Consider the following 119,865-nt stretch of genomic DNA (forward strand, 5'->3'; position numbering starts at 1 on the left):
TAACCTAACTAGCGCGAGATTTGAATCGGAAAACAAAGCTACGTGTTTTTTGACAGCCACGTGCTTTTTGACAGACAACAACGCATCGCTAACCTCAGTACTGCCATCTTGATGGGCATAAACCTCAGTAGTACCAACTTAACCTCACTAGCGCGAGATAAACAAATCCACGTGTTTTTTGAGAGCCACGTGCTTTTTGACAGACAACAACGTATCGCAAACCTCAGTGCAGCCATCTTGACGGACCTAAACCTTTGTGGTACCAACTTAACCTCACAAGCGCGAGATAAACAAATCCACGTGCTTTTTTGACAGCTGTCATCCGCCATCTTTAATCTACAGAGCACCGTGCTGCCCTCTTTATCGCAGTAGCTGCAAATTCGTCACCTGTCATCGGCAGTGCTGCCATCTTTTCGGGCCTAAACCTTAGTGCTACCAACTTAACCTCAGTAGCGCGAGATAAACAAATCCACGTGCAGCTGTCATCCGCCATCTTTAATCTATAGAACACCGTGCTGCCCTCTTTAGCTACTTACCTTTGAAATGTGGTGGCGGATAATTTGAAAAGTGCTTTTTGACAGCAGCCATCTTTAATCCAGAGAGCACCGTGCTGCCCTCTTTGTGGCGGTGGCAAATTCCACGTGCTTTACAAACTCACGTGCTTTTTTCTGACAGCTGTCATCCGCCATCTTGCATCACAAACCTCAGTGCTGCACTCTTTTGCTAGATACCTTTGAAATGTGGTGGCGGCAATTTGAAAAATTCTATGTGCTCTTGTTTGGAAACAAAGCCACGTGTTTTCTGACAGCTGTCATACACTATCTTTAATCAATAGAGCACCGTGCTGCCCTCTGTAGTAGCGGGCAATTTGAAAAGTTCTGCTAGCTGTCATCCGCCATCTTTAATCAAGAGAGCACCGTGCTGCCCTCTTTAGCTAGTTACCTTTGAAATGTGGTGGCGGCAAATTGAAAAATTCCACGTGCTCTTGTTTAGTAAACAAACTCACGCGCTTTTTGTCAGCTGTCATACGCCATCTTACATCGCAAACCTCAGTGCTGCGCTCTTTAGGTACATACCTTTGAAATATGGTGGCGGATAATTTAAAAACAATTCTACAGCAGCCATCTCTCGACGCTAATTGCACAAGATGTCTGCTATACATGACTCCTTAAAGTTGCTTATGCAAGATGGCCGCTATACATAGATTCTTATGAGACTCCCTTGGGATGCTTGCGCAAGATGGCGGTTATAAAAGGCTCCTTATGAGAAGCCCTAGGGATGCTTGCGCAGGATGGCGGTTGTTCTTATGAGGCGGCTTAAGGGTCCTTGCACAAGATGGCTAGAGACGCCCTAAGGATGCTTGCACAAGATGGCGGACACAAGATGGTTGCTATACACGACTCCTTGCGAGACGACTTAAGGGTCCTTGCGCAAGATGGCTGCTGCTCTTATGAAGAAAGCTAGCTTAGGGGCTAACGTGTCGTGCTAGTTCGATTCATTAAATTTAGGTCTTAAATGCAAAATGATAAATATCTCGAAAACGGTGCATCGTAGAGCAAAACGGACAAAAATTTTCCGCCTAGTACGTACATTAGGTTCGCAGTATGAGGGACAAGAAAAACATAGTCTAATGATGGGATCAACGGTTCGGTTCCTACTTAGGTCCTTTGGGATTTGCTCTGTTTTAGCTTGTATTGAAGCGAGTCTTCGTAACATGATCAGGTCTAGGTATGGTAGAGAGAGTATAACGTACCGTGCTGTCACGTGGAATTGCCTGCCACCACAGGTATCTAGCTGAAGAGGGCAGCACGGTGCTCTCTGGATTAAAGATGGCTGCTGTCAAAAAGCATTTTTCAAATTATCCGCCACCACATTTCAAAGGTAAGTAGCTAAAAATGGCAGCACGGTGTTCTATAGATTAAAGATGGCGGATGACAGCTGCACTTGGATTTGTTTATCTCGCGCTAGTGAGGTTAAGTTGGTAGCACTAAGGTTTAGACCCGCCAAGATGGCAGCACTGCCGATGACAAGTGACGAATTTGCAGCTAGTGCGATAAAGAGGGCAGCACGGTGCTCTGTAGTTTAAAGATGGCGGATGACAGCCGTCAAAAAAGCATGTGGATTTGTTTATCTCGCGCTTGTGAGGTTAAGTTGGTACCACAAAGGTTTAGGTCCGCCAAGATGGCTGCACTGAGGTTTGCGATACGTTGTTGTCTGTCCAAAAGCACGTGGCTCTCAAAAAACACGTGGATTTGTTTATCTCGCGCTAGAGAGGTTAAGTTGGTACTACTGAGGTTTAGGCCGGTCAAGATGGCAGTACTGAGGTTAGCGATGCGTTGTTGTCTGTCAAAAAGCACGTGGCTGTCAAAAAAACACGTGGCTTTGTTTACCAATTCAAATCTCGCGCTAGTTAGGTTAAGTTGGTACTACTGAGGTTTAGGCCCGTCAAGATGGCAGCAGTGAGGTTAGCGATGCGTTGTTGTCGATGACAGCTGTCAAAAAGCACGTGGCTTTGTTTACAAATTCAAATCTCGCGCCAAAATTCAAATTTCCCGCCAAAATTCAAATTTCCCGCGGGAGGTGGAGGCCTTATGCAACCTTCGTGTCCGGGTGACCACAGTTATTTTCCCAACTAGTCAGATAAATGTCTCAGGGTATCCATGTTTCCAGAAAAATTGTTAATATTTCTATAATTCCGATTAACGTGCGTCCAAAGAGAAATAGTGACACCCTACGCAGTTCAAAATTCCGTAATTCAACGCTCAATTGTGAACTGTGCATACGTATACATCAATCAACATTTCCTAAGACATATCCGCTTATCGGGTATCTTATTCACTAAATACAACTACAGTCTATCACTACAAATGATAACTCATTCAATTATATAAAACATAATCAAGAAACATATTTATTAAATTACTGAGACTCGCGAAAGAAATGGTTAAATGTCAAAATAAGTTCGTGAACTTTCAGTCATTAACCTAATAAAACAAGTAGTTTGACTCCTGAATCAATTATTTTAAGTCAGCGCTGGCTTATTTTTTATCTAAGTTTGCATATCACAACATTCTGGGTTGAGTATTCCTGAAATGAATTCACATTCTGTTTCATCTTCCTATCAAAACTTAAGTCTGGTCGTTTATGTACACAAATATATCATAATTTTCTGACCACAGTCAAAGTTCAGTATTTCAATAAATAATTCTATCACTTGCGGTGTTAACTATTCACCATCATCAAAAATGCTACCATTACAGTATTCATATTATTGTAGGAATGATCTGAATTTCAATAAATTGTCCTGAATTCTAATATCAGTGATCTGAATTATATTAAAAATTATCTGAGTTCGTTGGTGCTGAATAAAGTGAAGAAAATGAGAAATCGAATGACGTACTAAGTTTCTTGGTCCGATTGCCATTTAATATACGGCTCCTAGCTTAATATTCGCTCTTATAGTATTTCAAATTAAAAACATCGATGATATCCTACGTAAATCTCATATTATTTCCCTACTCTAGCTAGATAATTTCTTATGTAACGTATTCCAGCTCAATATGCACACAGCCAATAAGCATTTATCATATATGGATGTGCAAGTGTCTGCATTACGATATCTCAATATTATATTATCATACTGGTTACATACTAGTTTAATCTTCCATGCAAACAACATTCACTCAGAAAACGACATAATCATACATAAATCTACCCATCACCGGTTGTTACTACTGTCAAACCACTCTCAAACTTCATCTAAATATATATAATTTTACTATCCATACCTTGCTATAGTTCTTCCCTGGGGCATATTTCCTTTCCGTAGTTGCTTTACTTGTGCCCTTATATCGCACATTATTTATATCATATACGTCTCATTTCTTATTAATCTGCGCAATATTTTACTTAAAACATCACATACATTTCCATTATTTCATCTATAACCTTCATTCCAACCTATATTTAACTTATTCAACATCTATAATTAACGCGTTTAACCTCCAATATTCATTAAATATAACGAGACGTGACATTCTTTTATCGCAGAATTCATTTCTTACAACACGATTTATCGTACAATTCAACACATAACCCCAAATACGGTATCTACTCTTCCAATATATTCATTCAGCAAAGAGTATGGTAACTTAAATTAAACAATTCAAAGCATGCGTCCCTCTATGGCGTAATCTGGGTTCGGATGGTACTATATCATTCATGGATCATTTTAGCTAACCGGGATTCTTTGCAAATATCTGTTACACTATGTCACTTTTAAAAACGTATTCTCATTCCTCTGGTTAAGATAATATAGTAAATACGTAACCATTATGTCACGAGATATCGTCTTAAGTTCACACTGACTTAATATATGTTAATACCATTTTAAATATTTCACACTGCACTTCCTTATATTAATTGCACACTCAATTATTTCACGCTTAGGCTATTCAGTTCTATTGCATATACTGGTAATACTCTACATAAGAAATTATACTACTTATTACTATTACTTAGCTCGCCATTCAATATCTCGGGCCTTAGTTGCTCTTCTTCAACTGCTCCACGGTCTGGTCACAGGCCATGGATCGACAACTGGACGGATCCTTCATCTCTGGTAGCTCAGGTTGAGTGACCTCCTCCTCTCGGGTCGGGTGGTTTTAACTGCCAGGACGACATCTCTCTTCAGGTTGGTCTATGCCGATTTAGCAAGCCATCATTTCCTCAGGAATACAGTCGATTATATACATCAATTCTGAAACATATGTATTCATCATGGTTCTGTGAAGTTTTAGTATTTATCGTTGATAACTATATATATATTTGCTAGCCTTCCTCTGCAGAAATATTTTCTTATTCCTTGAGGCCAGTAGACGATTATTTGCTTCGTCTAATCGTATATTCAAAGTTAGCTTATTTTCCTTTGTGAAGTATAATTTTTCAATGATCGCCTCTTTATTTACGATATCGTTGCTATTATTTTCCCCTGTTGTAGTTCTATCTCCAGCTCTCGCGTCTCGGTCAACCTTTTGCTTCAAGACGATTAGCGTATAAGTATCCGGACGAACTTTTCCGAATTTCCGGGGTTTATATCCCCCTTACTGTATTTCAGGGTTTAGCACTTCGTTTCCTTCAATATTACCGTTGTCTCAACTTAATATTCTCGTTAGAAACTATCAATCTTGCTTAATTCTTGAGAGCTATGTTCAGCACGTCTTGTCGTTACCAAGTCAATTTTTTAAGTAAGTTTTTATAATAATCCGTTCGATCCTTCTTTTTTTTAAAACAATTCAGTCGATTCTACTCTGTTGTACATTGCTTTCATATTGGTAGATTTAAATCAGTCATGGCCTTCTAACATACATAAATATCGATACTCTGCTACACATTCCTTTGCCTTGGCTGGTCTCTACCTTCCGCATGCGCCATTTTGGAATACGTCCAGTAAATGCATCGGGTACACTTAGGAGCTTCACGGTGACGTTTGACACACGAGTGGTGGGGTCACGTGAGCTCAGTCTGTAAACAGGCTCTGACGACATAGCCGAGATCTTATTCTTATACTCGTCAGGGTCCATATCCACTGTCGCATTATCCTTATCAGCTGAGAGAATGGTCAGTTCAGAATCATCTCTGAGTTCCTTCAGAGCTCTCCTTTTTCCTCTTGTTAAACTGGGCGCGGGTACAACATCGGATCTTATGAGTCTCACACATTTCTGTCTTAACTCCTCATCCTCATCCGTAGGCAGTTTGTGGATGGCTGCCTCAACGGAAGTAATTAACTCCTCTGTGGAAATTTTAGAAGGAATGAGAGAGAAGTTAAGACCCCTAGCTAGAACTGCAGTTTGGTTCTCGTCCAAGGACTTCTTGGAAAGGTTGACGACAGTTCTACTAGCATCCGCGTTCGTGCGAGAGACCGTCTGTTTCTGAGCTAGACGGAGGAACTTCGATTTCTGTCTGAATGACATCTGGTTGAATTTTCTTCAGCTTCCACAGCAGTAATGCCATCGAAAGTCAATCACAATTCCAGCGAGAGTGTGTTGCTTAACAGCAGGTGTAAAAGAAACAACTCTCGGGAGACTCAATCCAGTTCCCTACGAGTGTTATGCACACTCTCGATCACATGTGCCTTGCTAGTGCGTTGATATTCTCCTGGCTTTCGGTGTATTTAACGTGCTTCAGCTTCACACAGTTGGAAATGATGTTATGATCGGTACATCTCAGTAGAAAGCATAAAGAAGAAAGAAGAATAGATTTCTTTCTCCTTAATTTGCTGAATTTTGAAGCCTTCTTGAAAGTATCCTACACATAGAGGTTTTGAATGTTGCCATTAATGCTTTCACGGCCCGTACTTATGGACATTATACTGTATAGGCTATTGGTCTTATGCCGTGCCAAGAAAATAAGGTGAAATTCGTAACGATTCGCAGAGAACTGAGTTCTGCGTCCTTAGATTTTCTCGACTGACCACGAGAAAGGTTCCTTAAACAATGACACTTTGAATTTGGGCGTTATAATAGAAGTGGAAATGGTACGTCCATTGGCCACCAGATGGCCCCCAGGACGTGGCACAACGCTAGCGTTCGAAGTGGAAGCTGACCGAACTATCGCAATCAGACTAAGCGGTTCACATAACGTGTTTGCATAATTTATGACATAGAGTCCGACTCGTTGGCTGAATGGTCAGCGTACTGGCCTTCGGTTCAGAGGGTCCCGGGTTCGATTCCCGACCGGGTCGGGGATTTTAACCTTCATTGGTTAATTCCAATGGCCCGGGGGCTGGGTGTCTGTGCTGTCTCCAACATCCCTGCAACTCACACACCACACATACCAAGGTCCTCCACCACACTAACACGCAGTTATGTACATGGCAGATGCCGCCCACCCTCATCGGAGGGTCTGCCTTACAAGGGCTGCACTCGGCTAGAAATAGCTACACGAAATTAGTTTTATTATTATTATTATGACATAGACAGGTGTATGATAAAGACACAAGCCTGGAATGAAACATCTGGCGACGAGGAACGTACAAATTTTGGTAAACACCGAGAAGAAATAAGAATAGTGAAGGGGCAGGGAAGGGAACTACCTACGTAAATTCTTCATGGCTGGCAACCAGGTATTACTTACTTGATAGCCGGTGTCGTTGTTGAAATTGTTAGGATTTCTACGTATTTCCACAGCTTCCCGTGTAATCCTGGACCTGTAGTGTCTGGTGTGGTTAAGAGCCCGGTCATCTTGGAACATGACTTCATGACCCTACGATTGAGCGTGCTCAGCTATTGCCAATTTGTCTGGTTGGTTGAAACGAATATTACGTTCATGATTTTTGATACGGGTACCAATGGACCGGCATGTTTGGCTGATGTATACTTTACCGAAGGTACAGACAATCTCGTGTACCCCCGGATGTAAAAGGGGGGACAATTTGTCCCTGGCTTTTCTCAGACTGTGAGCAATTTTAGTGGCGGTGCCAAACACGGTTTTTAATATTTTGTTTTCGGAGGACCTTGTGGATTCGATCTGTGGTGTTGTGAATGTAGGGCAAGTAGTCAGTTCTCTTTACTTCTTCCTTCTGTGAGCTTTGCTTGGCCGTTTCTCTGGGATGTAGGGCTCTATGAATCTGCAAATCGCTGTAACCATTACCCTTGTACGCGACTTTGAGCTTATCCATCTCCACCTGGATATGTGATGGCTCACAAATTCGTCTCGCCCTCTTGGCGGGTTTCGTGAGAATGCCTTGTTTTTGTGCTGGATGGTGGTGAGAATCTGCATGAAGGTAGCGATTTGTGTGGCTTGGCTTACGATAGACGGTAATGGTTACAGCGATTTGCAGATTCATAGAGCCCTACATCCAAGAGAAACGACCAAGCAAAGCTCACAGAAAGAAGAAGTGAAGGGAACTGCTACTTGCCTTACATTCACAACACCACAGATCGAATTCACAAGGTCCTCCGAAAACACAATATAAAAACCGTGTTTGGCACCGCCACTAAAATTGTTCACAGTCTGAGTAAAACCAAGTACAAATTGTCCCCCATTTTACATCCTGGGGTATACGAGATTGTCTGTACCTTCGGTAAAGTATACATCAGCCAAACATGCCGGTTCATTGGTACCCGTGACAAACAACATGAACGCAATATTCGTCTCAACCAACCAGACAAATCGGCAATAGCTGAACACGCTCTATCGTCGGGTCATGATATCATATCCAAGATGCTCGAGCTCTTACCCACATTAGACGCTACAGGTCCAGGGTTATACGGGAAGCTGTTGAAATTCGTAGAAATCCTAACAGTTTCAACAGGGACACCTGCTATCAATTAAGTAATACCTCGTTGCCAGCCATCAGTGGCGTATACTGAGGGCTACCAAGGCTAGCAGAGAAGCCAAGACCTCAGTTCAGAATGATGGAAGTCTAAAGCACATTATAATGTAAGCATCTGACACATTGCTCCATTTACAAAATTTGAAAGTAGTGAGAATAAACGTCGCACGTATTTCTGAGAACAAGGCGTCGGAGACTGATATTGAGGCCTAGACTATCGTCCATGTCCCCTCGGCCCACTTCACGCGGCTTGTCGACGTATGTCCGATAGGTGCTGGGACCGGAGTGATAGGTGTGCTAGGCTTCGGTCCATCAGATCGCTACTGCTATCAACCGTGCGTTACTCATCGCATGAACTTCCTCACCACATACTTCTGACTTAATTATATTGATAACAGAGTGCTGGTATTAACTCCTGTTTTCTTCCTCATTCTTGTAGGAAGACACTGCAGGCCTGGTGTTAGAGGAGTAACATAGTTTCCTTTTTATAGGTACATCTGCTAAAATGAAACACATTCTTTCCGGTTTAGTGCCATCTTTTGTTGGTTGGAATCGAAACCATAATCATGGGTCGGGCAACACTACTGTTCTCCCGACGAAGTTAACTAACCAGTGAACGATGGGTACGACCGCTGAAAATAATTTACATATTTAAAACCAAACCAAACCCCATGGCACTACATCCCATAAAGGGCCTTGGCCTTCCAAGCGACCGCTGCTCAGCCCGAAGCCCTGCAGATTACGAGGTGTCGTGTGCTCAGCACGGCGAAACGTCTCGGCCGTTATTCTTGGTTTTCTAGACCGGGGCCGCTAGTTCACCGTCAGATAGCTCCTCAATTCTAATCACGTAGGCTGAGTGAACCTCGAACCAGCCCTCAGGTCCAGGTAAAAATCCCTGACCTGGCCGGGAATCGAACCCGGGGCCTCCGGGTAAGAGGCAGGCACGCTACCCCTACACCACGGAGCCGGCCAATCTACAAATTTAACATTAATAATAATAATAATAATAATAATAATAATACATGGCATCTGTATACGGTTGGTGGTGACCCAATGAGGATAGAATGAATGGCGAAGACGTCATAAACAGCCAGTCCCAAAGCCAGGCGAATTAACAGTATGAGGGGATTGATTCAGAAAATTGAACCGGGGCTATCGGACCAAAGGCAAGGCTTCTATCCATTTAACCACAAAGCCGGGTTTTAATTTGTTAAACCTTAGGCTATCATCTCCACTGATCAGGTGTTGAGTATTGGCAATGGCAGGGGCCAGGACAGTAGCTTGTGAAGCAGCCATGACAACTCAGCAGCCTACTCCGTTCGCTATCGGCTGCAGCTCAAAACGCTGAAGACTTCACGTTCACTAAACCAACTATCGAAAAGTCTAGCGGTAGCCCATGTCTTGATACCAACATACGATACTGCCAGCCATTAAGAATTTACGTAGGTAGTTCCCTTCCCTGTCCCTTCACTATTGGTATTTCATCTCGGTGTTTTCCAAAATTTGTACGTTCCTCGTCGCCAGTGTTTCATTCCAGGCTTGTGTCTATGTCATACGTTACGCAAACACGTTACGTGAACCGCTTAGTCTAATTATGATGGTTCGGTCAGCTTCCGCTTCGAACGCTAGCGTTGTGCCAAGTCTTGGGGGCCATCTAGCGGCAAATGAACGTACCATTTCCACTTATATTATAACGTCCAAATTCAAAGTGTCATTGTTTAAGGAGCCTTTCTAGTGGTCAGTCGAGATTACTTCTGAGGACGCAGAGCACAGTTCTCTGCGAAACGTTAAGAATTTCCTTGATACGGCATAAGCCAAAAGCCTATACAATATCATGTCTATAAGTATGGGACGTGAAAGAATTAATGGCAACGATAAAAATAACAAAGAAACTACATTTTCAAGACTCCTAGGATCAGGTTAGCCGACATTATTTCTAGTTCCTGTTTTAACCACCAGAGTTCTTCCTTCCACAAATAATTGAAAATGTTTAAAATCAGCCATGTCTCACTGTGGACCACTCCCCCCTTCCAAGGGAAAATATGTTCACCATACTGGGGGGCTATCGAATTAAGGGTAGATTATTAAAAACAATCTGAGGCATTTATGATGACAATTGGGCTGTAGTGAGAATTGATGGTAGAATGAGTTCTTGGTTCAGGATACTTACAGGGGTTAGACAAGGCTGTCATATTTCACATTTGCTCTTCGTAGTTTACGTGGATAATCTGCTGAAAGGTATAAATTGGCATGGAGTGATTCAAGCAGATGGAAATGAACTAAGCAGTCTGGTCTCTTCTGAAGATTTCGTCTTAATGTCAGATTGTGCCGAAAACCTGCAGTCTAATATCTTGGAACTTGAAAACAGGTGCAATGAGTATGGTATGGCAATTACCCTCTTCAAGACTAAATTGAAGTCAGTAGGTAAGAAAGTCAATTGAATGTCAGATTGGTGATACAAAACTGGAACAGATACCGGTGGATAATTTTAAGTAGGGGAACCTGTCCTAAAATGACATACTTCGATAAAACGACATACCGGTCGTTTCTCGCAAATGACGCATGGGGCAGCACTCATCTCTACCTTGAATTATTCATGGATTGGTAAGACTGGAGCAGAGTTTGTCCTTACTGTATTTGTTTATAGTATTGCTGCTGTTGCCGCGGTTTTTGTGTAGTAGTGGAAATCTCTCAACATCACGTCATTGAATTATAAAGTAAGTGCAATTCTATTACCAAATATGTTTATTTCAAATAACGTAACAAATTTTTTACATATAAGGTAACTAAAAGCATTCATTCTGATTAGTTTGTGGTATTTACATAACACCTCACACAAGGCGTTTGTGAGCATTTCTATGATGTGTTTGAGGTTAAAAATGTTGGTAAAATGACATAAAAAGTTTAATTTTATTTTACTCCACACTATTGAGACCATTGGTAATTGGACGAATAGGACTAACATCACGATTGTTGTTGTTGTTGTTGTTGTTGTTGTTGGTGGTGGTGGTGGTGGTTGGTTAACCTTTTGAGGGTTGGGAAATTTGTGGTCGTCAACCCGTTATTATTATTATTATTATTATTATTATTATTATTATTATTATTATTATTATTATTATTATTATTTGCAGAGATAATGGTTGGGAGTTACAAGAGAAGTAGTACTCGACAATCATGGGATAAAACAAATATGGAGCAAGCCATGAATGCCGTTAAAAAAAAAAAGGAAATGGGCTGGTATCTTGCATCCAAAACCTTTAATGTCCCACAAGCTACTCTGAGGAGGAGAGTTCTAGGGAAAAATAAGAACGTAACTGGTGCTGATAAGGGACTGGGCCGCTATCAAACTACTTTTCCTTTGTTCCTGGAGGTTTATCTTATACAGCACATTCAAGATCTTGAATCTAGTCTTTTTGGTTTAACACTGGATGTCGTTCGAAGGCTAGCGTATCAATTAGCTGAAAGTAATGGATTAGATAATCGTTTTAGCAAAGAAGAAAAGATGGCAGGTTAGTATATTTCTGATAAACTGTAAGCTATTTGTTAAAAGGCTGTAGGATAGTGGCACTAATTTCATTTATCACAAATGTGTTTATCTTTTCTAGGCTGGGAATGGTTACGTGGTTTTCGGAAGCGGCACCCTGAGCTTTCATTGAGGCGACCAGAAGCAACTTCAGCAGGAAGAGCCCGAGCATTCAATAAGCCACAACTCTCTCTGTTTTTTGATAAATTAGAACTTGTTCTTACTCAGAATGGTATCCATCCAACAAGGATTTACAATGCAGAGGAATCGGCTCTCTCCACAGTTCAGAGGCCCCAGAAGATTCTAGCTTCTAAAGGCAAGAAGCAAGTTGGTTCTGTGACCAGTTCTGAAAGGGGTCAGCATGCGACCGTAGTATGCTGTATGAACTCTGCTGGTATTTTCATTCCGCCTGCAATAATATTTGCTAGAAAGAAGTTCAAAAACGAACTTTTTGATGGAGCACCTACAGGAACATTGGCTCTTATAAACGAAACGGGCTGGATGACAGGAGAACTGTTCCTTCAGTGGTTGAAACACTTTCAACAACACGTCAATTCATCAAAAGACCAGAAGGTGCTTCTCCTACTTGATGGCCATGCTAGTCATGAACATGTTGATGTGCTAACATATGCTAAGGACAATGGTATCATCATGCTCTCGTTCCTTCCTCACTGCACCCATCGGCTTCAGCCTCTGGATATGGCATTCTTTGGACCACTGAAGACATATTATAATCAAGAAGTATCCAAATGGCTCAAAGTCCACCCAGGAAGAGTTGTTATCCAGTACCAAATGGCTAGTTTGTTTTCATTAGCCTACGGGAAAGCAGCTTCAATTCACAATGCTACCAGTGGGTTTGCCAAAACAGGTATTTGGCCTTTAGATCGCGAGGTGTTTCCAGATCATGTCTTCTGCGCAGCAGCAGTTACGGAAAGGTCTCTGCAATGCGAGCAACACCAGGAAGACCAAAACAAGGTGAAACATTGAAATAGGCTGCATCAGCATCCTTCCCACCTCCAGTTCCTCATGCGCAACACCGTCATCCTCTAGGTCTTATCCAATTGAGAGTAGGCCTACATCTCCGTCCTCATATATCAGACCAGTTCAGACATCTCAAATGCCTTCTGCATCACAAACTGGTTGTGTCTCAAGAAAACGCAAACATGAAGGGTCTCAAATACTGACTAGCAGTCATACCTCAATGAAATAAAAAATAAGGCTGCAGAGAAGAAGGTAGTATCAAGACGCGCTGCTCAACAGGCAAAAAAGAAGCTTTATTTAGGTACTGACAGCGATGAAGACGTGGATATTGATGCTGATGATGACAATGATGTACCATGTCTCTATTGTAATGACTTATTCAGTAACTCTAAACCCAGGGAGACATGGTCAAAGTGTACTAAGTGTGCAATGTGGGCACACAATGAGTGTGCTGGACTCTCAAGAACATCAAAAGCATTTATTTCTGAGTTGTGTGAGTAAAAAGTCTTTTTACTTGAGATATAGCAAGTATGTCATTTTACCCAAGTACCTGAGATAAAATGACATATTAACATGTTTTTGAAAATATTCAAATTACAAGAGACATAAACATTGTATTAATACTTAAGTTATGCCAAAATAGGTCTCCTTTCTAGGGTTATTAATGTTCAAGAAATAAATGAGTTATCTCAAGAATTATGTCCACAGCAGTGTTTTTATTTTATGGTATGTCATTTTAGGACAGGTTCCCCAACGGTATTTATGTTGTGTGTTTTCCAAAGATGGTAATATAGAAAGTGAGATTGAATCAAGGTGTAGTAAAATCAATGCAGTGAGCTCGCAGTTGCGAACAGTAATGTTCTGTTTGAGAGAAGTCAGCTCCCGGACGAAACTATCTTTACATCGGTCTGTTTTCAGACCAACTTTGCTTTTCGAAGCATAAGCTGGGAGGACTCGGGATATCTTATTTATGAGTTAGAAGTAATAGACATGAAAGTAGGGAGAATTATTACTTTTACAAACAGGTGGGAGGAATGGCATGAGGGTACTCGGATTGAGGAGATAAAGGCTAATTTAGGAATGAACTCGATGGATGAAGCTGGTACGCATAAACTGGCCTCGGTGGTGGGGTCATGTGAGACGAATAGAGGAGGATAGGTTACCTACGAGAATAATAGTCTGTATTATTGAGGGTAAGAGGAGTAGAGGAAGACCAAGGCGACGATGGTTTGACTCAGTTTCTAATGTTTCTAGGTACGAGGTATAGAACTAAATGAGGCCACGGCACTACTTGCAAATAGAGGATTGTGGCGACTTATAGTAAATTCACAGAGTCTTACAGACTGTACGCTGAAAGGCATATCTATAATGATATTGCATGCCCGATTTTATTTCCGTTAGTAAACGAAGAATTGGAACGTATAGTTCAGTCAGTTGATCCCTCCTTCCATGGCTGTCCACATACCGTACGTTACGACTTATGGACCTGCTGTCGTATTCTTTTTTTTTTTTTTTTTTTTTTTTTTTTTTCCCGTGGATCAAAAGTTGTCGAATTAGTGCATTCCCTTCTTTTCATACCCGGAGAGGTTCCTTCTCTCTTATATATCCTCTTTGAGCCAGACATAGCGGGACATGATATATTGTAGTTGGTCTTGCACCAAGTGCTCTTTTTTTTTTTTTTTTTTTTTAAATAAGTGTCGTATACTCTGTAGTTGTTATTGGTAATACATCCTTCCCTAAATTCACCCTGTTCTACTGACTGATACAAATTAAATTTGTTCTTCAAGAGTTTGTTTTAATTGATTAAACTACATTAACAAATCTGGTTTTGTTTCGAAGTGCCTGGTATGTTCTAGCTTATCCCCTTATTTGTATTACGAATTTTTTTTCATTGAGAATCGCCATTTATATAATTTTACACGGTGTCCACAACCTCGAACACATTGTCGGTAAAGTTCAAGTTCAATAAATTACTTTTGCGAAATTTATAGATCTCGGTTGAGAACGGTAAGAAATTAATACTAATCCTTCTCAGTTTCAGCATTCTACATATTTTTAATATTTAACATTTTTGATTTTCTTTTATTTTTATTTTGTAATGGAGCATAATATATATATATATATATATATATATATATATATATATATACACACGCATATAACTAGCTTTCTTTTTGCAAGTGCCGGCAAGTCGTGTGCAGTAGCAATATATTGTATATATAAATTTAGTGGAATGAGGATTTTTTCTGAAGAGCTGCGCTGGTGAAGAAATGCGGATGGTAGTTTCAAAAATAAATTACAATATGTAGTGTATAATTTTAAATATTGTTTTGCTGTGTTATTTACCTCTGTGTGCAATTTAATAGTGACTCTGTGAATGTTGAGTTGTTTACACTGTAGGCTTCGACATATGGTAGTAGGGTTCGACATCTGGAGAGGTTTCCGTTTAAGATATCTGTATCTTGTTATATCAGCGTCGTTATTTAGATTCTTCTAAATCACATCATAACCCCACAACAGCTACCTATATCCGATATTTACTCATGATGATTTAGGTAGCAGTAGGCTGCCTCTCATTTGTAAGATATTTCCTGGTTTATTGATGTGTAAAAGATCTTTAGGGGTGAGTGGCGGTTAGTTTGCATGGATTCGAATCCCAGGATTGGTAGCCCTGAAAATCGTTTCCCTGCTTTCCCCATTTTATCATTAATTAACCTTAATAAATGCCGCTGCATACGTAATCTTATTCCTTTCCCATGGACTTGTTGGTGCAACATTAAACTACTAACAGGAATGGATGGAAAATCCTCAGGAATAAATTCTAGCTGTGGAAACTGTAAAAGGTAGTTGTTTGAAAGTAAAACCAATAATGTATTAACAGTATAAACTATGATGGCCAGAGCATGCAAACACGGCACACTTTAGGATTGTCCCCTACATTGAAATATACAAAATACAATTGTTCATAGTTTCCTGAATAGATATGTGTTTACATAGAAATCTGTTCCCTGGCAATGCATAAGAATTGACTCAATTAGCCACAGGAACAAAGCTTTTATTACCTGTAGGAGAAATTGTAGTATTAATTGTTAGTGCAGTATGTTTACATTTAGAGTAAAATATCACAAAGTGAGTAACAAAAACTGCTATTGGCTGAAATGAAGTCAACACAGACAAGTTTCGTACCACCTGGGGAAAAAAAAATCCTGCTAAAAATTTAAACCAAGTGTTTGACATGGAACTCCCTTTTATGGGTGCTCTGGTAAATACCACTTGGTTGTTTCATTAGACATGACATGGACAGAAAAGTAAAGAAACGACACTTAAGTACAGGTTGGTAGCATTGTTCGATGAAATGAGCTGACAGCAGTATTGTATACGTTTTTTGTCTTCAGTTCAACAGAGTCTTTTCCATTTCCAGTCTTCTAGGTTGAAATGTGAATCAAGAATCTCCTAAGTTTTTTCTCTCTCCACCACTCCCTTCCTTCCTCGAATATTTTTTCTACTTTTCCTCCTCTCCTCTCTGTATTCTCCTTCACCATATCCATTCACCTCTTCCTGGGCGTTCCCCGATACCTTTCTCCTATGACTTCCTCTGTAAATACTCACTTAGGAACTCTATCCTCTTCCATTTTCATCATGTGTCCATAGCATTTCAGCTTGCCTTGCAGTTCAGGGAATTCAATTCTCCCCCTGATTTCTATGTTTCTGATTTTATGCATTCATGTCTTCCCCATTATTCCTGTAAGGAATTTCATCGTGGCCTCTTGGATTCTGCTTTCATCATGTTTTGTTTTTGTCCATGTGCCTGCTGCATATGTCATAACTGGTGTGTAATACATTGGATGCAAATTTTCTTGCATTCCTTTGGGATGTCCCAGTTATATACTATACATCTCACATTTTGATATACCCATTAGCTTCTTCAGTTCTCTTTCCAATTTCTTAAATTATTTTCCCATCTTCTGCAATTATGCTCCCAGTATACTTGAATTTTTCCACATCTTTTAATGGTTCACCATTCCCACTTTCTTCTCTATTACCTCTCGTCACCACTACTACCGTACACTTTTCCACACTTATATTCATTCCATATTCCTATTTCTCCTGACTCCATACAGTATCTTGTTCTTCTGCTTCCATTTCATCTTCTCCCCATATTACTGTGTAATCAGCAAAGGCCTTTGCCATCTTGGTTACCATATTTTGTTGTATACTTTGTGGATTTCATCTATGAATGTAATGAAAATTGGGGTGGATAAAACACATCCTTTTTGAAGCCCTGTTGCTACTTTGAACCAGTTTGTTTGTCCTATCATAGTATTCATACTACTTACTCACTCTCTGTTTATGGCTCTTAGGTTCTTCTCCTCTCCCTGCCTTCTTTTTTATCAGTGCATCCAAGACCACTTCCCGTGGTATACCGACATATGCCTTCTCAATATTGATAAATATCATCGCTAAATCCTGCCTAAACTTCCATCCTTTCTCCATCATGTTCGTTAAAATTTATGTTTACACTGAGTATGGAGCATGACACCATATAGAAGTGAAACATAGATAATAACTGGTGTGGAGGAAACTGATTCAACCCGTTGAAATGCTATGTTATCAGAAGTTGTTGAAGATCGGATGGATAGAAGATGTCTCAAATAAAGAGATAGTGAATCAGCTTGATAAGAGGAGAATAGTTTGAGAGAGAATTTGATCCTAAGAAGGAAAATTTTGGTTGAACAAAGTTCAAGGCACTATGAACTTGCTCGGTTAGTTTTGAAGTAAAGTGCAAAGGATAAAAATGGTAAGAAGATTCCAAGATCTTGGACCCGGGTGATCAGAGTGATATGCAAACGGTAGTGACTGAAATTTCAAGAAGTTTTGTGCATTTAAATCACAGTCAATGTATGTCAGATTTAAAAAAAGGAATGTCATCGTGCTGTGTATTCAGTTCCATTTAAAACTGTGTGTTATATATAGCTATGGATATGATATAAGGTGTCATGTAATACTAGTGTTCCTTTGACTGTGATCTTTATATCAACAGAGTTAAACTATATTTCCTATGGAAGTGGTTACTGTATTAGATGTCATGTAAAACTGGGGTTCCTTAGCTATGATCATAGCATCAGTCATAGAAAACTTGAGGTCTTACAGGTACAATCACTATATCAGTAGTCATATAATATTTTGAGGCTTTTTGGTATGATTATAATATGGAGGCTCATGTAAAATTACCAGCTTATTGCTTAGTCTGTTGACAAATAACTTAAGTAGCAGTGACAGCAATAAGGTAATATATTTTTGTGGCCTATGTTTTAGTGTAAGGTCATTGGAATTAATCAACATACCCAGTACCTTCTAACTACTTCAGTTGCAGTGTGAAATGGATATGGAAGTAAAGATCAAAGAGGAACCAGCCTGGCTTGAAGGAGCAACAAGTGCATCACTTGTAAGTCTCATTCCAGACAAGAGGTCAGAATTTAACCATTTGTAGCTGAATAAGTTTGGTGGGGGCATAATTTGCTATGTAGCTTTCCCAATACTAACACAAGCAGTTACCATTTGTTGCATCAGCATCTAGGCATAGTATGTCCTGTCTTTTTCCTTTGTCTGAGAATATGTGATAGCACGCTACACAAGGCAGCCAACTCTTAGGAACTACAAACAGCAGTATTGATGTACATCTATGGGTCCAACTGGTGACAGATATATTGTTTATGGGACAAAGAAAGGGGTTCTGGGTGTATATGTCCCCAGATTAGGGTCGCCGAGTGGACAACGGCCTCTAGCATTTACTAGGGAGATAGCAGTGTATCATATCTTTGATAGTGGCAAAAAGCTGAATTAAAGCTGTGGGCTTGATAGTGAAGGAACCTTGGTTAGGTCCAGCTAGTAACAAAGTTGTGACAGGCAGTATTTCAACATCAAGGCATCGGGGCATTTCATGTGCTGAGTACACATTGAAAGACTGTCTATTATTTATTGATTGACTCTGTTTATTAAAATTCATTTGTGGAGGGTGTATGGTTATTTTTAATCTCTATGGTTTGGTAATGGTATCGTGTGGTTGACATAATTTCTTATCATACATTAGCCAATTGCAGTGCTAGTAGCTGCTCAACTGAAGGACAATTGTTGGTGCTGGATTTAATTAGGTTATGCCCGGTAAGTCCTTGGCTCTCGTAGTGAACATAGTTTACCTCCAAAAGAAATTCTCGGTAAGATTAGCATCTTTTAAACTTCTTTATAATGTTACTAATGTTGGGTGAGTACATAGTAAAATTCTGCCTTGGCAGTTTACTGCCAGTATAGCACGTCTAAAGCAAACACTCTTTTTTTTTTTTTTTGTTAGGGACACAGATAGGTCTTATGGCGACGATGGGATAGGAAAGGCCTAGGAATTGGAAGGAAGCGGCCGTGGCCTTAATTAAGGTACAGCCCCAGCATTTGCCTGGTGTGAAAATGGGAAACCACGGAAAACCATCTTCAGGGTTGCCGATAGTGGGATTTGAACCTACTATCTCCCGGGTGCAAGCTCACAGCCGTGCGCCTCTACGCGCACGGCCAACTCGCCCAGTAAAACACTCTTATGAAGGCGAAGAAGCAGTGAAAGATTTTGGAGAAGAAGCGAGATATTTCCATAATCATCCCTTTCTCTGTCTATTGCTAATAGAAACACAGTCCATTGCAATCTTCTGATTGGGTGGCTTTCAGTTCAGTGGCTCCTCATCTGATAGCTTAGAGTGTGACGTGATAACGTGCTACTTTCCTGTTGGCGAGTGTGATTCGGGTCCATTCTAGAGGTATTTGAAGAAGCTGAATTAACCCAGCATATGTCTGTAGTAATACTGGCATGTAAGTGAATTCCTGCACATCATTCTAGCACCTCAAAGTCTTTGAAAACCTTGAAAGTTGGAAGAGGGATGTTCGATGAATAACTGTGACTTGACAGTTATAATCTATTCCCAGCACTGTGAACTACTAATTAACAGATGTGATATTTTCCAGGAGTTGCTTGAAGCTAAAATTCTGCAATTTATGCACACTGGTCTCAAAATAAATATGTGCTGGTTGAGTTCAAAATTACAGACACTACAGAAGAGAATGGTGTCTGATAATATCTGAGATGCGAGTGCACTGATATTTCTTGTTATGTACTATTTTTGGGTACAAACAATAGATTTCAAGAGCTATAATTGGACCCTACAACACTAAATAAAGTAAGCTATCAAAAAAACAGATTTCATTCTCACAAAACAAGGAAAAGAATGCCTCGCCATCAAAAATCCCAAACTCTCCTCCCCAAAATTCACAAAATCTCATGTCCTCTTAGACCAATATCGTAGTTAATTTTTAAGGTGTGGCAAGTTAGAATTTAAGCAAATAACTCAACCAAATCCTTAAAAAGCAAATCTCACTTAAAGAAGACAGATAAATACCAGCCTAGAACTAATTAAAGATATCCTTTGACATCACTAACATGTACACGAACATACCAATAGATGAATCCATTAAAATTATTGAAAATCTTTGTATAGAAAACACTTCACTGCAAGACACCAAAGAAATTATTAGCCATCTTAGAACAACGCGACACCAAAATTGCTTAACACCAATATAAATGGTCCGTTATTGGACATTATAAATTTTCCAGCTAACTCATTCCTGGTAGCCAGCGTTTCGCCCCTGTGTGTGGTACCTAGCACACCTACCAAGACGCCGGCTAGTGCATACCGTGGAGGGCCACTGCATAGGCTAATTGTAGCCACTGGCAGTGCCAATGCACTATGAGATACTCTGTCTCATTATTAAAAATTGATGCCTGCTTGGCCATCAGATGATATAGACGTTGATTCCCATAGGGAATTTGAAATATTTGTTCCGAATGAGTGAATTTATAATACCAGTATAAATGGTCCGTTATTGGACATTATAAACTTTCCAGCTAACTCACGAAATGCTGGCAACCAAGAATGAGTTAGCTGGAAAATTTATAATGTCCAATAACAGACCATTTATATTGGTATTATAAATTTACTCATTCGGAACAAATATTTCAAATTCCCTATGGGAATCAACATCTATATCACTAAAATTGCTTTGCATTCAGTGACTAAATCTATTGGCAAGAAGAAGGGTTAGCCATGGGCTCACCATTATAAGGTATAATAACAAACATTGTTCTGAATAACTTTGAAAACATCTTCTAAACATGTCAGCATTCAAACGAATCTTACACTGGAGCATCTATGTAGTTGACATCATGTTCATATATATTATAATGACACCACTAATGCACACCAGTTATTAAACACTCTAAATTCTTTACACAATTCCATCAGCTTCACATTGGAGCCAGAATCTAACAAGAAAATATTTAGACATCACAGTCAGCAGGAATAATGACAACCTGTCTTGCAAAGTATACAGAAAGCCCACTCAGACATTGCATGCTATTGACAATGAGTTGAACCACCCATGCACACTCAAAATAGTAGGACTGAATACAATGATACACAGAGCTATTTCCATACCAATGAGCACAACAGATTTGAAGGAAGAGATACATATCTTTAAACAAATTGTGAAAGAAAACAACCGCCCTCCAGGCACAGTAGATAAACTATTAAATATACAAGAAAAATCTCTGGGAAACCACCATATATGGTTCTTAACTACGTTATAAAGAACACATAAAAAGTAGCAATTAACTTCAGGAAACAAGGTTTTAAAGTAGCCTTTAGGATGAACGACGCACTGCAAAGACATATCAGCAAGTGCAAACTAAACAAAAAAGGTCCTTTATGAAAGTGAGGTGTCTATGAACTCAAGTGCCAAGAACATTAACTCCAGTACCACCTGTATAGATCAAACGAAACATGATTTCCACACATGATACAAACACCGCAAAAACCGCAAACAGATATAATTGGAATTCATCCTTCGTGGAGCACATATACGACAGTTCGCACCATTTCACAGACATCAACAGAGATCCAAAATTTGTACACATTGAAAATAAAAGTAAATCCTTGAATATAAAGGAAGCAATCAAGATCTGCATAGTGGAAAATGGTAACTTATCCAACTTAAATGACCATTCACACTTAAAAAATTCCCTGCTCATCGCTCTGTTTACATGATATCTGGACAACATATACTCTTTAAATTGGCATTTATCAAAATAATATCCAATTGATATTCTCTATCTCAATTCCATACTTTATTTACATAAAATTATTAACTTGCATTCATCCATATTACATAAAAGTACATTGTAACATGAAGTAGGTTAATAACCTTCTCGGGGCTGATGGCCTTCGATGTTAGGCCCCTTTAAACAGGTATCATCATCATCATCAATAACCTTCTCTCCCCTCTCCAGTGTTGAAAGAATGTTCTGCAGCACTTCACTTGCTTCACCTTATTTCCCCCTCTCCTCTCCATGGTACAGTGTACTAAATTTTAACATCCAGTAGGAGGGGACCACATTGCTCGGCATGCCCCTCCCATGCTTCCTTTCCCCTCTCCATTAGGAGTGTGGTAAACCTAAAACTTTCCATTTGCCTCTCCATGACCACAGTCCTTGAATAGTATTTGGTGAGAACAGATTAGCATCGGCAGTCTAGATGAGTTCAGAAGTTTTTCGTTATAGTAATACTTGTAAATTTCTTATTTGTGAATACTGATTCCATACGTGCGAACTTTCCCGATTTAGGTGGGAGACTTCTGATTTTCGACAGTTTTTCCCGCCTCCCAATTATTCCATTGTTTCTTCTGATTTTAGCTTACATTTTGTGAACTTCAATCATTTGTTTTCAAATCCCGCCATTTCAGCTTTGTATGCCTGTGGCCGACATCCTTTGCTCATTGGCCGTTTTCAAATGAAATATCAACGTTTATTAACACGAGAAATGCATGTGAATGTGAGATGTTTATTGAAACCTGTATATTGCGACGCATATATCGATTGTCGATCTCTCGTTTTGGCGTGCTATGTTCATGTTCATTCACATCAGTCTAGTCGATTCTAGTGACTAGTCGCTAGATTTGAAGTCTTTTTTAGTAATTTAGTGACAGAATTTCAAACATAGTGACTAGTGGCTTTTCAAGAAATATTAGGAACCATTTGGAGACAATTCTGGCGAATTGTAACTTATTACTTAATAAAAATGGCATTGCGCTTCCAAAAATTGTGCGGGCGTGTGATGCAATATATTAATCTTGGCATTCGCTAACTAATGGCATCTGAATGCATGATTGATGTGTGAAACATGAGTTTATACTATTTTCGGAAGACGTACCACAGACCAATCATCTCACTCACATACTTCCTGTGAGGGAATAGAGATGTGTAAATTTTGGCTTTGTAGCCTCGTATAGCAAGATTGGTTGTTTTTTGCTAGTGGCTTAACATCACACCGACACATTTAGGTCTTATGGTGACGATGGGATAGGAAAGGCCTAGGAGTTAGAAGGAAGTGGCCGTGGCCTTAATTAAGTTACAGCCCCAGCATTTGCCTGGTGTGAAAATGGGAAACCACGAAAAACCATCTTCAGGGCTGCCGACAGTGGGATTTGAACCCATTATCTCCCAGATGCAAGCTCACAACTGCACACCCTTAACCGCATGGCCAACTCGACTGGTCACATTCGGGTTTTGAGATAATGAGTGGTATAATATATACTATAGTAATCCTGTGTTGCTCAAGGCATGAAGAAAAGCAGTTTTGACAAATTGTTTTTCCTAATTTTTCCTGACTTTTGCATCGAAATCTCCTGATTTATGATTTTGTAAAGTTGGCAGGTATGTCAGATTCATACTATCACTAAACTCTCTATCACTGACAAGCTTTTTGCAACATAAACAATACTGTATGTATATACGTATGTTTTATGTGATTTTGTAGAATATGAAGTTGTTCCTATAGAATGAAACATGATATTCTTTGTATAATAGTGTGTATTTTATGTTAAAAGTTTTGTGTGTTTGACTGACTGGAAAGTTTTCATGTTACATTTAACTAAGTCTACAATGGAAAGTATTGCTTCATTCGTAACAAACTCTCCATTTTGTGCATCTTGTTTTCTTCCTTTCCTTAGTTTGTCTACTATTCACTTACTTCTATATTGAATGGCATAAGTCAGTTTATTGTAAAAGTTTATACTTTAATTCACTTTTGTTAGTAAATTAGCTTATATTAGAGTTATAGGTTTTGATCACAGTCCCTTCTGCACCCCTGTACTGTTGACGAGGTTTTATGAATCCAAATGAGTAATTTAATGGTCTCGTAATACGAGGGCCATCCGATAAATAAATTTCCCTATTTTACAAAAAATACAAGCAGGTTATTTACACATGTAAAATTTTCATTCCACAACTACGCTACTTCCCCACACAGTCATCATTTCAGTCCATACACTTTTATAGTATCTTGGCAGTAGTTTCTTGATACCTTCATCATCCTGGGTCAGGTCCTGTCTCTGTAGCCAGCGGTTCACCTCTGCTTCCCTCTCTTCATCAGTCGCAAACCGCTTACCTCCAAGGTGCAACTTGAGTTGTGGATAGAATGGAAATCACTCGTGGCAGTTTCTGCAGAATAAGGTGGATGGGGAAATAGGCCCCATTTCATGTTCTGCAGAAAATCCTGCATCCTTTGAGCTGAATGGGGCATGCATTGCCATGAAAGGGCAACACTTTCTGAGACAGAAGTGCGGGAATTTTTTGTTGGATTGCAACTCTGAGCTCTGTACGGACGATTTAGAACCCCTCAGCTGTGACCACAGTGCATCATGGCAGTCAGTCAACCAGTACAACACCCTTACAGTCTCAAAAGACAGTAGCCAAAACTTTGCCCGCAGAGGCTGAGATCTAACCGGGCGAGTTTGCCGTGCATTTAGGGCCGTGTAGCTGTGAGCTTGCATCCAGGAGATAGTGGGTTTGAACCCCATTGTCAGCAGCCCTGAAGATGGTTTTCTGTTTTTTCCATTTTCACACCAGACAAATGCTGGATCTGTACCTTAATTAAGGCCATGGCTGCTTTCTTCCCACTCCTAGACCTTTCCTATCCTATCGTCACCATAAGGTCTATCTGTGTTGATGCGATGTAAAGCCAGTTATATAAAAAAGATGCTGAGGTCTTGGCCTTCTTGTTGTGCATGTTCGCCAGGGTTGTTCCATAGCATGCTTTGTCGTTTTGTTTCTGGAGTTGAATTTTGCACTCGGCTTTCATCTCCAGAAACAGTGTGGGATAACATTGATTTCCCTCTCTTTGAAGCATTTGCAGGAAAGCTCGGGGTACCTTGATATGTTGTTGCTTGTGAGCATCAGTAAACAAATGTGGGACCCACCTTGCACAGACTTTTTGATACTGCAAGACATCTGACAGGATCATTGCAGTAGAGGAGTGCCCATATTCTGCACATGGAGGCAGTGTATTAATTATCTCATCTGTGCTGACATGTTTATCTTCGTCCACCACATTCCGAACTGCAACAGTGGCTGTATTCCCTGTAGCAGTAATGGGCCTGCCACTGCGCTTGTCTTCATGCACATTTTGCCGTCCTTCTAGGAACCATTAATGTTAGCATGCATCTTTCAGCATAAACTCACACCAAATGGTGATGAATATTGATAACCATTTCATTTTTCATCATTGAAAAGTGAATAACAGGACAGAGTTCACAAGTGGACACACTTTCAAATGGTAGCTCCGTGGCAGAAGGTGCCATACTAGCGCTCACGGAGCAATCACGTGCTCTTGAAGATCAAGCCAGCCACCATACCCCAGTGAAAGTCCCTACAGTACTAACTTAATTTTAAGGCATGTTGTTTGCAGAGAAAAAATAGGGAAGCTTATTTATTGGATTACCTTTGTAGATCATGAAAGAGCTTCTGAAACTGCAGATGTACACTCCAATGCTGATAGTGTTCTAATCCCCACACTTCCTTACAGAGCACTGCTTAATATCCTTGTAGTAGTAAAACATTTCATTTGTAGTTGTTTTATGTTTGATCTAAATAACGTCTTTCCCTGCGATAAGCCTGTTTTTTTCATGTTCATTTTTTATTTTTACATTTGGAAGCATTGAGATATGCTGTTTGAAACAGAACTGTCTCAATGCAATATGTAGCCCCTGTGAGCTCGGCAAAACCAAAGTAGTGAAGTTGATTAAAATTTTTCAAAAGATTTTAATCTTTCTGTGTTGTAACCAAGGTTGAAGTTTACAAAACACAACTTTTATTGCTTCACTTTATGATATTTACACAAATAACTGAAATTTATCTTGAAGCAAAAATGAATATTGAATCTTGAGAAAAGTTTGTCTTTATACAATATGTACAGGTTTACAGTCTTTATATATACTTCTATCTTGAAAAGATAGTCTTGTGAATTGACACGTTGATAGTCGAGAACTATCTGGCACACTAACATAAATGTCTTGAGAGAGTCCTTGTTTGTGGAAGTGCCTGAATTCCTAAAAAGCAAGTTCAATTGATTGAAGAAATTCCACCTAGCGAAACTAAGGGAGCTTGCATAAATTAGGGAATGAAAATGGCTTGTAAAAGAATTACGGAACATAGGCAGCGGAAACAGGTAAGGGAGCGGTGACCAGAGGTGAAACCTCGTACTGCCAGAAATTCAGTCCACCTGGTCGAAGCACATTTTCAAGAGGAGTAGCCTCCGTGCTCGACGTAGGGTGTATTCTGGAGCTGGACACCGGGGCAAGTGGGCCAGTGAGCAGGCAGGGAGCTCCTATTTATAGTGCACTCGATGGTCAGGCACGCGCACTGAGGGCTGCGCGTCGAAGCTAGCAGAATGATACACAGGCGCGCGTGCAGCTGGCTGGTGGAGCGAGACGGGAGCGCCGGACATACAACACCCTCCCCTCCTAAATACGCCGGTACGGCGTGAAACGGCGGCGGCGCTGGCGGCGACTGCGATGCTGGGGCGGAGCTGCTGATGCTTCTGTTGTATTGTCCGGGGCTGGAACTGGGCGGAGTGGCGCTGTCTCGTCCTGAAAGGAACCCATTGTTATTAAATGATCTAAAGCTCGTTCGGCAATGAATTTATCAGGTTTAGCAATAGCATCAATAGCTGGACAGGGGCGGTAGCGCAGACGTATCTGATCTTGATGGCGGCAGATACGTTTCTGCGTAGTCTGTATCTCGTATAGACGATGACCCAAAGATCTGCAGATGACTCCAGGTATCCAGAGTGGGTGGGATTTGAATGTCCTGGTGTAGACCTTGTCGTTGAGGGAGAACTTCGTTGGTGAGGTCTTATGCTGGGCCGGCAGAGGCTGTAACAGAGAAAGTAAAGTTCTGTGAGGTCGTCCATGGAGCTTCTGTGCAGGAGTGATATTATCAGCGCCGGGTAGAGTTCTGTAGTTGTTTAAGAGTTGGAGCAAGGCTTGGTCTTTAGTTAAGCCTGAAGAGACAGCTTTCTTCATACTTCTTTTAAATGTTTGTACGAAGCGTTCAGCTTCACCATTAGATTGAGGGTGAAAAGGTGGTGCTAGGATATGACGAATGCCATTATGTGTACAAAAGTTCTGAAAAGCAGTAGCTGTAAATTGAGGTCCGTTGTCCGAAATGAGTACTTGCGGTAAACCTTCTGTAGTAAAGATTTTCTGGAGAGCACGAATGGTAGCTTCGGTTGTAGTAGTCGAATGCATATCCACGACATATGGAAAGTTTGACAGTGAATCGATGACTATTAACCACATGGAATTGAGGAAAGGACCTGCGAAATCGATGTGAACTCGTTCCCATGGAGTAGTAGCAGGAGGCCATGAAGCAAGATCAGAAGACGGGGCGTTCTGATTCGTTTGACATTGCTCACAATGACGTATTAGCTTTTCGATGGCGGCATCAATACCGGGCCAGTAGCAGTGTTGACGGGCGAGTTGCTTTGTTCTGGAGATACCCCAATGGCTTTGGTGTAATAATTCGAGAACTTGTTTCTGTAGGCTAAGGGGGATAACCACTCGGAAGATGGTGCCTGCTTCTAGTAATACAACTCCGGCACGAGTCGTGAGACGATGCTGCATACGATGATAAGGTGCCAGGTGGGCAGGAAGTGTGCTCTGAAGAGGCCAACCGTTGCGGATGTAAGTACGTACAGTAGCAAGTGTACTGTCCTTATCCGTAGCTTTAGCTATGCAGGTAGCATCAATAGGAAAACTGGATACAGTATCTTCAAGTTCTATGTCCAACTGAAGACATTCAGATTCTTGAGAATCGAAGGCAGTATCAGGACCAACGGGTAAGCGGGAGAGGGCATCAGCATTACAATGCTGGGATGTGGCTCGATATACAATCTGATAGGAATAATCAGAAAGGAACATGGACCATCTTTGAAGCTTTCTGAGGGAATTCTCTGGGATCTTATTACCAGGATGGAATAAGTGTACGAGAGGCTTATGATCGGTAATGATCAGGAAATGGTTGCCATAGAGATATTCATTGAAACGGCGAATACCAAAGATGATGGCTAAAGCTTCTTTTTCTATCTGTGAGTATCGACGTTGATGGTCATTAAGTGTTTTCGAAGCGAAGGCGATGGGGCGTTCTTGTCCATGACGATCCTTCTGGGAGAGAACGGCACCGACACCGTAGTCTGAAGCGTCAGTAGCTAGCGTGATGATCTTGTCGGGCTGAAAATGAGTGAGTTGTATAGCTTGAATTAAGGCGTTGTTGATTGTTTTCCATGCCTGTTGGCATTGCGGAGTCCACTGAAACTTAACACCTTTTTTACGTAGAGCATTTAATGGAGCTGCCACTGTAGCGAAGCGTGGAATGAACTTATTATAATAGTTCGCTTTGCCTATGAAGGACTGAAGCTGCTTGAGGTTCTGAGGTGCTGGCATGTTTACTATCGCTGAGACATTCTGTGTACTAGGACGAATTCCATTCTTATCAAGTATATGTCCTAGGTAGTGAACTTGAGGCTGAAAGAAGGTACATTTAGCGAGATTCGCTCGTAGGCCATTGTCTTTCAATTTCTGGAGAAGGAGGCGTAGATTGGTTAGATGTTCCTGATGATCTTTTCCAGTAACAATAATATCATCCAGGTAGTTAGCACAACCGGGAATGGAGGCGGTGAGTTGAGCCAAATAGCGCTGAAAAATAGCCGCTGAGGATGAAACACCGAATGGGAGCCGCTGGAGCTGGAGCAGTCCGAGAGGAGTGTTGAGTGTGAGAAATTTCTTAGATTCTTCGTCTAAAAGTAGCTGGAGATATGCGTCTTTAAGATCAACTCGAGAGAAGAATTGTCCACCAGAGAGACGACGGAATAAGTCTTCTGGACGTGGAATAGGAAAGATATCTGTGTCGAGTTGTGCGTTGACTGTAGATCGAAAATCGCCACAAAGTCGAACATTACCATCAGGTTTCTTGATTACCACGAGTGGAGTAGCCCATTGACTAGAAGTAACTGGTACAACAATTCCAGTTTGTATCCATCTTTCTAATTCTTTCGTGACCTGGTCTTGAAGTGCTAGGGGTACTGGACGAGCTTTGAGGAAGCGAGGCTTAGCTCCGGATTTCAGCTGTATGTGAGCTGTATAGTCTTTGGCTGTTCCGAGCTGAGAGTCGAAGACTTCAGGAAACTGCGCTAGGAGAGCGGTAACGTCAGAAGTAGGATGCAATGTAGATACGACGTTAATGTTGTCATGTATCTGGAAACCAAATAAGTTAAATAGATCCATGCCCATAATGTTTGATGCAGTGTAGTTGTTAACTACGAGAAGAGGAATGGCCTTCTGAATTCCTTTATAACTAGCCTGAAGTTTGATTTGACCTTTGATGTCAATTTTCTTCTTGTTAAATGTCAGGAGCTGGATGTCAGCTGGAGAGCATGAAGGTGAACCTAAGTCGTGGTAGGTAGTCAGGTTAATAATAGAGACAGGTGATCCAGTGTCTAATTGAAAATCGACAGATCGATCAGAGAATGAGAGAGGAATGATGATTTTGTGAGAATCCTTTGTGGGAAGAATAAGATTGATCTGATCAACTTCCATGTCTTGGCGGGGCTGTATATGCTTCCGGCGTGCTGCAGTAGTCTTAGCAGGGCGGAGCGAACTTTGACAGACAGTCTTAATGTGTCCAAGTTTATTACATCGTTCACAAGTAGCTTTGAAAAAACGACAGTCACGACGTTCATGATGCCTGAAACAACCTCGGCAGGAAGGCAGGAGTTTCGAGGTGCTCTTAGAATTGGGCTTCCGTGTAGCATTACGAGAGAGAATCTGGCGAGAATGCTTGGTGGAGAGCGCCTTATCCGTACGGTTCAGTGTAGCAGAGTACTTGCGGGCCTGAGGCGAGACTTGTGCAACTTCGTGTGGAGAAGCTATGGCTGCGGCAGTCTTGGTAGTAAGTTCATAAACCGTAGCAATACGCTGGACGTCTTCTAAAGAAGGGTCACTCTGCTTGACAGCGTCAAAACGTATTTTGTCTTCAGGAGTATGTAAAATTATCATGTCCCGAATGAGAGAATCAGTGTAGGATGAACCACAACCGTCCTTGGAGCAGATGAACTGGCAGGGTTTAGCTAGACCACGCAATTCAGTTATCCATTCAGTATGTGTCTGATGGGGTTGCTTTCTGCTCTGAAAAAATTTATAGCGAGCAGCCACCATGTGAGGAGCTTTGGCATAGTGTTCCGTGAGACGGGCCAGGAGCTGCGTGAAGGGTACCGCAGCTAAGTGTTCTTCCGGACTTAATTTACGTAGTAATTCACACGTAGCATTGCCAACCGAACTAAGAAATAGTGCGCGGCGGCGTTGATCATCTGTGACAGAATGGCAGATGAAATGCTGTTGTAAACGGGCTAAATAAACTGACCATTCTTCCTTAGCTGGATCAAAAGCAGAGAACGGAGGAATAGCTGATGGCTGTGTAGAGACAGAAATAGCTTGAATGGCCTGAATTAATGCTGCCTCTTGTTGTTGCATAAACTGTTGTTGTTGCTGCTGTAAGGCTTGGAAGACCGTAGCGAGTTGTTCCGCAGTAGCCATTGCGAGATGCGTGCAAGAAAGAGTAAGGTAAGCTGTGTGTCAGAACTGGTTGGAGTGTCGTTGTTGTTTAGCACGTCGCCGTAGAGTTGACAACTGGGCCTGTTGAATTGTAGTGTCGTGTTGACCTCGTCGCTATAGAGTTGGCGATTGGGGCTGATGACGTGTAGTTTGTTGCTTTTTACCTCGTCACTATAGAGTTGGCAACTGGGGTCGAAGAATTGTAGGCTGTTGCGTTTTTACCTCGTCGCCATAGAGTTGTGTTGTAACCAAGGTTGAAGTTTACAAAACACAACTTTTATTGCTTCACTTTATGATATTTACACAAATAACTGAAATTTATCTTGAAGCAAAAATGAATATTGAATCTTGAGAAAAGTTTGTCTTTATACAATATGTACAGGTTTACAGTCTTTATATATACTTCTATCTTGAAAAGATAGTCTTGTGAATTGACACGTTGATAGTCGAGAACTATCTGGCACACTAACATAAATGTCTTGAGAGAGTCCTTGTTTGTGGAAGTGCCTGAATTCCTAAAAAGCAAGTTCAATTGATTGAAGAAATTCCACCTAGCGAAACTAAGGGAGCTTGCATAAATTAGGGAATGAAAATGGCTTGTAAAAGAATTACGGAACATAGGCAGCGGAAACAGGTAAGGGAGCGGTGACCAGAGGTGAAACCTCGTACTGCCAGAAATTCAGTCCACCTGGTCGAAGCACATTTTCAAGAGGAGTAGCCTCCGTGCTCGACGTAGGGTGTATTCTGGAGCTGGACACCGGGGCAAGTGGGCCAGTGAGCAGGCAGGGAGCTCCTATTTATAGTGCACTCGATGGTCAGGCACGCGCACTGAGGGCTGCGCGTCGAAGCTAGCAGAATGATACACAGGCGCGCGTGCAGCTGGCTGGTGGAGCGAGACGGGAGCGCCGGACATACAACATTCTGGAAAACAAAATCTGTGGTAAGAACATAGTGTTAATATTTCTCACTGTGTGGCAAAAATTTTAGAACAGTTATAACACTTGGAAGTGGTTCAAACAATCTCTGTGATTTTATTGATATAATTGGACATAAAGTCAGTTAATATGATTTCGTGTTAATGTCTGTGGCACCTTCCTTCCTTCCTTCCAAAATTCTGTGTGAGGTGGTTCCAATCCATCTCTGGTAGGATATCTTCTGATATGCCTAGAAAATGCTTCCCACCTTACATTAGGTTCTCAGTCCTGTACATATATATATAAGTTAGTTTAAGTGAAGATATGTTTTATACACTAATTTTAGGACCTCAACATAATATTTTAGACATACAGTTGCAATATTGTACATACTGACATATGCCAGTTCACGTTAAGACATGCCCCATTTGTATGTGACTAAATGCACATCATCATATGACATTCCCTTGACAATGCAATTTAATGAAAGCTTCATCATATAAATATGTATTCATGGTTCAGCTGAAGATGACCTTGCATGTGGGGTCGAAACCGGTCCTGTAGCTTAATATAAGCAATAAACAAGTATTGATTGGTGGAAATTCTTTCCTATTTTTAATTGTGGAATTCGTCAATACGGAAATGAAGATTATAGATTACGATACTGAGTACTGGCCGCACTTAAGCGACTAGTGAAATTTTGAAAGTAACTGTAATTCTTGGAAGTAATGAATTATCATGCTTATTTGTTGGTGACAATATTGGTAGATGTGTGTTATGTGCATACCTTATATATCTTAATTTTCCACAGGAAAATATTGAACATGTATCAGAAATTATACTTCTGAAAAAAGAAGCCAAATCAGAGTTAACAGAGCCAGGGCCAACACAGGAAAACTCATTTGAGGTAATGTACATAATTAGATAAGCCATTGTCAGGTATTGAAAATACCAATGTAATGGTCCGTTATTGGACATTATAAATTTTCCAGCTAACTCATTCTTGGTTGCCTGCGTTTCGCCCTCATGTGCTAAGTTAGGCTCGTCAGTTGGGACTTAGCACACCACCCAAGACGCAAGGCTAGTGCATACCATGGAGGCCACTGCATAGGCTACTTGAAGCCACCAGCAGTGCCAATGCACTATGAGAGCTATGTCTCATTTTCAAAAAATGATGCCTGCCTGGCCATCAAATGATGTAGATGTAGATTCCCATGAGGAACCTAAATTATTTGTCCCGAATGAGTAAATTTATAATACCAATGTAATGGTCCGTTATTGGACATTATAAATTTTCCAGCTAACTCATTCTTGGTTGCCTGCGTTTCGCCCTCGTGTGCTAAGTTAGGCTCGTCAGTTGGGACTTAGCACACCACCCAAAATTTATAATGTCCAATAATGGACCATTACATTGGTATTATAAATTTACTCATTCGGGACAAATAATTTAGGTTCCTCATGGGAATCTACATCTACATCACATGGTGTACTAAACTTCGGATAACATGTGTTTGCAATAAGTGCAATGACAGCAGTTCTTAACTCTTTAGAAACAAAAGCTGAGTTAAGAGATTGCTTAATTTTAATACTATGTACTGAAGAAAATAAGAATGTAATACTTCTCAATATACAGCGGTGTGCATAACTAATTTCAGAGGTTAGGTTATGTACTTTTGCATCTTATTAAATTTCGGAATTGCTGTTCCCACGTAAATTGATAGTAAATTTCTTATCATTATTCTACAGGGAGCTTCAAATATATTTTCCTAATATGTGTGCAGTAAACATGGGTTAGTTCACGCTGTTTCAAAGAGGAAACTGAAAATGTTTGCAGCAATCCCCTGGACTGATGCTATTACAATTTTTAAGAAGGAAATGGAATATGCACATCCAGACTATTGGTATTAGAAAATACGTGTTAATGAGTAAGCCGCTGCTTGGAAAACATCTGCGAAAAATGTTTAAACGAACCGATTGCTGTTTCATTCTAATTTTAATGTTTTTTTGTATAAGTTTAGTATCTCTCCTGACTTGTATGGAAAATCATGCATAACCTTATAAGAAAAACCTTAAACTGAAGTGGTTTGCATTCACCAACAATAAATTGTCATAATGAAGCACAAACTGTAACTACAGTAGAGTGCATAAGGTAGATATCTCCTTCTTTTATTGCTGTCATTGTGTAAGTAACGTATGATGGTACAATTTATGTTAATACTTGCAAGAATCACTGGAAAAGGTGTCCTGCCTATTGAAACCTCGATTTAAGGTAAACCCCCAGTTAAGGTTAAACAGTAAGTTCCCTGTAAAAACGTTAAATAGGGGTTCTGCTGTATATGTTGGACGTACCTTACATGTGATTGTTAATAGGGTTGTTTTCTCCATTCTATTCCACTTCGAGATATGTACGCTTCTTGTTGTACAGAGTCAACCTCATCTTGTAGTTCATTATCAGAGACTTGGAACTTATCATTTTCTTCTCCCTCATCAGTTTTTTTGGGAAACACAAAATCAGGATCAGCCAATGCATCATCAGCTTCCTCTTCATTTTCACTCTCACTAATTTCGTACAATATATTTCATATAAATTTCTCATTAGCCACTGATGTCCAACCATATTTGAACACTGAGGCAATGCAGCACTCTCTAGTCGTAGAGGTAGATTCTTTGTGTAGTGACCAGCAAGTAGGGCAACATTGAAATTAATTGATGGGTCCATTCGACCCATTCATAATTTTGAACAGGTAGAGTAGTCAGCAGCCGAATAATATTTTTAAATCATGTCAGTAACTACTAAAGGAGATGAACAAATACGCAAGGTTTTGGGTATATACTGTCCATATTTTATCCCTTATAAACAACTGAATATTAAATCTGGGTCGATGCGAACCATTCAGAGTAGAAGAATTAAATGGGGTAGAGACGAGCCTTCATGAACATGTCCAGATGATCATAATAATTTCTAACTTCATTATAAAGCTACAAGTGGAGCGGAGCTTATTTGTGCATTTAAGGAAGTGCCTTCACATAATCAGATGCAATCAGCTTTAGGGCAGTAGTAGTGTTTATAAATTATGTTGTGCAGTATGGTGACATTGGGTACGATTATGGCAATGTGTTTTTATGGTTTCTTTGTCTAAGCTTTCAGGGACAAGGTGATATATTGAATAGTTTTGATTCCAGTTTGGTCTTATTTTATAGTGATCATATTTTCAAAAGTGTCCTTAAAATATAGTCATAACATTATGTCTGTGTTGAAACTTTATAAATTTTAATTTTGGAAGCCTTACCTTATTGACCATTTATGCTGATTTAAATAATACTTTGCTTCAGTTCCATTACTGTTAGGTACTGGTTTTATGGAGGTTATTCTTTTTCCCTCCAGTAAGTCTTAAAAGTCTTGAAAGCTTTTTAGATATATGTCCTGTCCATGTCAGTGTGAGGATGGTTACATAGTTCTATTTCCCTTTCAAAAATCATTCACCACTACTACCACACTCCTTATTTTAAAGCATTAAATCTAAGTTCCTTTGAAACAATGTTTTCATATGAATATTCTCATTTTCTTCAAGTAGTTCCTATGTCTTCCACAGAGTACTGTGATGCACCGCTAGGTGTTGTGTGACATCTGTCTTTGTTCTGAGGCCATACAACAGCTGATACTGTTCAAACATTCTTTGCAATATACATAATGTGTGGCAGTTCATATCATTGCTACTTGTGGTATATTGCAGAAATTGCCCATTTCATGCAGTGGCATGTTAGCTTGTTGTTAGGACAGTAGTGTGAATTTTGTACAAGTTGTTCTTTCAAGCTTTGCTTTTACAAATTGAGGGAATTATCTTCACTATAGAAAATTTCCTGTACTAATTGATACGTACGAGGATGTCACCATCCATGTGGTCATCTGACAAGGAACTGCTTGGGTGCTACCAGACCGAATGCAATGGAAACTGCTAGGATTATCACTGAAGATAGTTGTACCGGGCGGTACACCTCCACGCCGCTAATTCAATCATTGCGCCAGTTGAAACTCCTCTACTGGAGAAAGCCTGAACTTTAACAACCACATTAATTCTAAGGTTTCTCAGAAGATGTCTCTACTGTAAATTTTAAGTGTTTTGAACTATGTCTGTTTCGATTTGTATTTGTTATGGGTTGGCAGTATAACCCTTCTCTTTCCGCCAGTTTTGAATTCGACCAATAAGTAATTTCTGTAATTAATTTTCCACCAATCCTAGATGTCTTCTTCAGTGTTGACTTGTAATCTTTAGCCGACCAATAAAAATTTATGGGCGGGTTGTTATCATTCATGAAAGGTCTCGAATGTTCCACGAGGGTATATAAACTGCTGATTTTTTGGTCTCGGGGCCACTTCAGTAACATCTTTCTCAGTGTGTAAACATATATAGCAGGGGGCAGGAAGCGCCTCTTTCTTCGGGCAGCAGTTCATCCACAAGGTAATGGCCGTTTAATAACTTTATTTCTTGCTAGCTCAGCAGTTTAACCCTCGGGGCAGGTTCGAAAACTTTTCCCATGTAACCTATCTTTAAAATGTAATAGAAACTTATTAAAACTTCGGCTCTTTAACTATAAATTGGGATAGAGAGTGCTAACCCTCTCGAGCTCCCAATCCTATTGTTTTGAGGTGACTTTGTTTTCACAACCGTTTCTTCTTTTTTTAAATGTAATAAAGTCTTCTTATACAAGTCACCTCTTTAGTATGGGATTATCCCTTGTGTATACGGCCTAGTGCCAAATAGGTAAAAGTGTATTAGGAGTGCAAGTTACGCCTCCAGTCAAGTTGGAATTTTGGGCCATATAATTAACCTGTTTTTTTTACTGAATAGGCCTCAGTAGGTTGGGTATCATTCCCCCTGCTCTTGTGTGCCCGGAGGGCAGCTTGAAGGTGAAGTTTGGTGTGGCCTTTGAATTGGCTTGAACTTTGAGAGCGGGTTGCTCTTTCTTAAAAATGTATTTTCTGTGTGCCTCGAGCAGGCTTAACTGGGTAATTGGGAGCTAGTGCTCCTTGGCATGATTGGGGTTTTCTGCCCCTTTGTTGAACTTTGTACATTGGTAAAGTTGGGCTCATTGCTCAAGGATTGCGTGTCTGGGGGCTCGAAGCCCAAATCCATTAACAAATTGCAATTGTACATTCTTAATTTGTTGATATGCTACTGAGTACCTGTTATACTTGTTATTTCTTGATCTTGAAAAGAAAATATAACCTTTGTTAAATTTTAAATTAACTTTAATTTCGTAGTTGAGACCTGTTCCACGCAGCACCTTCTTTCACCTCTGCTGTTCCACAGATACCTCGGAACAATAGTAATTGTGCAAGTACTTAAAAGTATTCTTTTAACAGTAACCTGGAATATCAAAGATATCGAGTGTTTTGAAATTCAGACGGAGACATCAAGACATCACCTAACTCTAGTAATTGTTACCAATGATACCAACATTGTTACACAGTTCTCCACAGCATGACACTATTTGTGTTGTTTGTACTAAAAAAATGTCATCAAAATAGCTTGGTGAACACAAAGGAGTCCAGAGATGACTGTGCATGTTGGCAATGCTTAAATATTTCAGGCATTTTCGGATGTGGCAGAACTTGGAACACGTCTGGCAAATAACACAAAGTACAACAAGAGACTTCATTTATTTTAAAACATCACTACTCAAAAATCACAAGAATTACAAAAAGTAATTCTTCTTGATGTTGAATATTAAAGTATTTTTGAATTCAAAATCAGCATTCACAAATTTTTACAGTATAAGTATATAACATGCCTTTGCTGGCAAGATGTAGTGTTTACAGTGCCCTATGTCTTCTGGTATGGGCTAGAATACAATTGTTGCTTTCATTGACCTGTCTCAGTCTCTTCCTTGGCTTTGACAATATGAAAGTGGCTGAGGTACGAGTGATGCTAGTAATGCCATTCGGTATGCAGCCAGTTCCTGCTATGAATGGTGTGAAAATGTCGCTCATAGGGTCGGTTGGTGCAGGCGTTTCAGTGGGCTTGGCAGACAGATGTGCAGTTGCAACTTCTGGCTCGGTGAGGAAAGCAACATGAAACTACCTCACTCCTCATTTCCCTAGTACGCCTCTTCAGTGACACCTAGGCCATCTATGACAGCTAATGGTGAACCTGTTGAGGATCCGACCTGCCTTTGGGCTGAATACCCAACATACATACATACATACATACATACATACATACATACAAGTATATAACACTTGGAAGATATTCATCATTGTCGTTGGAAGGTGTGGAACATGATTTAAGTAACGCTGAAAGGAGATATTAGTAGATACTATTCATGGTTTTGTCGGCCACCACCACCACTTGTCGCTGGGGAGAGGCCTTTGCCACTCTTACTAAGAGTGCATGCCTAACCTCACATGACCTTACTAGGCTGGAGATTTGAAACATAGGGCTTATTCAATAGTGCAAGCTTAACCAAACAGGCGTAGATTCGACTCGTGGCCTAACATCACAGGCCCTGATCCAATCCTAGGCTTAAACTTATGAGGGCATTACCTTTACAGACTCAGATTTAATGCCAAAGAGTGTTAGCTTAACCCAACTGCCAATGTGATTAGGGACAAGAGTGCCAGCGTAATCTAACACACACGGTTTTGATGCCGAGCCTTACCTTACAAGGACGTTGCAGACACGAGTTTGAGATTTGATCCCTGGCTTAAACTACCTAGACAGGATGAATCATGGTCCCCAGGGGCTGTTCAATCTGATCTTCGAACAATATGGTGGCTATACACATGGTTTTAATAGGACTAGGGAAATTGTGTATGGCGTAATACATTTGCTTTCTACATAGGGCCATAACATTGAATGGTATATAATATAATTTCGTGTGGCTATTCTTAGCCGAGTGCAGCCCTTGTAAGGCAGACCCTCCGATGAGGGTGGGCGGCATCTGCCATGTGTAGGTAACTGCGTGTTATTGTGGTGGAAGAAAGTGTTATGTGTGGTGTGTGAGTTGCAGGGATGTTGGGAACAGCACAAACACCCAGCCTCCGGGCCATTGGAATTAACCAATTAAGGTTAAAATCCCCGACATGGCCGGGAATCAAACCCGGGACCCTCTGAACCGAAGGCCAGTACGCTGACCATTCAGCCAACGAGTCGGACACATTGAATGGTGACCTTAGGTCATGGAGCTGAGCAACTGCAAAAGGGTCAATTGACTAAAGGGCAAAAGGGTTAAATGACTAAAGGACAAAAGGGCTAAATGGCTAAAGGACTAAAGAGAAAAGGGCTAAATGGTTGAAAGGCTAAAGGGACTGAGCTATTGTTTAGGGCTCGGAGCTGAACTTTGAACAAGATGATGGTATGAGACTAGATAGATAGTGAAAGGTTAAATACATGTGCATTATTCGTAGGGATATACCTTTATAAAGCTATTCAAGGTGTTGGAGCCGAGCGGCTGCAGTGTCAAAGACGCTAGCGTGTGAGCTGATGTGTAACGCACTGTTAGCTTATAGTGTTTGGAACTCTCAGTTTTTACTGTAACATTTTGACATTATAGATGTGAATTCTAGAGACTTATAGTAGTTTACAGTATTGTTAACATAACTTAGAGAATGAAACTTTATGTTCAGAACTGAAAAAAACTGTTTGCACTACACATGACTGGGAATGGAACCCAGGGCTCTTCCCCTTTTCCCTGCTGAGTATCATGCTATAGAAATGACTGCTCTGTGAAAGCATACATTTCATTCAGTACACCTAACGTTTGAGCTGTGAGAAATTAAAAAATCCCCACCCTGACTTCGAATCAAACTTTGCACTCCTTCGCTTGGTCTGCTGACCATCATAGTAACTAAATAATTGTGCATTTAATTCAAAAACTCCACCCTTTGTGCTACAAGAAATTAAAATACTGCTGACCTGACTAGGAATTGAACCAGTGGCTCCTTTACTTGCGAAGGAAACAAGCATGCTAAGTAAATGACTGTACATTAAAGGTTTGTGTGCTTAATTGAAACACTTCAATTTCCTTTCGAGGTGGGGACAATAATAATATTCTTTTTATGTCTTACTAACTTCACTCCAACATTTGAAATGTTTGCAATAACAATAATAGTACTGCTGGTTACCCCTGCCCCTTTCATTTAAATAAAGCACGTTGAAGAATGACGTCTTAACACTAGAGGTTGCAACAACTAGTCCAAGAACTTGGGACTTTTATCTACAGATCTCTATTAATAAACTGTGCTTATGCCATCTGGTGTGAAGAGAAATTTTTAAAAGTAATTTGCTTTTCCTAGGTTTCATAAACTGAGTTGATTATGTTTTATTTTTATGTTCAACAGTTTACTACACTTCCATCTCTGTCCGCCAACTTCAAATATTGACCAATAGGACATTTTGTATATTTAATTTTCAGCCAATAAGAGCTTTGTTGTACCTATTTTAATTACCCATTAAGAATTGGGGGGGGGGAGGGTGTCGGGCCTTAGCCCAGAGTTTTCTTGAACCTCCCTCTAGAGTGTATAAGCTGGCACATTTTTTGGCCAGATTGTGTTATTGATCCTCCAGTCTACTGAGTGTGTGGTAATAGAGGAGGCGGGAGCTTCTTTCCCATCACTGAGGATTCCATCAGATTAAGGTAATGGCAGCCATTTCATAACTGATAGCCTTTGAAAGCTAGCTCGAGAAGAAGGTTTCCAATCTTTAATTATGTAACCCGAAATTTCCATAACGTCAAATGCTATTTCCAATGTAAATTTCAAACTAGCTGAAATTAGGGAATAAAGAGTGCGCTACCCTCTCAACTTCATTTTGAGGTGACTGTTTCATATTTCTGTCCATGTAGTCACCTCATTGCCATAGGATTAGTCTCTGTTGCTTTGGGCCAGGAGCCCAAATAGGGTTTAATCTTTAATTTCAAATTTCAAGGAGTCAATTTGAATTTGGGCCAGTAATTGAACCTGTTGTTTTTTCTCAAAGGCCCAGTAGAATGGGTATTCGATACCTCTGTAAAATTTAATATCTTTCTTGTCTGTTTAGAGGTTAGACTGTTGAGTGTCCAAGACAATAAACACCTTTCGAATTGTGTAATGTAACTTATGCCTACAGAGACTTTGAACGTGTAAAATCTATAGAGCAACCATACTCTGGTTATAAATGTAAAACTTAAATGGTGCCTTGAGAAGGCTGTAAAGTTATAAGGTTTAGATCGCAGTCTCTTAGACAAACTGGTAGAGCAAAGAAGCTCTGATTGTGATGTAAAGGGTATTGGGATATCCGTCTCCTTGTTTATTTTTTGTAAGGAACTGCAGTGCTCTTGGAGAGTGTGTGATTAGGAGGCTACCTCCCGAAGTTGTTGTCATTCTATTTTCTAAAGTTGTTACCTAGCTTGTAAGAAAATTTGGTACTTGAATTTATAAAGTTTTCTGAAAAACAAAGAAAAGAAATTAAAAGATAGCTGAGAAAATAAATATAGCTATAATTTTAAAGTTTTAAAATAATCTTCTGATTTTCCAATTAGGACCCATTTATGTCCGAACCTTCTTTCACCTATGTTATCCACGGAATCCCCATAACAAGTGATAGCAGAGCATGGTTGAATGGGTCTTTATTAAGCCCCTTTTGACGGCTAAACATAGAAAGTGAAAGTTGGTGTGTACGCCAATGTACCACTCTGTTCCCATTGCCCTTTGCCTTCAGCATGGACACCACCACATGGGACCTGCAAAGGAGTGTTCCTAGGGCTCTCTTATATGCAGATGATGTTGCACTTGCTGATAGACCCAGACTGGGACTTCAGCATGAAGGTGAAGATTGGAATACCTGTTTCTCACGATACGACCTTAGAATGAACAAAAAGAAGGCTGAATACCTGGAGTCATCTGAACCATCTAATGGCTCTATCCAAGTTGATTCAGGTACCTAGGATCTTGCCTACAGACTGATAGTGGTGTAGTTGTTGAAGTATGAATTATGATAAAGGCAGCATGGATGAGATGAAGGGAAGTCACAGGCATACTCTGTGACTCATGGATAACAGTACGTCTGAAGTCCAGAATATACTGCATGGTACTATATCTTGTTGCTGTGTACGGTGTTGAATGTCGATAGACTGAGAAATGTATGGAGTAGCAATTATATAACATGGGAATGTGTATACTCCATTAGTTGATTGGCATCACAGTCCTGCATCACGTGAAAAAGACACCGTTCACCAGCAAATGAGCATCACACCCATCACTTGTGAGGCATAAGATATGTCACCGATGGTATGGTTATGTCCTTTTGCAGTACCTGACGCACTTGGCAATTTCACCCAATCCTTTGAAATTACATTGATGTGCCCACATGTACCTACAATAAAAATAACTTTGAAACTAAGATACAAAACTCTAAAACTAGAAATGCTGCTGGGATTGGTAACATTTCTAGACATATACGAAAGTCATTTGGTTGAGATGTAGAACCAAATCTGTAGTGCTTATATGATTAGTGTATGTATGAAGCAGCTATACAACATGAATGAATAATAGTGTAGTAGCATCCTGTGTATAAAGAAAATATGATAAACATAAAGCCAATAATTACACACTACCAGGCGAGTTGGCCGAGCGCGTAGAGGCGGGCGGCTGTGAGCTCGCATCTGGGAGATAGGGGGTTCGAATCCCACTGTCGGCAGCCCTGAAGATGGTTTTCCGTGGTTTCCCATTTCCACACCAGGCAAATGCTGGGGCTGTACCTTAATTAAGGCCACGGCCGCTTCCTTCCAACTCCTAGGCCTTTCCTGTCCCATCATCGCCGTAAGACCTATCTGTGTCGGTGCAACGTAAAGCCCCTAGCAAAAAAAAAAAAATAATAATTACACACTAGTCATCTTGACTGGTGTTGCATGCAAGCTCTTGGAATGCATTTTTTCTGATTTTATTATACACATTTACGAAATTACCAACTGGTTTGATAGTAAGTAGTTCAGGTTTAGGTAACATTATTCCACTGAAGCTCATCTTGTAGATTCCAGCAAGTTATAGCAGATATGTTAGATTCAAGGGGTCAAGTGTATCACGATTGACATATCTAAGGCTTTTGATAGGGTAGATCTTGGGAAACTACTGACAAAACATAGTGCGGTGGACTAGATAAAATAGCGGCTAAATGGGTGTCTGTAAGGATGTGGCAAAATTATTAGAGTAAGCACAAAAAACTAGGAATTGAGCACATAAGATGTTACCAGTTTTTAAGTTGATGACTTAGTATTTGGTATGCATCCCCTTAGCTTTCATGAGTGACTTTATTTAACTGGGCATACCCTCAGGCAGTATTTTACGTTGACTCTAAATCATCTTCTTGAAACCAGATCTGAATGAGCTTCTCAATCAGGACAATTTTTGTCCTTACGTTTGTATTTCCGATTTTTTCTTTGTTATTGCCAAAGATTTTCTATGGGGTTCATGTCTGGACTGTTTCTAGGCCAATCAAGCACTTTTACATTGTTTTCCCTCAAACATTCCATTACCTTTTTTTCTTTGTGTAAAGGAGCCCCATCTTGCGTAAAAATAAATTCACTGTGGCCAAACCACTCTTGCACCTGAGGTAGCTAACGGGTTCTTAATGCTATACTGTTCATGTCCCATGGTTCCTTCTACAATATATAACGTCCACAGCCGTACCTAGAAAACATACTTCAGACCATCACTGAAGTTGGATGCTTCACAAAATCTGGATGGAATGCTTCTCCTTCTGACATATTGACTTGTCTTTTCTTCAACAGAATATGCCGATTTGTCACTAAAACAAATCTGAAATAAATAAATCAAATAAGCCTAGCATTAAATACAATAAGCTGTACAGTTTGAAAGAAAAATTTCATACTTGTACTGTATTGTATGTTTACATCAGTTAGAATGGGTTAAAATCGAATAATGAATAATAATTTATTATTTACAATAATTGTCATGGACTTGCCTTTTTCCAGTCATGAGGTGACCAATTCTAGAGAGTCTTGGCACACTGGAACCTCTTTGCAGCCATTGTAGGAGTAATCTTTGCTTTTCTTCGAGGATGTCTTGCTTTCATTCCAGCATTAAGCAGCTCTCGTCTCACAGTCCTGGGTGATACGATTGAAGAAAGGTCCTTTCATCTCCCCATAACCTCAAAAATTTGACAGATCTCCAGAACCACTCATATATCAACTGAACTTTTGAATATAATCAATAATGCATGTAACTTATGGAATGCACAGTCTTAAAAATAGGTCACATTATTTACTTCCATACAGCAACAATATCCAGATATAGGTGATAAACTACAGAACTTGAGCACTAAGATAAGTGATACAAAACCATCTGAATAATGAAATTACATTGTGGTTCTCACTGTAGCTGCTATATGAAAAATACATTAGCGAGGACAGGGATTTCCCAAGGGGTAACGTTACCGCCAGACATGTTCAAGGATTAGGCTATAAATGTTGATAATTTACATAAAGATGGAAATATACCTTTTACCCTAATAATTTGGCCATATCTGGTGTACTTCTAGAAAATACACTTCAAAGCATAAGAGTAGTTGAAGATTTATTTGATCCTATAACAATTATGGGAATTGGTCCTACATGGCAGTATTATGAGTACCTTATTTCTTGATATATATATATATATATATATATATATATGAATAATTAACTGAAAGCAGGGATAAGGCTCTTTGTAATAAATAAATTTCAGGATTGTTAGTGACTGCAAAAAGACCTTCACAGTATTGTAAGATGAACATCGGGCGATGTTGTGTTAGTAAATGGGGTGAAAAGTCACGTTGTGGGTTTCACAAATAGAATAAGTCTTCTCTGGTTTAATTATTGTGTTCATGGGGTGAAAGTTCCTCATGGGGATCTGTGTTAGTACCTACGTATTCATAATAAGGATAGATCTTCATTGTGGTAATCACACAAATAGGATCAAAAATAAATTTACAGTTCTCTTAATATGATTATGAGGTAATTTAGGGATTGTAAAGGAGAGGCACGTGAACCTCCAGCAAGGCAGCAATGAGAGAATAAGACCGTCACCAAAATTACTTTATTAGAAAACAGGACATAATCCACAGAAACAGCTCCATTTCTTGTGGCTGATTTCTGACAAAAGAGTTGTGTTACAGAGATGCTAGTTAGTGATGTTTTATTTTACCAGGCAAGTTTAAGGCCTCTTCCATCTAACCAGGCACTGAAATATAGAGTACATATATTACTTTGTAATAATAGTTTTAATACTAATTAAATTGATAGTAATACAAGAATGATGAGTGATGAGATTAAATTAAGGTGAAATAAATTAGATACAATAAAAGGATAAATTCTTAAAACTAATATCCTAATGTAAAAAGAGGTAGTACATAAAATGTAATAACGTTTGGAAGACAGATGTGGTAAGAATTTTAATCTGCTACCACAACATCCATGACAATAGAATGGTTGTGAGTAGCAGCATTAAGAGATGTTCCTTACTCTTGCAGAAAATGTTTCCACAGTGCTTCCTTGGAAGTGCGATACTTTCGGGAAGGAGATTCCACTCCCCGCAGGCAATTATCGTGAATGATTTGTCGTATATGGCAGATCTGTGGGTAGGTAAAGCGAGGATGGAATTATTAGTAGATCTGGTGTTAAGACTGTGATAAGGAGATTGGTATTTGAAATATGAAGTAAGGTGTTATGGCTGTGAAGAATGAAGGACTATATGGAGATGGCGTAGGGTATGAACAGTGCGATGGATTTCTAGTCGGGGCAGAGATAAGTAGTTATATGAACGAGTTGCATGGTCATAGTTCCGTGTAGGTTACAGACGTACCTCACACATGCATTTTGACCACGTTAAATCTGCTCAATAACTTGCACCGAGCATCTCTATAAATCACGTCACAATAGTCGAAATGAGGGAAAACCAGAGCTTCTAACAGCATTATTTGAGTTTTTCAGGAAATAAGTATTTATACCCACGCAGCTAGTGGAGGCTAATGACCAGAGCCGAATAGATGCCTTTGAGATGTGGTGTTGGCGGAGAATGCTCTGTATGCCATGGGCAGAAAGAACAAATGCCTCCATTACAGAAGAACTGAGCATCACAAAACGTTTATCTTCCCGCGTTAGTGAAAGTTACCTCCACTTCCTGGGACACATTTTGAGGAGAGAAGGAGACAATTTAGAAAAGACCATTCTGTAAGGCAAAATTGAAGGCACCAGACCAAAAGGCAGAACAACAAGTAGATGGTTAGACCAAGCAAAGAAGATCACCGGTCAACTTCTTCACAATATCGTAAGAAGAGCGAAAGACCGCTCAGGATGGAAAATTCTCGTTAAGGATGCAGTTACTAATGAAGTGAAGAAATGAGGTCACGACGCTCAGCAATGAGTAAACCGACTGATGATTGATGATGATGATCCACGCAGCATGTGCAATGCAGAGAATGTTTTCTGAGTGATGTTCGTATTATGCGTTTTCCATGACATGTCATCATCGAAAGTAACGCCTAGGACTTTTACTGATGATGTGAATGGTATTTTAGTATTACATAACCTCATAGATGGAATCTCTGTTCGATTGAACTTCGCGAGTAGTTTCCGGTATCCAAGGATGATGGCTTGCGTTTTTGCTGGGTTTAACATAAGACCACATCCCAATGACCAAGAAGAAAACGATGTTAATCTTGATTGATTTTGTCTATGGCCGAAAATATTAGATCCGGAGGTGTGTGGAGGTACATTTGTAAATCATCTGCGTAGATATGGTATTTGCAGTGAGTTAGGTTTTGGGAGACAACATTAATCTAAATCGAAAAAAGGAGGGGTCCTAACACCGACCCTTGGGCCACACCACACTGCACGGATCGCCAAGTTCACTTGTTTTTCCTATCTGTAACACACTGCCGACGGCCATGCAGGTAGGAATGCAACCTAATGAGAGCATTGTCCGAGAAATGGAGGAAATACAATTTCGAGAGCAAAATGTCAATGTCAACACGGCCAATAGCTTTGCTTAAGTCTAGAAGTATTAATACTGCCACTTCTTTGTTGTCCATTGCTTCTCGAATGTCTTCTGTGACCTTCAGTAGTGCCGTTGTAGTACTGTGTGGTTGAGGAAAAACAGATTGTAGTTGGTCAAGTAAGTTGTAAGTCGTCATGTAGTCTGTTCAGAAGGTGAAGCTACTTCCTTTAGAGAACGTATAATACCCGCTGTCCATGTTTCGGGAAATATGCTGTCTACAAGCGAAGACTTAAATATGTTAATGAGTGCAGCTATACATACATTATCATTAATGACTATTATGCCTTTCAGCTTTCAGTCTGCAAGCCTCCCTGAATTTACTAACCGTCGCGACAATCCTCTATTTGCAACTAGTGCTGTGGCCTCATTTAGTTTTATACCTCTTATCTTTAAATCGTTACGAACTGAGTGTAACCGTCGTCGTCTTTGTCTCTCTCTACTTCTCTTACCCTCTGTAACAGAGTCCATTATTCTCCTAGGTAACCTATCCTCCATTCGCCTCCCATGGCCCCACCACCGAAGCCGGTTTATGCGTACAGCTTCATCCATCGAGTTCATTCCTAACTTAGCTTTTATCTCCTCATTCTGAGTACCCGCTTGCCATTGTTCCCACCTGTTTGTACCAGCAATAGTTCTCGCTACTTTCATGTCTGTTACTTCTAATTTATGAATAAGATATCCTGAGTCCACCCAGCTTTCGCTCCCGTAAAGCAAAGTTGGTCTGAAAACAGACCGATGTAAAGATAGTTTCGTCTGCGAGCTGACTTCCTTCTTACTGAATACTGTCGATCGCAACTGCGAGCTCAGTGCATTAGCTTACTACACGTTGATTCAATTTCATTTACTATGTTACCATCCTGGGAGAACACACAACCTAAGTACTTGAAATTATCGACCTGTTCTGGATTCGTATCACCAATCTGACATTCAATTCTGTTGAATTTCTTACCTACTGACGTCAATTTAGTCTTTGAAAGGCTAATTTTTATACCATACTAATAGCACCTATTTTCAAGTTCCAGGATATTAGACTGCAGGCTTTTTGGGACAATCTGCCCATAAGACCAAGTCGTTAGCATAGGCCAGACTGCTTACTACATTTCCGCTTAACTGAATCCCTCCTTGCCCTTTTATACATTTCAGCAGATGATCCACGTGAACTACGAACAGCAGAGGTGAAAGTTTACAGCCGTGTATAACCCCTGTAAGTACCCTGAACCAAGAACTCATTCTACCATCAATTCTCACTGAAGAAGCGTGTACATACATGCCTTTGATTGATTTTAATAATCCACCTTTAATTCCATAGTCCCCCAGTAGGGCGAACATCTTTTCCCTCGGTACCCTATCATATGCTTTATCTAGATCTACGAAACATAAACACAATTCCCTATTCCTCTCGTAGCATTTTTCAATTATCTGGCGCATACTGAAAATCTGATCCTGACACCCTCTCTGTGGTCTGAAACCACACTTGTTTTCATCCAACTTCCTCTGAACTACTGATCGCACCCTCCCTCCCAAGTTGCCAATGAATACTTCGCCTGTTACACTAGTCAATGAGATACCTCGATAGTTGTTGCAATCCTTTCTGTTCCCTTGTTTGTAGATAGGTGCAATTACTGCTTTTGTCCAAACTGAAGGTACCTTACCAACATTCCTTGCTAATCTTACTACTCTGTAAAGCCATTTGATCCCTGCCTTCCCACTATACCTCACCATTTCAGGTCTAATTTCATCAACTCCTGTTGCTTTATGACAATGGAGTTTATTTTCCATCCTTTCCACTTCCTTAAGCGTAATTTCACCCACACCATTTTCCTCCTCACCACGAGCTTGGCTGTTCGCAACATCGAAAGGAATATTTACTTTTACGTCGAGAGGCTGTTCAAAATATTCCCTCCACCTCTCCAGTGATTCCCTGAGTTTATTATGATTTCACCTGAATTGCTCAAAACACTGTTCATTTCCTTTTTCCCTCCCTTCCTAAGATACTTTATTACTGTCCAGAAAGGTTTCCCTGCTGCTTGACCTCGCCTTTCCAGGTTATTACCAAAATCTTTCCAAGACTTCCTTTTGGATCCAACAACTATTTGTTTTGCTTTGTTTCTTTGATTTATGTACAGATCCCTGTTTGCCTCGGCTCTTGTTTGGAATCATTTCTGATAAGCCTTCTTTTTACGTTTACAGGCTGCTCTCATTTCATCATTCCACCAAGATGTTCGCCTTTTCCCATTTTTTCACACATTTGTTCCTAGCCATTCCCTTGCTGTTTCTACTACAGCATCCCTGTATGCCACCCATTCACTTTCTATATCCTGAACCTGCTTACTGTCTACTGTTCGAAACTTCTCACTAATCATATCCATGTACTTCCGTCTAATTTCATCGTCCTGGAGATTTTCTACCCTTATTCGTTTGCAGACAGATTTCACTTTCTCTACCTTATGCCTGTTGCTCATGGTAAAATTTTCTGTCAAATTTATTGTACAATAATTTAATTTTATAAAATTTCTGTTGCTCACGCTCAAATTTAAGTTTTATAAAACCTTTGACAAAACTTTCATAAAATAGGACATGTTCTATTCCGTAAAATTAATTTTACGAAATGAACCAATCAGCGAAGCTGACATCATGATGATGCTGGCGCTACGTCGTGAGAAGATTGCGAAGCTCGATTGTAAACAAACACTTCTTTCTAAAATGGCGGGTTTCGGGTGTACTAAGGAAGCTGTTATTGCTTTACTGGACGAATACCAGAAATATCCATGTTTGTACGAGGTTAGAACGCCACTTTACCACAATAGAAATGCAAGAAGAGAGGCAGAAAACGCAATCGCCGAAATTGTGTCACAAGTTCGGCCGAATACAAGCCCGGCTGATGTGAAGTCGAAGATAAACGGGCTTCGAACTCAATTCACTAATGAGAGGTTAGTACTGAATTTGATCAATCGTAATTATTTGAGATTGATTGATTTTTCTTTAAATTTGATATGAAGTTTATAATATGGCAGATAGTAAAGCTAGTTCTATTCATGCATTCACGGTTGACTTGGTAACCTGTCAAAAATTTAAATGCAGTAATTATTAATGTACAGCCTACTGTGTACCAATAAACAGGTGTTTTGTTCTTCAGTGTATATTAAAATGTGACTGACTTACTTAAATCTGCACCCTCACATGGTGAATACACGGACACAATTCTAGTCCTAATTCCTCCAACTGACAAATCTACCCACATCATTTGCTCATTTACGTGCCTAACAGAAACTATATTCCGTGCAATGGTATTCCTGAGAAAGAGCCCTACTGGGCCGATGACCTTCGATGTTAGGCCCCTTTAAACAACAAGCAAGCAACAAGCACAAAGAGCCCTACCCCAGACTCTGCCCTTCCCTTTCTAACACCCGTCAATTACACTTTATAATCTCCTATCTCTTCCTCGTTATCTCCCCTTACCCGAATATCACTTACTCCTAGCACATCCAGATGCATCCTCAGCCAGTTCTTTCTTCCATAAGCCCCATTAATATTGATAGCTCCCATCGAATTCCATTTCGTTCGCGAAGTTGTTTCCAAGGAGTCCCTCGCCTGTCAAATGGGAGTGGGACTCTGTTACTCCCATAGGTCCGAGGCATGCTTAAAATGTTCTGAGCTCGGTAAATTCATGAAGCAGCTTGCTGCCCTACTTACACATAGTCCCAGTAAAGATCTCTCCTCTAACGTGTTAAGGACCACCGGTGGATTGTATAGTCCTAGCCGCCTGAGCACAAGGAAGGCCATGACTCAGAATATTTCCGAGATGCCCACTCCCATTCCATAGCAAATGGTATCCCAACTCTCAGAATCACTTACTAGGCCACTCAGCCGTTGCCCATGGTTCACGAACTTGGACGTGACTACAGTAACCCACACCATGAACCATGGTAATATCACATCCAGAATAATTTTTATCATTCGTATTCCTATACTGTCATTTCCTTTCGCCGTCAATATTACCCGAATTATGGCAAACCTGACTTGTGAGTGGGTTTCTTTACGGAAGTAGAAGTTTTCTCTATCTGTTCGCGTCTTTGCATAATTGCCGTCAAGAACTTCCGGTTTCAGCGCTGCATTTAATGGGCGGTTAGATGAAAAATAATCGTTCAGTTTTTGCAAGGGTATATTAATTTCGTCGTCGTCTCGTCCGTTGGTAATGCCAAAGCTCTTTATGGATTTCCACAACACAGCTGTTGAGACATTTGGTTGGATTAAACCGTGAGCGTGTCGTAATTTTGCGTTTCTAATCTGTTGCGTAGTAGTACCGTTTCTCAGTCTCTTACAGTTAAGTAGATTGTCAGGAGTGCAGTGTTTTCTAACTCGTCTGTAAGCAGCATCGCGTTCAGCCATTAGAGTTCTAATATCATCTGGGAGCCAAGGAGCTGGCTTGCGCGAAACTCGAGCCGTCTTTTCAGGGGGCATGCCTACCGTATAGCTCAGTTATATGTTGATTGAAACGCGCCACTTTGTCATTTATGTCTTGAAATTTAAATATTTTGTGCCATGGCACTGCAACTGCGTCTTGTAAAAGTTTATTCTTCGTAGATCTCTATTTGAAATTATTTTCGATTTGAAGTTGGAAATTCTAATCGAATAGGCCATAAATAGAGCATCATGCTGCGATAAACCTTTGACACCAATTTGACCGTGATGAAGAACTAATTCAGGTTGGTTAGTGGCAATGAGATCAATTAAGGTGTGTGATGTGTGGCATTGAGACGGAGAAACGTTAAGTTGCAAGCTTTAAAAGAAGTTAAAAGGAGAGTTAGTTTCAAGAAGTTTTATGTTTGACATCGCCTATAATAATCATATTTGAGTAATCAGTGACAAAATCTTGCATTTGAGTCTCTAGATCGCATTAAAAAACCGCATTCGGTGGCTTATATACTACGCCCAGAAGACATATTACTTCCCTCACAGTTATTTCCAGGAACATGTACTCAGGTTTTCGCTCGTACGGACCTGGAGACCTACAGATTATTTTAGGGCATAGATTGGTCATGACATATGCGGCGGTACCCCCTGAGGGCTTATATAATCTGTCGGAACTAAGCAATGTATAAGCCGCCAGCTGCACTCTTTCTATTGCGCGGTGTGGTTTTAACCAAGATTCCGAAATTAATATTGCATGTAAACAGGGTGCCATAAACAGAACTTTAATTTCGTCCATTCGCGCATCCACAAGTAGGCTTTGAGCGTTTATATGGCAAATCTTTAAAGCATTTCTGTACGGAGAGAGCTTATGGTTAATGATGTCCCCTGTCGACTGGGAATGGCAAGAGAGCTCAGATGACAATAGGTGTGTGTTGCCTGCATAGCTGGTTCCCGGGACATTTTGGGAGGGTGGAGTAAGCGAAAGTTTGTGAAGAATGTTTGGAAGGATAAGGGGAGCCTGTTCTTTTGTCTCAAGGTCGTTATCATAGGGGCTAAGCGCAATTGATCCCGGCTTCTCCACTTTGAAGTTATATTTTCTAAGTAACTTACGATGTTCTCAGTTATATTGGGGATGATCTTGACAATAATGGGAATGTAACTAACAATATACGGCGATCAGTACGATAATGGCAATATAGCAGTAATGTACTTAAAAATAAATACGATAAAAATGAGGCACTGGACCCAGTCTACTGCTACTAACACCAATCTACAACTACGGCAAGCATAAGTAAACTATATTACTAATTACGTTCTGATAGAGAATTAAGTTTAATATTGTTATATACTACTAGGAAACCTCAAAAAATAAACTACGATAGAAAGTTACAAAAATGTTGTGACCCTTTCTCCCGCATATCACGTTAGTTCATTTAACTGTTCCATAGTGCACACTCTATATGTTAATTACTCCCTCAGTGCTCCATACCTGGCGTACACTAAAACTCGAAATTGCCTCATTAAGGACTGCGAGCCTTGTTGCAGTCAGAACCTCTCTTACCGTGACCGCCGTTCCCTTGTGTCCTCTTTTTTGTGGAAGATTTCACTCCACTTCCGGTAGGAAACGAATTTCAATATTAGAGGTCGTGGCTTCGTGCCCAGTCGTCTTCCAGTGCGAAGGCTCCTGTAAATGTCCCGAAGGTCAAGGTCGACACCAAGATCTCTTGCGATGCTAATTGCTATGACATCAGAATCTCCCCCGTCCTTTTTCGGCAATGCCGAAAATACGGATACATTTCCGCCGCTGGTATTGCTCCAGTTCATCTATCTTGTTTTTAAAGTCGCTTTTGATCTTCACAAGTTCCTTGTCCTTTTCTTGAAGCTGATCTTGTAATAGTTTAACAGTTTCCTTGTACTCCGCTCTTAGTTCCTGGAGCTGCGGCATTAGGGGCTGTAACTGTTCGGCTATGGCCTGCTTTACGACTGCTTGGGGAAGCTCTTAGGAGCCATTATGAAAACTTACTAGTAGAACAATGACAGTTTACTTCAGTTAACTGCACACGCATAACTTCAGCACGAATCTGATTACATATTTCTCATTTCAAGCGCTGTATCACCTGCGATTAACAATTTTTTCGAGAGAATGTTTGCGTGCGACTAGCAGTTAGCGGCCATATGTTGCAAAATTTTGGCTGGGAAGATTTGGGGAAAGGAGACAAGCTGTCCTATTAAGCAGTATATTCTGAGATGTCATTGGAGAGATGGCTTGGAATGACATTTGTTGATGAATGAATTTAAGTCATGTTCTTTAAATCTACGAAAGGTCACAACATGAAGATAAGTTGGAATTCAAGGGGACAAATTTTGGCAAATGTTCACTTATACGAAGATGATTTAGTGATTGAAATAATTTACCAAGGTATTTATTTCATACATTTTCACAATCCTTTTCTTCATAAACAAACGACAGCCCTAAATGCTGTTGATTGATTGATTGATTGATTGATTGATTGATTGATTGATTGATTGATTGATTGATTGATTGATTGATTGATTGATTGATGTTTTGGCCTTAATGTGATGCTCATATAAGGATGATGGATGTTTCTGTGGTAATCATTTAAGCATTGTCCACTTCTTGGGAAAGTGGTAGGAATAATGTGGGATTATATGATATTACAGTGAAGTGTTTTGGGAATCAAAGTATATAGCAACATGGAAATGAAAAAAAGAGGTGACAAGCCAAGTCATATATAGAAAGATGGGAACAGGGGAATCTATATATATAAAATTGGATGTTGGTATGTTTGAACCTAATGGACTCAAAAACTACTGGAACGATTTCTTTGAAATTTTCACAGCTTGTTCTTATTACATCTGAGAGGGATTATGAAGTGGTTTGAACTAAATCTGATTGGTAGTTCGGCACTAAGGGGTGAAAAATAAAATAGGGGAAGATGAGCAAACCACAAGAGAAGTCCGATCAGGGGGTTGACTGCCCAACAGTATGTGAAGATTATGATGTGTTCCTTAAAACTTATTTCTGCTTTTATCCGGAAATATTACTGTAGGGGCAAGAAACCCTAGCAGCCCTAAAGGAAGGGGGTGAAACTTAAAAATCCGAAACTGACGATATTAGTGACGAATTCTTAGTCTTTGGGGTAGCTGAGATGAACTGTGACACTCTGAATGCCATTTAAGTCAAAGTTCGTTCCCAATCAGTATGATAAACATATTATGACTTACTGTTTGGGAAAGAAAACTGTAGGGTAAGAGACACATACGGGCAGGATCGTACAACTGAAGATGTTACAGACGTTAAATTTGGTATTTCGAATCTTCTTAAAAAACAAACACATTTTTTATTTTTGGAAAATCCACAAACAGTATTATCGGTATTAAATGTTCATAAAATTATTGAAAAGGGCAGGCAAAGCAATATGACAAGGACAGGCCGAGTTATGTGACCTGAATGCTGTGGATCAGCGCACGCATCGACTGGTGTGAATATAGCCAGTCATTGTGGAAATAGGCTCAACACAAAGGGAGGCAAGGAATGGTATTGGATAATGATTTGGACATAGTATTCATTATTACTATTATTTATTGTCCTTGAATTGTACATGTACACATAATGGGAGTGCCTCCTTCCCCACATATATGTGTACATATACTCTGCTGAATATTCACACATATGAAGGCAATTTCAAATTTTCATACTTACAAATGTTCCTCCTTTTCTATTGCTACCTTGTCTACTGCTATCCTACAGTGTGTTTCTTTTCACGTTCTTATCTCTCTTACCAGTTGTCCAAAGAGCAGTGGCAAAAGGGACTCGTGTTATGACGCAGCAGGTCGGTCTGCAAGTTAGGTTCCAAAAAAGGGTAAAAAATAAATGCAATATAAATTTTAATCTAATAGCAGTTGTATAGTATTATTTGAAGTAATTCCAAATGTTGTATATGAGTTAATTATGTCTGTAAATGCAGAAGATATTTTGAGTAGAATTTTGTAAATAATAAAATTTTTATGAAGGATAAGCTGAGTGTTTAATAGAAAAAATTAATGTAAATGGTATAATACTGTATTTTAGGAAATTGCCTTCTTCTCTGTTCATTTAATATTTAGTGCTTTATAATAATGTATCATTCCCATTCTTATATTTTTTAAATGGGAGATAAATTTATTATACTCTTCTTGTGCCACTATGAAATTTAATTTCTCAACTGTTTCTTGTTTAGGCCTATATACTTTTATTCCCTTACTTATTTATTCTACTTTTCTTATTTCTTACATATAGCCCTCCGAAAATTTTAAGAAGGAAATATTCATAGAAGAACATACTGATGATCAGCTGTTGTCGTACATCAAAGAAGAAACAAAGTACGTACACTACAAATCCTATACAATATGGAATATGTTGTACCCATTCACAGTTGTGTTCAGTAGTGTTTGGTTTATCTCCAAAAACTGGCTATTTTCATGAGTTTAATCCTTTCTTTACAAGGTTAATTTAAACACTAATATCTTAAAATTTTCTAAAATATTAATTAACTATAAAATCGTATTTAATGTTCCATCATGTAGTTTTATTGAATATATATCTATAAGAAGAATCTCTGCTAAAGCTAGATATTTTTGAAGTGTATTTGTTTACAATACATGAAAAATGTGTTCTTTCTTTCACTGTCACTCCATCATTTCTTCATTGCATTCTTATCTGAATTTCCATCTGCAACCATTACCTCCAGATATTCTCAATAATTTTATATGTTCATATCAACAGTGACACACAGAAATAGCCATGTTTGTAGATTATAAACTAAATTTACAAATTCAAAATTGTTGTGTTTTATGTTCATTGTAAACATTATAATAATTTCAAACTAACATAATTAGGTTCATTGATCATTATAATGATGGCCGGCTTCAATAGTATGATAACTCAGAGAATGTCACTTTTAAATTGTTGATTTGGTTAGATTATTTTTTTATGGTCTTTTCCATTCTCTTGTGTGTTAAGTCAGATTCCTCCATTTGTGGACACCAAAGCAGAGAATGTGTTGTGGAAATGAAACGTTCAGATCAGTAGTGCTACATCTTACATATCATAGTTTTCAAATAAAACTTTCACATTGTTATGAGTTTAAAAATTATTGTGGTATTAAATTTATGTTTGTTTCAGTGTTGTGGTCACACTTGATGATTGTCGCAAATTCCCAGTTTTCATTTTAGTGCTCATTGTCTGTCAGGTGCCTGTAGTGTCTTGATTGCAAACAAGTGAAGTATGAAATTTCAGAATTCTTCAATTTAGTGAATTTATTATCTCATATATATAGGTAAATAATAATGTAATGATATAATATTATTTCTAAATTGTAAATTTTATCACTGACATTACAAAGTAGCACAAGTGTATATACTGTTTTCAAACATTTAATGCAGTAGTGTTTTTAGAACTCTATGTGTGCCATTGGACTACTTGCTTATTCATTTTTTGTTGTCACACCATTCTTGGTTACTGTGTGAAACAATCTGTGATAATCCGTGGGAAATGATTGTATAATCTCTGAATGGTGCTCTCAACGGAGCCCTTGTATTGGCAGATCGTGCAATGGCTAGTCGAAGCCTAAGGTTTGAATTCAAACAAGATTAGTGATGGAAACTACAAATTCTGGAAGGTTTATTTGATTTTGTGGGTGGTTAGAGTCTTCTTGACTGTTATGTGATGCATTGACTTATTCCTACTGTACATTCACAACTAGTGGCAAGAGATATTCATTTCAGTCCTCAGAACTGCCCAGTACCAGCTTACACTATCTCATTAGAACTATGCACACAACTGAAGAATACTGCTGTTTGTGTAGCAGGACACACTAGGCTATGCTAAAGAACAATCTTGTTTGTGACCACCACTTTTCACACACAAAATGCATATTTATACTTTTGGATGCAGTTTAAATTAGCTTTCTTCTTCCTAAATATATTTTGTGCAGACGCACTCTCAAACCAGCAAAAGCAACAAGCCTTTTGTGTGGTTTCTTTTTCCTTGGTATATTAGGCAGAGGATAGTCCATTGTCTATGTAGCTTAATCCATTGTATATCCTAGATTTTAGATGCTTGTGAAGGATTCAGTCAACCGGATCTCATCTGCTGCTTCCCACTTTGTTTTATATCTCACCACAGGTGCTATGTTACCCTGACTCTCATTTTAGCCGTCTACAAATATCTTTCAGCAACTTAAATGACTTCCTTTAAAATGTCTAAAAGATTTGCCATGTCAATTTGGTACTGAATTACATAAGAAGGATTTTTAAGGTTCATAAAATTTCCTAATCACTGACTTGTAGAAAGAGACGTATTTCTGAGCTTACCAATTGGTAATGAGGTTGCCTTCCATTTGTGGAGGGACACACAGACCTGAGCTAAATAATTAGTGATGAGGCTAATTTCCATTTGTGTAGAGATACGTGGTCCTGAACTAACCATTTAGTGATATGGTTTCCTTCCATTTGTAGAGCGGTTCAGACCCCACTGTCGGCAGTCCTGAAAATGGTTTTCCATGGTTTCCCATTTTCACACCAGGCAAATGATGGCGCTGTCTCTTAATTAAGGCCTTGGCCGCTTCCTTCCCACTCCTAGCCCTTCCCTGTCCTATCGTCGCTATAAGGCCTATCTATGTTGGTGCGACGTAAAGCAACTAGCAAAAAGAAAAAAATAGCATTTGTAGAGTGTCGAGTGTCACTTGGTCCTGAGCTGACGACTTTGTGGCACTCTCCAGGGTCTTTATTTATTTAGTTATTTATTCATTCATTCATTTATTTATTTATTTACTTATTAATTTATTTGGTGGGACTCAGGCTGTATAGCCTGCTATTCTGTTCGACTATACATACACCTACATGAAAAGTTAAATATACACTAAATTATGTACGATTTAGTATCTTAAGGTATCAGTTAAGGGTTTTGATTAACCTAATAACTTAGCTATGATCTAATCCTACATTTTATGAATTATTATTATTATGCATTAACGAGGTTTGACAGAGTATATTAAAGCAGAAGTGGTTTGACACGCTCCTAATTTCAGCAGGAAGGAAATTCCAAATTCGGCTGGCGGCGACTACAAATGATATACTGTAGCCACTTGAGCGGTGAATGGGAATGCTTAGTACTGAGGTGGATGATGATCTGGTAGGAATACTAGAAGGTGATGCTGGGTAATGGCAATGTGTGGCAAGATATTCAGGAGTGTTAAGGTTCAGTATACGATGTAACAGGGAAACAGTGTGTAAATTTCTTCGCTCCCTTAAGCGTAGCCATCAAAGCCTACCAAATGCGGGAGAAATATGTCTAAACCTTGGTATATCTGAAATAAATCGAACACATGTGTTATGTGCCTACAGGAGCTTGATGGAAAGTGAGGCGTTCAGGTTATTGTGTACTGCGTCACAGTAGTCGAATATTGGCATTACCATACTTTGGATAAGCAGTTTTCTTACATTTTGGGTCTCTGAGTTTCTTAAGGGAATGTAAGGAACAAAACACTCCCTGACATATACCTGTTACATGATCTTTCCAACTAAGGTTTTTATCTAATATCATCCCTAAGTTGTTAACTGTCTCTTTGAATTGTAACGGAGTGCCTCTTAATGTTATTGAGTGGGTATGCACATCTGTGAACCGTGCGCAGGTATTTTGGGCATTGATTTTTAGTGCATGGTCGTCGGTTTACTTACATATTCTTTCTAGGTTGTCATTCGTATGCTTTATTGCGGTCGGTAAGTCACTACGATGTGCATGTGTATGTGTTTGTAAGTCGTCTGCGTTCACATAATATTGAAAATGTTTAATTACTTCTGTTAGTTCTGAAATGAAGATTGAGAATAGGAGTGGTGCTAGCACTGGCCCCTGTTGTATTCCAGTTTCTACAGATTGCCATGAAGAGACATTTTCACCTGTTGATACACACTGCCGGTGATCAGAGAGATAATGTTATTTGTTTTACGTCCCACTAACTACTTTTTAAGGTCTTCGGAGACGCCGAGGTGCCGAAATTTAGTCCCGCAGGAGTTTTTTACGTGCCAGTAAATCTACCGACACGGGGCTGTCGTATTTGAGCACCTTCAAATGCCACTGGACTGAGCCAGGATCGAACCTGCCAAGTTAGGGTTAGAAGGCGAGCGCCTTAACCGTCTGAGCCACTCAGCGCGGCCGATCAGAGAGATAAGAATACATCCAGGATAGTGTGCTTTGTGAGAAATTAAGAGCACGTAATTTTGCTATTAGTATGTCCGTGTCAACGCAGTTGAAGGCCTTACTAACGTCTAGAAGAGTTAAAACACTAACTTCACCCTTATCCATAGCTACTCCTATGTCGTTTGTAACTTTAAGTAATGCAGTAGTTGTGCTATGATTGCTTCTTAAACGAGACTGGTATTAGTCAAGAACCATATTGTTTTTAAATATGCGGTTATTTGTCTGTGAACTATTTTCTCCAAACTTTGGACAGATATGGTAAAATGCAAATGGATCAAAAGTCTTTGGGTTCCACGGGATTGTTGGTCTTTGGGAGTGGGCGAACAATTGACATTTCGAAAGGGAAGGGAATATGCCGGTTATCAGTCAGGTATTAATGATGTGGGTTAGAGTTGGTAGAATTACGTCTAGAGCTTTTAACAGTGTTACGGGGATACCCATGGAGGAGAAAGAGGTTAAAGGAGGTGCTGGGGTGAATGGGTCTCTCTGCAGTATCGAGAATTGATTTAAAACTTTAACAAAGTTTATATCTCTTTTAGAACTTCAAACTTAACAATTTTTCATAACAATGAGATGTCTTGTACAGTGTCAAACTTTAAACAAGACAAGAAATTCCAAAATTTAGTGACTTTTAAAAAACCTGGGCTTCAAGCTCCTCGCTTTACAATTCTTGAGCTCCCAGCTCGAAATACAAAGGGCACGAATTTATTCAAGGGCAGAAATCCCCTCAATTCAAGAGCACTTGCTCCCTAAATACAATATCAAGCCTCCCAGAGGCACTCTTTACAATTACAAAACTTGAAAAAGAGCTAACAGGCTCTCAGTTTCTTAAGCCTACTCAAGGCAACACCAAAAATCTTACACCCTTTAGCCTTCCATGGTCTAAATCACAAATTGAAACAGGGGTATCTCATACCCAACCTATAGGGCCTTTGCGGAAAGAACAGGTTAAGTAAGTGGCCCGAAACACAAACTGAATGGACGCGTACAGTGCTCCAAGATAGTGAAAACTGAAAAACCTAAAGGGCTCTAGTCCAGTGAAACAGGGGCTACTCCCAAACTACTGAGGTGCTTGTATAGAAATTAATTTACCACATTACAGAATGAAAAACAGTTATAAACATAGTCACCTCAAACCAAGATGAAGGGGAGCTCGAGAGGGTAATTCTCTATCCCCGGTTTACAGTTAAAAATTTTGTGGAGGTTTTTACATTAGCCAGAAGAAAGTTACATTTTAGAAAAGCTTGTTACATAACTCGGGTTAAACTGCGGAGATAGCAGGAAAGAAAGATGTTATGTGGCCATTACCTTGTAGATGTTCTGCTGACCGATGAATGAGGCCGCCCGCCTCCTCCTTCGGCACACACGCTCAGTAAGATGACGATCAATTGGCCAAGAGACGTGGAAAGCCGCAGTTGATAAACCCTCATGGAAGGTTCGAGATCTTTCACGACTAAACCAGCCACACCCTCTCAATTTTATTGGTTAAATCCAAAGTGAAGAAGAATTACAAGAATAGGTGATTGGATAGATTTAATACTGGCCGAAAGGAAAGGAAGAGTTGCCAACCCAAAAATAAATGAACATCAATCAATTACAAAACCCAAGAAATACAAAACTTCTTTAAATTATAAGTTCTTTCGCTTCGCACCAGGGTGCATGATCATAGTTTTTAGTGGTGCCGTGTGTAGAATAATGTCCAAACTTCTTAATGAATATCAAAACAAAACCGGGAGAAATTAACTCAGTTTAGGAAACTGCATAATAACAAAATTACACAATATTTTACTGGTGACATCTTCTGATTAAAGTTCCAAGTTGGTGTAGTTTCAGTTTCACTGTTTTACAAATAGAGGGGTTCATTTAGGCGCTAGTTTTGAATGCGCGGCGTTGAGATGTACCTCCCGGTACAAACAGTAATTTTGGAACAATCTCGTCACATCCTGTCGCAGTTGTATTTATTGATTGTGCAATTTGTCTCACTTCTGCAGGAGTTACGAGGGAAAAATATAACTGTTCTCCTCCATTGTTAGTATTGCCATCGTGTAGAATTTTGTAAATCGTCTGTTCTTTTGTTGTCTCGTCAATGTTAACGGGTTTTGTAGTAATGTATTGGTTTAAATCATCCAGTGTTAGGTTAATGTCAGCAATATAGAGTTTATTTCCACCTATGCTATTTTTTAACGGTTTTCCAGATTATTGTCGTGTTCCGGGTTAGCAAAATGTTTTGTGAGTGTCATATTTTAGCATTCCTTAAGGCCTGTGTGGTCCTGTTACGAAGGGTCTTGTACAGGTCAAAATCGTTTGGTACTTGGCTAATTTTAAATTTCTGAAAACTTTGTGTCTCTCTGTCATTAATTCTCGTATCTGCTGAATCATCCGTGGACCCGCAGGGCGTGTTACGAGAGCAATGCGTTTTGGCGCGTGGTTAATGAGAAGAGCTAGCAGTTGTGTGTTTAGGAACTCCACTTTATCATCTATATTGTATAAATTATGGACATGATGCTGAGGTATGCTTGCAGCGTCTTCTAATAGGGCTTCGTCATTTATATCTTTTAGATCTCGGAATGTAATTAATTTAGGTCTTGGGACATTTGAGAGAATAAGCTAAAATATTAAGTCGTGATTGGATAGTCCGCAAGCAGACATTTGCCCGTCGGTCAGTACCCTGTCAGGGTTATTCGTCACAATCAAGTCCAGTAATGTATGTGACGTGGCTGTGTGATGTGTTGCGTTAAGTGCCAAAATCGTCATGTTTCAGGATTTAAGTATGTTGATTAGTTGTTTAGTCTCTGTCTTTTCGTCGTTAGGGATGTAAGTATTGAGGTCACCTAGTAATAAAACATGCTCATACCTGGGTAAGAGGTCTAGTAGGATGTCCTCAAGGTCGGTGGTGTATCCAATCATTGGTGGGCGATACACTACACTCGGTAAACACTTTTCACCTAAAGCCTCAATTTCTATGAACGTGAACTCAGGCCTTGCGCAGTATTCACTGATTATATTGTAGATTATTTTATGTTTTAGGTCGTTCCTAATATACATAGCTACTCCGCCGCCGGCTTTACCTGTGCGATCATTTCGGATCAAAGTATAATTTTCGAGATGGGCGAGAGAATCCGACACCCACGGTTTCAACCATGTTTCCCCGTTTATGACGATGTGAGGATTGACATTACTGAGTTCGTGGAAGTGAGGAATTAGACTTTGAACGTTAGCATGTACTACCTGTAAGGAATTTGGGAAGTTGTTAAGAGCATTTGTAAGGGGATTAGTATTAGGGGACTGGGTAGGAATGGGAGCGGAGATTCCGCTCAGCTGACCACCAGTAACCTTGCCGAAAATAGACGCTTGTGCAGCACACTCACCTTGAGTTGCCAACCTGTACGTTATCTTGTCTAGTTATTATATGTAAACCTAATGAAGATATAATCTAAAAGTAATAGTTGGAAGAGCAATTACAGTCTAGCAATTAAAATCTAGTGTCTAAGTTAGTTAAAACTGTAAAATGTGAAATGCCATGTTAGTTTCGGTCTGTCGGTTTATTTAATCCTGTCCATTTCCGCTCGGCTCGACACATGATATTTCACACCATTGTGTTTCACAATAATTGTACCGTCTGTTGTCCAACAATTGGACACAGAAAATCTAGTGATCGATTCTTGTAACAGTTTCATCCTGATTGACGTGAGGTCTTCTTTGATTGTTTTGCCCGTTCATTTCAGTTTCTTTTTAGTTTTGAATAGTTCGTTTCGTTTGCGATGAGACCCGAACTTCACTATTATCGAACGCGGCTTATGTGTGCTCATCTTGCCTACCCTGTGACTTCTGTTTATGCCCTCGTGTGTAAATATACTCCAATATTGTCAGCTAGCTCGATGACAATTTTGTCCGTGTCCTCGCCACTAGATTCCCGCACCCCGAACACACGCAGTGATTGCCGCCGCTGATATTGCTCGAGGGCATCGGTCTTAGTTTCGAGCTGTAGCCTGAGGTCTGATTTGTCTTGTCTCTGGCCTGGACCACTTCCCTCGTCTGCTCGATTACTTTGGCATTAAAATATATCGTAGCTTTAATCTGCTCTATAACGGCCCTGGCTCCGTGGTCTTGTATCATGTTGGCTAGTGTGGCGAGTGTTTCCTTGTCCCTCAGAGCTTCCTGTAGGGCGTGCTTCACTGGGCTGTCTGTCGTTGCTACCTTTCCTTTCCCTGACATGGCTGTTTACATGAAAGGTTATGTTGTTAATTACTTGTGTTACACTTTGAACTGGCTATTCGTAGCACGATGGTTTTACTTATCACTCAGTTGAAAGTTCCGCACGTAAATGCCGATCTACACGTTCAAATCACTGATAATCTCGGAGACTGAAACACACGCTACTGTAACGTGCTCCCTTATCTCTACATTCTACGTCTTCGACTGACTACTGTTCCTACTAACCTCGGCGTGTGTTCCGTCCGCTCGCCTAGCCTGCTCTCTGCTTACTACTGCACTCCCTCCGTTCGCTCCCCTCTCCACGCTGCGTGTGCTGTCATCATGCGCTCTGGGCTTTTGTAGGCTTTTCCTTTGTAGTATAAATTGGCCTGCTCTCGCCTCGATCAGCGAGTCCGACTTAGTGAACGAACTGTGTGGATGGAGGACTTCTTTTAGTTGCATTCACTTCTGGTCCGTATGCAATGTTTATGTTGTCTACTGTTCAAGATCCATATTCAAGACCGCTGGCTGGGTGAGCGACTTTAAATTTATCTTCACTTCCTGCTTTCTAATTTCACTTGAAACTGTTCTTCCTTTTTCAATATGCTATCATTGCAAGACAGAGCTGTAGACTTTCCTGTTTCGTCGCAACATTATACATGGGATTTTTCTGAATTTCGTTCCCCAATTGTTAGTGAATAATAGTGAACTGAACTGATGGACAAAAACCTGTGTGAACAGACGCAATAAACTAACTGTACTATTTTGTGGCTTTTAGAGTCAATTATTAATGCCTAGTTTTCCGTGTGAGCTCATGACTTTATAAATACATTTGCAGGTTCTACCTTTCTTATCCCTTTTGCCAGCCCTAGTTTTTTTCTATTCTTTCCTCCCGTCGTTTGCTGTTTTCCTTCCATCCTATCCTGGGGGTTTTTTCTTTATTGAAATTGTACAGTGCCCTTAATATCTTTTACATTATTTAAAAACCAAAAAAATCTGGTAATGTATCGCTTGGATGTTCGTTGCCAGTTTCTTGTCAATCTTTTTTTTTTGTGTTTGATCCCTTGTATTGAGTCGAGCGACTTAGGATTGATAATCTGTATTTATTGCCCTATTTTATGGTGCTCCCGTTCATAGTTCAAATATCTGCTCTTAAATATTGTGATTCACTTCAGTTAATTGTTCTACCCTTTTTGTGATCATTTTGGTTCTCATTGTAATACATGTTTATTATGAAATGGCAGTCGCTTCTTTTCCCCTGATTACGTTTGCACTTGTTCCCATGATCCTTTCCTAGTTGTACTTACTGCGGACACCTTTGGAAATCGACCCAGCTATAAGCTTCCTCGTGCACTCTGCCTGCTTGCTTTCACTTTGTATTTAAAATGTGAACTTTGTTTTATGCGAAACACTCTTATATTTTCTGAAGCACTGCAATCTTTTCCACTGCGTGCCATATCTCGAAACACTCCGGTCAGACCAGCTATTTAAATATATTACTTGCTCTTTTTAATTGCGTGCAGTATTGCTCTCTGATTATTGTGAGTGTTTTACAATTCTGGTCTTATTTCCATATCTTCACTGTCAATCTGTCAATCCAGCATCGCCATACCACCACATTAAAATTTTCTCACTGCACAGGCACCACACATAATAACCAAATGTGCCCTTTACGTCATACTACTAAGCACTGGTCGCCATCTTGAAAATACCAAATTGATTATTATGATCGTCTGCTACCTAGTACGGATGTAAGCAGAAATATGAAGTGCAAAATTCCAGTCAAGCTAGAATACACTGACGGACTCCCCTCTTGTTGGTATTCAAACTGCCACTACCGATTAACACGAATTATCCTGAAATTTTTAATTTGTTGGGTTATACATTTGTCTTTATAATGCATTTATAGGAGTCACATAAACATGAAATACATAAGCGCTCTGTTGTTCAAACTCTATGTTGTGAAAATAAGTCTTTATAGATATTGGACATAGGCTTTAGTGGAGAGAATTTGAACATACTCCTTTGAATGATAGGATGTGTAAAATATTCATTGCATCCCATTTTTATAACAATATTCATCAGTCTACTTCTTGTTATTCTGCTTCTTTAGTGTTAGTCCTGCCTTGTGGCAGGGTCCAGTCTTGTGATTGATTGTCTCCAGTTAGTTCCATCTCAGGCCATGTCTGTATGTAGTTTCACAGCTTTCAGGACATTGTGCACTTTATCTGTCCTATGCTGTCATGTTCGTTGCTTGCGCTTGTTTTCACCGACTTTCAATTTATGCGCTGACTTTCCCAATATATCGTCGTCTCCTCGCTACACATGCCCAAAAAAGCGCAAACGCCTTTCCTGAATTTTCTTCTGGATTGGTGCAATGCCAAAACGTTTTCTAATAATATCATTTGAAATGTGATCCATGATCTTTGTATCCATGATGCTTAGTTGGCATTCTACCCCTTTAACTAGCCAGCATTCGTTGCCGTAGAAAATGACAGAACGAATAACAGTTCGGTAGATCTGAGATTTCAGAAGGTCCTTCATCCGATGGTCGCAATAGTGACTTCACTTCAGCCAGGTTTTGTATATCCTTAAGTTGACTTCATCAGTAAGTTTGCCATCATCAGAGATGGTGGAGCCAAGATACTTAAATTTCTCTGCTCGTGCTATATCGTCACCGTCAATATGCATGGTTCCAACTTCTCAACGATGTAATGTCATGTATTCTGTCTTCTTTTTGTTGGAGCACAGGGCATATTGCGCTAGGCGGTTGGTCCAGATAGGCTTATTCTCTGGAGCCGAAATAACATCACTTGCATGGAGAGGTCTCCATGGTATTAAACTGTGTATGTCTGATATAATGGTGATCCATCACAAGAATGAACAGCAGTGGTGATAAGGCAGGGCCTTCGTGGACTCCTACAGTTATGCGGAATTCATCAGACGCTCCTGCGGCAGCTCGAACATAACTCCTTTCTTCGTAGAGCAATTATACCCTCTCAACAAGGTGCTCTCGAATGCCATGTTCATGGAGCGCTGACTGGCTAGGTTATGAGGTACCAGATGGAAGGCCTTGTCAGGGTCCAGAAAGTCGTGATGAAGCCTCTTTTTCCTTTCACAGTGTCTCTCAAGTAACAGCCCTGCAGCGTAGTTTCCTCCTATTGCGCCACAATTTTACGCAAACCCAGCTTGGCTTGTTGTATGTTTGGCTAAATCGCTTATCCTGTTGTCGAAGATTTGTTCGAAATCTGTCATTGCGTGGCTCGGAAGAATGATTGGGCGGTAACTGGAAAAATCGGCAGGGCTTCCCTTATTTTTGACTGGATACTCCGTCGCCAAACTTTTGGTTTTGGACCTCTGATGATTTGGTTCAAAAGCTTGCTTTAGCCGCTGCTGCATCCCCTATTGAGAGAAACAAAACTCTGCCGGAAGATAATCGGGACAGATGGCTTTTCCTGGTTTCATTTCCTTCAGCATGGCCTGGACATCGGTGACGTCATTTTCCTACATTGGACCTTCAACAGCGAAGGTGATTGGGATTGGTAGACACGTAAATTCCAATATTGAAATTTTGTCAAATTAGTTCCGCCCGTGTACTTGCGATTTCCCCCAGTCGAGTAGCAGATCGTCTGTTTCCTCATTGATGCCGTGAAAACGTTGGACTTCATCCGTTTTGCGTTGCCTCGATTTGACTAGCCGTTAAATATCCCGGTCGCTTTCACGCGTGTCATGTTTCACATACAGACTTGCTCAACGGTTTGCTTTTGTTACAGCAACGACCTCCTTCACTTGACTAGTGGCTGCTTTGTAAGCATTGCAACGAGCAAGAAACTCGTGGTACAGCTGCAGCACACTTAACATTGTCATTACGAAGCCACGAGTCATAGTTAATCCTTCGTTGTAGTCGCACTGATTTAGTAGTTCCAAGAATATAGCGTGCGGCGTCTTTCAGTTTAGTCCGGCTCATTTCAACTATGGTGATTTGTGGCACTGTAACTGTTGCTACAACGTTGGCCTCCTTCAGGCGCCACCATTTGATCCTATTTGGTCCATTTCCTGGGAAGTATTGGGCTTTTGGTGACTTCATCCGCAGCTTACAGATGACTGGTCGATGTTGCATCGCAAGAGTTTAGTAAGGAACAACTGTTGTCTCTAGAACATCTTCGTCTCACAAGGATGTAGTCAATGTGAGTTGGATGGGAGCCACTCTGGTACGTGACTAGATGAATATCACGCTTTTTGAACCGTGCGTTCGCGATGATCAGTTTCTGCATAATCGGGAATTTTTTGACAATCTTTCTTCTGTCCGTATCCCTGTCCGCCATGGACTGTGTGTTCTTTCCTCCGTCCGACACGTCCATTCATATCACCGACAATGATAAGATAGTCAGAGGTCTTCTTGTCAGGCAGTGCCAAGAAGGCACCTTTCGTTCCGTGCCTAGTTCAGTTTGTGGATCGTTCCACTGAAAAATTGGAAATTCCGTCTCTCCCCAGTGTAGACGAGTTACGTCAGGCGATTTTCATACCTTTGCACGTCGGACACTGTACCGTCAAATTTTGCTGATATATCAATGCCAACACCATTAGTTGTTCTTCGGCTTCTGTTGTAGATCAGTTAGTAACCGCACCCCGTTTTGCATGACTTTTCTCCACACCATATTTTTTCCTGCACCTCACAGATGCCTTCTCTCAAGTGCTGTGGCTAATTTGCTACTTCATCCAGACATAGTTCAGTGGTGGATACAGAATGGTTGTACTCGCTTGCTTAGCCGTCAGAGCCCATCGACGGTAACCCTTGCATAATTTTCATGCTGACTGGTTCCGGCTAAAATGCGTCCCTTCAAGAGGACGGCCTAACCTTGGTTCCGTTTCGATGAGACATATTTCCGTAATCATGTGACGGTGTTATTTTACGGCCGTCTTGTCTTCAAGCATTTTAGAGATGACAGCAGGTAGTTACGCCGCTCCGGACATGGGGAACAGACGCCTTTTGCAGCCGCTACTCTAGAAAAGAAACTGCTTCGCTCCTTTCCGCATTAACCTCCGTGATCCTTTACATAGCAGCAAAACCCACTACGTTGCAAATCAATGTCCTGTCATCTCGAATTTTGGCTCAAGCCTTGGTTTTCATGCTCCTTCTAGCTGTAGTGTATTATCTAGGACAGCAGTATCTGGAGGATAAAACAAAGAAGGCAGTGGTAGGGAGAGAGTCATCATCTGCTTGTTATATTTCAGTTTTTCCATGATATCATCCGGGTAAGTGGTTTTCATGTTGCATAAGGCATCTGTTAATGACAGCAATTAAGACGTAGACTTGTGTAATACATGGTAGTAAGTTTGAATTTTTGTATAAACCTGCAGTCCTATATATAAGTCGGCTCTTTTTGATATCACATCAAAGCTATGTAATTAGAAATAACCACACTGTGATGTAATATAATGCTACACTGATATGGTTAAAATGCACAAATACAATGTGTATGTTTGCATGACAGAAAATAACATTCATAAAGGATTAGCCATGCTTCAGCAGATTTTGCTGATGGTCGGCAAACTATGTTCTCAACTTTATTAATATTTACAACCCTGAGATTCTCTCAAACAACCTCAACAACAATGCCTGTTACAAAATTTATTACTTTCCTGCCACAAAGCGCAGAGTGGTTGAACAAGATCAAAACTCCAAAGCATATGCCGCTCTTTATGTAGGAGAATAGGCATATTCGGATTTCAATAGATAAATGTGTGCCGAATGAAAGAGCTTGTTTTTCTCCTTTTAGGCTGAATCACTACTTCTCATTCATTCTTTAAATTAGGTGGCCTATGAGCTCATCAGAAAATACTTGTGCGTGACATCGTGATTCGAGAGAAAAAAGGCAACACATCCTCGTAAGAAGTGATAGCTTTTGAAATTTCTTTTCTTTACACAGATAGGTCTTATGGCGACGAATTTTTGAAATTTTCGTCTTCACTCTGAATTTGACCTCAGATTATGTTTACCCTCAGGAATGAGATGTTCATGAGTAATGAGCTCTCTGCATGGGATATGGGTGAGTGGAGTGTTCATTAGTAATTCATTTGTGTGGGAGTTGTGGTTTTGGCTGTTGAACTATTGTTCTCATAGTTTCAATTTGTCACTGTAGATCGAGAGCCGATGGGAGCTATGCAGATCATCAAATTCCGGCTGGCGGAGCACCATGTTCTAGGAGCAATGTGTGCGCTAAATCCTTGGCAGGGAAGTTGGGCTTCTTAAAACATCTGAAGACTCACAATAAAGATCGTCTCTTCAACTGCGATCACTGTGGAAAGCTGTTCGCTAGCGGAAGCAGCTTGCGGGAACACATCAGCAGCTGCCCACTCCTAGTGGGCGGATTTTGCCATAAATTTTTGACAAAGAGGAAACTGCTGAGAGAGCAGGTGCAGTTGCATACAAATATAATAGGAAGGGAGTGCTCATTATGTTATAAAATGTTTAGAAGTTCGTGGGACTTAAACAACCACATGCGGTCTCACACAGGCGAGAAGCCATACTGCTGTACTGTCTGTGGCAAATCCTTCAGCATTAAAGCTAACCTATCAAATCACATGCGTACTCACACAGCCGAGAAGCCATATTGCTGCAAAGTCTGTGGCAAAGCGTTCAGCACGAAATCATACATAGCCATCCACATGCGGGTACACACACGCGAGAAGCCACACTCATGCAATGTCTGTGCCAAATCCTTTAGCACAAAATCCTGCCTAGCTTGTCACGTGCGGATCCACACCGGCGAGAAGCCGTACTGTTGCAGTATCTGTGGGAAAATTTTCACTGGGAAAAATGGATTGTCGAGACATATTCGCTCTCACACAGGCGATAAACCATACTGTTGTAGTATTTGTAGGAAGCTGTTCACCTCTCGACGTACCCTCTCGGAACACATGCGGACTCACACAGGTGAGAAGTACTGCTGCAATGTCTGTGGTAAGCTTTTCACCTATGGAAGTGCTCTCTCGAAACACATGCGGACTCACACAGACGCGAAGCCGTACTTGTGCATTATGTGCGGTAAATCCTTCGGTCTGAATGCCCACCTAGCAAATCACATGCGGACACACACAGAAGAGAAGGCGCACAATTGCAAAGTCTGTGGCAAATCCTTCAGATCGAAATATTTCCTGCCTCAGCACATGAAGATACACACGGGCGAGAAGCCTCACTGCTGCAATGTCTGTGGCAAATCCTTCATCAGGAAATCCTACCTACCTCGTCACATGAGGATACACATAGGCGAAGGGCGCATAGTGGCAACGCCTGTGGCAAATCTTTCATCATGAAAGGCAATGTAGCATGTCACATGCGGACTCACAGGCGAGTAGCCATACTGCTGCAATATCTATAGCAAACGCTTCTCCGGGAGAATCGCTCTCTTGAAACACCTACATACGGTAAGCCCTACTGTGGAAATGTATATGGCAATTCTTCAGCCAGAAAGTTAGCCAGTGTTGCCAACTTCAGCGACAAGTCGAACCTTGTTAGCGACAAAATTTTATTTTTCCGATTAGCGACTTTTCTGTCGATTATTCAAGAACTTTAGAGGGAAAACTGGTGAATTTCATAGTTTAATAAAATTATTATCAATTTAACGGTATAAACTGCAGTTCAGTACGTAAATGTTTATGACCGGTTATTTTTTAATCTGGACTTCCTTGTATGTCATTTCGTGTGATCACATTATGACATCATTAGGCAATTCCTCTTCTTATCTGCTGGATGACATCATGTGTAGGCGCTGGGAGTTGCACAGACAGCGTTAATACAGTATTAACGCAGTTAGATCAGTCAGTCATTCGATTTTTTATTTTTTACCTCTTAGTTACGCGTAACATTACACAGCGGACGGAGGTGATTCAGGCCCGCACGCTAAGAAAATGAATCGATCTCTTCGCAGCTATCAGTGTAATCATAAGTTCTGTTTTGATCTGTGTTTTTTCTTGAAGTCATTCATGGTTTGTTAGGTGTATTTACGCAAATTTACACGTGCGATTTCAAATATTCATTTTCGTATTTTCTTGTTTGTGAACTGTGTTTTTGTTTTTTGTTCAACACCATGGGTAAGCCAAAGTATCAGCAAAACTACCGTAAAGACTGGGAACATCAGTTTAAATGGTTAAGACCGGTAGATTCTGATAAGTCCAATGCCTACTGCGTCTACTGTAAAACAGAACTGTATGCTAAATATAATGATTTAAAGAAACATTCTGAAACTCAGAAACATAAAATGCGATCAGGGCCGTTTACCTCACCACTGCAGAAAAAATACCGTTTACAAAAGTAAACATAAGTACTGCTAGGACTGAAGGAAATTTGGCATTGTTTATTGCAGAGCACTGCTCGTTGTTGACTGTAGATCACTTGTCAGAACTGTGTGTTAAAAATTTTGGCGATAGTTCTAAAGCAGCAGATCTCCGTTTACACAGAACGAAATGTACTGAAGTAATAAAACATGTACTAGCACCACATTTTGTTGAGGACATGGTTTCTGATATTGGCGATCAGGGCTATAGTTTAATAATAGATGAGGCGACAGATATATCCGTTACTAAGTTGTTGGGTGTCATAATTCGTTACTTCAGCGTCAGTATGAAAAGGATAGTATCAAGATTTTTAGGTTTGGTAGACTTACCAAATGGCACAGCACCAGCTATTGTTAACGCAATAGGAATATTCTTACAGCAATTGCAAATGAAGCCTGCTAATCTATTAGGTATAGGTGTAGATAACGCTTCCGTGAACACTGGACTGAACAATGGGGTATATGAACTTACGAAAAAAGAGTTTAATATTCCTCATTTGAAAATGATTAGGTGCGTGTGTCATTCCATACAACTAGCTGTTTCTCATGCTACGGAAGACATTTTGCCTCGTAATGTTGACTTCATTGTCCGTGAAAGTTACCTTTGGTTTGCTCATTCCAGCAAGAGACAGGGCATTTACACGCAAATTTACAATGCAATAAATAGTGAAGAGCCTCTCAAACTTCTAAACGTTTGTGAAACAAGAAGGTTATCCATTGAACCTGCTGTTCGGCGAATTGTTGAACAGTGGGATGAGCTCAAATTACACTTCGATATAGTAAGGACACAAGAAAAGTGTTATACTTCAGAGATGTTATTCCAAATGTACTCTGATTTATCAAACAGATTGTTCATGACATATCTAAAAAGTATTCTGCATGAGGTCCAAAAAGTAATTAAAGTATTTGAATCTGAAAATGCAGACCCTACTCGTTTACTTGATGATCGAATGAATCTTATACAGTTTTTAGGAAGGAAAATCCTAAACCCAACTGCTCGATTTGATCTGTTTTCTCCATCAACTGAGATTGATAGTTACGTGGATCCCAAACCCTATCTGGGTTACGAGTTCGAAAAACTGGCGGAAACTCTATCAGTAGAAAAGGTAGAAGTGGTTAGGGGCCGCTGTATTAACTTCACAAAATAGCTAATTACAGAACTAAAAAATAGGCTACCGAACAATTTTCAAAACAGAAAAATGGCTCTCCTTTCTATTAAAAACTGTCTTAATGTTGTAAAAACCCAATATTTGAGTTAGCGGAAGATATGGGTTGTAGTGTCTCAGATATAGATCACACTGAAAATCAGTGGCGTAATTTAAACGCAATAAAATGGAGTCAAGTTTCAAATACCACAGATTTCTGGGTGGAGGTGTTACAGTATAGTGATTCGGCAGGACAAAATCCCTTCAGAGAACTAGCTACTTTTGCTATGAAAATTTTGGCTCTCCCGCATTCAAATGCCGAAGTAGAAAGGTTCTTTAGTACACTTGGTAATGTGAAATCTAAAGTGAGAAACAGAATGAAAGTCGAAACAGCAGCATCCATCTTGCACATCAGGAATGCGCTTAAGTGCCTAGGAAAAACCTGCCATTCCTACGAAATTCCAGAGAAGGTCGTCAGGAAGATAGGAACTAAAAATGCTTATTCAACAACGGCTGAACTATTACCTGCTACATCACCTCAGCAACCTTCCACTTCACAAGCTACATCGTTTGCTGAGGAGGAATTGGAAGACGATGAAGAAGGAATATTTTTTTCTGCATAGGTATGTCTATTTTATTCATGTTTACTGGTAATTTTATGTTAGCAACTTTTCTTAGCGACTTTGACAAAAATTTGGCTATTTTTAGAGACTTTCATCAACGAATTTAGCGATATTTTAGGATGTACAGTTGGCAACACTGAAGTTAGCATAACAGTTCGGATCCGAACACACACGAGTGCTCAGAAGTGCGATAAAATGTTAAGAGAATCATGTAAGTTAAACATGCACATGCGAACCACACTAGAGAAATGCCTCACTGATCTGCGTTTTGTGGCAAATCGTTCGCTCGCAGCACCACTCTGTCGGTGCACGTGGGGGAGACGGTGCACGAGCGTTACTTCAACGCAGTGATGAAGCCGCATCGTGATTTAATAATAATGTTATGTTGCTTTACATCCCACTAACTACTGCACGCGAGTTCGGAGTTCCACAATACCTTCCCCAATTCTGGAGATGTATCGAGGCACATGCGATCGCACACAGCAGAGAACTGATAAGTTCTGCAGTCAGAACGGCACCTTTTCTGCACACCTCATGATGTACAGAGGAGAGCGGTCCATCTCTTTGTGCCATTTTCTCTGAGAGAAAATATTCAACTAATAAAATGCCAGGTCCGTGTGCAGAAACAGCAAAGGACATTTCATGTGTTATATGCTCATCAATCACAGATATGTGACACTTGCTTTTTCGCAGCCATTGACGAAACTTTTTCTTTTCTCGGACTTCAGTCCAAATTGTGCTCAGTAAAACTCATTGAGGAGTCGTCCAGGTGCGAGTATAGGAAGTAGTCTGGATGAACATAGAAGAATCATACGACAGTGGCAAGTGGTGAAAGACTAGAAGTGCTGAAAAATTATTCAAACCTTCAAAAAACAATATAAGGGAATAAGGCCGAATCAAGTTATAATAGGGTATGCAATTGAAGAAATTGTTGCTGAAGTCTGACCACACCTGTGCTCCCCCTTGCTATATGTCACTTGGGTGTTCCTTTGATTATGAGTAGACCAATACCTCAAAACTGTACTTGCTCTCTCGGATCTTCTATGATAATATTGTGTCTGTCAACCTGTTCTGAATGCAAATTGTAAGTTCAGTTTCAGTGCCCGTAGCTATTTATGAAAATCGCGTAGTTCTAGAAGGTGCGTCTGTAATGTGGACTGCTGAAGTATTCTCGCCCTTATGTTTCTCACTTTGTGTTTACCTGGTAGCAGTGGATTGGCTACTAGATTTTGTTTGGTGAAACCACAAATAAGTCACTAAAATATCTTGTATCTTAATGTTGCATGTGTTGAAGAGACATACTGAATTCTGAACACTTTTCATCATGTCAAACTGATATTTGCCTGTTCCAGGGTCTGCAGTATATATTGTTAACTCTTGTGTCTCAGGAGGTGTTATAGGCTCCTAATCACCTCCTGACATGACTATCGGGTATCAAGGAAGTCCGAAGTATTTAAATTAAAAGCTCACATAATCTTATGTTCATTCAATCAAAAGCAGTGAAATATGATGGCGAGTGTGTTAACAAAAATGGCTATAAACAGTGGTCTGCGGTCAGTGACATTAATATAACGCTGCGGCTGGACTAAAAAAGCCTAGAAAACAACAACATGAGATTCAATATGCTCGGCTCCATAAAGAACTGTCTGTCATGCTTCCGATTTCTCAAACGTCTAAATACCAGGAAGTGATCACCAGACTTTTCTTTATTTAGGCTGTCCACTAACTGACTATCAGCATAGGATGAGTTACCTGGACCCTCAACTGAATCTGAGTAACCTCCAATTCACATCACTGAGCTATCATGGTCATCTGATAAAATTAATGTTTAATGTTAAGGAAATGTGGCTGATTAACAAAGTGACCCCTCATTGCAGTAAATGTAATTGAACGTTGCTGATGACCAAAGTGACCATTCACTGAAGTTAATTGAATGTGCCTGATGATTAACGTAAGCCTCCAAAACAAGAGGACTACAAGTGCCAATGAATTAATAGCATAATATTACAAAACATAAAATTGTATTACATATATTAAAAGAATGAAGTTATTTCATGAACCAAAACAACAGGTTGAATTCGGTGATTGGAATAAATCGATAAAAACCTGTGAAAAGAAATCTTGTGCTACTACAATTTTACCCATGCTATCATTTTGTTTTAATGTTCAATCAAGATGCAAAATAAACTCGACTCGTGGTTAACCCTTAAATATTATTGGTCACGGATTTCAACTACATCCACTTATATAGCCCTACCAAAATATAAAGAAAAATTATTACAACTTTTTTTTAACAACATGGCCATAAATCGTGGATATCCCATCAATTAATGACAGAGTGTTACAACATCTTATGGGATACCATGTGGTACTCACTCTTTGTGTCAAACTAGAATAGTCACCTCTCATTGAGGAGCAGTTCACTGGCTACATCATTTTACGGTGCTAGTATGGCTGAGCAATCCCAAGAATCCCATCCATGCACTTCAGCCACCATCCTACGTTTCCACTGGAGGACACGCCATCGACAGTTACATACACGTAGCTGCACTGCGAACATATCAAGAAATAGATATCCTAAATATCTAAAGGACATCCTTCTGACACAAGAATAATTATGTAAATGCTCAACGGTAATACGAACTATGGCTATGTTATGGAAATATCGAAACTGGAATACAAAGTTAAAAGTTCGGAACAGTTACTGATTAACTATTCTATCATTTGCTTATGCAAGAAATTGAAATTCAAATAACTCCCCATTTCTTTTAACATCAATAATGTTGTAACACACCCTTCTATTTCTGAACAGGCTGCTGCGCCTCATAAAATGTGAACACCTGTTATTTCGTCAAGCAGGTTTACACCTGCCGCTCTCCGCTGACTTAAAAGTGAGCAAATAAATCTTGCCACTGGCGGCCTTTTACTACAGCACAAATCTACGTCCAAATCCTTGTATTATCAGACAATTTATCGATCAACATTATTGCCATTATGAATGAACTCAAGTCTAATGAGATCTGAGAAAATGATATGCGTTTCACTGGTGTTAATGGAGTTATTATGTGAACAAAACAATGCATACCACACGGATAGTAACTATAATTCATTCCATTATTTATTATTATTTCAAAATTTTGTGCCCGCCTAAGGAGCATGATTGTACTTATTTTGCATAGGAGTGTGCTTTCTTCTCTTCCAAGGTTCTCTTCTTCCCTCACTGTGTTTTCCATCTTTTTTCAATCCATGCATTTGTGTTCTTTTCTTGGGTTTTTAGCAAAATGATGTTTGCTCACAAAAGTTCTAAAGCTAGGGGTGTCCCATAAAATTTCATCTGGTATGCTGATTTCTTGAAGGTCTTTTTCAAGTTCGATTATCCAGTTATTCTTGACTTTCAGTGAGGAGGCATTATTAAATATCATTTAGTGTGTCTTCCGTCATCCATTCTTTGAATATGGCCATCAAATTTCAATCGCCTTTTTCAAATTGTATCTGATATTTTCTCAGTATGTTTGTATCATTCCGGAGATCTCCTATTCATCCACACTCCTATGCATACTGGGCCAATCATTTCATCGAGGTCTTATGTTTCTTGTTTTTCAATAATTTTAGATAGTGATCATTCTGGAATGATCATCGTTTCTGACTGTGTAATGCTTCATGCTTAATCACAGTGTTATTATATTTTAATTTAATGTTCAGGGATATTGATTTTTGTTGTAGCTTTTCCATGTGATTCTATGGCCTACTTGTAATATAGAAATCTCTCTCGGTTTGCTTCATGATTTAATGCAGATATTTGGATGATTCCCCTAGTATTTGAAATTATTTACCTTTGAAATTTTGCCAGACTGAGTTACCATATTTTGTTTGTGTAAGTATCGAGTAGATCCTTCCATGTATCAGGATTACTTATGTGAGATTTGGATTCGTTTTAGATGCAATTGTATTAAGTCTTTCCAGGGACTGAATTCATTCTTGCTATTGTTGGATAGAATAAATAGACCATCTGCGAAGGCCAAATATTTGACATGAATTTTGTAATTAACTAGCTTGCAAGAAAATGTCTTGAGGCAACCTCTAATGCTAAATGCCTTAGTTATACCACTTAGATAGATTAAACTCGAACTCTCCCCTGTCTTCAACTTATTAACCTGTTGGAATCAGTTATTATTATTGTATGATATTTCTTTGTAAATATTAATGGTTTTTAGTGATATAGCTATATGCCAAATAAATAAATAAATATTTTAAATATTTGCATTTGGAAATTGCAAGTTGACCAAAATTTTCCAATTTACATATACAACTGATTCTACGTCTCGACAAGAAATCTCGCAAATTAACGTGCTTAAAATTCCTCTAAATTTCACATCTTTACTGCAAACATGTTCATTATTACTTCTGAGCAAATTCGATGAGAAATGCACTAAATTTAACGTCCTATCCTGAGGAAAAATGTGACAAAATTTGTGTTATAACAAAATGAAACTTCTAACACACGCAAGCATAGTAAATTTCGCCTCGTGTCTTCTCAGCACAAAAATTAATACTTGAAAGTCTGATAAACTGCCACTAAAATAATACAAAGTAAAATCAGCCCTCAGCATTGCAAAATGCACCGGACTACGTTGCAGAATTTACTGGAATACACAGACCTTACTTTTATCAGCTCCCATTTTCTGCTCATCGTCCTCTGTATGTATGTATGTATGTTTGCATAATAATATTTTGCATTTTGATTTATTTCTATTATTGACTTAATTCTAAGAATCTGAAAGACAACACAAAATATATACCCTCCCAATGTTTGCACACTGTTATAATATGCATTCAGGAAACTCACCGAAACTAGAATCTTCGCCGTTCAAAGTCAAGGGCATGAGTTTAGTGGGTGAACACCCTCAGTGCAATACAACATCCAGATCCTCTCCCATGATGATATTGTACAGCTCAATTAATAAGCCACTAGATAGGCCTACTGTATATAGATTTGTGGAGCCTTCCACAATCAATATATGACGTTTGTAGTTGGTGATTTCAAATGTCATAATACAACATGGGGCTACCCAGGTCTCGACAAAAGCGGAGTGGCAGGGGTTGAACGGGCAGATTCGCGTGATCTAATTCTACAGCATTAAAAAAGTCCAGCATCATTGAACAGAGCGAGATGGGGGCATGGATATAATCCAGGTATTAACATACAGTTTCTGCGTAAGCAAACACACATCTGAGTTATCAGCAAAATCAGTTGTACAAGTAATCCCTCATTGTTTTGTTATATGCCAGATATATGCTGCAATCCGACCGCAGACAGTTCCCACAAAGTATTCGTACATACATCTTCATTACAGATTCTTTTGCCTTTCAGCGTTCAGTCTGCGACCCTCTTTGAATTTACTATACGCCACCACAATCCTCTATTTACAACTAGTGGCCTCGCCTTAGCTCTACAAAGGGTACTAGGAAAATTTTGCAATACGCAAAAACGGTTAGCTGGACACCCCTGTTATGGTGAGGGATGAAAAGAGGGGTGAAAACCGGTCTAGAAGACAGCAAGGTGCGACCGCCACACCAGTTGTTACCAAGCAGTGGAATGAAAGCAAGTTAAGATGTCAGCGTTGTCTAAAGGTGAATATCGCGCAATTATCCGCTACAATTTTGCTCGTGGATGAACTGTTGTACAGTGCCTGGAGGAAATGACACCTGTGCAGAGGGAAAGACTGTCCATATCGGATAACAATTTTCCGCTGGTACAAAGAGTCCCAGAGGGGAAAGTTTGGGGTTGAAGGCGATCTTCGTTCTGGGCGACCGTTTGAATCAGTGACTGAGGAAAACATTGATGCTGTGAGGAAAATGCTGCAACAAGGGAGGCGGTTTGTTCCCTTTGGGTGCCCTATCCACTTTCAGAGGAACAAAGGGCACTTCGAGAAAAATGGTGCCGAGAAATGCTGAAACAGTTTGAAAATGAGACTTCACGTAATGTCAATAGCATCGTTACAGGTGTCGAAACTTGGGTTCATTATTACGATGTCCCAACAAAATCCCAGAACAATGTGTGGCTGTTTGAAGGTGAGGTTACTGCTATGACTGTGCGAAAGTCAAGGTCTGTGTAGAAAAGGATGACTGCAGTACTCTGCACTAAACGGGGCATCCTGACTCGGGTTGTGCTAGAATCACAAAGGACAGATAGTGCGAAGTTGTACAGTGAGACGTGTCTGCCTCAGGTCATCCAGGCTCCCAAGCAGCTCCGTTCAAGGTCACGGCGTAACACTTCGCCCTTGCATCACGACACTGCTCCAGCACATCGTGCTAATGTAACAATGGAATTTCTTGCCAGATCAGGATTGACTGTGCTTGATCACCCTCCATACAGTTCTGATCTTGCCCTGTGTGATTTCGCACTCTTCCCAGACATGAAGATGAAGCTGAAAGGGCGGCGTTTTGCATCCGACAAGGAGCTTCTGGCAGCATGGGATCAAGAGTGTGAAAAAAACTGAAGAAAAGTGGCAGAGTTGGTTCAGTGACTGGTTTTGACGTATGGAGAAGTGTATTGAGTGTGGTAGAAATTATTTTGAAAAAGTGTAAAGCGTTCACTCATATTGCAGAACTTTCCTAGTGCCCTTTACATACGTCTTATCTTCGAATCTTATAATCTGAGTTCTTTTCGAAGATGATATCATTTTAAGTAGACTGATTGGGAGAATTCTACCATTTCGCTGGACGAGATCGTCCTGAATATAGAGCCTTTTCCTGAATCGTATGATGATTTTGTAAATATTGTGAAGCCTGTGCCATATCTGCATGGCAAGTTCATAAATATTACTGTTCTGTTATTGCTAATGGCCTCTTCTTGCTTCACCTTGAATGACTGAACTACTTCCATGATTGTACTAGAGAGGGCAGCTACCTCGATGTTGGACACGGATGATCGTATCTTGACGACAAGGTGTGAATATTATCTCTTTGACTCGAAGCTTTGCTTTGGTTTTTAATCAAGAATAAAAATGGACCCCACGCATATCGGAGTAGCATTTTTGACTTACAGAAAAGTCTTTAAACGTTTCAAACTTAGCCTATACCACCATCCTTCTCTTTATCTTGCTGGTTAATATACTTCAGGTATGGGAATTTTTCGTAATATTTGTTCTATTATTTATAGCTGATTGATATGTGTCGGTCGCTCCGCAGTATGAATGGACTGCATATTTGTTATTGTGGTTGTGATATGTTGAAGTTTGGGTCTCATATTACTTCTGTTCATGTGGGCTGCATGTTTATGTAATTTGCCATCTGATGACTGTTTGCCCTTTGTGTCGGCGCGAGCTTCCACTCGTTTCGTAAGAAGTGCAAACCCTGATGGGTTTGTGCATGACTGCGGGATTTCTCTGATCCCACAGCTGAATTCGTTTGTCCTGTGCACGCAAATTCTGATATTAATGAGACCTTGTTTGTGACCTTGGAGTCATGCTATATGAAATTGAGTTCGTCGTTTAACTGACGCTGGTGTTCATATTGCTAGCCGATCCCGGCTGCGCCTGAATATGTGCGCGAATGTTAGTGTGAGATGAGAGTGAAAGAATGATGTACCAATCACCTGAATTTACATTTTGATCTTGTTTCTGTATTCTATTCGTGCATTTTCGTATGGTGCTATTTCTTTTGCCTTCGCACCTGTCTTAGCCGCTCAGTTACTTATAGGGCCGCCATGTTTTATGTTTCATTTAGGCTTATCGCATGCCTGGGAATTTCCCCTTTGGTTATTAATATTATCTCCTTGTTCCGGAGTTATTTGTCTGATATCTTACATATTTTATTTTGTTTCTCCTTGATGCGTGGGAGCTAGGCGATCTGTGGTGATTATTACTGTGAGGGCAGTGCCGGAACGATGTTGTGTGAACAATGAATTCACATATACTCGTGGAAAGAACGATCCCATTTGATATGTGGCACCAATATTATTACTGGCACATTCAATAATGGTATTGTACTTAACTGAGTGAGCTCGCCGAATGTTTTTATTTTCTCTGGGTTTCGTAACTTCATGCTCACATAACAATGTTGTGCCATCCACTGCACCGGGACTGTTCGTGTATGTACCCCTTCATATCCTTTTAATTTATTATTTTCCTTTCCTCCTACTTTTATTTTATGATTTTTATAAACCCTTATTACATTTACTTAATTTTTATTACTTATAGATTTAGTTTCTTACTATTTTTAATTTGTAAAGAGGCTCCTCTCCAGTTCAAGGCTGTTTTTTTCCTTTCCTAGTCGCGATCTACGCCTCAATAACTATCATGGTATTTATTTGTACTGGGATTGTTTCCGCGATGGAGGGGTTGTGGCTCAAATGGTAGCAGATGCGAGATTCGACTAGGATATCTCCTCCGAAATAGGGTCGGATGAGGAAGTACTGGAAATGATGTTTTACGTTGGGTATATTAAATCATTCCTAATTGTCCCTCGATTTAGTCTTGTGGAGCCATTATGTTTTGATTTTAATCCTGGCTATTGTTGGTAATTTATGTATTCTTATGACCATTTTGCATGTGTGTTGCGTTTGCTGTCGTTGAAATTTTGCATAGATTATGGAATGTCAGAAATGTTTAGTCATGAGCAACGAATGCGGAGTTTTTCCTGGGGAAATCTCCAACATAGAAAAAGGAAAGATGTAAAGTCTTGGTGACGTTCATGCATCACTCGTATATGGTAGCGATACTGGTAGATGCCCGGACGGTAGGAATGCTATTGCCAGTAGGAGTTGTGCCCTCGATGAGAACTGTGTGGACCCCGTTTCCCGCAATTCTAGACCCGTTAGTGACCGTACCACAAATATTAACCCCTTTTTCGATATCGTCACGAAATGGAAATTAAACTTTTCTGAGAAAGGAAATAGATCCAGTGTTATTGAATTTCTTGAAGGAGTTGAAGATAGCGCCGAATGCAGCTACTTGTCCCTTGACCTATTCATTCCTGTCATACCTGGGATGCCAGAAGGGCCAGCGTTGAAATGGTTCAGGCTAATCAAAGCTGACATCCAATCCAGGGACGACTTTGCCATTCGAGTTAAACAGCGTTTTGAGTTGTCCGACATGGACTATTGTCTAAAACAAGAACTTTCCAGAAGAACCCAGGGAATAGGGGAAGGGATTGATGACTACGCCACTGGTATTTTGACTTTGTTCAACCGTTTGTGTGTCAAGGTCCTGGAATCTGAAATTTTCGACCAGTTTTACAGAAATCTAGCCCCTGGTTATAAACTGTATATAAAAATATCTCAGGTTGAATGCGTTGAGGATATCAATAATTTAGGTCGCGAATTCGGGTCCACGGTCTGTCAGAATTAATTGTACCGTCCACCTCCTACTCCATCTTATTGTCCATTTCCCGACGTTGCCTATCGTGCGTCATGAAATCAGTCTCTTTGTTGGAACCCCTTCTCCATCTCGCCCCTTTGGTAGTCCCGATCGCAGGTCGAGCGTTTTATCTCCGCCTCGACGCTGTATTAATGCCGTCCAATCTTCTAACTCAGCCATGGTCAGCGACACTGCAGCGATAATGTGCTGGAATTGCGGGAAACTGGGGCATATTTCAAAGAATTGTTGGTCTAAGTCTCCTCTGAAATGCTCGAAGTGTGGCCTTGCTGGTGTCACTCAGCACGTGAGTCCTCGGTGCAACTCGCGGCTGAGAAACTAAATCCGCGTCGGCGTGATGGCCCGCAGTTGGCGCCTGATTTTGGTGTTATTAAAACGATTTTGGGCCTTCCCTCATATACACCCTGGGCCAAGATTTATTGTGGATCGCGCGTACTATATGCCTTATTAGATACCGGTTCCTGCGCTTCTTCCGTCAACCAATCCTTTGTGTCTTGCATGAATTTAAAATATCTCCAAGCCTGTGACAGCTCTGGACAGTTCATGTCTGCTGACGGCCATCAGGTATGGCCCGTGGGTCGAATCAAATGTCATATTAAATTCCATAACCTTTCATGGGATTGGACATTCTATGTTGTTCCCGATCTATCTGTCCCTTTCATTTCAGGAACAGATTTTATGCTGGCTACTGGCCTATCCATTGATTTTATCACCCGTACCTTTGTCTTCCGTTTCAAATCTGGTGTAAATGACCCTTTTGAAGCCCCTTTCCCACGTGATACTATATGCGCTCTTCCGAAATCCCAACTTCCCAACGCCTCTTGTGATTTGACTGATAACCAGAACTTAATGTTAAACAGTTTATTGGAAGAATTCTCTGATGTCTTAACTGCTGATTTAGGTTGTGCATAGAATTTTTCCTATTCCATCGAATTGAAAGATGATACCCCCGTTAGGTCGCCGCCTTTCGGTTGCTCGCACCTCAAACTGTCCGTTATGAGAGAATGTATCAACGACCTATTGGAGAAGAAGGTAATTAGTCCCTTCAAGTCCCGTTACAGTAGTCCCGCCTTCCTTGTTCCCAAAAAGGACGGTAGATTTAGATTCATCGTTGACTATATGAAGGTGAACAAGAATATAGTCTTCGACAGTTTCCCCTTGCCCACCATTGAAAGTGCCTTTCAACATTTTCAAGGTGCTAAATTCTTCACCGCTTGTGATTTTATTTCAGCGTACTACCAAATCCCTTTGGATCCCAAAAGTCGTCCCTGCACTGCCTTCGCCGCTCCTTTTGGCCTATTCGAATTCAATAAAATACCGATGGGCATCTCTATAGGCGGACAAGCGCTCAGCCGCACAATGGATTCGATCCTTGGAGATCTGATATTTTCTTATGTTTTCAACTTCCTTGATGATCTTCTCATTTTTTCTCCAAGCTATGACTAACACCTTGCTCATATTCGAGAGGTCCTTAGTCATTTGTGCAAGCACGGTTTCACTATAAATCCGCAAAAGGTGTCTCTTTGCTCCAAGCGCTTGAATTTTCTTGGTCACATCATATCCGATTCCGGAATCGCTGTAAACTCCGACAGGGTCAAATGCATTAAAGTGTTTCCTCGACCCAAGAATGTCCGCGGTGTGAGAAGGTTCCTAGGTATGGTCGGTCTCTACAGCCGTTTCATGAAAAACTTTTCCCTAATTTCGGCCCCGTTAAACCTCCTGAAAAGGAAGAATTGCCGTTTTGTCTGGGGCGAAGCCCAAACCCGTGACTTCGATCAACTGACGAATGACCTTTGCCAAGCCCCTGTTCTCTACAGTCCTGATTTTTCCCGCGACTTTGTCCTGCAGTGTGATTCTAGAGAACTCGCTGTTTCAGCTGCACTAAACCAATCCGCTGACGACGGAAAACTGGTCCCAATTGCGTATTTCAGCAAGTTGTTGTATGAGTCTGAATAGCGATATTCTATTTATGAAAAGGAATGCCTAGCCGTGGTTTTAAGTGTTGAGAAATTCTGTTCGGATTTGGAGCGCCGTCATTTCTTCGTCCATACGGATAATCAACCCCTATCGTGGATGAGTGCCAATGTAAAGCGACTTGGCATGGACAGCTAGGTGGATGCTTTGGCTATCAGCCTATAAATTCACGGCTGTGCATGTTCGTGGAAATGATAATGTTGTGGCCGACTGTTTGTCGCGAATGTTCGACGGGGTCAAAGATTGTGAGGTCGAGTCCGAGGAAAACTACCATCTGACAAAGTGTTAATTACTTCTTTTACTCCATGGATGTACGGGCCTTTAAGGACCTTGGCCTCCTTGACTACAGCTCTCCAGTCGTCGCGGTCCTCAGCACGCCTACGCCACCTCCTGACTCCAACGGACCTCAGATCAGTCTCCACATCCTCCACCCATCTCATCGGGGGACGACCTTTCCTTCTCCTGCGCCCAGGTTGTCCTGTCAGTGGTTTCCTTGGAAGTCTTCCCTCCTCCATTCGTTGTACATGCACCAGCCATCTAATTCGTCTCATTTTGATTGAAGTCACCAAGTCCGGCTCCTTATACAATAACCTTATTTCTTCATTTGTTCTGATTCTCCATAAATCTCCCTCCTTCACCAGTCCAAATATCTTCCTCAGTACTTTCCTTTCCCAAACATTTAATCTCCTCTCTGTCGCCTTAGTCAATAGCCATGCCATACTCCCATACATACGTAGGCCTACTGGTTTAATTATTCTTTTGTAGAGAGTCGGTTTTAATTTCCTGCTTAAGTTTTTACTTCTCAGAAGGGGGATCTGTGCCCTGTAGGATCTGTTGGCAGTCTTAATACGATTTACAATATCTGTCAACTTTATTTTCTGATGTTATTACTGAGCCAAGATATGTGAAACTATCTACTGTTTCAAAGGTGTAATCATCCACTTCAGTTTTTCAGTGTTCCTTCCATTTCTCTCCGTTACCATATGTTTAGATTTAGCCTCACTGATCTCCAAACCCAAAGACCCAGCCGCATCTTTCAGCTTCTTCAAGGCAGTTGTAAGTGCCTCGTTACTTCTAGCGGATATCACCACATCATCTGCGCAAGCCAAAATTTGGATCAGTCTATTGTAAATATTACCACCTGGATTAGTAGTTATTGATCTTACAACTTTCTCCAACACTAGATTAAATAACACTGGTGATAAGGGGTCTCCTTGCCCTAGGCCTTCTCCGGTTCTGAAAGATCTTGACAGACTTCCCTGCATTTTTACCTGACTTCTGCTGTTCTCCATGGTCATCTTAGGCAATTTTATTAACTTCTGTGGGAATTTAAAATCCCTCATTGTTTCCCACAATTTCTATCTCTTTCCTTTGTCATAGGCTTGTTTAAAATCTTTAAAAAGATATCCTAGTCGAGCGTTGTATTCATATGTCTTTTCCAGAGTCATGATCATGATGAAAATATGGTCCATTGTCGATCTTCCAGGTCTGCAACCAGCTAAGTACTCCCCTGTAATTCTTTCTGCTCTACTACTAACTCTCTTTGTTATGGCTGTAGATAGGATTTTGTATACTATACTCAGTAAGGATATGCCTCGATAATTCTTGCATTGCATGCGTGACCCCTTCTTATGTATAGGGCATATTGCTAATGTCCAATCCTCCTGCATTTTACCTGTTTCCCATATCTTTTTTATTTTCTCATGTATTTTCCTCACCAATACTCCTCCTCCATGTTTTACCATTTCTGCCCTTATGAGGTCATTCCCTGAGGCTTTACTGTTCTTGAATTGTTCTATAATTTCTCTTATGTCTTCAATCGATGGTGATCCCATATCGTCTTCATCCTCATCTCAATTCTCCTCATTCCTCTCTTCCAGCCCACACTCATCTCCATATTCACCCTCCTCATCTCTCTCTGAAGTTTACATACAGCTCGATCCTTCTCTTTCTTCATTTATTGGTCTGACAGAAAGTAATATTTCAAAATGTATTGCCCATTTTCCATAATTCATTCTTTCTCAACAATCAGTCTATCAGTCTCACCCGTAAGCATATTCACTCTAGGTTGATATCCCTTCTTTACTTGTCCAAGCCCTTTGAAGAATTTTCTACCATGTTTGTTTTCAAAATTATTCTGCATTTCATCCATTCTCTCCTTTCTTCTGTTCTTTTCTTGTTCCTTATCAATGTCTTTGCTATTCTCCATATCTCTTTAAAATTGCCGTATTATTTCGAGTGGGTCTCTGGAGCATTCTTTGTCGGGAGAGATTTCCCTGTTCCAGAACCTTACCCACTTCGTCATACCATTTATTTCTATTCTGTTTCTTTCTCTCTCCAAGTACTTCCTGCGCCGTTGTATTTATTGCTAGCTTGGTTTCCTCCTACAGTGTGTTGATGTCCACATCTCCGTTTCTGCCCATCTGTAACTTCCTTTGCAGCCGGTCTCTATACTCTTCCTCCTTCTTCTCATCCCTTAACAGTTCTACATTATAGATCTTGCTCTGCTCAGCTCTGTCTCTGGGTTTAATTGCCGGTCTTTCTCGGAACTTGATCTTCACCAGTATGTGATCTGAATCACTGTCTGCACCACGCATACTTCTCACATCCATTATATTGGAGGCATGTCGCGCATCTATCAGCACATGGTCTATCTGGTTCTTTGTCAGACCATCCGGTGATATCCATGTCTCTTTATGGATCTCGTTATGGGGAAAACATGTGCTCTTAATCACCAGATCCTTGCTAAAGGCTATGTCAATCAATTTCCACCCGTTTTCATTGGATTCTTGGTGTTTACTGTGATGTCCTACCACTGGGTGGTTTATATTCTCTTTGCCTACTTTGGCAGTATAATCCCCTAGGACAACTTTAACATCATACTTGGGCAACTTGTCATGTACTTGCTCCATTTTTTCATAGAACTATTCTTTCTCTTCCTCTTCGGCATCCTCTGTTGGGGCATGGACACTAATTAGTGATATGTTGGCAAATCTCCCTCCCAATCTTAACCGGCATAGTCTGGGGCTTATTGCTTCATATTCAATCACATTATGACTGACCGATTTCTTGACCATAAACCCTGTTCCTATTCTATTTTTTTCCTCCCCACTATTGAACAAAATATAGTGCTGTAGATCTGTCACCTCGATTGTCTTCCACCTTTTCTCCTGTAATGCTGCCACATCTATCTGATACTTAGGTAATTCGTCCTTCAATTTTCTACTAGCCCCCGCCTGAAAGATACTTCTCACATTCGATGTTCCAGTATATCCGTATCGTTGCCATTTAGCGCGCTTTAGTCGTCGTAAGTTTGGGACCGTCCGGTTATCTTGATTTGGTTTCTGAACAATATGTAGTTTTGTGGTACTGGAGTTGTTAGCCCCACGTACCAACCCCCAACCTGGAGAACCCGGGTATCACTCTTAGTCTGAATCATCACCTTTGAGCTGTCCGGCTTGGGTGGCCCTACCAGGAGCATATGCTACCGCTGGCATAGCTCTATCGACCATTTGAACACGCAAGCCTCCAAAATACCCAGCAAAATGTATTTTGCCTTCGTCAAGGGGGTGATACCACCGGGAGGAGACAGGGAGTACATAGTGATCAAATCAAGATATATCTTGTGTGTTGTTCATCTTCTTGTGTAATGAGATTCAAACGAACGAACCACAGCCGCACACCGCATTACCAGGTGACTATAATATTGAAAATATTTCTTAGCTGACAATGTGCCGAGAGTTGAGGAGCTAACGTGCCCGGAACGGTGTTATATTGCGAGCATCAAACTAAAAAAGGAAATTTCGAAAATCACTTCCAGCGTAAAATCTCTTGGTTCATTACTCGCTTTCCTTCTTATTCAAATCCTAGCCGAAATATTATTCTGTGATGCGTTCCTTGGTTCAATACCCTCAGGGATCTTTGATTTTCTGAAAAATATCCGCACTGAAGGCTTAAGTGAAACTCTGCATAGACTCACATTAGCGCTCGTAGTGGTAGAGAAAGGCAAACTGCTAATCTAATCGACCGGATAACGACGATTAAACATCGGGTTGCAGTTTCTAGGAATAAATATAGAATATATTCTCATAGTTTATTATATTTTATTTACCTAAAAATCGTAGCTCATATCCCTGGGATGTTTTCAGCATCGAGGTGCTTTGCCTCAAGTCCTAGAACTGTGGACTTTTCCTCTGTTTTCTTCTTGCGTTATGCCAGATGTAGAAGCATTTGTGCTCATTACCGCCAATGTATTCATAAATCATCCCCTGCACACTTTTACTCATACTTCTTCTTCTTAAGACGCCGTCTCCGAGCGGAGGTTGGCGATGCACGTAACTAGCTCTGATCTTGACAGCGCAGAATGGAATGCCATTTCTGAAGTACAGCAGTGCCATCTTCGAATGTCTTTCACCCATTAATTTATTCTTCTCCCAACAGATCTCTTCCCCTGTATCTTCCCTTCGATGTTGTTGTTTGAGCCATCAGTCCATAGACTGGTTTGATGCAGCGCTCCATGCCACCCTATCCTGTGCTAACCTTTTCATTTCTACGTAACTATTGCATCCTACATCTGCTCTAATCTGTTTGTCATATTCATACCTTGGTCTACCCCTACCGTTCTTGCCACCTACACTTCCTTCAAAAACCAACTGAACAAGTCCTGGGTGTCTTAAGACGTGTCCTATCATTCTATCTCTTCTTCTCGTCAAATTGAGCCAAATCGATCTCCTCTCACCAATTCGATTCAGTATCTCTTCATTCGTGATTCGATCTATCCATCTCACCTTCAGCATTCTTCTGTAACACCACATTTCAAAAGCTTCTATTCTCTGTCTTTCTGAGCTAGTTATCGTCCATGTTTCACTTCCATACAATGCCACGCTCCACACAAAAGTCTTCAAAAACATCTTTCTAATTCCGATATCAATGTTTGAAGAGAGCAAATTTCTTTTCTTAAGAAAGCACTTCCTTGCTTGTGCTAGTCTGCATTTTATGTCGTCCTTACTTCTGCCATCGTTGGTTATTTTACTACCCAAGTAACAATATTCATCAACTTCCTTTAAGACTTCGTTTCCTAATCTAATATTTCCTACATCACCTGCCTTCGTTCGACTGCACTCCATTACTTTTGTTTTGGACTTATTTATTTTCATCTTGTACTCCTTACCTAAGACTTCATCCATACCATTGAGCAACTTCTCGAGATCTTCTGCAGTCTCAGATAAAATAACAATATCATCGGCAAATCTCAAGGTTTTGATTTCCTCTCCTTGGACTGTGATTCCCTTTCCAAATTTCTCTTTGATTTCCTTTACTGCCTGTTCTATGTAAACATTGAAAAGGAGAGGAGACAAACTGCAGCCTTGCCTCACTCCTTTCTGGATTGCTGCTTCTTTTCCAAAGCCCTCGATTCTTATCACTGCAAACTGATTTTTATACAGGTTGTAGATAATTCTTCGTTCTCGGTATCTGATCCCTATCAACTTCAGAATCATAAATAGCCCTGGTCCAATCAACATTATCGAATGCCTTTTCTAGATCTACGAATGCCATGTACGTGGGCTTGTCCTTCTTGATTCGATCCTCTAAGATCAGACGTAAAGTCAGGATTGCTTCACGTGTTCCTACATTTCTTCTGAAGCCAAATTGATCTTCCCCCAACTCAGCTTCAACTTGTTTTTCCATTCTTCTGTAAATAATACGTGTTAAAATTTTGCAGGCATGAGATACTAAACTAATAGTTTTCACACCTGTCAGCACCGGCTTTCTTGGGAATAGGTATAACAACATTCTGCCGAAAATCGGATGGGACTTCTCCTGTCTCATACATCTTGCACACTAAATGAAATAACGTTACCATGCTGGTTTCTCCTGAGGCAGTCAGTAATTCAGCGGGAATATCATCAATTCCAGGTGCCTTGTTCCTATTTAGGTCACTCACAGCTCTGTCAAACTCTGACCTCAAAATTGGGTCTCCCATTTCATCAGCATCAACAGCCTCTTCATGTTCCAAAACGAAATTATCTACATCGTTACCTTGATACAACTGTTGGATATGCTCCTGCCATCTTTCTGCTTTGTCTTCTTTCCCTAGAAGTGGCTTTCCATCTGAGCTCTTAATATTCTTGCACCTAGATTTCCTTTCTCCAAAGGTTTCCTTGATTTTCCTGTATGCAGCATCTACCTTTCCCAGGACCATACAGCCTTCGACATCCTTGCACTTCTCCTTCAGCCATTCTTCCTTAGCTACCTTGCACTTTCTATCCACTTCATTCTTTAATCGCCTGTATTCTTTTCTGCCCTCTTCATTTCTAGCATTCTTGTATTTTCGTCGTTCATCAATCAGGTCTAGTATCTCCTGAGTTATCCACTGATTCTTAGTTGATCTTTTCTTCCTTCCTAACATTTCTTCAGCAGCCCTACTGACTTCATTTTTCATGACTCTCCACTCTTCCTCTACTGTGTTTCCTTCAGCCTTTTCATTTAGTCCTTGTGCAACATGTTCTTTGAAACAATCCATCACACTCTTTTCTTTCAACTTGTCTAGATCCCATCTTTTTGCATTCTTTCCTTTCTTCAATTTCTTCAATTTCAGATGGCATTTCATGACCAACAAGTTGTGGTCAGAGTCCACGTCTGCTCCTGGGAAAGTTTTGCAATCCAACACCTGGTTTCTGAATCTCTGCCTAATCATAATGAAGTCTAGTTGATACCTTCCAGTGTCTCCAGGTCTCGTCCACGTATACAGCCGTCGTTTGTGGTGTTTGAACCAAGTATTGGCGAGGACTAAATTATGGTCAGTGTAGAATTCAACCAGCCGACTTCCTCTTTCGTTCCTTTGTCCCAATCCAAATTCTCCTACTGTGCTACCTTCTCTTCCTTGGCCTACCACTGCGTTCCAGTCTCCCATCACAATTAGATTCTCGTCACCTTTGACATATTGTATTAAATCTTCTATCTCCTCATATATTCTTTCGATTTCTTCATCATCCGCTGAACTAGTAGGCATATAGACCTGCCCTATTGTGGTGGGCATTGGTTTGGTGTCTATCTTGGCGACAATAATTCTTTCACTATGCTGGTCGTAGTAGCTTATCCGCTGCCCTATTTTCTTATTCATTATTAAACCAACTCCTGCATTACCCCTGTTTGATTTCGTGTTGATAATTCGGTAGTCGCCTGACCAAAAATCCTGTTCTTCCTGCCAACGTACTTCATTTATACAAACTACATCTAACTTTAGCCTATCCATCTCCCTTTTCAGATTCTCTAATCTACCACAACGATTCAAACTTCTAACATTCCACGCTCCGACTCGCAGAATGTCAGTATCCATCTTCCTGATGATCGCCCCCTCTCGTGTAGTCCCCACCCGGAGATCCGAATGGGGGACTAGTTTACCTCCGGAATATTTTACCCGGGAGGAAGCCATCATCAGTACATCATTCATACAGAGAGAGCTGCATGTCCTCGGGAGGTGGTTACGGCTGTAGTTTCCCGTTGCTTTCAGCCGTGTAGCATCGATAATAAGCTGTAATAACTGATACCTCTCATAATATGTCCTGGGTATTGCGTTTTCCTCTGTTTTATGGTGAGCAGTAGATCTTTTTGCTTTTTCATCCGACGAAGGACCTCGGCGTTTGAGATTTTCATTACCCAGGATATCCGCAAGAGACGGCGATACAGGAGCATTTCGAAGGCATCAATACGTTTTTCTATGATTGGATCCAGAATCCCGCTTTGACATCCATATAGGAGAACAGAAAATATATAGCAACGCATCATACGAATTCGTAGTTGGAGACTTAAATCTGACCTCACAAATAATTTCTTCATGGTAATAAATTGTTTCCTGACCTGCTCAATTCTAGATATTATCTCCCATTTGGAGTTACATTGGTCATCCAAGATGGTACCCAGATATTTGAGAGAAGACACTTGCCCAACTATTTTATCTTTTATTGTGAGAATTTTCTTCTTAGAGAACACTATCAGTTTCGTCTTTGAGAGGTTAACATATAATCCAAACTCTTCACTGTGCTGAACTAAGGAGTTTATCATGCACTGAAGGGCAGGCATGTCATCAGCTATGACAAAAATATCATCTGCATATCTGATGTTGTTGATGATTTTCCCGTTAATTTTGATCCCACCATAGTCTTCTAATGTTTCATTAAAGATTGGATCTGAGTAAATGTTAAACAACAGAGGTGATAGTACACAACCCTGGCGGACGCCCTTCCTGATCGAAGCAGTTTCTGAAGTTCCTTGATCAGTTTTGATATGTACAAACTGATTCCAGTACAGGTTACTGATTATACGTAAGTCACGGGAGTCAATACCTGTTGATCTCAGAATCTCTATTAGCTTATAGTGCCTGACACAATCAAAAGTCTATAAAACGGGCATAGACATCAACATTAATATCTCTGCACCTCTTTAACAACACATTTAACGAGAAGAGTGCTTCACGTGTACCAACGCCATTACGGAAACCGAACTGATTCTGTTCCATTTGGGATTCACATTCTTTGTATATTCTAGTGTGAATGATTCGCAAGAATGTTTTGAGCACGTGAGACATCAAACTTATCATACGATAATCATCGCACTGAGACGAGTTAGGCTTGTTCGGTAGTGGTATGAAAGTTGATTTCAGCCAGTCTGATGGTATTTCTCCTGATACATATATTTGATTGAATAATGATGTTAAGATATTGAGGCCGGTAGTTTCCTGTTCTGTTATTACTTTGAGAATTCCAGCATATACACCGTCAGGCCCAGTTGCTTTACCATTCTTCTGAAGTTTTACGGCATGTACAACTTCAATTTTAATTATTTCAGGGCTATTTTCATTTATTCTCTCGTCACATGAAGGAGGACCATTTCTGTCATCTTTGAAGAGATTTTTTCTATATTCCTTCCATCGTTCGAGTTTTCCTTCCACACCCAAGATGAATTCATTATTGGCATCTCTCAAAATTTGACCATATCGTCTCCGTTTCAAACCAGCAAGTTCGTTCACTTTCTTATTCTAGTTAAAATAGTCGTGCTTCTCTTGAAGGATCTCAATTTCTTTACATCTGTCTGTCATCCATAATTCTCGGGCTTCCCTTCACTTTCTGCTTACAGCTTTGTTTAGAATTTTGTATTGAATGTGATCTGTACTTTTGTGCTTTCTCCTTTCATCCATAAGGTCTAGAATTTCATCTGTCACCCAGCTCTGTCTTTTGATGTTGTTGTAGTGTCCAATTTCATTTTCCTGGATTTCAGTCACACTATCTTTAATGGCGTTCCATGTGTATCCTATCTCTGATGATTTGGTGTACCTTATTAACTCCATCTTCTTTTCCAGTGCAGTTCCAACATTAGTCCTTACTTTGGGATCCGATAATTTCTTAATATCTATATGCTTTGATGGTTTAACATTTCTTTTAATTTCTCTAAAACGTATCATTTTATGGTCCATTACAACTGGATTGTGGTCACTATTTACATCAGCACCGGGATATGTCTTAACGGATGTCACATATTTCTTTAGTTGTTGTTTTACCAAAATGAAATCAATTCGATTTCTTATGATCTTTTCGTCGTTAACGGTGGGTGATATCCATGTGTAAAGCCCCCGAGGAGGAAGTTTGAAGAATGTGTTAAAGACAAACAGATTGTGCTCCATACAGAACTGAACAAGTATATTTCCTCTTATGTTACCTTCACCAAGACCATGGCTGCCTACATTATTGCATTCAATGCCCGCCCCTACGTTTGAGTTGAAATCACCCATGACCAATGTTATTTCTCCATTCTTAGTTATTTTCATAGCTTCCTCTAAGGTGTCATAGAATGCTTCTACTTCATCATCTTCATCGGCAGTTGGTGCATGGACCTGAATAACTTTTATGATCCGATGTGATGTTTGTAACCTCAGCAACATTACTCTATCACTAAGCGGTACAAAATCTAGAACTAAACTTGCGATCATTGGTGAAATAAACACAGCAACTCCATATCTGTGATTTGTGTCGGTTCCTCCCGAGAAGTACATATATCCTTCCGTCGTGTTCTGAATTCCTGATCCAGTCCATATTACCTCACTCAATCCAAGGATGTCTACTTTCAATTTACATCTTTCTGCTTCCACATTTGCTCGTTTTCCATTCATATACAAACTGCGTACATTCCAAGTAGCATCTCGTAATTTCTTGCCATAGATTTTGATTTTCCTAGCACTGTCAAGTACACAATTGTTCACAACTATGATCGCAGCATTCCCCCCCGGAGATCCAATTGGGGGAATAGAAACCCCTGATACTAATTTCCGAGCCATTTTATGTGAATGTATAGGTATGTCCTTCAGGACCTTTATTGCAGTGGATTCTCGTTCCTTCTGCATTCTACTGCCGTTGACCACACATGGTTGCTCCGCCTTTAGGGAAAATTTCTTACCCCTTGGACAATAGAGTGCCAAGACCTACACCCGCTCATCCACTCTCAAGGAGACTGTTGACATCTGGTGTAGGGAATCTCCTTATACCGGGAGATATTCGGTCCCCTTTTAGTCGCCTTTTACGACAAGAAGAGGTTACCGTGGGTGAATATTCTAACCCGCAGACCACACCTTCCAACAAAAATGAACTGTAGAGTAGACACTATCAGTAAAATATTCTACAATATGAATTTTGATTAGTAGTATCCTTCGGAATACAACGTAGCATATGTACATTGTTCTTACATGAAGCCGGTTCTCCATAGAAAGAATCCCGTGATGGCATTATCATACCATCTCCTTTAATAGGCTTCTCAGTATGATTGTAAGACCAATGAATACGAAAACCTTTCGTACCTTTAACGAATTTGTCGCAGATAGGACAGTTTTATTAATTCGCACGATGGATACAACCACGAGTCAGCAGCGCTAGTAAAAACTTAAACTTCCACATCAGAGATGCCAGCGTAAACTCCGTGAATCCTCAAATGACATATATCACAGAGAAGTGATACTACATCTGTCTTAAGATATGAAACATATGACACATTTCTAAATGATTCCTTATCAGGATCACCTGTTCGGTATCAACACGTGGTGTTGTCTTATCTCTGCTGCCAAGAGACCAATATCCTTTCAATCTTTCTCGTACGTCTTCACGAAGTCTCTCTTTACACGTTGCTCGACAGTCTCCAAGTGGTTCCATTACTCTGGCTCTAAAGTTTTCAACCTGAGAACAGCATTCTTCTCGCGAGAAACGTGACGGAAAACATTAACATCGTCTTCACTTGAGCTTTCCGCTTACACAGGCAAAAATCTTGATCGTTTCCCTGTTGCCATTCACTTCTTCACTTTCATCTCTGGCTATTGGCTGCAAGATGACCATTGTTGTACTCCTGAGCACCTAAGCCCGTACACTAAGGGTGCAACCTTACTTTTTCTCCCCTGTAATATAAAGGTAGTGATTTATAGTTAGTTTTCTAACTGTTGGGTTTCTATTCAGTGTCGCTAACCATACAGTTTAGGGATCCTACTTTCCGATACGACGTCCGGCACGTTGGCACTATACAGTCAGGATTTATTTCGTGAATTGCCAGAATTACGTATTGCCACTACAGTCACTAGCCTTACAGTTGCGGGTATAATTGTAAATCTGTTTGGCGAATACCAGGTGGCATCTGATACCGTAGTTTGTGACAAATGACGAACGCAGCATTTTATTAATTTTGGTTTTATTTCTTCCAATACTTACGTACAGAATTCAATTAGGATGTCTAAGGAGCACGATATGTCATCAAGGACTCCTACGAAATTAAAGCAACGTTACCTCGTTTACAAAAATCACTTCAGACATTGTTACTGGGTATTGATAAAGGAAGGCGATGAGTTGTCACTCGTAGTGATATGGTCCTTATGGCAAGAGTTTCACAGTTAATTGGGGAAAGTTTTAATTTAACTTTATTTCTGTGATAAGTTTCTGACAACGAGAATCAGTTGAAATGGAAAATTATATCGTTATGAACCTAACCTAACCTGACCTAAACATGTCTTGTCTCGACTTCGATTCGGTTTGCAGACTCAGCCTTTGTGTATGCTTATTGACTCACGGCGTATGTGTATGTAATATACTTGCTCATGTGTATTATTACAGCGAGGTTTCGTTTAGATTTCTATTGTGTTTACTAGGTAACATCTGCCACCTGGGCGACTGTCCTAAATGCTTCCAGTACTGCTGGGTGGTTTGCACACCATTACCAGAGGCGAAATACTCCACTCTCCAGTAAATTAATAGCATCAGACTGCAACTGAAGAGCATCCTGTATAATGTCACAGCCGCTTACAAGGTCATCAGCATTAAAATCTCTGCGAACAAATTGTGCGCGTCTGGGGAACCTGATTCTTCATCTTCAGCAAGTTGCTTCTGAGATCTGGTAGCTAGGAAGGCTGCTGCTGTACCGTATTTTGTAGTTGTCAGTTCATAGTGACAGGATGGTTGCCTAGGTGATTCCCTCAAGATAATCAGCCGAACCATGACTCACCGCTACATTTCAGCAATATCTGCAGTGAAGGCAAAGGTATGCATTCTAAATCTTAGAATAATATCCTCTTGTATTGCCGTTACAACCATTAATGTATCATTCAATGAAATAATGTTAGAAGTCTTAGCAGGCGCATCATATACAACCCTAGTACAACCCTACTAAGCATAAAAACAGGATGATGAGATAGACAATTGCTTCCACCTTCATTCCTTGACCTTAACCATATGCCCCATGACCTCATACTCGTGAAACGGTTACAGTTCTCGTGCTTAGTGGGGGCTGCCTACTGAAACGCCGTTCTAGTAGAGTTAGTCTTTACATGGCATGACTGAAGGAATTTGTCAGAACTTCAGGTTTCTGCTTGAGGGATAAGCGAACTATAAACCTACTGGTAGCTTCCCTAGTGATATTCTTTGTAAAGTGCCTTTCTGTGGCTCGCTCTCCTCTTGTCATGATTGGGGACATAAGCTCTTCTATTTCCCAAGACTGCTGTAGCTGGGTGTCTAACCTGTCCTCTGACTTCATGGAACATATGCTTAGAGTAATACATTATTCTCTTTCCTCTGATGGTAGTGTCCAGCAATAATCCATCCTAGTTCAGGGCTTTGAAAAATAGGTTAATATGGTGATCGAGTCCTGCCAACAATGACAAGAAATGTTCTGCGCCTATTAACAACTCAATGTCACCTGGCGGGAGGAACTTGGGGTCAGCGAGCTTCAAGTCAGTGAGCAAGTTCCCATGTTCATGCTGAATGTAGAGCTAACCACTCAACCCCACCAAGTGCCAAAGTTATGGATAGTGGAAACCTTTTCCTTTCGCCATTCCAATGGCCCTCATGGCTTGTACGGAGATGACTTTCCTTTTTTGCTTTTAAAATACTAGTAGTCATGTTTATTATGTTTGTTTATTCATGCTCCCTGCTTTGTAATTCAGTGGCTATTGAATGACTCGTGATGTTTTAAATTGCCGTATATTTATTTCTTATTGCATACTTTTGTTTTTGTTATATTATTACTACATATCCGTTAAAATGTAAGTAAACTGATATTTAATATGGTAAATCATGTTTATCTCTTTGGATTCATATCTTTCTTTGAATATTGTTATTGCTGTGACAACGTGACTTCTTTATGATGTGTATGCAGTATGAAAGTATCTCTTCCCAAATAGATTTGTTATACAACCCCTGTGGGTGAGGGACGCAGGCGAAGAATACACACACGGAATACCCTGCATGTTGCAAGAGGTGACTAAAAAGGGCGACCGAGGGATGATAGTGTTAGAACCATGATACTACTTGTGATTAGTACCATCATGCGGGGAACACCATGGGTCGCCTTTACTTGGGAGTAGTACCACTATGTTAGGTACACAATGTGTTTAGGATTAGTAGCAACATAAGGTGAGTCTATGAGTCTGTATGGGTCCAATTAGGGACTGATCAGTACTATTGTGAGAAACAGCACGGGTCTTGGGGTTGCCTGTGATTAGTACCCACTGTATGAAGACCACCATCGGAATAGCGGCGCCCCTGATAAGTACACCTAGGTGAGGAATACCACAGGTTTGCTTTTCCTATGAGTAGGGCCATAATGTGAGAAACACCATAGGTCTGCTTTACCTGTGAGAAGTACAATACTTTGAGTAGTACCATAATGGGTGGAACATGGTGAGTTTACGCTATTTTTATTAGTACCGCAACATGAGAAATACCATTATTTTACTTTAGTATCGATAAGTATCATTATGTGGGGCCGTTGACGGGTATTTTGGACCACTTTAGACAACAAGCATCCTCGATTCAGGATTGTGCTTTAGAAACCGTCCCTTGGTCAGTAATACTATGATAGTTTCTGTGTCGGATCCACCGATTGTTTTACATTCATATCCACCCATTTATTCTTCATCATCACGTTACTTATTCTAGTCAGCGGATAATTTTGAACTTTGAAATTGTCATTACATTTCATCTCATTTTATACCATTAGGGACTGATGACCTAGATGATAGGCCCCTTCAACAACAAGCATAATTATCATCATAAGGTTTATTATACCTGCACCAATCAGACTACAGACTAGGGAAGTACCTCTTATTAGAGTACATAATGTTCTTACTTATATGTATAAATGAAGAACTGAAGATCCATATATAGGTAAGTATATGGTAGAAATCCAAACAGTGTAATTTTGGAGAGAGTCACCCCATGTGGTATTGCGCGTCACAAGGAACTGTGCAGTTCGATCACATTGCTGTGAGCTTGCTTTCAGGAGGTGGTGGATTCGAAACCCACAGTTGGCAGATCTGAAGAAATTTGTTTCCGCGTGGTTCCCTCTTTTTCACTTCAGGCTAATTCTATGACTGTACCTGTATTAAGACAAAGATCGCTTCCTTTCATTTAAGTTCTAACCCTCTTTCCTATCCCATTCTTTCCTTTCAACCTGTCTTCAATCAGTGTGATTTAAGCCAAAATACAGGGTGAACAAAAATGCCGCACAAGAGGTTCCTCGTCGAAATTCACGACAAATGTTTATTTGCAAAACCTAGTCCCACCAATAGGTTTAGTAGTAATGCGAGTCAGAGACGAGGCTCTGGCAACGCTGTAACGACGTGCAGCTCGCATGAACTCGGCACTCTGTCGGAGCTGTCTCATTACCTCATTGAGAGGAGGTAGTGTCATAAATGCCGGTTGTGTGGACGCGCCGATGTTCGATTCGCATTCGCGCCGATTTTTCAGTTAATGTATCCAATTATATCCAATGTACACCTCCACTATGCAATACACTATGTTCTGTCTTATAGTTAGAGTTACCTATACTTAAACATTCAAATATAACATGAACTTCTTACGGACGTAAACGACCACTTTGTATCGTCCATGGCACAAATAAAGCCAATACGTAGAACATAATAATGGATACAGTAACATCGTCTCTATCCAATGCGGTACAAGGAAGCACAATACAGTACAGTAGGTAGGCAACACTGGATTGCCCATTATGCTACTACGCACAATAATTCCATAGTGTTCATGTGACGGGCATTCTTATCTTCACATAGCCGGGACGTACACTTACGATCAACCTTCACTTCACAGCATAAGTTCAAAGCGACCACCTTACATTTGCAAACACTTCGCCACTCGCTGCAACATACTTTGCCGGACCCTACACAACACTCCTGCATTCACCATTGGAGATGCAGAATGCACGCGAGCTATTAGGTTTTGTACATCCATGGGTAGAGTACTAAAAACCTATTCCTTTAAGTGCCCCACAAATAAAAATTTAGTGGATTCAGGTCTGGGGAAAGTGGAGGCCAGAACATTGGACCTCCACGACCAATCCATTTCACTGGAAACGCTTCATTTAAGCAGTTACGCACAATCAGGTATGGCGGTGCACCATCATGCTGAATCCATAGCTATCGCCGAACACCAAGTGGAACGTTCTCTAAAGCATCAGGCCAAGTATTGACCAGAAACGTACGATAGCGGGCCGCATTCAACTTGTCCGGCAATAGGCAAGGGCCTAAAAGCACTACTCCCACGATTCCATCCCGCAGGTTTATGCCAAAGCGTGCCTGAAAGCCACGTTCACGGGTGACACGTGGGTTATGAGCAGACCAATAATGGCTATTGTGATGGTTGAAAATACCTCCCCGAGTGAAGCTACATTCGACACTCCATATCACATTCTTTATAAAATGTTCGTTATCTTCAACTTGTCAAAAGCCATTCACAGAACTGTACTCGTTGAATGCAGTCTTCTGGCCGCTGGTGTTGAGTTAACTTGTAATGATATGGATGCAGTTTTTCGTAGTGCAACACGTCAACAACCAGTGTTTAAGATACCTTGAACTGCCTTGCAATATCACGGGTACTTTGCCGAGGTTATTGGTGAACGGCTTCAAGAATTTCGTCCTCTGTTTGTGGAGTTCGTCTAGTCCTTGGACGACCACTACTTGTGGACGAAGATTACCGGTTTCCGGCAGGCGTTGATCAAGGCGACGAAAAACATTCTTATCGAGATGGCGGCTTTGAGGGTACCATGCTGCATACTCACGAGCAGCAGCAGAAGCTTGGTTATCGGATGCACCCAACACTAAAATCATATCGACATATTCGTCGTTTGTGTACTCCATCAGTAAGTCGTCCCACATGCACTTGACAGACCAGTTTTGGTTGTGCACTGCGTGGTTAGTCGACTCATGCATTCATTTCAATGGATCACACTGTCATGTGTTCGATATTGTCATGTGACAACAGGATGTCTGCTTACAAATGCAGTTACACGACGGGAACTAGGGACCTGACGTCACACACACAAAAGAACCTGACGTAGATTCGAGCCGTAGCTCCATGGTGCATGTGGGTTTGATAACCCAGCAGTCTACTCACTGAGCTGCGACGGCGGATACGGTAGAGCGGGATGATGCACGTTTCTCTATTACATTCCGATGTGCTGCAGGATGTGACAGTGTTGCCAGTTTCCCGTTTTCGTCTTGTTTTCCAACAGTACCAGATCCGATTTGGCTAGAGCAACTTTTGTATTGCAATGGGATGAGGAATCGCATGCCGACCTCAAAGTGCGCCATTTTTGTTCACCCCGTGTATAAAAATCTGGTAATGTTCCTTGACTCATTAGTGCCCCTGTAGATTTCCTGGCTTTCCTTAATGTGGTAAGCTTGAGATACACCAACTTGAAAGAAAAATATGTTTAAAATGGCCCCCATTCCCTATTGCTTATTGAAGAAAGAAAAAGAATAAACCAATATCCAAGCAAAGGGAAGGACGTAGTAAGTCCTCGAACTTTTGGAAAGTGCAGTCAAATGTACAATCTAGATCCCTCTCTTTCTCTCTTCCTTCCCCCTCCCTTTAGGGACACGGTTATAGTAATGCGTACATCAAAATAAAGGCAAGAAATATTTAAATTTAATTTAATTTAAGCTGGTGAAGGAGAGAATGTATAACATGCTCAGGTTTGTGGGCTCGAATCCGGCGGTATTTGAAGGTACTCAAATACGCCAGTCTCATGTCTCTGGACCTACCGCTACGTAAAAGGACTCCTGCCGGACGAAATTCTGGCTTCTCAGCGTTTGCGGATACCATAGATGTAATTAGTAGAACTAATAACATTATTAATCTGAATTCAGCAGTGAGCTTGAAAGCCGACCTAATTTCCATTCACATAACTTAGCACATTAGTTCTTCTATATGTTTCCTGGATAAGCTTCAAGGTATAACCAGCCGGCAAACTGAAAATGTGCCCAAAATCTCTTTTACTGCTTATTGAAGATAGAAAGAAAAAGAGAAAAGTAAAAGGTGAAGCAGCTTGATTTGTTCTGGGTGATATCCGACAAAAGAATAGCGTTACAAAAATGTTGCAAAGTTTGGGCTAGGAACACTTGAGAGAAAGGAGACGAGCTGCTCGACTAAGTGGTATGTTCGTAGTTGTCAGTGGAGAGATAGAGTGGAATGATATCAGTAGACGAATAAGTTCCAGTGGTGTCTTTAAAAGTAGGAAAGGTCACATTTCGAAGATAAAGTTGGAATTCAAGAGGACAAATTGGGCCAAATTTTCGTTTATAGTATGGGGAGTTAGGGATTAGAATGAATTACCAAGGGAGATGTACAATATATTTCCAATTTCTTTGCAATCATTTAAAAAAACTAGCAAAACAACAGATGGGGAATTTGCCACCTGGGCGACTGCCCTAAATGCAGATCAGCAGTGATTGATTGATTGATTGATTGATTGATTGATTGATTGATTGATTGATTGATTGATTGACGTTCGCACAAAAAAAAGGAAAGGCACTACGTAATTTCCGGAACTTTCGTAAATCACACTTCAAAGATTTATTATATAAATTGCATCGTTAATAAGGGCTGAAATATGTAACATTAATTTGAGTGAGAGTGAGAAAGTCTGTTTATTTCCTTACTTCCTCATTGAGCGTGGGAACCGGATTAATTATGAATATCTTGATTTATTTTATCCTAACTTTTATCTTTTACAGCGGTAATAGAACGTTCATTATCGATGCTTACATTCAGGATAGTTTGTTGTGGTTATGTCTGGTGATTTTAATATGTAACTAGTCATGTTGGCAGCAGTGACCAGCCTTAACAAAGAGAATCGAGCGGCGATGTTTGCCTTTTAGTGTGTGGCCATACGTGGCGATTACTATAACTAGGGTGCCTGGATGAGTCCTCGCCCTTATTTGCATCTGAAGGCTCAGTCCAGTAAAATCTAAGGGTACTATGTCACATAATCAAGAATGATGACCATCTTCGAAGGTCCTAAATAATGCCTCAAACTTGCCTCCGATACTCCAGGCTTCGTGCTCTTTTTCAAAATTGAGATAACGAACTGTTCGCGGCCCTTTTAGTTTCACGAACTGTATTGTATTCATCATTTCGGTAGAATAGCATTTGAAGCTGAAGTAATGTTGTAATTTTCCTGAATATGTATCCTCTGTATAGTGTGTTTCGGCTAACTCTTCTCCCCTAGAAATTTTTAGATTTATCTATGCCAAAATTCGAATTTGAAAATTTACGTGGAAATCTAAGTCATTTGTTGCAAAAAAGTTGCCATGCCCTGTGATATTAATAGCAGATTTCCTGTCACATTCCTCTATCGTGCTCGATCTTCAAAGTAAATCCTGCACATTCACATTTAAGAGTAATGTTCATACACGGTACCTCTTTTGTAATGTATTTCTGTAGCATATTCTATAATTTCTCCTCTCCACATTGAGATGTCGTTTGACCTTTGGCATCTACCTGAGCTTGAGGCTAGTAGCATTCGTAAATTGTGTCAGTCATTTCCGACTTGTTATCGGAAAATCTAGATGTGACTGACTTAACTGAATACAAGATTGAGGTTACGGATTCGATCCCCATAAGATTTCCTCGTTACAGGTTATCTCCGTCGAAAATTAAGGCCCTCAAGGAAATCATCGACCAAATGCTGAGGGATGGTACAATTCGACCCTCCAAGTCGGCGTATTCTGCACCCATTTTTTGGTGTCGATAACTTAGTGTCTTTAGGCCAGTAATTGATTACACGGCGTTAAATTGTAAGATTGTTCTACAATCAGTACCCCTTCCCGGCTTGCATTAATGCTTTTATTGGTTTCGGACGGCTAAGGTCTTCACCATCTTAGATCTCAACCAAGCCTATAGTCAGATACGTCTGGTAGAAGAATCAAAATATCTGACTGCCTCCGCTACCGACTGGAACCTGTATGAATATAACCGCGTGCCTTTAGTGCTCCCCACTGGCGGTTCTTACTAGGCTGCTAGATAGGGTTTCCTGCGATATTACATTTTAATATCTGTACCATTATCTAGATGATATAGTTGTTTTCTCTGAGATCTTTGAAGAACACTTAGCTCATCCAGAGGATGCTCAAAAACGCCTTCGTAAAACTGGATTGACAGCCAAGTTGTAAAAGGTATCTTTTGTTAAACCATCTATGTCCTGCTTTGTGCATATTGTGCCACCTGATGGAGTATCCGTCGATCATTACGGGACGCATGCAGTCACTAAATTCAGGCCTTCTAAGGATGTTAAAGGGGTTGCTAGATTTCTTTATGAAATTCTTCTCAAACTTCGCCAATAGGGTGGCACCCCAAACCCTTCTCTGCAGGAAAGCTGTGAAGTTTGGATGGGGGCCGTCGCAGCAAGCAGCATTAAAGGATTTGAAATTGGTTCTGTGTAACGCCCCGGTCTCGGCTACGCCATATTTATCTAAGATTTTAATTGTACACACAGACGCCTCTTCATCCGCGTTCGCTGCGGTTCTTCTTCAGGAATCAGAACTAGGAAGGCGGCCAATCGCCTAAGCGTCTAGAACCTTATCACCTCAAGAGGCCAAGTACTCTACATACGAGTTGGAAGGAATGGCCGTTTATTCCACTTAGAAACATTCCATCTTTACCTTGAGCGTGTAAAATTTCAATTGGAGACCGACAATCATGATATGAGATGTGTTTTGGCTAGTCCCCGTCGACGGGCGATTCGGATTTGAGCGTTTCAGTTTTACGCGTGGCATCCGGTGATCTGAAAATGTGGTCGCAGATGGATTAAGCCGAATGTTTTCCGGTGATTCTGATGATGTTGACTCGAAGGAAAGCCCTTTGCCGTCTTTTTCCACACCTCCTACTATAAGAGCTATTCTAACTGAAGCCCCTTAGTTATTTCATGACATAGCGAAATACCAGCGTGAAGATCCGGCCTTGGTTCTTATTATGGAAACCCTTTCTTCTGGGGAACATATTGCCCCTTATGTTTTGATGAATGGGGTTCTGTGTTGCCCTTCGGGGCACGATTAGAAGATGGAAATTGTGGTTCCAGATGTTCTAGTGCCTATGATTTTCAAGTGTTACCATGAGACCCTATTAGGGGGACATCCAAGCATCTTCAAAAATGGAGAGAAGACACGGGAAATGTTTATCTGGAAGGGTAAGGACAGTGATATTAAGGAACTTGTTAAAGCATGTAAGTCTTGTTTGATTAGCCATGTGCATCGATTACGTGGGACCCTTCTCTCAATCTAAACGGAATGGAAATAAATTTATTCTTGTGTGTGTGGATGGTATTACACGGTTCCCTGGCTGTATCCGACTAGGATTGCCACTGCTCAGTCCACAATTTATTGTGTTAACACTATTACTTCACCTCTTGGACCCCGCCACTATATTGTGTCTATTAACGCTAAAGCGTTTCCCTATAATTTATTTCGTAAGTTCTGTTTTGATCTCTCTGTCTCACCTGTCACGACGTCTGCGTACCACCCACAACCATCTCTAGCTGAGCGGGTTAATCATAATTCTCGAACTGCCCTTATTGATATCCCCCAAGGAGATCATTCTCGTTGGGACACTTCCTTACCTTTAACTCGGCCGTTCATGAGTCCCAAAAGTTTCCACCAATTTCTCTTATTTTTAATTTTGCCCAAATAAGTTTTTGTCAAATTTTCAGTCGATCAATGAGCTTTTGCGAGAGACAATAGATCAGAGAATATCCGGTATTTGTGGAAAAAGCTAGAAATAACCTTAAGGCCTCTCATCAGAGAGTAAAAATGGGGTATAACATTGGACAAAGACCCACCAATTTAAAGAAATTGGAGAACAGGTTATGGTAAAATATTTTGTTCCCGCGGGCAATCTTGCCCAAGATTTCATGGACCTTGTATTATACTTGATTTCGTTACTCCTGTCACCCTTTTATTGAGTAACCCGAGAAAAGAAAGGAATTTATGTGTCCACCTGTGTCAAGCAAAACGTGTGTGAAGGCTTTTGCTTTTCCATTATAAGCCACCAAGTGATGGTGTAGCTGATTTAATTAAATTTCTTTCCTTAGTATCTTACTAGATAAACTTTTGTATAAGCAAGTTTGAATAAAGAGGCATTCTGCCACTGTGGGTTGTGAAATATTGTATGTATTTAGGTTACATCAATCGTGCAAGCGAAGAGGAAGGTTGTTTTGTGAGTGAGTGCTGACATGGGGATTTCAATAGAATAGGTCGTTGGCACGGTAGAGGCAGGCCCCCGAGGCGCAACATGTGTTGCAGAGTCAGACAGCAGGTCAGTCTGATTTCAATTGGGAACATGCATCATTTTCAAAAATATTTGTTTTGAAAAGTACACCAATGAAATAGTACGTAAACGTATTACATTGTGGTATGTTGCCTTGTTTTCTACCATTAAAAAAATATTTAATAGTGCCTTTCCGCAAGGCGAGTGAAACGGCCTCTGACGTAAGCGGCGCGCTGTGACGTCACGATCCAGTATCGCATGTAGCTCTACCAGCCGTTGTGCATCAGCCGTTGCTAAAAGCCGATTGTTTATTATTCATGATCGCGAATAACTTCAAAATGACAGAAGAAAGGTTCAAAACAGCACAATCAGACAATCTATCATGTGTAAATGTCATCATTCTTGAAAAATAGTGACTTTTGTGGTCGCAGAAGTTCGCGGATAACAAGCAAGTTTGTAAGTGGCGACTTTTATATACGTGCAATGTACTGTAACCCATAGTATTAGGATAACAACGAACCTGGATAGATATCACATCACTTTCAACATTTCCTTCTAGACTGATTCCCCTATTAAAGAATAACATTACATTTTCGGGCTTTCAGCATTAGTAAAGTAAGAAATCGGATTTCAGCACTAACATAAACATATAGGTAGCATTATAGTACTAGTCCGCTTCTGAGGTGTAGTGGTTAATGTGCGCCACTCCCGGAGGCCCGGTTTCGATTCCCGGCTCTGCCATGAAAGTTGAAAACAAATAGTACGAGGGCTGGAACGGGGTCTACTCAGCCTCGGGAGGTCAACTGAGTAGAAGGGTTTCGAATCCCACCTCAGCCATCCTCGAAGTGGTTTTAAGTATTTTCCTACTTCTCCTCCAGGCACCTAAGGCCACGGCCGTTTCCTTCCCTCTTCCTTGTCTATCCCTTCCGATCCTCCCATCCTCCAACAAGGCCCCTGTTGAGCATAACAGGTGAGGCCGCCTGGGCGAGGTAATGGCCCTCCTCACCAGTTGTATCACCATACTCAAAGTCTCACGTTCCGGGACACTGCCCTTGAAGTGGTAGAGGTGAAATCCCTCGCTGAGTCCGAGAGAAAACCAACCCTGAAGGATAAACTGATTAAGAAAGAAAGAAAGAAAAAAGGAAAGAAAGAAAGATCATAGTACTATAGGGCTATAATCTATCATTCCCCAAAAAATATATATTTATGGTTGGGACAACTGGCCTACCCACCTCCGGGGCCCATGAAAGAGAATTAAATATCTTTGTGGAGGGAAAAAGTTAAACATGATAAAGATAAATATGACTTCATCTGGTTTTCACAAGTCGGGCTGAGTGGTTCAGACTGTTGAGGTGCTGGCCTTCTGACCCCAACTTGGCAGGTTCGATCCTGGTTCAGTCCAGTGGTAGTTGAAGGTGCTCAAATACGTCAGCCTCGTGTCGGTAGATTTACTGGCACGTAAAATAACTCATGCAGGACTAAATTCCTGCACATCGGCGTCTCCGAAAATCGTAGAAGTAGTTAGCGGGGCGTGAAGCCAGTAACATTAATTACATTTGGCTTTTAACAAGCTGAGCATATCAGGAAAGAAAAGTGTCCTGGTGACATTTTAGTCGCTCAATACAGGAATGTCTTTGGGTGCTGTGACTTTTAATTTTTTTTTTGCTGTTTGCTTTACGTCACACCGTCACATATAGGTCTTATGGCGACGATGGGACAGGAAAGGCCTAGGAATGGGAATAAAGCGGCCGTGGCCTTAGGTACAGCCTCAGCATTTGCCTGGTGTGAAAATAGGAAACCACGGAAAACCATCTTCAGGGCTGCCGGCAGTGGGGTTCAAAACCCACTATCTCCCGGATGCGAGCTCACAGCTGCGCGCTCCTAACCGCACGGCCAACTCGCGCGGTATTTTTACCCTTCGGTTTATTGACTTGGCTTGTATAACCTAAAACTTAGGCTAAGTTGGATAATATTTTAAACACCTACATCACTATTTTCACCTGTGTGCAATTATGTTATTTATTTCATTAATATTATGATAATTATTATAATTGAGCATTGTTAACTTATAAGACCCCAAACAGTCAAGCATTGGTTTTGTGTAGAGTTATACATTTGTTAAATTCACGTTGTTTCCTTTCATGATGTACACGCCTATTCTTTGTTACATTATAGAGTATTTGGATATAGCCTACATTTCTTTACCAATTAAGCTCTTCAATAAAGACATACATAACTGTCCCATGCCAAGATATATTGGTAGAATTAGAGCTGTCAAAATGGTTCGTAACCCCTTCGATTTATTATCTTGACATGGATCACCCAAAACATAGGTTAGGTTTGGAGAATACTTTAATAATCAGCATTATTTAATGCACTGTTTATTACTTTCATATTCCAAGATGTAATTTAAGCATTTAAATTGAGCATCATACATTAAAATTTAAAGTTTTACCACTATAACAGCTGACATGGAAAAGTGATTTGAAAATTCAAACAAATTCATTTTACGTTAAAATCTTCAAAACAATAAACTGTAGACTTTTCCGATATATCACCAGCATTTCTCCAGCTCGCCAAAATCCATTTCTCCCCAGTTTTAGCGTCTTTGGAACGTTTATAAACAATTTGTTTGGTATGGTATGCGATGTGCTATTGCACATCGGAACTCTACACCATTTATACGTTTTCTGCCTCACTGTCTGCGCAGGATTCATTTTAAGTCTAAAATATACCACTCAGATTATTATCCAATGTATAGACCTCGAATTTAACCATACTAGACACTAACGTAAAGTAGAAATACGCGAAGTGTATCCTGCTTCTCACAGCACACTATGTGTTATTTCGTCTGCTAATTCAGTCAACCTGTACGATGACGTCAGGCCAATGAGATCGCGTACTTGCGTGACGTGACATTTTCGTAGATTTTTATCATGTTTGGAGTTATTATTTGAACATTCTGATCACATTTTTGAATTCTGCATGCAGTTTTGAATCAGATTAGCATATTTTTAATTAAAACCCCGGATCATGCATGTTCCCTATTATGATGGCTGCATCAGTGATGGCAATGTTGTTGGTCATTGGAGGGGTCGAGATGAACGGACTACCATTCAAATCGGTATAGGGTGACTATAGTTTCTTATCCGCCAAAATTACTAACAGGTTTTGGTATTTAATGTTACTAATTTAGCCGTCCTGGAGCAGATTAGCCTTAGCCTATGTATCTTGGGGCTATGAGCCCACTTAAGGTTTTTACGAGTTTTCTAGAAGGAGTGAAGGTTTTTTGCCTCCCTGCATTTTGTTTTTGGCCGATCGTTTCAACCTTTCCCTTCTTGTATTATGACCATTTAGTATGGGCACTCATTGCCCATCTTTATGTTTCCGGAAAAGAATATGAAAATAATTGAGCAGAAGTGACTGTAAATACCTCATTTGACGATTGTCATTGTATAACCTTGTGCGCTATAAGAAAGTTATGCCTCTGAGAAACTGGACTGTATTCGAGTTTGGAACTCATACACTTAGGCTATTGAAGTTAATGGAGCAAACTTGCTCTTATAATTTGTGTACCTGTTTCAGAGCTGAAAATTCTTATCCCTCGTATAATATCATTCTGATAATTCTCTCTACAATTGTCCCTAATTTTGGACGTTATGTCGTTGTTGTTGGAGCTAACGTGTTCATTATTATATTATTACTTATTGAGATATTCAGTTTACCCAATTATAAAGAAGAGAAACAAAAAGGAAGGAAACTATTTAAAAATTGTATGCATTAAATTATGCTCTTGTCAAATCCTTGTCCATCCATTCAGCCCAGCACCTTCTTACACCTCTGTGATCCACGATATTTCCGGAATAATAATAATAATAATAATAATAATAATAATAATAATAATAATAATAATAATAATAATAATAATAATAATAATAATAATTGTACCGGGCGGTACACCTCCGCTCCGCTAAATCAAACTTTGCGCCAGTTGAAACTCCTCTACTGGAGGAAGCCTGAACTCTAACAACCATGTTAATTCTAAAGTTTATCAGAAGATGTCATTACTATAAATTTTCAAGTGTTCTGAACTGTGTCTTTTTCGATTCATATTTGTCTTCTCTGTAGCAAGAAGTGTGAACATTCTCTTCTAGATGGCACCACTTAAGAACTACAATTGTGCACCCTAGTGCAAAGTGAAGGAACTTTTCTTTGAAGAAATTTTGTAGTCATAAGTTTGCTCTTTGTTAAATTTCTTTCTGTCATTGTTTGAGTTGGCAATGTTAATCCGTTCGTTCCGCCAGTTTTCAAATTAGCTAATCCCGAATTTCTTAAATTAATTTTCGACCAGTCGGGGCTTTCTTCCCCAACCTACTCTGTAACTGTGTTCGGTAACCAATAAAAGCTCGTGGGCGGGTGTTATCATTCATGAAAGGTCTCGAATGTTCCACGAGGGTATGTAAACTGCTGATTTTCTGGTCTCCTCGCCACTTCAGTAACATCTATCATTGTGTAAATTATGTAGCAGGGGGCGGGAAGCGCCTCTTTCTTCGGGCAGCGGTTCATCAATAAGGTAATGGGCTTTTAATAACTTCTTTTCTTGCTAGCTCAGCAGTTTAACTCTCGGGGCAGGTTCGATACTTTTTACCATGTAACTTTCCTCTAAAATGTAATAGACTCTTGGCATAAAGTCTATCTCTTTAAACTACAAATTGGGATAGAGAGTGCCTAACCCTCTCGAGCTCCCATTCATTTTGTTTTGAGGTGACTACGTTTTCATAACTGTTTCCTTTTTACTCGTAATGTCATAAAGTTTTCTATCGTGTCACCTCCGTAGAATGGGATTAGCCCTTGCATAAGCGGCCTAGGGCCAAATTAGGTTTTAATAAAGTGTATTAGGAGTGCAAGTACGCCTCCTCTCAAGTTGGTATTTTGGAGGCCATGCAGTTGTCCTGTTTCTTTATTGTGTAGGCCTCAGTAGGTTGGGTATTTTTACCCCTGTGTTATTGTACTTGGAGGACAGCTTGAATGTGGAGTTTGGTGTGGCCTTTGATGGGCTTGAACTTTGAGAGCGGGTTGCTCTTTCTTAATGTTGGTTTATGTGTGCCTCGAGCAGGCTTTACTGAGTAATAGGGAGCAAGTGCTCCTGGGCATGATTGGGGTTTTCTGCCCCTTTGCCAAACCTGGTATTTGGCTAAAGTTGGGCTAATTGCTCAAGAATTGTGTGTCTGACTCTCGGAGCCCAAATCCTGTAACAACTGTAATTGTACATTCTCTATTTGTTGCTAGGCTACTAAGAACCTGTTATATTGTTATTTCTTGATCTTGAAAAGAAAATATAACCTTGTTAAATTTTAAATTAACTTTAATTTCGTATATTGAGACCTATTCATCCCAGCACCTTCTTTCACCTCTGCACATCCACAAACCACGGTAACAATAATAACAATAATAATAATAAGAATAATAAGACTAAGAATAAGAATAAGAATAATAACTGATGGTTCATGGTGTGGGTTACTGTAGTCACGTTCTAGTTCGTGAACCATGGGCAACGGCTGAGTGGCCTAGTAAGTAGTCCTGATGTTCGGGATACCAGTTGCTATGGAACGGGAATGGGTTCTCGGACATATTCTGTTTAATGGCCCTTCTTGTGCTCAGACGGCTAGGACTACAAAATCTACCGTTAGTCCCTCACACGTAAGATGAGAGATCCTCACTTGGAATATGTGTAAGTAGGGCAGCATCCTGCTTCATGAATTTACTAAGTTCAGAACCTTTTAAGCAAGCCTCGGACCTATGGGAATAATGGAGTCCCACTATCATCTGACAGGTGAGGGACTCCTGGAAACAACTTGGCGAAAAAAATGGAATTCGATGGGGAGCTATCAATATTAATAGGGCCTTTGGAAAGAAAGAAAGTAGAAGTGGATGGTTCAGCAAAGAGTGTACTTGACGGGTGTTAAAAAGGGAAGGGCAAAGTATGAGGTAAGACTGTTAATCAGGTATATTATTGTACACAGCATAGTTTCCGTTAGGCACGTAAGTGAGCGAATGATGTGGGTATATTTGGCTGTTGAAGGATTTAGGACCAGAATTGTCTCAGTGTATTCACCATGTGAGGTTACAGATGAGGATGAATTTGACAAATTTTATGAAACATTTAGTGATATCGTAGTGAGGGTCAACAGCAAGGATAGGACAGTGCTAATGGGCGACATCAATACGAGAGTTGCAAATAGAACTGAAGTATTCGATAGGGTGATTGTTAATGTGGGGATGACATGGAAGCTAAAGGGAAGGGGAAGCGTTTGCTGGACTTCTGTGCTAGTTTGTGTTTAGCAGTTACGAATACATTCTTCAAGCATAAGGCTATTCACATTTGGGGCTAGGGGTACCAGATCCATAAAGTAGATTAGATCTTAACAGGAAGTCTAGAAGTCAGGAAGTCTGAGGAATGTATGAGTTTTTCAGGGACTTTTCGGTGATACACACCACTATCTGATGTGTAGTGGACTAAGTATCTCTAGGACTAGGATAGAGAAACTAAAATCTTTCTGCAGACGAATAAGAGTAGAAAATATCCAGGAAGAGCAAATTAGACAGAAGTACATGGATATGATTAGTGAGAAGTTTCGAACAGTAGACAGTAAGCAGGTTCAGGACACAGAAAGAGAATAGGTGGCCTACAGGGATGCTTTAATAGAAATAGTAAAGGAATGCCTAGAAACGACTGTGTGTGATGGTGAGGAAAAGCGAATATCATGGTGGAATGATGAAGTGACAGCAGCTTGTAAACGTAAAATGAAGGCTTATCAGAAATGCCTCCAAACAAGGGCTGATGCAGACAGGGAATTGTACGTAAATGAATGAAACAGAGCGAAACAAATAGTTGTTGAATCCAAAAAGAAGTCGTGGGAAGATTTTGGTAATAACGTGGAAACGCTAGGTCAAGCAGCAGCGAAACCTTTCTGGCAGTAACAGAGAATCTTAGGAAGTAAAGAAAATGGAAATGAACAGTTTTTGGAGTAATTGAGGCGAACTCATAATAGATCCCAGAGTATCACTGGGCAGGTGAAGGGAATATTTTGAAAATATTCTCAATGTAAAGGAAATCTCCCTGGTGGTGTCGCGAACATGAGGCTCATGGGTAGGAAGAAAGTGATTTTGGTGAAATTACGCTCCAGGAAGTGGAAAGGACGGTAAATAAACTCCTTTGTCATAAGGCAGCAAGAACAGATGAAATTAGACCCGAAACGGTGAAATATAGTGGGAAGGTAGGGATGAAATGGCTTCATAGAGTAATAAGATTAGAATGGAGTGTTGGTAAGGTACCTCCAGATCGGAGAAAATCAGTAATCGCACCTATCTATAAGCAAGGGAACTGGAAGGATTGCAACAACTATCGAGGTATATCATTGATTAGTATACCAGGCAAAGTATTCACTGGCATCTTGGAAGGGAGGGTGCGATCAGTCGTTGAGAGGACGTTGGATGAAAACCAGTGTTTTTACACACCACCGAGGGGCTGTCATGATCCGATTTTCAGTATGCACTAGTAAATGAAAAATGTTACGAGATGAAGACAGTTGTTTTCATGATTCGTAGATCTAGTAGGCAAAGATGTTCGCCATACTGGGAAACTACTGTATTAAGGGTAGATTATAAAAATCAATCAAAGGCATTTATGTTGACAATTGTGCTGCGGTGAGAATTGATGGTCGAATGAGTTCTTGGTTCGGGGTACTTACAGCGGTTAGATAAGGCTGTAATCTTTCACCTTTGCTGTTCGTAGTTTACATGGATCATGTGCTGAATGGTGTAAAGTGGCAGGAGGGATTCAGTTAGGTTGAAATGTAGTACGCAGTCTGGCTTACGCTGACGACTTTGTCTTAATGGCAGATTGTGCCGAAAACCTGCAGTCTACTGTAATATCTTGGAACTTGAAAATAGTGCAATGTGTATGGTATGAAAATTTAGCCTCTCGAAGACTAAACTGATGTCAGCAGGTAAGAAATTAAACAGAATTGAATGTCAGATTGGTTATACAAAGATGGATCAGGTAGATAATTTTAAGTATTTAGGTTGTGTGTTCTCCCAGGATGGTAATATAGTAGGTGAGACTGGATCAAGGTGTCGTAAAGCTAATGCAGTGAGTTCGCAGTTGCAATCAACAGTATTCTGTAAGAAGGAAGTGAGCTCCGAGACGAAACTATCTTTACATCGGTCTCTTTTCAGACCAACTTTGCTTTCCGGGAGCGAAAGCTGGGTGGACTCAGGATATCTTATTCATAAGCTAGAAGTGACAGGCATGAAAGTAGAGAGAATGATTGCTGGTACAAGCATGTGGGAACAATGGCAGGAGGATACTCGGAATGAGGAAATAAAGGCTAAATTTCGAAGGAATTAACTCATTGGATGAAGCTGTACGTATAAACCTGCTTCGGTGGTGGGGTCATATGAGACGAATAGAGGAGAACAGGTTACCTAAGAGAATAATGGACTCTGTTATGGAGGGGAAGAGGAGTTGAGGGAGACCAAGACGATGATGGTTAGACTCAGTTTCTAACGATTTAAGGATAAGAGGTAGAGAACTAAATGAGGCCACAGCACTAGTTGCAAATAGAGGGGATCGTGGCCACGTGCCGGTATAGTAAATTCACAGAGGCTTGTAGACTGAACGCTGCAAGGAATAACGGACTATAATGATAATGCATGTACCGTAGCCTATATATGTATTAGAAAACCGTAACTTACCTACGAACAGGGTCATAGGAAGGAGAAAAGGGAGAAGGAAGTAGCTTCTGCAGCTATCAGGAAAGATAGGGCTGACCAGGAGGGGAGGGGATCAAATGAGGTGGGTAGGGTTAAGGCTCTGGTCATGGGGGATTCCATCGTTAGACACGTGGGGAAAGTGTGTGGAGGAAAGGGAACCAGGGTAGAATGTTATCCAGGAATTAGGTTGAGGCAGATGTTGAGGAAAGTAGAAGAGAGGGAGGAGGGGAAGGAGAAGGTGGTAGTGTTTCACGTTGGTACCAACAACGTAAGGCAAGCTGATATAAGTACCAACATAGTTGGAGATGTGTGGGATCTGCTAAATGCAGCACGGGTGAAGTTAAAAAAAAGCGGAGATTGTTATTAGTGGAATACTGTGTAGGAGGGATACTGACTGGAGGGTGATTGGGGATTTAAACGAGACTATGGAGTGGGTATGAGGGAAACTGGGAGTGAAATTTCTAGATCCTAATGGGTGGGTAGGAGATACGGATCTGCGCTCGGATGGCCTTCATAAACCGCAGTGGTACGTATAAGTTACGAAATTTGTTTGGAAGGGTAATAAGGAGGTACATTCAGGCAAACGGGATGGCCTAGGGAGCGGTGATATGGGAACAGGGAACTGGAATTCAAGTAGGGATGACATAAAATTGTTAGTGTTGAACTGTAGAAGTATCGTAAAGAAAGGAATAGAATTGAGTAATTTAATAGATATATATATTTAGCGGATATTGTAATAGGAGTTGAATCATGGCTGAGAAATGATATAATGGATGCAGAAATTTTCTCAAGGAACTGGAGTGTGTATCGTAGAGATAGGATGGGAATGGTGGGAGGGGGAGTGTTCATTCTGGTGAAAGAAGAATTTGTAAGCTACGAAAAAGTGAAACATGAATATCTAGGTGTAAGGCTCATTTCTAAAGATAATAGGCAACTTGATATATTTGGAGTGTACAGACCGCTAAAGGGTAGCACTGACACGGATTCAGAATTATTTGATAAGATAATCAGCTATGTAGGAAACTACATGGAAAGACATTTAATGTGATTGTAGCGGGAGATCTGAATTTACCACATGCCAACTGGGAAGGAAATGCGAACGACAGGAAGCATGACCAACAAATGGCAAATAAGTTCATATGGGAAGGAGAGTTGATTCAGAAAGTGATGGAACCAACCAGAGGGAAAAATATCTTGGATGTGGTGCTGATAAAACCAGATGAGCTCTATAGAGAAACTGAAGTATTAGATGGTATTAGTGATCATGAAGCTGTTTTTGTGGTAGTTAAAAATAAATCTGATAGAAAGGAAGGTCTTAAAAGTAGGGCTGTTAGGCAGTACCATATAGCTGATAAAGCAGGCATGAGGCAGTTTCTAAAAAGTAACTATGACCGGTGAAAAACGGTAAATACAAATGTAAACAGACTCTGGGATGGGTTTAAAGAAATTGTTGAGGAATGCGAAAACAGGTTTTTACTTTTAAGGAGGTAAGGAATGGTAAAGACCCACCTTAATATAATAGAGAAATAAAGAGACTAAAAAGGAGGTGCAGACAGGAAAGAAATAGAATTAGAAATGGTTGTGGAAGTAAGGAGAAATTGAAGGAAATTTCTAGAAAATAGAATCTTACAAAGAAGGCAGCTAAGGATAACATGATGGCAAGCATAATTGGCAGTCATACAAATTTTAGTGAAAAGTGGAAGCGTATGTCTAGGTATTTTAAGGCAGAAACAGGTTCTAATAAGGATATTCCAGGAATAATTAATGAACAAGGGGAGTGGGTATGTGAGGATTTTCAAAAGGCAGAAGTATTCAGTCAGCAGTATGTACAGATTGTTGGTTACAAGGATAATGTCCAGATAGAGGAGAACACTAAGGCTAAGAAGTATTCAAATTTACATATGATAACAATAAAATTTACAATAAGATACAAAAGTTGAAAACTAGAAAAGTAGCTGGAATTGATAAGATTTCTGGGGATATACTAAAGACAATGGGTTGCGATATAGTACCATATCTGAGGAGCTATACCAGATGAATGGAGAGTTGCTATAGTAGCCCCTGTGTATAAAGGAAAAGGTGATAGGCATAAGGCTGAAAATTACAGGCCAGTAAGTTTGACATGCATTGTATGTAAGCTTTGGGAAGGCATTCTTTCTGATTATATTAGACATGTTTGTGAAATTAATAACTGGTTCGATAGAAAAGCAGTTCGGTTTTAGGAAAGGTTATTCCACTGAAGCTCAACTTGTAGGATTCCAGCAAGATATAGCAGATACCTTGGATTCAGGAGGTCAGATGGACTGTATCTCGATTGACCTGTCTGAAGCATTTGATAGGGTGGATCATGGGAGACTACTGTCAAAAATGAGTGCTATTGGACTAGACAAAAGAGTGACTGAATGGGTTGCTATATTTCTAGAAAATCTATCTCAGAGAATTAGAGTAGGTGATGCTTTATCTCACCCTGTAATAATTAAGAGGGGAATTCCTCAAGGCAGTATTATCGGACCTTTATGTTTTCTTATATATATAAATGATACGGGTAATGGAGTGGAATCAGAGGTAAGGCATTTTGCGGATAATGTTATTCTCTATAGAGTAATAAATAAGTTACAAGTTTGTGAGCAACCGCAACGTGACCTCGAAAATGTGTTGAGATGGACAGCAGGCAGTGGTATGTTGATAAACGAGATTAAAAGTCAGGTTGTGATTTTCACAAATAGGAAAAGTCCTCTCAGTTTTAATTACAGAGTTGATGGGGTGAAAGTTCCTTTTGGGGATCATTGTAAGTATCTAGGTGTTAATATAAGGAATGATCTTCATTGGGGTAATCATATGAATGGGATTGTAAATAAAGAGGACAAATCTCTGCACATGGTTACGAGGGGGTTTACGGGTTGTAGCAAGGATGTAAAGGAGAGGGCATATAAGTCTCCGGTAAGACCCCAACTAGAGTATGGTTCCAGTGTATGGGACCCTTACCAGGATTACCTGATTCAAGAACTGGATGAAATCCAAAGAAAAGCAGCTCGATTTGTTCTGGGTGATTTCCGACAAAAGAGTAGCGTTACAAAAATGTTGCAAAGTTTGGGCTGGGAAGAATTGAGAGAAAGAAGAAGAGCTGCTTGACTAAGTGGTATGACCGAGCTCAATAGCTGCAGTCGCTTAAGTGCGGCTAGTATCCAATTTTCGGGAGATAGTAGGTTCGAATCCCACTGTCGGCAGCCTTGGAGATGGTTTTCCGTGGTTTCCCATTTTCACACCAGGCAAATGCTGGGGCTGTACCTGAATTAAGGCCACGGCCGCTTCCTTCCCACTCCTAGCCCTTCCCTGTCCCAACGTCGCCATAAGACCTATCTGTGTCGGTGCGACGTAAAGCAAATAGCAAAAAAAAAAAAAAAAAAAAATGAGAATAAGAGGTATGTTCCGAGCTGTCAGCGGAGAGATGGCGTGGAATGACATTAGTAGACGAATAAGTTTGAGTGGCGTTTATAAATGTAGGAATGATCACAATATGAAGATAAATTTGGAATTCAAGACAACAAACTGGGGCATATATTCATTTATAGGAAGGAGAGTTAGGGATTGGAATAACTTAGGCCTACCTACAGTGGCGGCTCGTGGATATGAGCAGCCTTAGTTTCATAATTCCATAATATATCTCAAGTTCTTCAAACCATGTCATCAAGATACACACTTCGAACACTATACGGTGCAATGCATATGCTATCATTATTATTATTATTATTATTATTATTATTATTATTATTATTATTATTATTATTATGCGTGAATGGTCCCTTTGGAACACACGAAGCTTTATTTATGATATGCTTTCATCTGTTGACTAAAGATGCTCTTCCTTT

The 119,865-nt window shown here is 40.3% G+C and overlaps 1 protein-coding gene across 1 annotated transcript; it reads left to right on the plus strand.

Annotated features, from left to right (window-relative positions):
- The first annotated feature begins 14,769 nt into the window (after nt 1-14,769).
- Nucleotides 14,770-62,590, plus strand: LOC136881879 (uncharacterized). The gene is made up of 5 exons (XM_067154322.1): nt 14,770-14,846; nt 18,156-18,285; nt 32,601-32,696; nt 55,534-55,616; nt 62,521-62,590. Exons 2-5 carry the CDS (start codon nt 18,220-18,222, stop codon nt 62,588-62,590), a joined length of 315 nt encoding a protein of 104 aa, XP_067010423.1. The 5' UTR covers nt 14,770-14,846; nt 18,156-18,219.
- Nucleotides 62,591-119,865: the final 57,275 nt, after the last annotated feature.

Source organism: Anabrus simplex, chromosome 10 (genome assembly GCF_040414725.1).
Source record: "Anabrus simplex isolate iqAnaSimp1 chromosome 10, ASM4041472v1, whole genome shotgun sequence".
Lineage (NCBI taxonomy): Eukaryota > Metazoa > Arthropoda > Insecta > Orthoptera > Tettigoniidae > Anabrus > Anabrus simplex.

Coding starts and splice junctions, on each gene's coding strand:
- LOC136881879 (XM_067154322.1), top strand. CDS start 18,220: ATGGATATGGAAGTAAAGATCAAAGAGGAACCAGCCTGGCTTGAAGGA. Junction 18,286..32,600: donor GAGCAACAAGTGCATCACTT/GTAAGTCTCATT, acceptor AATTTTCCACAG/GAAAATATTGAACATGTATC. Junction 32,697..55,533: donor CACAGGAAAACTCATTTGAG/GTAATGTACATA, acceptor TCTTACATATAG/CCCTCCGAAAATTTTAAGAA.